This window comes from Harmonia axyridis, chromosome 2 (genome assembly GCF_914767665.1).
Source record: "Harmonia axyridis chromosome 2, icHarAxyr1.1, whole genome shotgun sequence".
NCBI lineage: Eukaryota > Metazoa > Arthropoda > Insecta > Coleoptera > Coccinellidae > Harmonia > Harmonia axyridis.
Window position 1 is genome coordinate 57,391,672 of NC_059502.1, and position 120,896 is coordinate 57,512,567.

A 120,896-nucleotide genomic window follows, 5' to 3' on the forward strand; every position below is an offset into this window, starting at 1 on the left:
ACTCAAAGATGGAATTAGTAAAGTAATTGAAGATATTGTTTTCCTTCTTATGTTTATTTGACCCACATACCTAAATATCCTGATTTCTCTATAAATAATTTTTTTTTATATCAAAATGAAACCTGTTTTTGGAAAACCCTTTAGAACCCCGTCAGTCCGGACAAAGTCATGGTAGATAATATTTATTGATGTGCTCGGAACGAACACTTGTTCAATCTCTTGATGTTGTTCCTGATAACAGATCTTAAATCTTGATCTTCTGTGATTAAATCAATTCAATCAATATCATTACTTAAAGAAAGTTGATACAAAGTTCAGAAAGTAGTTTTGAATATAATTTGGGGAAAATCATTCAAATACTGAAACAACAAGTTCAAGAAAACATTTATTTTCGAAGTGATTATAAATAATATTATATAAATTAGTATTGATCGTATAAAAATCGAAATAACCCATTCAGACCTATCAAAATTTCTGGAGTACTGAAAACATTCAACCTCTTATGATCTGATATACATTTCTAATTCAGTCGCTTGTATCTTGTTCAGCCTGTTGATCCACTAAAAAGCCTGTAGCCATCTATAGTCCGTTAACATATAAACAAAGTAAATCGTATGGTTTGCGCATAGGGCAACTCTCATTGGTCAATCCTAATCTTATTCCTCCTTCCTAGCGAGTATGGTTCACATTCCTCATGATCTTAAAAGGAGATAATAACTGAAAGAAAACTTTCTTTTGCTACACATAAAAACATTAATTCTATTCCATCACAATTGCCCTAATTGAGTACTTGTTGAACTGAAAAAAGTATTGTAATCAGAATAATATCAGTGAAGAATTTCACATCAGCTTTCTTCTTCTTTTTCTTCATCAGAACCCTTTGTTCCCAATTCTTCTGTGGGGTTTCTTGAGTGTGAATCTCTAGAACATTCTCCGTAGATTTCATGAAGATCCTCCAGCTTCGTACAAATTGCATTACTTCTATTGGAGGTATTCGTCACTTGACTAACTAGAGCCTTGCATTGTCCTTCAAGCCTTTTCAGCCTTTCATCTCTCGCAGCAAGCCTTTCTTCAAATGATTTCGTTGATGTTGCACCAGAATTAATTGGTATATCTTCATTTGCTACGGAATGTTTGTCTTTCGATGATGCAAGTGTAGCATCTGCTTCTTTTTTGGTAGAAAGTCCCTTTTCTAAGTTAGTTATTGAGCTTAAGTCACTTTCTTCAGGTTTTTCGAATGCGTTTTCAGTTTGATCGTCCAGATCTTGTGGAACTTCAAAACTTCCTTCATTTCTTGACTCTGTTTCTTCTGGATCTACTGTTGAAATGTCTTCAAGTATGGGCACTTCTTGAACATTATTGTTTGGAGTTGGTAAGGATTTGTCTTCTTTATTTTCTTCAACTTTGTTGTCATGTTCAATTTCTTCCGACAGTTCATCTTCGCAAGTCTCATCTACTTTACCGTTACATTCAGATATGTCCGTTTCGTATCCAGGTTCTTCATCGCTGGATCCTTCTCTCTCATCGCTGAAACCACTCTCAACACTGTTGTTACCGTCTTCAACGATGGTCCTACGCCGGGCAGCGAATTCTTTCCTAAGTATCAGCCATTCCTTCTCAGTCTTCGAATTCTTCTCTCTAGCTTGTTGCCATTTTTCCCTGCTGTATTCCAGTTCTTCCTTTAGCTCTTTCAGGAGTTTACGTTTCTGGGCTAGCTCATAACGTAGGATCTGCTCTTGAGTGTGCAGAAGTTTATGTTCTTTCTGTAATTTTCCCACCTGTAAGAAATGGTAAAAAGAGATTAACGAATTGAAGTTGAACTATGTATCTACGACTTCGTCTTTTCTGTTGATGATCAATATTTCTTAATATTAATTCAGTTTTTTCAGTGGTAGATAATAATATATTTGAAGGTTGAATAAACCATTTTTTGTCCACTTGTTCTAGGGAAACAATGGATTTTGTGCCAAGGATGGTCTTTAATTATTGAGTTCAACCCACTGAGTAGGAATTAACAAACCTCACCTTGGCAACACCAAGTCTTTAACATATTTCGTTCAAGAGATAGCATGACAGGGTAGAAGTGATTACGAATTCTTCATCAGTTTGAGACCACCTCCAACTCGAAATACAATAATTGCTAACGTTTGGGCTAAATGATAATCCGTTGTTTCCCAATATCAAGCTCTCTAAATCGAAAATTTCATGAAATAATTATTAATACTCACAAAGTTCCAGGTTTTCGATAATTCAGTAGAGACGAATTCAAACCTCTTTTCCTGTTCTTGCAATCTACTTTCCAAGTGTGAGTTCAGTTGTTTCAAATTGTTCATATCCTTTTCCAATGTCTTCTTCTCAACAATCAGTTCCTATATTCAGAAATTATATTTAGTGATTTCATCATCAGAAATATTAAGTTCTGTTATTTTTTCATTGCACTCTACTCTCTACTTCATGCATGAATAACAATAACAAGATGCAAACGAGTAGTCTATTTCATTATCTGAGAAAGAAGGGCAAATATTATGAAGGGTTTCCAAATGAGAGGTTTCATCTTGAATAACTAAATGGGCAGCTGTCACTTTCGAAGATGTCATCTCTTGATATTTGACAAGCTGATATTACTAAAACTGGAAAGATACAATCTTCAACAAGGCATTGAGAATGTTAAAATTCAGTACAAAAATGTTGGAAATTTTGCAGTCACAGTTCTCAAAACTAAAGCACTTTTGTGTCGTTGTAAAGCACCTTTTCGTCCAGCAATAGTGAAACTGGTGAAAAAAAAATAGATTTTGGAACAAGTTAGGGATGCGAAGAATTGAAACCATGTCTATCGATCAAGAACAACTGAGATTAATGAGAATATTGCTGCTGTAGGCCTTAGTGTTGAAAAAAATACATGTTGTTGATTTCTCGTCGATTTTGGAAATGGGTCACTCTTACCGCAGAATTGTAAATTTGCTTTAAGAAATAAAGGGATTATTATTATTATTATTATACCGCTTTAGAGCTTAAACTTCAAAACCTCACAGTCGAAATACCAATATGTGAATAACCTTATTGAATAGGTTTTTCAATACCAGAGAATAATCAAAATGAAAAAATCAACTAAAGTGCAACAACTTTTGCAAACCTTTTTATCAATGGTGGTTTTCAGTATTCTAATCAAGTTACTTACTTTAAGCCTGAAGAACGTCTTGCTGACACTAAGAACCGAACTAGGACCCTTTGGTGTTGTTACAGTTTTGTAGCACCGATTTTCGTCTTCTTCGTCGTTAGTTGTTTGATCTGAGACTTTGGCGGATTGATGACTTAAGAGCTCGATCAGAACACGCCAAACTTTCGGAAGATTTTCCGCTATTTCTGCTGGACTATTCAGATTATAAGAGGTAGAAGGTGTTTCTGAAATATAAAACACAAGGTCGTGTTGTAGAAAATGAAATGAAATCCACGACAAATTCGAATGAAGTTTTGATGTATATATTCATTGATAGATTCTCATAGAGTTGAGAAAGTTCAAAGGGATTGTTGAAATTCTTTTCGTCACCCAGTTGGCACAGATATCGCGATGTTAGTGTCATTTTTCATTCAGTTCTTTATAATATTCGATTCACCACAAGTGTTTCAATTGATTGCTCGGTTATGGATCTTCAGTATAAGTTTTAGCTGCCGAAAGCCTTCTAAATGGCGTCTACATGCTACAATGCTGATGTGATTATTTTGAAATTTTGTACAATAATTTAAGTTTATAATAAAGGGTGTTTTTTGAAAGCTATAGAACTTAAAATTGCAATGAAACAACGATGGATTATTCGATTGACATGAATTTTATTTATTCGCAAGATAATCTTGTGACATTAAATTTTAAATATGATTTTTGGCATATGACCGCAACGGCTGGCTCGGATGTAGTCCAATTTGGACGTCCAATTTTCGATGACTTTTTCCAACATTTGTGGCCGTATATCGGCAATAACACGGCGAATGTTGTCTTCCCAATGGTCAGGGGTTTATGGCTTATCCGCATAGATCAATGACTTTACATAGCCCCACAGAAAGTAGTCTAGCGGTGTTAAATCACAAGATCTTGGAGGCCAATTCACAGGTCCAAAACGTGAAATTAGGCGGTCACCAAACGTGTCTTTCAATAAATCGATTGTGGCACGAGCTGTGTGACATGTTGCGCCGTCTTGTTGGAACCACAGCTCCTGGACATCATGGTTGTTCAATTCAGGAGTGAAAAAGTTAGTAATCATGGCTCTATACCGATCACCATTGACTGCAACGTTCTGGCCATCATCGTTTTTGAAGAAGTACGGACCAATAATTCCACCAGCCTATGAAGCGCACCAAACAGTCAAGTTTTCTGGATATAACGGAATTTAAACATACACTTGAGGATAAGCTTCACTGCAAATGCGGCTGTTTTGTTTGTTGACGTAGCCATTCGACCAGAAATGCGCTTCATCGCTAAACAAAATAAAATGGACGTAGTGCGCGATACGTATTCCGCACAGAACCATTATTTTCGAAATAAAATTGCACTATTTGCAAGCGTTGTTAAGGCGTGAGTCTATTGATGATGAATTGCCGAACCAAACTGAAAATAAATCACTTGACAGCTGTTAAATCGGTCGCCATCTTGAACAGTAATCCCAACTTAAAGTTATATACCTCGAAAAAAACACCCGTTATAAACACCAAAAATCTCACAAATATGTTGTTTTTTCATCTCTTAAAAATAACAAACATAGTACCAGGACCTACCGGTTTCTGTCAGTGCTTTTTTCTTATCACAGTTCTCATTTTCACTAGGTTCATTCTCTCCGGATATTTGATTGACCAAATCAAGGAGCACTTTAGGAAGCGCAGAAGATACTTCACTCGATACTTCGTTGTTGACGATATCTTTGAGAAGGTCATGATTTTCTTCCAGTCTCTTCAGAAGCTTGTCGAAATCCAGTTCAGGGGAGTTATGGAAAGCTAACAGAATGTGCGAGAAGAGCTAAAAATTGATGTCAGTTATAGTTAGCTTTAACTATATGGGTTTAGTGAATACATTCGCGAAAATAAGATATTCAACGTTATTCCAGAAAATACTCATGGTCCAGTCCATCAATCAAAACATTTGTGTAATTCCATATCGAATAAATTGTTCTCTATCAATGACGGAGTGGGGATGGTCCCAGTTGCGGCCAGTATGGCGACTTGAATATTACTCGTGGAATGGGTTAGATAATTGTATTTCATTGTATCCGAGTAATTTTATATGTGGCACTATTCCACTGGAATAGAGTTGAATATTCTATATTTTCGAATCTATTTACCTAAATCTGTATATGAATGCGACTTACCTGATTGATTACTGCCAATTCGGCTTGATATTGCCTTGTTTCAGCCTTCACCAAGCCAAGATTCGATTCTAATGATTTAATTGTATCATATTTGTCGGAATTATCCTTTTCTAAATCTTGAATTCTCTGTTCGAGTTCGCTGAAATAAAATCATGCAAATCAGTCACTCTGTAAGCGAATTTGTAAGATGTTATTAAAATTAACCTTTATATTTCTTTGTGTGCCTGTGGATCCCAGACTTAAGTTATGTATAAAAGTATAAAAGCTGAAAGATTCGATACGCAAGTCCGAAGAGGAACCAATAAAAATTATTAAAATTTAGACCATCGTGGCTACGGCAGGAACCGATGGTTGAAAGTATATGGAACTGTGACCTAATTACGTTATAAGTGAAGGATTTTCCAATAAAAGGATCCATTTTGATATTATAAAAAACGAGTATATTTTGAGAGAGGTCAATGGATATTTATTTCATTGGAAATAATTGCAGGAATTCCATCTCTTAGGTCTTGAATCTATTGATAATAACCTTAAGTCTAAGTGTTAAATCAAAAGATCTCGGTGGCCAGTTGTGAACACCTCTTGGAAAAATAACACGGCCATGAAGCTTCATTTTCAAAATGGGTAGAATTTCAGGTACTATTTGATCACGTTGAATATTTTATCATAACACAGTTCTGTTTGTTCATTTATTATTTTTGTATCTGAATCCCAAATATTCTATAATACCATCTGTAGAATGTCCAAAGTCTGATGCTGATGAATTTGAAATAAGTTCGAAACTGCGCGGTAAACAATTTAATCCCCAAATTGTTAAATCCAAATTTTTGGTAGTAGAAACATAGAAAGTAAAAAACTTGTTTTAAACATGATCAACTATGAATTAGTGAAGCAGTTCAATATTTCAAAATTTCTCGTAGTGGCTTAGCTTAGAAGTATTACTCTTTCATTCAGAAAAATGTTATAATTTAAATGTTTACCAGAATAATAAATGCCAGAAAAAGGATATCATTTCTGAAATAATCATCAGATAATCTAATGCCAGTACAAATGAAACACTCAATGAAAGAAATATAAACAAATTCAATGGACGCAAGGCCCCAGCAGTACTCACCTCATCTTCTGTTCACTTTTCTCTAATTCCTTTTCTTTATCTTCAAGGTTAGATTTCAGGAGGCTTGTTTCTCGTTTGTGAGTTCTACTTCTCTCTTCATATAGTTCTCTCAAATTTCGAATGTTTTGTAATTGTTTCTCGTATTCTTTTTTCAAATCATTCGACATGAGTGATGCTTCCCTTTCGTTGAAGGCTATCTCTATGGATTTCAATTTCTCTTTCAACTGTTGACAAAGAATTGAATAAGCTGAATAGTTCCTGCAGAATGAGTGGAAAAAATTGTATCTACCAAAATCTTTGCTTGAATTTTTTATGATTTTGACTATGCTATCAACACGAAATTTTGGACGCATATACACTCAACATCTGAGCCGTATCTAGGTACTATTGCGCAAGAGGCAATATATTAGACAGCGCCCCCCCATTTTCGAAATTTTTTTTTTTCATCCATTATATTTTCTTTTAGTATTTTTTGTTCATAATATAAGTCGTATATTTTTGTTTTGCTGATCTTGTGATTATTTTAGGCTTAGTACGCAAATTCTAAGGAAGGATAGCAATATTTTGAATTTTTACAGATTCCTCGGCATAGCTCGTTGCGAGGCGTATAGATACGTGAAAACCGAGTTGTGATCTTTCAGATTATTTCGCCTGGTGAGCAAAATCTCAACCCAATGAGATTTGTAGATAATCATGACAATATTGGGTATCTACTTCTTTTCCAATATTATTTTTTGAATTCTCTATGGTTTCGATGATAAAATGAGCTTAAAATTTCTTACGAAGCTAGAACTTATATCAATAGGTACCCAAAAATTTTCCTCCGTCGATTTTGTGGTCAGTGAAATATTGGGTAGTTTCCTTTTCATATTCTTCTTCAATTTTGTATGGTTCTGACAAGGCAGTCAACATGAAATTACGCACTATTCTTCAAATTATAATTTTACATCCAATTAATGAAATGAAAATGTCCATCTCAATTGGATGTGTAGTTTGGAAATGAACAAAAAACAAAATATCGAACGGCCATATCTACAGAACCTCTCCATTGATTCTCTCCATGAACGAATTCAACTGTGACATTCAAGAATCGAAACTATTCTAGAAATTTCAAGTTCCTAGGACTTTTTGTCCGAGAGTTATTTTATTTGCGGACAGCCGGACTGACAGACAGCATCCAATTTGAGGACGGATTTATCATCAGTGAGTTGAATCTTATCGTATGAAACTATATTCAGTAAAATTTAAAAATTACAGACATTTTTGAATCGGTTCGGGGATCAAAGAATTAATGACGTGTTAAAAATCGAAAATTTGGAAAATATATGAAATAGATCTAATGTGAATACAGAGTACTTACATCTTTGAGTTCAGTTTCTCGTATTTGCAGCAATTCTTTAGAAACTTTAATGACATCCTTTAAAGCAACAACATGTCGTTTGTAATCTTCCCTCTGTTCTTCGAAATCTAATAGGCTAGAGTTCATTTTCTGTAATTCACTTTGCATTTCACTAACACTTATTCTCAGTTGTGTATTTTTCTCCCTTATGTCTTCAACACTCTCCTCCCTTTGTCTTATTTCGAGTATTTCTTCACGTAGACTCTGGTTTTGACGCCTCAAAAACGCTAATTCTTCATTTTCTTGTGTGTTCTGTTGATTGGATTGTTGGTTCCTTAATTTTTCGTTTTCTTTCCTTAAAATATCAAGCTCTTCTCTTATACCCTGTATTTCTTTTCGTTTTTGCTCCAATATTTGTTTTCGCTTATCTCGTTTTCTATCGAATTCTTCTGCGAAGTTATGGAATGAGTCCTTAGGATTACTTGCTACTTGTTCTGGAATTCCTTTCTCGATAACGCCATTTCTCCACCAAATATCTTCTTCTTCTTTATAACTCAAGTTACTCGGAGTGTTACCCATTATGATATACTAGAAATTTAAGAGAATATTACAATTGTGTTTGGTATAAAATGTGGTTCACTACTTGCATTAAGTCTAGACAGTATTCGTATATAAAACGTTTTTTACGAAAGTGGGAAGTGGATCCCCAGAAATTGACCCGATAGGTTAAATTTAGCCACACAAAGCATATACGCAGTCTAAACTTTTGCCAAACAAACGCTTTCATGGTAGAATTAACAGATCAACAATTACAAGTAATAACTAAAAATAAAAGTCGAGTGATGATGACTCACTTTTATATTTTAAAAATTTTCAAGGCATCCCACAAATTTGTGTGTTGACGTTAAACAGGTAGCAACGACACCGCATTCAAAGATTCCTCTGTTGACTGACATATTGAAAATATGGTGAATATTAAATTTGTTTTTGTTCCAGAAATATCTCATTAATAGGATCCGGATTATTTCAGCTGTATATACTGTATACACTCCTGAGAAAATCAGGAACACACAAAAGTACTGATACAACAATTTTGATGAATTTAATATTATCCATAAGGTTTTCTAATATAAGGTTTCATTTCGACATTGAAAAAACGAGAATATTTTAAGAGCAAGCAATGGATGTTTATTACAAAGTAAACTGAAAGTTATGCTATTGAAAATGAAAAACAATATCAGCCATCAGCCAAGGCTACGGTAGCAGCACCATATCCTTTTCAAGAAATTTAATCGAATTCGATCTTCAAAGTTTTAAATTGATTGTGACGCAATGGTATAGACATTAAATAATCTTTTACGTGTCTAAAAGTGTTAAAACCCAAGATCTCGATGGCCTCTTCGAAGAATCACACGGTCAGGAAACTTTTTTGAAAAATTAAAAATTGCGTTGCTTATGTGACATGTAGCGTCGTCCTGTTGAAAATGAATGTCGTCTACATCAATATCCTCCAATTTCAGCCATAAAAAATCAATCAACATCACTAATTTGTCCCAACAGCTCAAAGATTTTCACCAAATTCATCATTGCACGACAACTAAAGTGTTTTAGTATTGCAATCTGTGACCTCAAAGTTTCCATCATTTTTGTAGTGAATAATATCATTCCATTTTTAGTAATGGCTAAATTTTACTTGTCAAATTTTGAAATATGACAGCTTCAAAGGTGACCGCTGTTCAAATAGACTATTCAAAGTGAAACCTTTTATTGTAGAACCCATTGGAAAAATTATGAATCTGAATAACACCGAAAAAATATAAGGTTTGATTCTGTGATGAAAATAAAGGTGGAAATAATTTTGTATAAAATTCGTTGAAACCCCCCCCCCCCCCGAATCTTTGGAAGGGAGTAACTTTTCCGGCGGGAGGTTTTCCAAAAAATGTACCACCTTAATTTTCATTCATCACAGAATCACATCTTACTTTTTTTATGTTACTCAGATACACCCTGTATAAACTATTTTGGGGAACAGGAATTGATACTTTCAAAAGACCAAAAGAAACTGTCGATAATATTTTGTCGTTGATTTGGCACAAATCTCCCTTACACTCACGTGAAGTTTAGGGTTCATCTGTCATTCAATTTGTTTGCAGTGATTTATTTGTTGTTTCATCGAATCAGTTTTTCATGTCAATTCATCCTAAGTGATTCATCTGATTTTCACGAAAAATTAATTGATCAGAGAAGCATTTCTGAAAAAATTTGAATGATTTTTGGCCAAAAACTCAATAGATCTTAACGATCACCGATCGGGTAATAAGCGCAGATCAGCTTATTTGACTACCAATTTCTTATTGCCAACAACTTAAAATCTGGTTATTTTGCCTAGAATTTGCAGATTAATTATTTCATATCAAATTTGAAAACATCATTCTCTATTTCTATAGAGGTCAGTTTTTGCCATTACCAACTTCTACCAATAAACTAATTCATATCTAATGAGCTGAGAAAGATAATTCAGCTTTGTAAAGCTACAACATTTATACAGGGTGTTTCATTGGGAAACGTAAATACTTCAAAGGTGCATAGGTGGCACCAAGGCTGTTCTGGAGATACTCCATTTATTGGGTCTTACTGTCTTCGTAGCCGAGAGACAGGGTGTTTTATGAATTTTGCCCGTTTCTTTCTGAGGCCGTATCAAACGAACCACCAGGTATATTTTCTTCATATTTGGCAAATATGTTCCTAATTGAGAGCCCAAACGTATCATGCAATAACCGCCTTAATAATCCAAGTCCGGGTTAACAAAAAATTATGAATCGTCTGAATCCTCGAACCAACAAGCTGTACATCGGAATTTTGAAAATCTGTTTTAATATTCGAAAACACCACTGAAAACTAAACGGTTAATACAGTTTCACAAGTTGAATTCAAAAGGTATTATCCCGAATTATTTTTATGCCTTTGATTGAGTCACAATACTTGCTAAAAAGGGTAAATGTAATTATATTAAAAAAAAAGATACCATTGCAAGGGAAAAACATTTTTTTTTCAAACAATATATAACATTAAAATAATATTCTTTTTTGACTTTTCCGCCTTCTAATAGGAGTTTCAAGAACGTTACAAAACTGACAACATTATATTGTAGCAATAAGCTCAACAAGAATATCTGAATATCTTTTAGGTTGTTTCATAGGGTTCCAAAAATGAATCAATAATGTTTTTCAGGTATTTTTCATGTTTGGTCTAGCTTGTTTGTTTCAGGAAACAATGTTTTGGCCCAAATGTCTTTTTTTTTCGAATTTCGAATGGTCTTAAATAATTGGGTTCAACAAAATTGTGAAGATTTCTATATTATTGAAAATTAGGAAACAGTTTAATGCAAAATTTCGTCAGGATCGTATAATTGGGAGATTTGTTCTAAATTCGATATCTCAGAAATTATCGGTCAGATTTTAAGGAATTTTTTTTGTATATTGAATTCATAATTTAGGTTTCTATCAATTCTATCTAACGCACAGGAAGAATAATTTTTTCTGATCTGCGAACTACAGAATATATTTCAGAGGAACTGAATTGTTTTTAATTATTTTGGATATTTACGGATATAGACGAAGAAATGTGAAGATGCAAAAATATACACGGACGAAATTTTCGTGGGTCGTTGAGTTCACGGTCAGGAGAAGACGTAGAATTTTTTTTAAAAAAGTTTGTTCCAATAAAAACACCGATTCCATTTGAATGCAGAAAGCTCGTTTTCTTTTTTATATAGCCTATTGTTTTCTAGAGGAAATTGTGCTAAAAATAAATAATATTGTGTTAAAATACTGTATCATTCTGTTTTTATAACACATTACTCAAACTCACATCAGAGTTTTTCTGTTTTTTTAATTGGAAACGAGAAGAAGAATAAGATGGAAAAATTATTTTAATGAATTGTCAGTTTTTGAAGGACATTTATTTTGTTCAAGATAATAATTTCTTAAAAATAAAAAACGAATTATTGAACATTCAATGAAATCTTTTGTATAATTTGAAAAGTTAATTTTTTCATTCGAAGAAAAATTCGTTGTAACTGTTATAAGCTCGGTGGAGAATTTTATCGGTCACTAACTTGCCTACCTATTGAATTTCCTGAATCCTAAGAACATTTATTGGGTATCCTTCCTATGATTTGTCACTTTCGATAATCGCACAATAAATTAAAGAATCGAACTTACAAAATTAGCACATGGATACGAAAAAATTCGGTTCGATCGGTATCGTTGAGAAATCGAAGCTTATACTTGTATGCAAGCGCGGAATATTTTTAGTTTGAGTTTATCGGAAACGTCAGGTTGGAGTTTTCATGCCAGGTTTAAAAATAAATTCAGCATTTCAGACTCTATCTCGCTCATTCTGAACTATTCTTAACCAGATAGGTCTATTCATCGAATAAATTCGACGATAGGTAGCTAATTCCCGCCTAATGATCCTTTTTTTTATCATATCGATCCTCATTCAGTGACTCTTATGAGATGTTTAGTGTAAGATGACCAATGTGACAATACGAGAACATATTTTCATGAAGAAGAAATTCTCGAATCCCTTATCTTTGAAGGTCGTTTTCTGAAAAGGTAAACAGGCCATACGGAGTTCTTCTACAGTTGTTTTATTTGCCGTGTTGAATCCTGTTAAAATATTTGCATTATTTTCTTTATTCATTGTTATCAGCATAACTTCCATGTTGATTGAATATAATATATTAGTACAGAGTTTCTTCTCAATGAAAATTTTGTTGTCGTTGTGTTAGTACGTACTGTGGAAATTCCGATATGAGGTAAGAAAATTTTAATTTTTCATGTCTCGAACATTTCCAGACTAATCTTCAATTTTCGAATTCGCTTTTCAATTAAAAAATATTCTTTCAACTTTGAGGTTTTAGGTCGTGATCATGTCTACGTTCGTCTTGTCAAACAATATTTTAAATACTTGAAAGAACTGGAAGGAATTCTTGAGGAATAGACTCCCAATATTTCCTATCTTGTTGTGATTTCGCATATTATTTTTTCTGCATACAATCATAAACGTTTATGTAATGTGTTTCTAAAAATATGAGTCTATTCATTATGTTTTATAATTAACTCTATCAGGTGGCTTAGTATATTTTCATACATATACGTTATTATAATTACGAAATTTGTGGATAAGGTCTCAAAACAGATCTTTTTCTTAGTCGCCTAGTTGATAAAGCCGTAATATTCAACAGGAATATAATAATAATTTTCATGTTTTCCGAAATCTATATATTTAATCACTTGGATTCTCATTTGACAAAAATACACTATAATATAATAATATTACATCAATGGCAACGATTTTATTGAGATAATATTCACATTTTCTTACCTTGATAAGAACGTAAAACATTTGAATATTTGCCTGGAAATGCCAGGTTAGTAGAAAATCATTAATGAGAAAATTACAACATTGAAATCAAAATTAACGAAATTTTTCTGTATTGTATCTGACTATTTTCATAGAATTTTTTATCATGTATTGATTTTTATGTTCTCATAATTTTTTGGGAGTATACAATAAAAACTTGATCACCCAGAAAAGGTTGAAAAAAGTGCTGGGTCCTTCAGACATACTTACGTTTTAGAACCTATTTACATTTCTGATATTATGAAAAGAGTGGTTAGGTATTAGTAGTAATCATGTTGTATCCTTCCATATTTCCTACTCAAAACATATCAAATAACATCTATATCAATTTGCAGGTACTCGATATTTTTGTGGATTTTCATCCTGACAATTACTATACATTCCATTGTTAACGTAGATTGTAAGAAGGCAAAAAGACAAATTGAAGATGACATCGAAAGTTCTGAACAGACAACCAGAGTGAAATCCAGAAAATCTGAGAGCAATTCCGAGGAAATTTCTTTTTCGAAGAATAAAGCTAAAGACTTATCGAAGTCGAAGAAAGGAAAGAAAAACGATGATTCATCAAATTATGCAAGCGCAGAAATAATTGAAAATAAAAAGTACAATAAGAAGAAGCCGAAAGTAAATTCTAAAGAAGATCAAGATAGTTCAGAATTAGATTCCAAGAAATTTCAAAAGAATAAAAAGAGCAAATCTCGTTCTCAAGATGGTGAAATGAAGTGGTTAGAAAATGATAGTGAGATATCACAAGAAAAAGATCGTAAATTAACGAAAAAATTGAAGAAACAACGAAAGTCAAATGATATTTCGGAAGAATATGTGAATGAGCCGAAAAAAAATAAACGAAAATTGCAGAAAATAGATGAATCAGAGGAAGAGATACAGCCAAAGAATATTTTGAAGAAGAAAAAGAAACAAATGATAGAAGAACCACTTGAAGATGATGAACCAGAAACCAACGAGGATGAAGGAGATGATTCGGAGAATACAGTGGAAGTTAAAAAAGAATTCTGTAGAAAAAAAAGTTCAAATGTTAACAATTGCTCAGATGACGAAGAATCAGAAAGTAATATGAGCGAAGATGAAGAAGAAGAGGAAGAAATACCAACTTCAAGTAAAATCAAATACAGTAAGAAGTTTGCACACGAGAAGGCTTCTAAAAAAAACAAGAATAAAGAAGCAGAGAACATACTAAAACTTCATAGAAAAGCAGAAGTCAACTCGAAGAGCGCCAAAAACATGAAGAAAATGAAAAGGTAAGGAATTTTATTCTATCGTAAATTTGTTTGGTTCCAATGTCTTAATTTTTCGTGCTCTAACTAGAGGCGGCAAACCGGCATTTTGCCGGGACGGCAAATATTGGAGGGCGGCATTTTCAATTTTTTTCCAGAAATCCTAGAAGAATGTATTGAATATTTTTTTAAATTTCAACGAACTTCACAAATGATTTTTTTATATCAAATTAACTTGTTTTGGGCGTGGGCGCATTCGAATTTGAAATAATGGTTCATCCATATCAACCGACTGTTCCACACAATATTGGATAAAGGTTTTTCTGAATCTGAATTGCTAGAAGAATTTATTGAATATTTTTCTTTATTTCAACGAATTTCAAACATGATTTTTGGAATAATAACTGTTTAATGCTGATTGGAAATTGGAATATTATTTAAAATTTTCTGAATCAATTATATTTTTACAAAGCTGTCAAGAGAGAGTATGAGATATTTTTTTGCAAAGGTATCTGAAGAGCCTCAAAAAAAAAAACTCAGAAGAATTATTTTATCACTTGCTGATGCGAAATTCAGGATCAAATTGAATTATATCATTCAGCCGGTCTATCCGTAAACATAATAACTCTGGAACTAAAATACCTAGCAACTGGAAATTTCAAAGGTAGATTCGGATATCGATTACAAAATGCAGTGTAGTTTTGAGGTTCTAGGAATTTGAAATATTATTCTGCTAATATTTTCAAAATTACTGGATTGATCAAACTGAAATTTTGTATTCACATGAGGAATAGGCTATTCCAGAATTTTGTTCAAATCGGATAGTAATAAAATAGATAGATCTGTTTTCTGAAGCAGAAATTTTTTCCCTGTTTTTATTCGCTGTAAACGTTACCATAGCAACTGCTTACGAAATCTTTAGGATTTCTGTTGGCCAACTCGCCCAATAACACTTAACTCAATAAGTCCCGGGCCTAGCCAGTACAAACCAATTTTTCTTAAAAATTTCACTTATTCGTGAACATAGTCACCAGTGGCGACGCCAGCCTTCAAGAATTGGGAGGGATCAAGGAGGGGCCAAGATTTTTGAGGGGAGGGAATCAAGATATCCAGGTTCACCTATTTTTTCCTCATGTAATATTTAAGGGGGGCAACAATACTTCTGACCCTCTCTAGCGAAGCCACTGGTAGTCACTGGTATCCCATTGGCGGCGCCATGCCCGGACATATCGAGTAACGTGAAAGTTTGCTAGCAAAATAATGAACTCCTGAAACTTTGGAGGAAAAAAATTAACACCTTCTGTACTTTTCACAGTTTTGGAATGTATATTATTCAAAATTCGTTTAAAAAATAGGTCCATCCAGAGTTTTTCTAGAAAATTATGAGATCATGAAATTAAGTACAAAAAAAAATTGGTTGTTGTACCAAACTAATCTAGTTCGGAGAACGATGGATGAATGTTTTAGGCAAAAAATCAAGGAAAGAGTTCTAAAAAAATTCAAGAATTTCATTTCTCAATTATTCGAATTGTCATTACAAAATAAATAAGTAACATCTGAATATTCAAGGATAACCATTCCAAATCAACAATATTAAGTTTTTGAAAACAAATTTGCTATTATATCAAATTAGTAATAAAAATCGTCTTTATTGAACGAAAGTTTAGCTTATTTACTCTTTCACTTCAACCTAAAATAGAAATTGTTGAAAGAAATTTTTTTGAATAGGTTCTTCAGATTTCTTTCGGAAAGAGTTTCGAAATATCTATTAAAAACATCGTTTTGGTACAATTTCAATGGAATCCCCTCATATGTATTCAATAACAACAACTCAAATATCGTTGAAACTTTGAAGAATTTGATGAAAATAAACGGATAAGAAAAATCCTTGGTAACCATGATATAAAGGTATGTTTATTCTCGTCCATCTATAATCTATATAAATAAATTTCGATGAATATCTCACTATGCCTTTTATAATTTTTCGCATATCTATTGTAATTATTAAAGCTATAAATGATAATTATTTCTATGACAACAGATTCGATCGAGTTGACTAAGGTTGCAGCAGAATATTCTTTTCATGTATTTTTCTATGACAAATTTGCACAATTTACGCCTAGATATCCTCGATAACTCACAGGATCTTGGTGGGCAATTGTGATCACCTTTTCAATCAATATAATATAATAACATAGTCAGGAAACTTTTCTTACAAAATTGCTGTTGTTTCGTTGTTTGTGTAGCACGTAGCGCCGTCTCGTTGGAAATAAACGTCATCCACATCGATATCTTCCAATTCTGACCATAAATATCATTAATCTAGCTCTGTAGTGCTATCCATTCACCGTAAGGGTTGCAACCGTCTCATTTTTGTAAAAGTAATATCACTAACAGCTCAAATTTTTCCACCAGTTAAATTTTTACTTGTCAAATGTCAAAAGCTAAAAGCTTCAAAAGTGACAACTGCCCGGATAGCGGGCTATTCAAAATGAAACGAAAATAATAAAATTTTGCTTGGAGTTGAAATTGTTAATTCAAATTTATGCAAATTTCATTCCGATCGAATTTGTATTTTTGAAATTATCAGAAACACAACAGCGATAGAAATACTTAGTAGGAATATTCCCATTAGAGATCAGACATTCAAGATCCGATCCAACCTAAAAATTTTAAAATGCATGGATGTTCCGTTCGGTAAGAGAGTAATCGTGATCACGGTCGGACCGAACAAAACTGAATGTGATCACTGACACCATCATTGACTTGAACATCAACGTTTGGGGTCATTTCCGTTTGAATTTGAAAAATATATAAATCGCGACGAAATGATGAACAGTATTTTTACAAAGATAGCCTATAGTTGTAAGTTGAAAAAATTATACAGATCTTTGATTATTCAACTATAGCAGAATCTCTATAAATCTATGTATATACAGGGTGTTTCCTAATTGTATGTCAATATTTATGGGGGTGGTTTTTGGGCCCATTTTAAGAAAAAATCTTTATATGAACTTATGTCCTAAACGTCTTACCTTTTGAGATAAGGGCTGGTATTTCAAATACCAGACACGAAGAACTGAATTTAAATACTGATGAACTGTTTCACGAAATAATTACAACCGCCTTGACAACAGAAATATCAATTCCTAGCCACAGTCTACTACGATAAGTAACAATTTTTTCTTACATACATAATGTAATTTATTTCAAAGTAGAGAAACGGTTTTTATTTTTTTAACCGAAAACCGTGCAACGGATTGAAAAAAGGTCAAGTGGTCAACTGGTAAGGAAATGATTGGGTATTTAAAAAATAATTATTATTTCAGAAAATCTCTGTGGCGTATCATCAATGTCTGCCAAAATAGGCAGGTCAAATTACGTACGAACGCCACTGGTGGTGAAAAAATTGATTAATTAAAAAATGCCTCTTGTTTCATAATACATGTATGACAAATTTTATTAAAATATCTGAAGTGGTATTGTAGATATTCATAATAAATTATTTATTTTTGAAAATTTTACCATCCTGTATCTCAAAAGGTAAGACGTATAGGACATATGTTCATATGAAGTTTTTTTCTTGAAATGAGCCCAGAAATCACCCCCATAAATATTGACATTCAATTAGGAAACACCCTGTATAATAATAAGAGTAAACCTAAACTATATTTGAATGTATTGATATTTTTCTTCCTTATCATAAATATTATTATTATTAGAAAAAAGTTATAACATCTTATTTCTATTTCATTTTCAGGTTCCAAGATGAGGACGATGAATCAAGTGAAGAGGTGAAGCCTAGAAGGCGTTTTTCGTTATTGGAAGATGATGAGGAGATGTAGATGTTATAATTATTATATTGTTATTTTTTGAATTTTTCATTAAACGATTTTTGAAATGAAATATTTGCCTTGTTACATTTGAAATCAAGAAGAATATTGGAAATGAAATATCCAATTTCCAAGACAACTGCGATTAGGTTGATATTTTGCTTATATGTATTTATAGAATAACAATTTCAAGATTTCTCTGAATTTCATGTTGATAACGTCATCAAAACCATAGAAAATTTCATGGAATATCGCAAAAAATACTGAAATTTCAGTGACAATTGATTCAAACGAGTTGAGGTTTTACTTATACAGGGTGAGTCTAGAGTAACTCTACATATTCTAATGGCTGGTTTATGCACCATTCCTAAGATCTAAGGACAAAGAACTAAACCTAAGAATTCAGTGGCGTTTGTGCACTCTCTTGTTAGTTCTTAGTTGAGGAATGAGCATTTGCTCGAACTAGAAGGTACTGCTTCACAAGAGTTAGGGATATCGTATTCAATTTCAATCGTTTTGAAAAGTATGTAATTTTCGAGAAAATCGCTTTAAAATCATTTAAAACTCAATAACAACTTCAATCGATCCAATAAAAATCAGTATGAGACATTTCGTTAATCTGGTCGCCTTTTTTCTGAAGTTTGGTTCTTTTCATATGCTTCATGAATATTCTTATTTTGAAATGGAGTCAGTTTATCAACGGCTTCGATTTTAAACGAGTTTTTTTAAAATGCCAAGACGTAATATAACAAACGCTGAGGCTAATAGAGCAATCGGAATGCTACAGGGTGGCCTAACTCAGGTTGTTGTAGCGGAAAGGCTCCAAGTCAGCCAAAGTGTGATATATCGACTTTGGAATAGTTTCAGGGTGACAGGTTTCGTGTTGAAAAGACCGACGCTTGGTGGGTGACGAAAAACAACACCTACTCAGGATCGTTTCATCACCGTTTCGGCGTGAAGAAACCCCACATCTACGTGTAGAATGCTACGGAATACTCTTCAAAATGCAGATGGGGTCCAAGTTTTCATCGAAACCATCAGACGACGTTTGAGTGAATCTAGGTTCTAGACGTCCATTAAGAGGAGTTCCATTAACACGTGAACATAAGCGTCAAAGTCTGGAATGGGCAAGGCAACACCAATGTTGTTGAGTTATGGTATGGGCCGGGATATGTTTCAACGGGCGCACAGATCAACACATTTGTCCTGGGAATATGACCACCTTACACTATAGGGAGCATGTCATTGACAATGTTGTGCCAAATTTTCACGCTGCTATTGGTTTGCAATTGGTATTGCTTTTCAATTTCTAGACGATAACGATAGACCGAACCGTGCAGCCATAGTTGAGAATGCGCATGAGGAGCTTGGTATTCCACATTTACCAATACCTCCGCACTCACCAGATTTGAATTGCATAGAACATGCATGGGATATGCTCCAAAGAAGATTAGATAATCATCAACCTACCCCAGAATCCTTACATGATCTGAGAGAGCTTCTGCCCCGTTTATGGAACCAAATTCCTCAAGAAATGTTCAGCAACCTCGTGGGTAGAATGCAAAAAAGATGTCAAGCTGTTATTGATGCCCGTGGAGACCATACATTGTGTATTGATAGTCTCAAAATGCTTGAATTCTCTGAGAAAAAAATTTCGTTATTTCACTCGATTTTTCTTAACCGGGAAATATAGTATACCTACGCTGCAGACCTATAGGCTAAAATTTCCTGCAACTTGAAATCATATTAATATGAATTTTCATCACAAAAATCTCATTTAAACTATATTTTTTTGCAATTTAATTCAACCTATAAAAACTAAAAACGGAACATAAAATGATAGAAACTGGTACTTGTTAATATTGAAATTCTATGTGGCGCATGCGAACTTCATACTTTTAACTAAGAGCTTAGTTCTTTGTTAAAAATTGGTCAACTTTCTAGTGCTAGAGTTAGTTGTTATTCCTTAGGTAAAATGCATTAACGCCTTCATTGATTTGTTAGCGTTCAATTCTTAGTTCTTAGGTTTAGTCTTAGTTCTTAGGTTTAGTCTTAGTTCTTAGGTTTAGTCTTAGTTCTTAGGAATGGTGCATAAACCAGTCATTACCGGAGGTAGAGGAGGATTAGGTGAGTACGGATTGACTGCAAAAAATTAATTTCTGCCTTTCCTAAGAAAGCTACAGAGTGAGTTTGCACATTCATGGGAATGATAAAATCATCAGAACCAAACTTATCAGAGGAATTTATTGAAACTTGGGATGTAATTGACACATGCCGAGGTCGAGTTATAGACATATTAATTTTTTTCAATACTCCAGGACCGGACTCATTATTTCTCATTCGAAGTGTTCAGGTTGAAAATATCACTTTGTTTTTTGAATTTGAAATCATTGTTGATATTTTCGAAAAGTGGCAGCTTCAATACGCGGTATCACTCAAAGTTGTCACATCAAACATTCTTTTTTATGAATTTTTGAAATTGGATGAATGTTCACTGGGGTAAACTAAATAAAAACTGAACATCAATGATATTGATACTATAATTCACCTAAAAATATAGTCGAATTAAAATTATGACCCTCTCTTGATTTTTCATTTCTATTATCAGAGTAGTCCACTCTCTACCATTTGTTTCAATTCTCTTCTCTTCGGCTTTCCCGTTGAGGTCAATGGAATTGATTCAACTATTTGCACTCCAGCCCTTAGTTTCATCCTTTCTTCCACTTGATCGTCTACAAAAGACCTCAAATCCTCGGGCGATATATCACGTCCTTTTCCACTTTTCAAAATCACAATCCCCTTCGGATGATCACCCTCTATCTGGTGAGTAACACCAATCACCACCGCCTTTTCTACTGCCGGATGTGACTCTAAAATCATCTCCAACTTCTGAGGACGGATATGGAATCCTCGGTATTTTAACATCTCCTTGCATCTGTCCAAAACGTAAAGGCATTCGTCTCCATCGTAGTAGCCAAGATCGCCAGTTTTGAGCCATCCAGTCGTATCGTAAGCGTCGGACTCGTCGCTTTTGTAATATCCGTTCATGAAAAGAGAATTACTATTTAGTCTGATTTCTCCGGTTTTGTTAGGGCCAAGAATTTCCTCAGTTGCTATATCGACTATCTGCAAGAATACATCTTTCATTATTATCTTAATTAATACACAATGCTAGTTGCTAGAAAAAGCATGTAATCATCACAAAGAGGTTTCATTTTGAATAGCCCGCTATCTAAGCAGCTGTCACTTTTGAAGCCGCCATATTTCCACATTTGACAAGTAAAAACTATGACATTATTGAATATATTAAATACAGGGTGTCCCGTAAAGACCACGTCAAACCGAGGGAGAATGTAGATCAAAGGATAACCCACCTGCTATGACAAAATTCCTATAATAAAAGTCTCACCGTTTTCGAGATATTTTTTTTTTCGAAAATAATGAATTTTTGCCCCTTTCAATAGTTTTGTCCTTACGGTTGGTACAATTTTACATCTTTCTGGTTAATTTTTTCAGTTAAATATTGCTGAAGAATGATTTTAACGTTTACATTAAGAACATGGTACAGGAAGACTCGTCGCTCCAAATGATCTTATTAAAAAAATCTGCATCTGCATGATGTTTTCCAAAATTTGCCGGCAAAATTGAATTTCGTTGAGGTGAATAATTATGCGAGTAATATTTTCGCACGTCAACAATTGCCATTGTTCACTAAGTAATGCAACATCGAAGATTTCTTAATAGAATTGACAAACTTGATTTTGTCAGAAACGTACCCATTTGGATAAAAACAGCCATATCTTTTTTTTTCGAATAACAAATTACTTGTGTGATACCTCTCTGAAATCACTATAAAATAGACAATTTATTGGTGTAATGTGCAGCAGTAGCTCGGTACATTTTTTTTCCACTACGATGGGCTAAACTTCATGAACAAAATAATCCACTACCAAAATTTCCAATAAAAATATTTCTCTTAGCCCCCCTTCAAAATTTTCGGGGAATGTTTTTAATGTAAACGTTAAAATCATTCTTCTGCAATATTTTACTGAAAAAATTAACCAGATAGATGTAAAATTGTACCAACCGTAAGGGTAAAACTATTGAAAGCGGCAAAAATTCATTATTTTCGAAAAAAAAATATCTCGAAAACGGTGAGACTTTTATTATAGGAATTTTGTCATAGCAGGTGGGTTATCCTTTGATCTACATTCTCCCTCGGTTTGACGTGGTCTTTACGGGACACCCTGTATAATTAGTATTTTTATGTTCATTAGTACTATCTACCTTACCTATTTGTCACATTAATTATTATTAATAATATTTTTACCCTAATTTCTTCATTCTTCAGTTTTGTGGACACTGTAGCCGTAAATTAAAAACCATTGGAAGCAGAAAAAAAATAATAAAAGAATAGTCGTAGTTATAGAAATCATAATAGAAAAATTTATTTCGTTTTGAATAATCGTCTGAAAGCTACGAAGAAAAAATAATTTGATTTGGATCTTTAACAGACTATATGGTGTACAGTGTAATATAATGTAAAAAGTATTCTATTTGGTGAAAGGTTTCTGCGTGGTATTGAGCTTGTAAAAAATAAATTGCAAATATTTCTCTCGCACATACTTTACATGAAAATCCAGGCCAGATTTTTCCAACTGAGTCAGGCTTTTTCCTAGCTAATGAACAGTCCTCCTGCTTGGTAAGTTGAAATATTGATATCCACCCACTAGCTTCAGTTTGTCCATAACTTTGACTGACCAGAGCTTCAGGAAATAAACGGACCAATTCCTCAAATAAGTCATTACTGAGTCTACTACCTGCTGACATGTAACTTATCACGCTCTTATTTTTCTCTGGGTCAGGCTTTATTTGGTTGAGTAAAAGAGCCGTAAGATGGGGTGGACAATATACGTGTGTGACCTGGCAACAAAATTTATTATTAATTCAGGGTGTTTCCAAATGCAGGAGGTGTTAGTATCACACATTTGCTGTTGATTAACCACATATTTGTTGATAACCGAAAATCAACAGTTTCAGAGATATTTGAGTTCTTGTGTTTTTCGAAAAATTTTCACCTCATTTTATTTTTCGTCAATTTTTTCTACGTTTACCAAGTTTGATTTAAATTTTGGAATATTTTCATTAGAAAACCATATGATATGTATGAAAAAAGCCAAACTATGCTGTATTAGATGCTGAATAAAAATTTGTATAATTTGAAAGTTGGTATACAGGGTGTTTCATTGGGAAACGGAAATACTTCACAGGTGCATAGGTGGCACCAAGAGGGTTCTGGAGATACCCCATTTATTGGGTCTTACTGTCTTAGTAGCAGAGATACAGGGTGTTTTATGAATTTTGCCTGTTTTTTTCTGAGTCCATATCAAACGAACCACCCGGTATATTTTCTTCATATTTGGTAAATATGTTCTTAATTGAGAGCCCAAAGGTATCATGCAATAACCGCCTTGAAAATCCAGGTCCGGGTTAACAAAAAATTATGAATTGTTTGTATCCTCGAAACAACACCCTGTACATCGAAAATTTGAAAATCTGTTTTAATATTCGGAAACACCACTAAAAACTAAACTGAGACGTGTACTTCAAATTTTCGCGCAGACAATTTTACTGTACACATTTCCAACGTAAAAGTGAAGTTTGTAAGAACTTGGATACCTGAAAGTCGTTTGAAGTGACTTTTAACAATGAATTATCAAGAATATTGAATCTATAATTATTTCAACATTACTTTGTAATTCATTTCTACATTGGTTTTTCTTTTTATAGCTGTATACCATTTCAGTTTTCATTTTTGAGTTACTCTCTCGTCGTTTCTCATTGCTGCACAAATTGTCAACGTAAACGTGGAGTTTTTGAGAATTTGGTTTGCTGGAAGTGGTTCAAAGTAACTTTTAGTGATAAATCTATAAGTAAGTTATTGAGAGCATAGTGCTCTTTTGTGTGTAGTCTATTGTTTCTTTTAGCAGAGCTGTTTTCACTACTGCCAATAATCATAAAATTTCGTATTCAATCAAGTAGGTTGACAACCATGACTTTGACAGAAGACCATTGTTGTTTAAGATAATTCAGATCATATTCATATTTTTCTCATTGTTATCAGTGATTTAGTGTTTTGTTGAATTAAGAAAATGCCTTATACATTTTCAAATGAGGAATATGCCGAAATCAACCTAATGCAACTCAATTCTCAATAAATAAAAACTGAAATACAGCTATAAAAAGGAAAACCAATGTAAAAATGAATTACAAAGTAATGTTGAAATAATTATGGATTCAATATTTTTGATAATTCATTGTTAAAAGTCACTTCGAACTACTTTCAGGTATCCAAAATTTTAAAAACTTCACTCTTACGATGAAAATTTGTGCAGTTAAACTGTCTGCGCAAGAATTTGAAGTAAACGTCTCAGTTTAGTTTTTAGTGGTGTTTCCCAATATTAAAACAGATTTTCAAATTTCCGATGTACAGGGTGTTGTTTCGAGGATTCAAGCGATTCATAATTTTTTGTTAACCCGGACCTAGATTTTCAAGGCGGTTATTGCATGATACGTTTGGGCTCTCAAGTAGGAACATATTTGCCAAATATGAAGAAAATATACCAGTTGGTTCGTTTGATATGGCCTCAGAAAGAAACGGGCAAAATTCATAAAACACCTGTATCTCGGCTACGAAGACAGTAAGACTCAATAAATGGGGTATCTCCAGAACCGCCTTAGTGCCACCTATGCACCTGTGAAGTATTTCCGTTTCCCAATGAAACACCCTGTATAAAGGAAAGAATAGTAAATTTCTAATATCAATTTGTCTGCAACTTTCAAATTCCACAATATGTGTAAATCTTAATTATTTTAAAAACGTGCCAAATACCTCCTTCATTTCCTAAGAAAGTTTTCGTTAGAACGCAAGCACTATAGTTTTGTTTCAGCAGATTTCGATTTGAAAGGGGAAAGAAGCAAATAAAATAAAGTAATGAATTAAATATTTGTTCATTGCAATCTTTCTCAATCTTTTCCCTGCTTCATCTATTCTAACGATGTAAGATCCGGACTTGAAAATAATCAAATTTGTTCAACGTAGAAAAAATTGAAATCAGGTGAGAAATCTTTTAAAAATCATAATAACTCAAATATCATTAAACATGGCTCAAACGACAGCAAATGAGTCATATTAACACCTACTCCAAGGTTCACGTCTAATTTGGAAACATGCATTATTTTAAGTAATGAATACAGCTTCAGGAAACACCAATACTCAGTTACATCAGAAATACTACACACTAAGAAATAATTTTTTGAAGATGATTATATGACGATGAAATGATTTTATTCGAAAAAGGCTAAGGCAACAATGTCCTTGATGAGTTTTTATGAAAAGTAACTTGTCATCTCTGACTTGAAGCTAGGTATACAGGGGGTAACATGAGTGGTTGGTTGGTCATAGCCTAGTGGTGAATGAAGGTCATCCAGATCTTTCATAAAAGTAGCTTATTTTGTATCCTTAGATTGTTAGTTTCAGGGATACAGGGAGATTTATGAAAATTGACCTGATTTTCTAATATAATATTAAGCCTCTATTTCCAAAAGGTATGATACCCAATTACAGGAAATCAAAAACAAAAACAAATATAAATTCAATACGAATTAATGTAAAAAAATCAATGCTATACTTATCATGAACGTAATCTAATAGAACCATAAAAATTAAGAGGTCAACACCCCTTATAGACCCCATCAGACAGAATTCAGACCCGGAAAGAAACAAAATACAAGAAAGAAATGGAAATCAAATATAATATAATTTCATACGTGATCATATTAACTTTGAATAATTTCATTTATTTACAAATCACAGATATATTCAAATGAATGAGAATGTGGATCACATCTTTCTGCTGTAGAATAAACAACGGAATAAGCAAAGCTCAGTGTTGACTGCAGAAGCAAATATTCATAACTTGAAAATCAGCATATCGATTCTGTTTTTTTGGTTTGTTCACCTCATACAACTCTTCATAAAGTTTCATGTTATTTTAATATTTCCAGGGCATTACTTAGATTATTAAGTTTTTTCTTTCAAACTTCGAAATATATATTTTTACACCTTTTATTGGAATGTCGTTATTACCATGAACAAAAACAATATTCAGTCTAATGAATTCAAGTTTCACTTTGAATGGATCATTCTTTTCAAAATATTAACAAACGAAAGAATTCCTATTTTAAGTAACTTTTTCAAAATATGGTATGACTTTCATTTCTAAACTAGATATTTAATTCAAAACAAATTGACGTGTCAATTTCGGAAAATGTAAACTGTAAGTCTATTTGCTCTAGAATAAGAATAGGTATTGACCATTAATTATTGGAGAAAATGTAAACCTATTCATTTCAATTCATGAAATCGTGGTTCTGTGGCATGGCAACTAAGGTTATTGATAATTTTTGCACTTATTTTTCCCCTTTCAGATTCAAAACCATCAATACGACAAAGAAATGTGCGTACAGAAGAGAATATTGCTTGATGTAGCGCGAAATATTGAAGAAGACTCCGAAACGTCGATTCGTCGCCATTCTCAACTTGTTGGCCTTTGTCTTAATTAACACTTAATTATGTATTATGGGGCTATATTAAGTTATTGGTCTATGCCGATATGCCAGCAACTCTTGAAGCATTGGAAGCCAATTTCAAGCCACTATACGGCCAGATTTCGTGGAAAAAGTTTCGATAAATTGAACTATTCGAATGGAATTTGTAACTCGTAGCCGAGGCGGTAATCGTATTAAAAAAATTAATGCCACAAAATTATCTACCAGATTTCGATAATAATAAATTCATTCCAACCATATTTCCATCTTGTATAATTATTTAAAGTTCTCAAGCACTTAAAAAACACCTATTATATGAAATTTCCTTTACCTTGCATTCATGGATGGCAGTCCAAGCTGAGGATTCCAGAGCTAAAACACGTGATGCCCCAACTAGAAGAGTTGCAAACAAAATTAAAGGTGCTGTGATCCAGTTATAAGAAGAGAAGTGTAGGAACACGCTGGTCGTAGACAAATTTTGGACAGCACTGTGAAAAATAATTTCAGTGATTTAGTTCCCTTACATTTTCATTCAAATTATTCTTTGTTGAATGAATACAGTAAGTAAAGTTCTGATTAAAGCCATGAATTTACAAAAAAGAATATATGAAGAAGAAGTGTTGTATTATCAATTGGGTACTTACACCAAAGTGAATGCCTGTTTCAATAACGCATTATGGGACAGACAAATTCCTTTAGGAAGTCCTGTTGTACCACTGCTGAACATGATAACTGCAGTTTTCTGTCCAGATTCAAGCCTCACCACTTCAAAAGAGTCGTTTTCTGAATTTCCTTGACAAAAATCATTGAACATTGTGTATTTATCGCTTTTTCCAAAAACTACCAATTTGAAGTTCACTCTGCTTAGCTGCATTGCAACCTCTATTTTATCCACAAACTGTTCTTCGATGAACATAATTGACGGTGGAATTTTTTGCAACAGTAAGGTGAGATCTGATTCCTTCAAGAAACAGTCATAGGCGTTTACTTTGTAGCCTAGGAAATAAGATCCTATTATGGGTACACAAACATCCATATGATTCGTGGAAAAAATTGCTATTGTAGGATCCTTTTCCAACTTTAATGCCTTCAAAGAAGTAGCAGTTTTTATTGACTTTTCTAGTAGCGTTTCATAGCTTTGCTCTACTTTCGTTTCCAAATCATACTGTAATCAAGAATATTAGTGTAAGAGGATTTGAATTGTTACAAGAATTGGTGATAAGGGCCTTGAGTAGAAATATCGAATAATTTTAGTTATAACGGGTGTTTTTTTCGAGGTATATAACTTTAAATTGGCATTTCTGATCAAGATGGCGACCGATTTAACAGCTGTCAAGTGATTTATTCTCAGTTTGGTTTGGCAATTCATCATGAATAGACTCACGCCTGAACAACGCTTGCAAATAGTGCAATTTCATTTCGAAAATAATGGTTCTGTGCGGAAAACGTATCGCGCACTACGTCCATTTTATTTTGTTTAGCGATGAAACGCATTTCTGGTTGAATGGCTACGTCAACAAACAAATCTGCCGCATTTGGAGTGAAGCTAATCCTCAAATGTATGTCGAAACACCGTTACATCCAGAAAAACTGACTGTTTGGTGCGCTTTATGGGCTGGTGGAATCATTGGTCTATACTTCTTCAAAAACGATGATGGCCAGAACGTTACAGTCAATGGTGATCGGTATAGAGCCATGATTACTAACTTTTTCATTCCTGAATTGAACAACCATGATGTCCAGGAGCTGTGGTTCCAACAAGACGGCGCAACATGTCACACAGCTCGTGCCACAATCGATTTATTGAAATACACGTTTGTTGACCGCATAATTTCACGTTTTGGACCTGTGAATTGGCCTCCAAGATCTTGTGATTTAACACCGCTAGACTACTTTCTGTGGGGCTATGTGAAGTCATTGGTCTATGCGGATAAGCCACAAACCCTTGACCATTTGGAAGAGAACATTCGCCGTGTTATTGCCGATATACGGCCACAAATGTTGGAAGAAGTCTTCGAAAATTGGACGTCCAGATTGGACTACATCCGAGCCAGCCGTGGCGGTCATATGCCAGAAATCATATTTAAAATGTAATGCAACAAGATTATCTTGCGGATAAATAAAATTCATGTCAATCGAATATTTCTGCTATCTTTTCTGGAATTGGACCGAAACATATGATTTTTAAATATTTATTTATTTATATCTATCAGTTTTTAAAATGGATATATTTCCCTGGGAATTTGTTTTATTATGGGGGTATTTATATTTTTTCTTCAAAGTGATTGATTTTAGCATTTTCAATTTGCCTAGATGAAATTGCACTAAAAAGAAAAATTTAACACTATCATTGAAATGGCAACAATCAATATATTCTTTTTTGTAAATTCATGGCTTTAATTAACTATAATTTCTCTCATACATAAAAAACCTACTCAAGAACAGATAATTCTCTCATTTGATGAACTGATGAATTCATCAGTTTTTTGAAGAAAAAATTCGAATACTTCGGTTCAATTTCACAAAAAATAGCTGAAATAATTTCAAAAAGGGATGATGAAATACCATCACATTAAATTTACAATTTGTTCTTCGTTGCTGAAAACAACTCATCTCAAGTAAGGAATTTATAAATTAAGTTGTGAAGAATGCATTAGCATATACATATAGTATATGCATATGTATTAACCAAAAAAAAAGAACTTTCACAAAACGATTCAAGTAGTTCTTCAAACATCGAAAAGATAATTCCAATTTGGCAGAATAGAAGAGAATGAATTGACCTACCTGTGCAATTTTAGTCCTGTTCTTCTTCATTTGATTGTAGATTTCATAACCTATTCCAGGAAATTCATCAGTGCTACATAATTCCTCCGATTTGATAATGCATGGATTAGTGTTCATCTTCGTGCTCTCCTAACAAAATATTGTTACAATCAACAAACTTCTCGATGGAATCAATAGTTTACGTATAACTTATTCCTAACGAATCAACATAAGAAAGAATCGTTATCTCATATGATAAAACGATGTAATTATTTATAAACAATTCTAAATGTATGTTCTTACCATATCGAATGTTTTCGAACCTATTTCTTCTTAATTGAAATGAAACCTACTAAAATGGATAGTTCTATCTTGTTCCGTACTCCTGTTGCTCTTTTCACTAAAGGTTGTGTAATATTAATCAAAAAAATTTTCATTAAAAATAAATAAATTTTTCGGTTGATGTGTTAATCCAGCTATCAGTAGACAAATTGTAGCTTGTAACGATGGATTATTTATGCAATTTTGAGAAAATACAACAGCCTCTTCTTCATCGAGATACAATCATCTTATTTTTGGTGCACAATTATCATTATCATCATTGTTGAAGATCAATCAATGTGTATCAACCCCTATAATCTTAAATGGTTACAATGAAACATGAAAATAATGAAAAATATTTCACTAAAAAAAATTGTCAAAATTTTGTCTATTATTCCCTAGACAAAAATATAACCTATTTTCAAATTCGGCCTTCAAGTTTCAGAAAACTTCAACTTGAATTTCTCGGAATATTGTGCGTATTCTTACTTTGAATTCTTTTACATCTCGGGGTGTGTTTCATACGCAATCGACTGTGAATGTCACTAGATGAAAAAATCCAAAGGTGTCAAATCTGAGCAGTCAGGTGGCCATTCAATTAACCCTCTTCTACCAATCGATTTCTCTTGGAAATAATCCAGCCTCCAGCTATTGTTACTATTCTATTCTCTTTCATTATTATTCGGAAGTACCTACTAAGAAAGAAGATCAAGTGTACGGCATTTTTGAAAATTACCTGTAAAACAAGGTGCCAATCAACCCCCCTTCCGTCTTAAGATTTTAGGGGTTGCTGTCATCATGCTCATAGGGTTGATACAAATTGGTTGGAACCAACCGTATAAAATGTAAAATTTACCTTTATTTGCATTTTTTCTGATTTTTCATATGGTGGTACCTTTTCAAATTGACAAACTTATGTTTTTTAGTTTCAAGGTTGGTGCGTCAAATTCCAGAAGAATTTCAAGTGGGAAAACGAAATATTTCAGTGATAATGGATTATACCGAATTGAGATTTTTTATCTGAATAAAACGAAAAAAAGGGAAAGGCGTTGTTCTGTGACGAAAACTAAGGGGGGTATTTGATATAGAATTATTTGAAAAACCTCCCCCCAGAAAAGTAACATCCCTCCAAAGATTACCAAAAATAATTCAATAAATATTAAAATTATATTGTCGATATTCGATAGGTTTTGTTCATTGTTTGTTCACTATTGTTTTAGTTGAACAAGTATTAGCCTTATAGAATCATAATTTGGTTGGCTCTTGTTCAATAAAATGCTATTTAACATGAGCTTACAATACACTAATGTTTTTCTCGTGAATGCTCAAGTTTTCAAAAAAACTTGTAGAAATAAAAATATGGCTATAGGTGGGCCCACCTGGTGCAGGAACCTTGGGAGCTTCCGAGGGCTGAGCCCTGGAAGTTCCCGAAGATTGAACTTTGGAGGCCCCCGAGGCCTGAGCCCCGGCAACTCCTGATGACCATGCGGCTTTTGGAGCCTCACACTTGGCACTCTTAGGCTCCTTGCCTTTAGGTGTGCTGTCCTCCGACCTATTTCTCTTGGTCCCGCGTCCTGTTGTCTGCCTGGGACCAATTGGTTTGGAGGCTTCTTTCCTGGCATCGTCAGGAGCCATCCCGTTCTTTATGAGGAACTCCATCCTCTTTCTGGCAGCCCCGGAGAGTCTAGGTCTCCTAACCGCCAGCTTTTCGAGGTCAGCTACGACCTCTTCATCGCTGCTCTTCAGCAGCATTTCGTTCTCCATGGGGTCAGGACTTGCGCCCTGTTCCTCAGGCTGAGCGAGGCTTTTTTCTTCCTTCAGCACATTAGGGCCAGTGCTAGGCCCTTCTTTAATATTTGCTTGGTCCATATGAAGTCCCACGTGCAGCTAGGGAATTTCACTCATCAGAGGCAGAGACCTGCATGCCCCTGGAAGGCCAATTAAATCAGAGGTCGCCTGGTATCTGGAGTTCGCATATTCAGGACTAGATCCTTCCACTAGCCATGCAGACTTCGGAATACGCTGTTCCACCTTGTCTTGGGGAAAGTCTTTATTGTGTCTTTCATACACTTGGTTCAGGCGGTTAAGCCAAATCCCCCAGCATGTGTCCTCTGCTCGCGAGACATGACCACAGACATCAGATTCCACATGTCGGTATATCAGGCATGAAGGTGCTGATCCCTTGCATACCTGGCATCGTTTACCCCGTGCAATACCCCAAGCCACGATACTACATCAGTCGATCACTGTCCAACTCCCCGAGAAGGCTGCGGTGAACCATGCCAGCACAGACCTTAGCATGGCTGGGATCGACTAATCCCCGAGAGCTGAATATTATCATATATACGGACGAACAGAATTTGTTTTGAGGTCTGATTCGGCATCAGGGAATAGAATGTTCGCTCTCCAATTGTTTAATCTTGAGCTGTGAATGGTGTCAGATGATAAAGTACGACTAAGATAAGAAAAAAAATTGTCTACATATACTGGTGTGGGCACTCACCCTTGAGAAAGTTCAAGATGAAACAATCGTACATATATAAATAGATAATAGTTTATACAGGGTGAGTCCTTGACTTGTACATTAATTTCAACAGTAGATTCTTGAGGTCGCAAGGATCACTTTTTTCCATTACAATTTTTCAGATATGGCCATTTTAAATTTTCATAATGAGCTATGTCATCCCTAGAACCTGCACACAAAAGTTTTTCCAACCATAAGAGAAATTCGCTCAAGAATTACCTATAACCTAACTCTATGAACTTTAGAATATTCAGTGCTCAGAGATATTTACATCGTTTACAATGATTAAACTGGAGATTTTCGAAGGAACGTCTCGTTGATTTTAAAAAAATTGCCGGAAATTTATGAAAATATGAGCATTTTATTATTCAGAGCTATCCGGAGTAATTTTTTTCGCTGTCCTTTCCATAGAGAGGTTCAGGCAGCAGCCTAATAATGGACAATTTTTAATTTTTCTGAATTTTTCGTATTGTTTCAAAAGAGATTGTAAACGCGTAGGGCCCCGAAAAACATCGATTCACCACTGACAAGTCATAATATCTGCGAATGCGAATTTATTACATCATTTTTTGCAAGTAAAGCTTATTTTCATTGATTGGTGCATCACCGATTCATTCATCAACCTCAAAGTTGAAGTAAGTTTCATTGCCAGATGACGAAAAATGTACACCGCAAAACTGGATTTTTATTCCGAGAAGAACAAACCAAGGTTAAGGAATAATAGAAGAACTTCCTTCCATTGATACAGTAGTATCAGCGATATTCCACTATGTGCGCAATGCTGTCAATTTACAATTATTGCAATCAATTGTATTTCATTACGTCAGTGTTAGTTATATTACTTCAAATATCTCTCTGTGAAAATTGTAACAATTTCTACAATATTTCCCTGATGCTGACCACAAGAATAAACAATGGACCGCCGCATGTTTTCGAGATTCCATCATATACAGGATGTAATGTACCGAAAGAATACATCAATACCACGGAGGAGATCATTGTTTTGGATCAAGAAATAAAAACGATAGGTACTAGATCTATCTATGGCATAGACAAATTGAAGAAGTTATTATTTTTTGGATGTGACATAATAACGGTCTCGCCAGGAGCTTTTCAAGATAATCCTAACCTTCGAATACTCCACATAAAAAATGGCAACTTAAAGACAATAAACGCTGGAGTGTTCAACATAATTCCATCTCTACAACAATTGAATTTCAGAGAAAACGAAATAAACATGATTTCCGATCTTGCTTTCTCTAATTTACCATCCTTGAAGGAATTAGTCTTGGCCAACAACGATTTAAACGTAATCAACAACACTTGGTTCGAGAATAGTACCAACATAGAAATTCTAGATTTAAGGAACAACAATTTGAAGAGAGTTGACAGGGTGTCGCTTTCAAAAACACCACGACTGAAGGAGATTCTTTTGGACTTCAACGATATTGAAGTCGTCGAGGAAGACGCTTTTGCTAATTTCAAGGAATTGAAACATCTGGGATTGAGCCATAACAGACTAAGTCAAATCGATGCGAACATTTTTCAAAATGGTATTTTAGCAAAGAAGGTTTCGCTCAACGTAAATTTGCTCAATTACCTATCGGTAGAATTTTTGAAAATGTTGAGAGTTGATGAAATTTCATTGAATGGTAATCCTTGGAATTGTCTTTGTTTGAACAGGATACATGACTGGTTGAATGGAGTTAATGGTACATTGATAACCGATGAACTTTGTTCCAGATATGATATTCCACACTGTGTTTATCCTGAAGAACCATCTTCACATTGCGTAGAAAGAGTTGATGAAGATTTAACAGATGACTACATAAAAACTCTCAAAGCTCTTGTTCCCAATGTGGATGACTCATGTGCCAGATTGGATTAATTAATTCATGTAGGCTAATTTAATTATTGATATATTGACAAAAAATGTCAAATGTACCTTCAACGAAATATATTTGAATGATTCAGTCTTTTTTTCTCTCTCATTTTCACTTCTCTGAAGTTGATCGAAAGAAGTTTATGTTGAAGTGAAACAGAACTAAATACCAACTTCATTAATATGTAAAGTTTTCATTTCAATAATAAGCTAGCGAATCAATATTATTGTTCTTATAAGTAACGTTTTATGAGGATGGTTTTAGATTGATTTGATTTATTCTGAAACTTGCTATCGATTTTCTTTTTTGTTAATCGATAACCTGAAGGATGTTTGACGAAACTTTCTGTTTCACAGAACATATTACGTGAAAGTCTGGATGAATAATTTTTTAAGGGTGATTTAACTGTTTATTTGTGAATAAACATTTCGTATTTCTTATTGTAGCATGGTTTTCAGAATTCACTTACCGAATAAGCTAATTTGGTCATCTCTGATAACCAAATAGTATTTGAGTGGTATGATTGAAAAAGAAGAAATGCTAATGCTTGCAACGATTTTGCACGCTTCGGTCCATGTTACGCTACTGAAATTTTCGAAGACGCGGTAATTTATCAGTTGATCGTGTACCATCTAGATAGAATCTTCTGGGAGATTTTCAATAGTTGTCGAGAATTCAGCAAGGATACGTACCTAATATTTAGATTTCAGTCATTATTAATTTAATTTGAGATTTGGAATCTAATTTTTCGGTTAGAATTGTGTCGGGATTCTCGGTAAGTGTTGACATGAAAATTTGTATTCGACAAGTAATAATCTTACCAGAACGAATAAATTTAATTTGAAACAGTCATTTTTTTTAGAGTCATTCATCTTTTCGAAACGTATTTCAGGTTTGGTAGGATTCTTTTTGTGTCAAACAATTTCAACAAAACTCCTTCTCAGGTTCATTAGATAATAAATGTAATGATTTCTTTGTAATTTCTTGGTTAGAAATCCGAGAAGGAGTTGTAAATTCAGTTAACATATTCTAATATCGTTGTTCATTTTCTCAAAGCACCTCCCGTGGGATTGGAACAACAGAAACCTCTTTTGAGATTGAAAAATATCAAGAAGTACTTCCTTGAGATGCAGAATTTGGAATAGTACGTATGTTAAACCACTTTAGTTCCTGAATCTGAAAGAGTACCTGCGTAATACCTGGCATAATCACATCAACTTCGTTGAATGGATACTATAGCTTCCTGATAAGATCTGGTGTTCAGAAGGCTGAGAATAATTTACAGAAGAGGTTCCATCCTAATAGCAGAGCAACTCATTTAAAACCGATTTAAGTTGAGTTTCTATTTCATTATTTGTTTAGAGTGAAAAGGATCGATCATTCTATATTTTAATTTTATTAAATTTGTAAAAACCAGGGTACTGGGTAGGAGTATTGTTGCCAAATAAGCCAAACCACCCCTAGAAATTAGTCTTTAGAGTCTCATGGGCAATTGTAACGTTACATGCTACACTCCACCTAAGCAGGCAACTACACTTATCATTTTGTCATTTCATATAACACTTAATAACTTAGCCAGAAACATGAAACGTTTTTACTTCTGCTATTCAGAAAACTCTTGAGTGAGCAGTGTGGAGCTTTTTTAAGGTGATAATTCGAATTTGAGTTGATTATTCAATTTGCATTAGTTCAGTCTCGATTGTCTATCATGTAGGTGCTGAGGGAGATAAAATTTTTTTCTGTAATTTGGTTTTGAAGATCTTTTTTTGTAATATATCGAGAAATTGGATACGTCAGAAACGTGAGCGAAAGACCAAGAGGAGAGGACACCCAAGATCTACTCATGCACAAGAAAATTGTAAAGCTGTAGCACAGAAATTATAAAAGCTAGCGGCAATTTGTTTGTAATATCTTTGATTGAAAATTGCATATTCGATGAGAAATAAATCATAAACAATGTATCTTTTTTATTAATTCGAAATCAAAAATCGAAATTATTTCATATTTCTCCATTTATGACGCAGTTTTTTAAGAAAAGTCTTTTAATTTTTCCAGTGTTCGTGATCGGTATATGATCAATTATTTTCACGCCAGCTCTCAATCTTTGACGATCCTGAACTCTCTCCTCAACAAAAACCTCTAATACTTTTGGGTCAATATCGAAAAAATCTTCTTTGAGTACAACCAAACCCATAGGATGATCCCCATCCTCTTCATCGGGTATACCAACAACGACTGCCCCCGATACTGCTGGATGCGACATCAATACATTTTCAAGCATGACTGGTTGTACGTGCCAACCACGGAACTTGAGCATTTCTTTTATTCTATCGACAATGTAAAAGCACTGGAACTCATCATAGTAGGCGACATCTCCTGTTTTAAACCATCCGTGTTCGTCGTAGGCTTCTGAGCAATCTCTCTGATGGTAACCAACCATCAAAAAGTCCGATTTGATCCGAAGTTCTCCATTCTCGTTAGGCCCAAGAAGCTCTCCAGTTTCTGTGTTCACAATCTGCAATTGAAGGAAGTGTCATTTAAAATAAAAAGCCGTGAATACTACTGTTATTTATTGTACAAAAGAACCGTACAGCAAGATGATAAAGGGTTTTCCAATAAGAAGATTTATTTTGAGTAACCAGCCAACTGGACCGCTGTCACTTTTGAAGTTATCATCTTTTGACATTTGACAAAAAGACACTTAGCTATTACCAAAAATGGAACGATACATGCTTCAACAATGCATTGAAATTGTTAAAATTCACTAAAACAAATGAGAATATTTCTGCTGTCGCCAGTGGTGTTGACGAAAAACCAGGTTGTCGATTCCTCGTTCATCTTGAAATTAGGCATTCCAAAAACGACATTATACAATATTCTGCATAAATTTTTAGGTCTTAAAGGCTTCTGTCGACCGGCTCAAGCCGGTTGGGTTGGATCCTTCAAATGCATCAAAATTATCTGTAAAGTTTTACATGAGGCCCACATCCATCTCGGAGGCTACGTTGATGAGCAGAATTATCGCAAAGAAAAAGAAAAAGAAGTAAAATTTCCAAGTGCTTAATAATATCATACTATATTATTTATTTATCTGGTTAATGAATCAGCAAAATGCCATCAACATAACCATTGTCAAACAGAAGATTTCCACGCCATTAAGTAGGAATCATAATCGAAAGTAACCCAAGGAGAATGCATGTCATCGAGGGAGAGTAGCGATATAAACAAACAAACGAAATAGCAGGCATCTTATTGAACGCTGGTGCCTGCTATTTCTTTTGTTTGTCATCTTGGGTAGAGTTATGCGGTACTGATGATCCCTAATGAGGGTGAAACCGGTATATCGCTATTTTCCCTCGATGACATGCATTCTCCTTGGGTTACTTTCGATTATGATTCCTACGTAATGGCGTGGAAATCTTCTGTTTGACAATTGTTATGTTGATGGCATTTTGCTTATACATTAACTAGATAAATAATTAATATAGTATGATATTATTAAACACTATGCTAAACATCATAATTGATATATTTTGGACAATTTATGGGATTCTGTAGCGGATGAAATTAAACAAACAAGAAATTAATCCGTGGGAGTGATAGGGTCGCGAATTAAATTAGTCCAGTTTTTCATTAATTTAGATTCAATTTTTGCAAAATGTACTTGTTGCAATATTCATGCGGAAATATAAAACACCTCCTCTATAATAATTAAACTCGACTATCGCCTTGATTTCTTGTTCGCCTCACTATGAGTTGACACCTCGTCATCGCCGCTACTCTCGGGAACCGCTATCCTTTCTGCTATCCTCTTCGCACCTCTTGGTCGCTTCACTATGTTCCTAGCCTAAGCGAGATTGCAGAAATATATGCCGTGCGACGCGTGCATATCAAGCTCCAGTAATATGAAGTAGCTTGATATCAAGTCAAGCAATAAATATCTAAAATCAAGTCAAGTCAAGCTCAAGTATGTAATTTTTCACGAGCTTGATTTTCAAGTCAAGTAGTTGGTTAAAATGTCAAGCCACTTGGCTTGATGAATCCTTAAGCATAATGATTCATCTGAAATCTCCTTAACGCATTCGCTGGCTATTCCTGAGATATCTTAGAACGAAGTACTTAGATCTAAGCCAATATAACCTCGGGGAAAGACAGGACACTCTTGTGATCTCCTCAAATCAACTAGGCAACTAGTAAACTAGTAAATCGGAAATTTGAAAATTATTGAAATTATTGGAATCATTATTCAGTTATATATATATATATATATATATATATATATATATATATATATATATATATATATATATATATATATATATATATATATATATATATATATATATATATATATATATACGTTCAATTCAAAAGAGCGGTCGCGACTTGTGTAAACTGATCTTATCTTAGAAGCAGGATGTTTTATTTTTCAATTATTGCTTTTCTTAGTTATCGTCTCACTGCGTTGGTGAAATCGAGATATTTTTCACGGATAAGAAAGAATTAACTAAATCTTGAATTATCTGAGTTCGATACATGCGACGAACCGTTATGATCGTTCCCAGATGACATAGCAAAAAGTTCGTTAGGCAAAGTCGAAGTATGGTTTTTGTTGAGACGTCTGAAAACATCTAGTTTGAAGCCGAGGTTGAAGGAGGGGTCTGTTGACGAAAAATTGAAGAAGGATAAAAAATTTTCTAACCACTGATCTAATTGGCATGGTATCTTGGGCAATTTTTGGGGCGGTCTTGGATAAGTACGAGGTTACGATTTTGTTGAGGTTTGAGGAGGAAGTCAGTAGTGCTTAGGGTCTCTTATTGAGAAGGGTTGAGAATTCGAACGTCGGTCGCGAAACCGGACTTAGATTAAAACAATTTCTTTTGAAGATCAGAGTAATTTTCAACAAGGTTGAGTCAAATAGAAAGGAAGTTTAGTAGATGAGAGAGAGTTGAAGGAATTTTAAGTTTTTAAGGAAGAAGGAATTGTTTTAACTCTAAGAAAGGTTGAGTTTTTGAGATAAAGTTTTAGAATTTGTCGCTCGGAGTGCGCGAATCGGGAGTGGAGTTATTAAAAAGTAATTACACGTTTCGAGTGAAAAGTTTAAAGAAATTAAAACTAGGTTTAGGCAAAGCCTAATTACTCACCTAGCACTGCAGGATGGGGGCAAGTTAACAATCTTTTGGCTATTTGATTTTTATTTTGTTTTGATGATTTTGAAAACTTTTTCGATGAAGATAGATTTATTTGAGTAGTCCCGATTCTCCCAATTTCGAAGTTGAGTAAACAATTTCGGTATTTTGTTTCTTCTGTTTGAATTATTAGATTATTTGAAACATTTTCATTTTATTATAAAAGTTTAATGAGTCTACTTGATGAAGGATATTTAATATAAATCAAATAATTTGACAACTATTGTGTCTAATCCTTCACAATAACAAGACAAAAATAAACTAAATATATCATATAGATATATTATTGTGAAGGATTAGACACAATAGTTGTCAAATTATTTGATTTATTTTCATTTTAATCATAAAGTTTTTGGCCGTTGAGTCAAATATATATATCAATTTCGTGAATATTGTAATTTTGCATATTTTTCTTTTCTCTTTATTATATTTAATTTTAAAATTTTAATCGACTTTTATTGACCCAGAAAACTAATCCTGTACCTAGGGAAAGAAAGTAAACTAAAAAGACCTGTCCATTAAAGTGACGGGCCGGACTCACACATAACATCTTTGTAAATTTACATCATTATTCATTTTCCGAGACCTCTGGAAAGCCGCTCTTCCACACGGAAAAAAATCTATTCTCAAATCAAGAAACTGGATATTCTTGAAATATTAAACTTGATCCAAGTATATATTGAATCGGAAAAAGTAAAGTGAGAAATTTGGTATACTTGGAATGAATAAATAGAATACCGAATACATATACTTCATAGAAATATATAATACTCCATACAAGTAAATGATGTGTTCAAAATGAAGGAATAAATCTATTGATTCAAGAATACTGCTACATTTTGTTTGAACATACGATATTGCGACTTCGAAGATATCATTTACTCATTATGAAAATTGAAATATACTCATTCCAAATTATATTTTTGAAGAATTGGTTTACACATTATAATTATTGCGAGTGATACATTTTAATTATGATTAGAATATGCCCAAGTCACAAAGATGAATTGGAGACCTATTTGCTCATTTTTCTTGTCCGAGACTAATCATAATAAATGAAAATATGAAATTTTGTGGACAAAATTTCGTCATAGTGAGACATATTTCATTTTAATATTTGAATATTAGGGTTTGAGTGTTAGAAGGGGAGTGAATAATCCATCTGAACTCCACCCTGTGATTGAATTAGCAGATAATATGAATTTTATCTTTCTTTTTATGTTCATTGTAGCTAACCAACTCAATAAAGGCCATACTAGATAATTTGTTAATATACCGTTTCACAATACATCTAGTTTCTGACGCTAAAAATTGTCATAGCGGTACCATATTGAGGTAAGTTATGTGATTTTTTGAGATGTGTTAATAATACATAAAAATATAAGTGAAATTGATTTTGGTGAGCAATCATGAACCTAAAAAATGATAAGAAAAACACATTTTTCATCTTATTTGAATTTTGACCAGTCTTTTGAAATAACTTTTGTTTCAACATTCAAAAATGGATGAGGTGATAAGGTACTAGCAATCAAACACCTGGGATTGCCCCAGAGAGCAAGGTTCTCGTGACCGACACAACATGGGAATAATCGTTAACAGTTTACGTTATATGTGTGATATAGAATATAAAGCCAAAAATTATTTAATGTATATAAATGTATTTTACAAAAAATAATTCCTTTGGTGTCTAATGACCCAAGTGCTTGATGAGTGAAATATTTAAATAAAAAAAAAAACTAAAATATTTTGATCACGGATTTCGTTTTGAACAAGATGAGTGATAAAATTTGTTTTGATTTTTGAAAAATTCAAATGATCCAGTTCAGAATAAACCATTCATAATCTGAATTATATTTGCATGTACTAGATCTGAGTATATTATACCGAAATATACTGAAACGCGAGTTCTTTTCCCTGCATCTTCGTCAACATGATTCGACTCGTTTGATATGCCGCGCCAATGAAAACGTTCTTATCCACCTGTTGGCAGTATTTATCGTAATACAAGTATATAAATGCTTTCATCCACTAGATTTAAGAATATTATTCGAAGATATACTAAAATGCGCCCTCTGTGCAGTTTGCATTAGAAAATATCTCTTTCGATCCCCTTCAGTCTCATTTAGGTGATAGGACTGATCGGTCTACGGAAGTTTTGATTGTGTTATAAGTGTTAGATACTGAATACATACTGCAAAGAGCAAAAATTAATTAGGAATTAGGGATACATGGAGGGTTTGATTGGAACATTTCAAGGTAAGTTTTTATTGAGAAATAATTTCAACTAATTTAATTTTTTTTCATTAATTCGGATTTCATTTTCCTTTTTATGATGCTCTTGGTGTTTTTTACTATTGTAATTCAGCTTGATATCTTTGTATTATTTCTTTGAGGTTTAGGTATTTTTGAATTGATATTTTCAACAAAATTCTTACTTTTTCAGAACAAATGCGTTAATATTTAATAGGATCTGTTATAAAGATTTTCTAGAGATTTCTAATTATTTTCGAAATATTAATGCACTTTTTGAATACAACTTCCTGTTCATAATTGATGAATGTTAATTGAATTTGATTCTTTTGCAGAATATGGAAATTGTTCATGAACAAGTGGGAGTTACATTATCATTTGCTGATGAAAATGCAAATCAATAGATATCTATCGATATGAGTGAGATACAATTTTGGAATAATTCTTCAGGGCCAGGTAGTATTTTTCATTCGAAAAAATCCACGATAAAATTTATTAATCACGAATTTCTTCTTTCTTTGCAGATCTCAAGTGATATTGGACAAATCATTCAAGAACAGAAAAATAGAGCAACACAGAGGAATCAAACCGCCAAGCCCAACTTGTTTTTGGTATCAGGGGAATATCTATTATAGCCGAAAAGTTTCCAAATTGTTGTATAGATTTAGATGAACTTTTAAGAATGTATCTCGAATTCTCTCCATCTAAATAATTTATTCTTTAGGAGATAACTATGTTCCTTTAATCCTTTGTAGTACAATGTTTTATCCTGTATTTGTTTAAATGTAATACAATTTTTTTCCAATGTAGATATTGTTTATTTGTTGGTTTTTATTTATTATATGATGATTTGAGAAATAAATTCATTTTTTATATATGCTGTATTTTATTTATTATTCTGATTGAGAAATCTAATGGATTGGATAGATAATTGCATTTATTCTTTCGAATAATTTCAAAGAATTGATTTGAAATTAATATTCATTTCAAGTACTGTTTCTTCGGAACAACCATAAAATTAATTTTGAATTTACCATATTACATACTTATTCCAACACTAACTTAATTTTGGTTTGAGTATATCAATTCTTTCATTCGAGTATATGATTCACTACCTTCAAACGAAGAAATGATTGAAATTGAGGAATTCAATATCTTGTCTTGAAAATATTTTATATTCAAACGAAATTTATCAACCACTCATTTCAAGTATAGTCATTTACTCACAGCAAATATAAGAATTTTCTTTGGACCAATAATACCGACTTTATTAAATTGAAGAATATCATATACTTATTTGGAATACTTGGTATATTTAAATTTGGAGAATAAAGTATACTTGACCCAAATTTATTATATTCTTGCTTATATATGAATCTATCATATACTTCAACCAATTATTATTCACTCAATTTGAGAATAGATTTTTTTGCGTGCATGGGTTGAAAGAACATCTCAACCGGAGATAAGTGAACGTTGGTCAACATTTTCTGACCAAACAATTCATGACACATAAATCTCCCTTTTTGTAAGTTTTACAGGTATAAGTAGACACATCAGGGTTAATGCATCTAAGAGTTCAGTAATGGTCTCAAACTATAAGCATTCCTAAGGCTGTTAACCAATTGGCATACAGTACACCTCAGATGCTAAAAAAAAAGAAAATTCTGTAATAGCTAATGAAATACCTTCATCCAAAAACCAGGCATCGGCCTGCCAACTGATCCTGGCTTGTAATGCAATAAAAGCTGATCATCAATCCTTCTGGTCTGAAACATCGTCGATGCTCCACACACCTCCGTTTGTCCATATAATTGCATTATGAATGTTCCCGGTAGCACATCTCTCAAACTGTGAACCAGCTTCTCGGATATTGGACCTCCTCCTGTGGCCAGTGCGTGCAAACTGGAAGTGTCAACACTTTCAGGTCTTGAAGATTTACTGAAGTCAAGGCATTGAAATGGCGAAAGGAAAGCTACAGTTATCTGTAAATTTCGATGTTTATAGGGATAAATGTCAAAACCAAACTAAATTTCAAATTTTTTTACCTTATATTTGTCCACAACTTTCCACAGCTCGTTCGGATTGAAGGTTTTCATAATCACTCTTGCTGTGCCGGAAACAGTTGCGCCAATGAGAAACACATTAGCAGATATCCAGTAAAGTTGCGAAAATGTCAGAGCCACTGGGGATGGCACGTTTCCAAATAGTCCTGAAAGACTGTTATATGTAATGACAATCAATAAATAATCAAGGCTTTCTTACACGAGCAACAATCCTTGACTTAACATGCCATAATGCGATAAGCATATTCCTTTCGGCAACCCTGTTGTTCCGCTACTGAACAGAACGGAAGCCGTTCTTCTATCTGATTCGAATTTAACGGGTTCGAATTGCGATATCTCATCATCAGAAGCCTGTAAATATTCTTCGAATGAACTATTCTCCCCAGATTCTCCACCGATTACTACAATTTTTGTGTCAACTTGAGCAACTTCTATGCTCTCTTGAACACTGGCCAGTATCTCTGCTTCCACGAATATGACTTTTGGTGTGGCTTCCTTCAATAGGTGAGCTCTATCTTTGACAGATATGGAAGTATCGAAGGCGCTAACTTTGATACCAAGAAATAAAGCAGCAAAGTACGGTATGCAGGTTTCTTTACGGTTGCTGGAACTGAGGGCAAGAATGTCCTCTTCTGATAATTCGTCGGCCCTCAAATTGATAGCTACTCGTATGCAGTCATGAAGGAGGTCTTCGAATGTTTGCTCTTCTTCGGTGTCAACTATGTACTGCAAACATCGAATGAAACGACAATTGATTAGTCGATCATGATTCATTTGGTGATGATTAAGTGTTCAATATTTGTGTGTTATACTGAAATTGTTGAAACGATTCGTTAAACGCTTATTAAGACCAATCCACCCAAGAAGAAGAAACAAGAAATTACTGAAACATTATACAATGATAAAAAAACTTTTTGGTGAAAGAAAACAAGGCCATTGAAAAATAAAAAAGTCATTGACGATGAGAAATTCGATACTGAACCGTTTCAAATTAACAAAAAAATGAAGATGTCGATGACTGCCCCTGCATTTATTGCAATTACGTTTTTTTTTTCGTTTGCATGCGGTGTTTTCACTGGGCTCATACATCGTATTCTACTGTATCGAGAACCAAAACTTTCTTATTTTCGAACTTTGCATTTAATATTATGCATGTCATTATGTCTATTATTAGTTTGTCATTTTGTCCTTAGTATACGGACAAAATGGATTTTGTTAGAAGTCAAAATAATTTCTTAAATCTTTTATTTTTGTTTTATTCAAGTTTCAGCTTATAATACTTAAAAACAATTGACCAAAGTTAGTATTTAGCACTGAAATGGGAGTAGATATTATTGCAATAACTAAAAATATATAATTGAAAAACAAAACAGTATGTCACCGTGTCACGATGGCAAAATTGCATGAATTGAGAATATTCCCGCTTCCACCGTTTTCCCCAGATCTGGCCCCAGCCACCTTTTTCTGGCCTCAGACCACAAGAGAATGTTCGTGGAATGAAATTAAGCGCCGATGAGGGGGTTATCGCCGAAACTGAGACCTATTTTGAGACCAAAGATTAATATTGCCATAAAAATGGTCTCTAAAAATTGTGTGATCGTTATATCGTACCCGAAGGCAACTATATTTAATTGTAAAATCATATTTTGTCGAAATTTTTCTTTTATGTTAGCCTACGAAATTTTCAACCCAACTATTATCATAGTATAGAGAATTCCCTATACTATGCTATTATGTATGTACACGGCTTAGACTACCGACTACCATAGTATAAGTACTATGCTACTACATGGACTATGTGAAAAGAATTGACCATATTCATCGTCGCCATATTGTTATGCGACAATACCAACTACCCAGTGTTCCCAACGAAGAAATATTGAGTTTACTAGAAAAATTCCACAATATAAAGTTTCTAAGTGAAGTTTATGTGTACCTTTTCTGGCTGCTACGTCAGATAGGCTTGTTTGGGACAATATTTTGCAAAAATTTCACCTTTTGGAAATGAAAACATTAGTGAAAGGTGGTTTTCTGAACAAATTAATTGTGGCCGAGTGTATAAATGAAGGCTTCGCTTCATTTTTGGAAATAGTCAGTGGAAAAATAATCTCTATGGCTGATAATATTTTTGATATTAGCGGTATTTTTCTAGTAAACTCAATATTTCTCCGTTGGGAACACTGGGTAGTTGGTATTGTCGCAAAACAATATGGCGACGGTGAATATGGTCAATTGTATATTGTGCAACAAGTGGTGAATGTCCAACTTTTCTCGCGAGTGTGGAAGTTTGTGGCACGAGCCTGAAAGGCGATTGTCGCAAACACACGAGCGAGAAAAGAACTTTATCCACATGTTGCACACTATACTTTTCATAGCAGTTGTAGGAAAAATACTTTTCAGTATTTTTTTTGTTCTCTCGAAAACATTCATCCACACTTCAAAGTTGTATTCGAAAGCTCCTGATTTCAAGTCAGTGCATATTTTGTATGGTAAGATAGCTTATTGTCATGATTAAATGCTACTCACTTGAGCTATCCTTCGAGGAAATCTTCTCATTGCTTCGAAAATTTCATAGCCTAATCCATATGGTCGTATGTCCAGTTCACCAAATGCCTTGATTATTAGTGGATTTTCCGCTTCTGTGATAACTAAAAAAATATTTAATCTGATCACTGCTTTCAGAAACGGTAATACGTTCATTTAAAAGTGCAATCAACTGAAGATTGAAGGCACAAAAGCTCCTTATACTGCTTTCAATTTCATAACAATATTAATAATTATTATTAATAATCAATAATAATGGCTTTACTTGAATATTAACTGTGAAGTTGTGAAAAAACCTACAATTTGATATATTTTACCCATACAGTGGCGTAGCAGACTTTTGATAATGAATGTACCTATTATTGTTTTCTATCGAATTCACGTTAGTGATTTCTTCATTTTTGAGCGCTCGTTCACCGAATACACTTCGCCAGTGTCTGTAATTTCAGAGTTTCTAGCAGGACATCATCTCAAACGATATGGTTCGATTCATCACTGATGACGAATCCGTCCCTAATTTCGATTATGTACAGGGTGGGGAAATTTCGATGTTTTAGCACTACAACTTTTAAACTAGAGGAGATAGACAAAGTCTGATACCCCATTCTCGGTCTCTTTTTCTGAGAAACTAACAAGGGTACTATTCGTTTTCGGCCAACTTCTTTTGTTTTCGAGTTATAAGCGAAAATTGGAAAAATGGCGATATCGAAAAACATTTATATCTCCGCTAATACTAATGATAGAGCTCTGAAATTAAAACATTATACAGGCACTTTTTTACGTAGAACCCAGTGGCGTACTCATATTTTCAGAAGGGTTTTTAATTACGAAGACTGGGTAGAAGAGAGAGCTGCAGAAATTCATTCAGAGAAGAAAAAATACTTACGGTAACTTCAATAATTATCAGGGAATGTTTGAAGTATATACACCAACACAAGAAGTCGATGAATTTAAATCAAGATCAGCATGAGCATGATACAAGAAGAAAACATCAGTTGATAACACCATTACATCGCTTAGCCCGGACACAACAATTTTTTGACTACTGGGGGGTGAAATTCTACAATTCCCTCCCATCAAGAATGAAAACCCTGCCAATGAATGAATTTGATCGAACCATCAAAGAGTTTTTAATTAACGGTTCTTTTTATAGCATAGAAGAATATTTAAGTTCGAGTATGTTATAATGTGAATAATTTGACATAACATGTAAATTTTGATGTTGAATAAACTTTACTATTACTACTATTACTATAACCCAAAGTTATGTTTTTTCAAATGGGAACACTATATTTCTGTGCCATTTTTGAAAGCTTAATTTTTCCTGATTTCAAAAATATATAACATCGTATGTTTGGTATTAAAATAAATAACAGAAAATGGTCAAAAACCTTTTTTTACCTAAGAGTCTCAATATTTCTATGGTTTCAACTGTTGACGAGCACAGAAAAATTGAGCTTCCTATAACAAGAGAAGTGTCCTTCCGTCAATCTGATTATTTCTATGTTTTTCACTAATTTCTACTAAATTCGAATCTAGATATATTTTATAAAAATAGTTTCGAAAATATAACTCGGAGAAAATTTCCTAGGTTGCTTGAACACAAATAATATTCAATAATATTCATCTATTGAATTCGATGCAAAATATCGAGAAGATGTGTCGACTGTGCATTGTGCACATGTTGTAGATCTTTTCGTTATTTTCAAATCAATTTTTAGATAAAAAATTTATAAAATATTAGGTATATTTTATAAATTTTTTTTCCAATCATGAAGAAATTAGTGGAAAGCACAGAAATAATCAGATTGACAGAAGGACACTGCTCTTATTATAGAAACCTCAATTTTTCTGTGCTCATCAACAGTTGAAACCATAGAAATAATGGGACTCTTAGATAAAAAAAGGTTTTAGACCATTTTCTATTATTTATATTGATACAAACCATACGATGTTATATATTTTTGAAAATTAAGCTTTCAAATAATGGCACAGAAATATAGTGTTCCTATTTGAAAAAACCTAACTTTGGGTCATAGCTTCGTAATTAAAAACCCTTTTGAAAAGACAAGCGCGCCACTGGATTCTACGTAAAAGAGTGCCTGTATAATGTTTTAATTTCAGAGCTCTATCATCAGTATTAGCGGAGATATAAATGTTTTTCGATATTGCCATTTTTCCAATTTTCGCTTATAACTCTAAAACAAAAGAAGGTGGCCAAAAATGAATAGTACCCTTGTTAGTTTCTCAGAAAAAGAGACCGAGAATGGGGTATCAGATTTTGTCTATCTCCTCTGGTTTAAAAATTGTAGTGCTAAAACATCGAAATTTGCCACCCTGTACATCCAGTAAAATCGATAACTTGCCAACGGAAGGAAATTTTCAAAAACCATTGAAAACCTTAAAAATATATTGAAAAAAAATTACCAACCCATTATTTCCGTACGTGAATGAGATTTTGCGTGTAGGTATATTTATAATAACAATTTCAAGCTTCGAGCAGAATTTCGTGTTGTATGCATAATCAAAATCCTTCAAAACGAATGGTAACAATAGACAAAAATGAACATCCTCCAGCAGTATTTATGAACTCCCAGAAGCTTTATTTATTTCTTTATTGAATTCCTCATAAGCACCATCTAGATAGTAGGTAATCACAAGTAACCACTAGACAAAAGGAAAAAAATACAAAGAAGAGAGAAAAAAACAAAAACACAACCGATGATAACGAAACATTATCTGATGAATTCAGTCTGATGACGGCAGCAAATTTGAAGCATATTCAACAACTCCGCAGCATTTCATAAAAAAGAACTGAATGATCTCATCATAGTTCAGAACCTCTTAAAGGTCAAAAGAGCAGAAGTAAGTGGAGAATCTCCTTCAACAATCCCAGTTTTTCCTATCCCTGACCCAAAAGATAGAAGAGAAATCAAAAAGTAAATTTAAGTTAATATTCTCAATTTCAAAAATAAAATGACTACCTACAGAATCTCATTCTACCTATGAAAATTTAGACTTGAATACAGTTAAATATTTTGGAGAACTACTACCAAAATTCAACGGAAATTCACATGAACTAAAATCACTTCGATAAATACATAAATGAAAATAATAGATCCAGAAGGAACAATAATGCGTTCTCAGAATTATATTTTCACTTCTTTATTGTGTCTCCGTTAGGTCATGAGAAATGAAAACTTTCGTGCCTTTTAGTTTGTTACAATTCTGAAGAATCTCTATTTTTTTCAATTGGGACACCAATTCGAGTTTGATTGGTGTGTTATCAGCTTTACCCAGTGGATATATGTTACTGATGTCTGATTCAGTTACATTAACAGATAGCAGTTGTCTTATTTCACTACAGATAAAAGCAGCGAATACCCCTCTCAAATTTCTACTGAGGCCGAAGTTTATAAAATTTTTCTTTCTACCATCTCTATCTAGAAACTCAACTCTATTTTTCAGCTCAAGAATTTCCTTCACTAATTTCTTTGTTTTATTATTCAACGATTCGATCTTCAACAACACGCGTGCTTCACTAGCCTCAATTGAGTTTTTTTAATATTGTTAAACATTTAAGCGAAGTCCTTGAATTTCACTCTGACTTAAATGGATTGGTAAATGTTAAACACAAATTTTTTATTAACAATTTTATAAAAAATGTATCAACTCTACCCACTCTCCCCTATTGATGAATTTCGAAGAACTGTTCATGCCTTTTCCCAAGTTAGGATCATTCGAAATTAAAGATATTCTGAACTACCAAAGTAATCGAAAACAATATAAAAATGTCTACAATATGAAGATAAACGAAAATTATTTTTCAACATATACTCAGTCGAGATGAAAAATGCTATTGTTGATGGATATTTCGAATTCATTTATATCTCTAACATCGTATAAAAAATTTCTCACCTTCTGTAGAATCCATCTCAAAATTTGCTCCTTTCTACAATTATTGCCAATAATCTCCGGCAAATGAAATGCTCTTTCGATGAAGATTTCATCGAATGAATCTATTTTCCAGAAGTTATCTTGTGGCATAGTGCTATCGAGACGGTAATTTAGGGGTATATTCATACAGAAAATTACAGGTTAAGTACATTAAATAATTCATCTGTATTCAGTCTCATCATGTTCTAGTATTATGTAGGCAATTTGATGGTTTGTCAGTCACGAAGGAGAAGTATTGATATCAAGATCGAAATAGATGGACTAGTTCCAGGTTTTTAAAGAAAACATGTAGCCCCAAATCGTTTCCATTATGTAGGTATATATACTTACTGACAAAGAAACTGCAACACTCAGAAGGGACAGTTTCAATTTCATTTTTTTTTTTGGTAAAACATAGATGGTATAGCAAGCAGTAACTGATTGAAGTTTGGAGAAAAACGAGAGGTTTACCATTTTTTTCTAATAAATTTGTCTATAATGTATATGTCCACCACGATTATCTATACACTTTCCAATACGTCTCGGCATTGATGCAATAACATGGTTATTTCGTCTTGAAGGATACTATCCCAAGATTCACAAGCTACCTGTTTTTTATGTTTCAGAGCTGCCAAAGTCCGTGGGGGCTGGGATAAATTTCCAAACCTTCTACCCATGATGTCCCAAACATACTCTATATCGGAAGATCTGGGCGGCCAAGGCAAAAGATTCACATGGGTCGCTTCGAAAAAGTTGAAACTAACTCTGGCAACATGAGGTCAGGCTTTATCTTGCTGAAATATTGGATTCTCGAATCGGATAAGGTAAGGGGGACCATATGATGAATAAAGATTTGATTGATTGATTATGTGGCTTCACTATTTCTTGAAAGTAACGCAGTGCTGTCATGTTACCCCGAATAAAGACTAAAGGTGACCTACTTGCATGTGCAATAGCACCCCATACCATAACGCCTACTGTCCGGTGTTCATGACGTTCAACATCGAACTGAGGTTCACGTCTTTCTCCCCGACGTCGTCTTACCCTTCTTCGACCATCATGTGCACCCAAGGAGAATCGAGATTCATCAGAATAGACGACCTGATGCCATTCCACATTCCGATGTTGACGTTCTCTGCACCACTGTAATCGTTGCCGGCGATGCTCAAGCGTCAGAGGTAACACAAGATGGAGTCAATATTACTGCAGTAACAGATGGTCTTAAACTCCGCCTGGAGTACCGTCGGGTGGATTGAGTAGCTCGATGGTGCTACTGCCGGTCCCAAGCCCGGATAAAGGAGGAGGGTTTTATCAACAGGCTAGCTCCCTGCTATTCGTAAAAACTCAACTTGCTAAAAAGCCTAACAAGCGCCTCGGAACTACGGACGGATCACACGGTAAAAGACAAAAGCTACGAAAAAGGACTTTGAACATTGGTACTTGGAATGTACAAGGAATCAGAACTAAAGAAGACGAAATCACTCGGGAATTACAAACTTTGAGCATGGACTTGGTGGTGCTGACGGAAACAAAAAAGAAGGGAACGGGCACAGAGGTGATAAATAATTATGTACATGTTTATAGCGGAGTCCCTAAACATCAAAGAGCAAAGAGGGGAGTATCTGTAATGATTCACAAGAAGTATAGAAATAAAATAACAGATTTCGAATTTTTGAGTGAAAATATAATTCGCATTAATATCAATATACATCAGAGACCAGTAACCATTCTAGGGATATACGCTATATCTGATGACGAACCTATCTCAATGAAGGAGGAGTTTTTCGAGCAAGTCCATGAAGAAATTGGAAAAATAGGGAAAACAAGAGAACTTGTAGTGTTGGGAGATTTCAACAGTCAAATTGGCCGAAAAATCAATGATAGTGTGGTTGGACCCTTTGGAGAACTTAATGTGAATGACAATGGAGAACGGTTAATTGAAATGTGTAAGAACAATCAACTGAAGATAACTAACGGATTCTATAAACACAAAGATATACATACATTTACATGGGTACAACACACCAGGAACTTGAGATCTGTAATTGATTACGTAATCGTAAAACAAGTAAATACAATGCAAATAAACGATGTCAGGGCATATAGGGGTGTCACTTGTGGATCAGATCATTACATGGTAAGAGCCAAAATATTGTTTCCTTATGCATATACACCGAAAGTCGATAGGAAAGACCAAGCAGGAGAACTGGAGAAAATAGATGAGAAAAATTACAATCTAGACAGCCTTACTCATGAGAGCACACAACAACTATATTGCAGCAGACTTGATGAAAAGCTCTTGGATAGATCAGAGTGGGAGCAGAAGCCTGTGGAGGAGGTTCACGAAAACTTGGTGAGGAGTATCAAAGAAGCCGCGATGGAAGCAATAGGTGTAAAGGGAAGAGCCCGTAGCACTAACATATGGTGGAACAAAGATATAGAAGATCTAATTACCCAGAAAAAGCGGTTGTATCAAAGGTGGACCCATACCCGATTACAACAAGACAAAGACCTTTATTTGGAAAAAAAGAGAATCACAAGGCAAACTATAGCTAATGCAAAGAGAGAAATGTGGGATAGAAAATGTCAGGAGATCAACATGCTCATCGGTGGTAGAAAATGTTTAGAGTCATGGAAATTTATTAAAAAAATCAGATCTAATGGAAAAAATTCTGCGAACATCCAACTTATACCGACAACAAAGTGGATTGAACACTATGAGAAATTGCTCACAGAGGATAGAGATCAATACCTAGCAACTTCGCCAACAGAAGTATCTATTGTCGGCGAAACCGTCAGCATTGATGTTGCCACAATTAAAAGAGCTGTGAAAATTTTAAAAAATGGTCGCGCTGCAGGCCCGGAAGGGATTCCAGCGGAGTTGATCAAGAGCGGGTCTGATAAACTTTTTGAGATGATCGCCTGGTGTATGAATCAATACTTAAACGGTAACCCTATCCCGGAAGAATGGAAGGTCGCTCACATAACATCAATTCATAAAAAGGGAAATAAATTAGATTGTTCGAACTATAGAGGCATATCGGTTACTAGCACGCTTGGTCGACTTTATGGGAGAGTTCTGCGAGACTTGATTGAGATTGAATATGGAGAACAGGAGGAGGAAGAGCAGTCAGGTTTCCGAGCTGGAAGATCTTGCGTGGATAACGTCTTTTGTTTGAAACAAATCATAGAGAAAAGATCAAATACTAATATGGAAACTCACCTTTTGTTCGTGGATTTGCGGAAGGCGTATGATACAGTTCCCGTTAAAATGTTATGGAAAGCACTAGAGGAAACAAATATCAGTTATACTTTAATAAAAGCACTGAAAAATCTCTATGATGGATCGACATCACGAATAAAAATTGGTAACAACGTGTCAAGGAAGTTTAACGTAGATAGAGGTTTACGCCAGGGATGTTGCATCTCCCCGACACTATTTAAGATATATGTAGCAAGAGCACTGAAGCAATGGAAGAAAAAGTGCAGCGGAATGGGGATCGATTTGGGAGAAAAATGCTTATACACTCTCCAGTTTGCAGACGACCAGGTCCTCATAGCGAATGACAAAGATGATCTGGAATATATGGCTCGAAAACTGCACGATGAGTATAAAATGTGAGGTCTAGATATGAACACCGAAAAAACGAAATACCTGCCAATAGGAGCTCCGCCACAGAATATTCAGTTAGAAAAAGAAGAAATTGAAACATGTACCGAGTATACTTACTTGGGGGTTGAATGTGACTCAACAGGAAAAGAAGACAAGGAAATTAAGAAAAGAATAACCCAAGCCAGACGAACCATAGGCTGTTTGAATGGAATATGGTGGAGCTCTGATATTGGTAGAAAACAGAAATACACCATCTATGAGACCTTTGTCAAGAGCGCTCTAATATATGGCGCAGAAACATGGAGAATAACGGAAAACAACAGGAGGAAGCTCGAAGCGACTGAGATGGATGTTTTTAGACGATCTGTAAGAGTATCCCGAAGAGATAGGGTCAGAAACGAAGACATCAGGCGGCGTATGGAAGTGGATGGATCATTGACAACAGATATTGAAAGAAAACAGCTAGTGTGGTATGGACATGTACAGAGGATGAATGTGGACAGACTGCCAAGGATGACCATGCACTGGATACCACCAAACCGCAGGAAGCGAGGAAGACCCAAGAAATCATGGAAGGAAGGAATAACCAAGGCTATGAGTGATAGGAATCTAAGAGAGGACCAATGGAACGATAGGAACGAGTGGAAGTTAGGCATCGGACAACGTCGCCGGACGTTCTAAAACCGATTATATATATATATATACAGATGGTCTTATTCATGTGAGTCAATGGTTTGCACACAATAAACTAGCATTGAACATCAAGAAAACCGAATGCATAATGTTTTCTCCTAGATCTCGGGATTGCTGCACACAAAGATTACATTATAATGATGTTGAAGTAAAATTTAGCAGTGGTATCAAATTCTTGGGTGTATTGTTGGATGCACAGCTTAAATGGGAGGAACACACAGAATATGTCCTGAAGAGACTGTGCTCGGTCGATTATAGTTTAAAAGTTGTAAAAAAACAAGTAGGTGAAAATATTCTCAAAATTATATATTATGCAAATGCACAATCAATAATGTCATACGGTATTATTTGCTGGGGAAGCACTAACCTAAGATCAATTTTCGTTGTACAAAAAAGAATATTGAGGAATATGTTTGGATTAGCATATAGGGAATCTTGTAGAGGCATATTCAAGAAAAATAATATACTGACTATTTATGGTCTGTATATATTTAGATTACTTTTGTTTTTTGATAAAAACCAACATCTTTATAGTTCCTACAAGAATACAAATAACTCTAGACGACTAGTACCATATTTTTACCCTAAACATTCACTATCGCTAACTGAAAAACATCCAGAGTATGCTGCATTGAAGTTGTTCAATGCTTTACCTAGAGCTTTGCACCTAATAAGTGTACATAAAGAATTTAAAAAGCTAGTGTATAAGTTAATACTTGATTGTGAGCCTTACAATATGGAAGAATTTTTTGATTTTTGTAATAGATAAACTTTTGTTACTCGTTGCATTTTTTATGAATTTATTTTTAAGTTTTTGCAATTTGTTAGTATTTAGTTATGCCTCTTGTGTCAGTTTCTTTGATTCTTCAATAAGCTTATGTATGGAGGTTATTTTTGTATTTTGACCATTTTCGTAACTTTGTCATGTTAATGTGATAATTTGGGAAATAAAGTAGTTATTATTATTATTATTATTCTCCTGACCACTCATCAGCCAAAGTTGTCGCAAATCGGTCTTTAATGGCCATAAGTCTTAGACATCGATCTTGAACTTCATTTATGCTCTTCGACGTCCGATACCTACTCTTCTTCGATTTTGGGCATCATCAAACCACGCTTGACAACATCTCATAATAGTAGTTGGATTTCTGTTCGCACGGTAAGCGATTTATCGAAATGACAACCCCGCCTCCCGTAGGCCAATAATTCGACCTCTTTCAAATTCACTTAGCTGGCGATAAATTCCGCGTAGACGTGCTCTAGGCATTTTAACAACAACTAAACATCGACTTCGGATTTCCTCGAACAGCTGATTTGTTGTAAAATTTAAAAACTTGCAAAAAAAACGACTACAACATTCAAGTAACAAAAATTGTTTACATGAAAAACCTTCACGATTTTTTCTCCAAATTCAATCATTTACTCCTTGCTATACTATCTATGACGGACTTTGGCGACTCTGAGACATGAAGTACAGGTAGCTAGGTATAGTATCCCTCAAGAAGAAATAGACCATCTTATTGCGGTGGATAAACAAATTATTAACGAATTTATTCGATGAAAATGGTAAACCCTTCGTTTTTTCTACAAATTTCAAGCATTTACTCCTTGCTATACTATCTATGTTTTACCAAAGAAAATTTTAAATGTAAACAGCTCCTTCTGGGTGTTGCAGTTTCTTTGTCAGTTAGTAAATGTTGGGTCGAGTCTTTCATATCGTTTATTAACTATTGCTATAACAATAAAACGAAAATATATTCAAAATGTACCTTATACCACTTATCCGCTAAATCATATCGTAGGAATTTACTTTTACTAATTTCATGTCGTCAATTTTTGAGCGTTCAAGAAAAAAATTAGACCCCTCTGAAATTTTCAGTTCATGTTGTGGGATCTGTCAAAAATCAGAAAAAAAATACTACACTGCATGGAGGTGGGCAGGAGGTGTCACTATAATAATAATAATATTTATTCACACATGTTACAAATTAATGATTACATGTATAAATATTCGCCATTAAAAATTATATGGCCTGTCAAAAAAAATATATAACAGAACACCAATATTTAGGTAGACACTACAGTTACATAATATGAAGTATACAAACATATCACAGATATGCAACATTAACTGACAGAAAAGGTGAGTTCAAAAAACTCAGTCATATTATAAATTGTATCTTCGAGAAGCAAACTTTTTACCCGTCTCGTGAATGCAGGTAGGCTTAATGTTTTTACATCGCTGGGGAGCTTGTTATAGAGTTTCAGGCATGTATGATTCGGACCTTGTTATGTTCTCTTTATTCTTGCATATGGGACAGCATAATGATTTTTTCCCCGAGTATTATAATTATGATAGTTTTCATTTCTCGGGAATTTGTTCTGGTGTTGATGAACATATTTAACGCAAGCCAGTATGAAGAATGAAGTGATGGTAAGTATTTTTTCCCTCTTAAATATTTCTTTACAGATGGCTGTGTTCTTCATCTGGTATAAGGTCCTTAGAGCAATCTTCTGTTTTATGAGAACTTTTTGAGCATCTGCACATTGTCCCCAGAGCAATATACCATACGTGGCCACACTATGGAAACTCGAGTAATATGTTGATTTTGCGGTTTTTATATCTCTTATTTGCCTCATTCGTCTGATTAGGAAGATGGAGGTTGATAATTTTTTACAAAGATTGTCTATATGCTTACTCCAATTCAGTGATGGTTGAAATTCGAGTCCCAAATATAATAGCGATGAATCAGAGGGCTCTCTGTTTGTGAACAAAAGCTTATGGGTTTTTGTCGAATTCATAAGAAATCCATTGGCTGAAAACCATCCCTGTGCTTCCGTTTCGCTTGTACTTGTTTTTTCTTGAAGTTCAGTTTTATTGCCTGACTTATTCAGAATTACCACATCATCGGCATAACTACAGCTCTTGCTACATTTTATATTATAAAATATATCGTTCATGAACAAAATGAAGAGAATTGGGCCCAAAATCGATCCCTGAGGGACACCACATTTCACTTCGAGGGGATCAAATCTGCTTTCATTCCACTTCACTGATTGGAGCCTCTTCGTTAAATATGATTGAAATAGTTTGTGTGCCAATCCTCTAATGCCATAATACTGCATTTTTTCCAGCAGAATTTCGTGACTGACGCTATCGAAGGCTTTACTTAAATCTATGGATGTTACTTCCACTTCTTCTGAGTCATCATATGCTTTTAGCACGGTTTCGAGTACGTCAATCATTGCTGTTATTGTTGACCTGCATCTTCTAAAGCCATGTTGTGCGGTGTGAAGTAGGGCTTTATTTTTCAGGAAGTCAACCAGACGTTTAATCAACGCTATTTCAAACACTTTCGATAATATTGGCAGAACTGAAATAGGTCTATAATTTGAGTGTTCTTCAGTATCTCCACCCTTGTGAATAGGTGTCACCACGGCTATCTTGAGTTCCGCTGGAAAAACTCCTTGTTGGAACCAGTCATTTATGATTTTGCATAATGGTGTTTTTATGTTCTGAACTATAGACTTTACCAACTGAACGTTCATGCCATAGAAATCTTTCGTGTTTTTGTTTTTCATTTTTTTCATCGAGTCGACTATCACATCCTCGGTTACCGGATAGAGAAATAATGAATCTGCACCATTTAAATTCATTCTGTGAAGCTGATCAGTTGATGCTTGCAAGGTGAGGTATTCATTCATCTTGTCGGCTGTAATAACTTGGTCTGATGAGCTGGTATGGTTTTTTTTTTGTTTGTTGTTTTATCAGCTTCCACAATGCTTTGAGTTTATTTTCAGCTTTTTCGATTCTTCTGGATATCTTTGTTCTAACATAGTGGTTAATCACCTCCTTCAGTTTGATCTTCAGAGAACTGCAGAGTTTCCTACTGCTTTCATCGCCCCTTACATCAGCAATAATTTTAGCAGCCTCAAGTTTGCTTCTCAAGTTCGTTATTTCTTTAGTTTCCCTGTATTTCTTACATGTCTTTATTTTCACCCTTTTCTCAGGAAAAGATGAGTGGAAAATATTCATCAGTCTTCTATGAAAATTATGATACTGAGTTTCAGCATCCTCGTCATATGCAAGTGTCCAATCTTCCGTCTTGATCTTCTGTATGAAGAGATCCATATTTTTACCATTTATTGGTCTGACTATTTTAAAGGATTCTGTTTCAGGACTACAGGGAGTGCATGGCATTTTGAAAATCTGGGCGAAATGGTCCGATAGATGAAGTTCGTATGTTTTAGTTTTGCAATCTTCACTGTGAGAATTCGTAAATATATTATCAATACAATTTGCTGAAATTTTCGTTTCATGCGATGGATCAGAAAAATATATACCCCATTTTAAATGACTTGAAAGTTTCGATTATCTTGTTCTTCTCGTTAGATTGCCCCCGAAAATTTACATTATAATCACCTGCGAAGACAATTTTATCTTTAGGGTATTTTTGCATGCATATTTCAAGCGCCTGATTCATGATGGTTAGAAAGGTTTCAAAGTCCCCTGATGGGGGTCGATATATGGCCACAACCGTCAAGTTTCTTTTTACCATTCTGACGGCAGTCATCTCTGCTACTTTATCAGATGATAGTTTCTTTATTTCAGGTACTTCTTTGAATGAAATATTATTCCTCAAAACTATGGCTGCACCGCCATGTCTTGATGCTCGCCGACAATAGGCACTAGCCACGACGTAGTTATCAATAAAAATTCTGCTGGCTATATCAGAAGAAAGCCAATGTTCGGTTATACACCCGAGATCAATGTTTTGCTCATTCAGAAAACATGTAAAGTTGTCGATTTTATTACTCAAAGATTGTACATTGATGTTAGCTAAAGTAAAATATTCACTGGCGGTTTTTTTCTTTGTACAGTCAATTCATAGTGCTTTTGTTCTTGTTGTAACGAAAAACATTGTACCTTCTAACGACAACTCCTCTCGGCCAGATTTCATTCTGGGCAACTCTTTCGAGAATTCTAAAGTTGAAACCCACTTTGAAAGATTTATTTTTTCTGAGATTGGTTTAATGTTTTTTGATTTCTTCTATTAAAAAAGTTTCATTATCAAACTGATCTTCTAAGATTTTCTGTATATCTTCCACTCTCGTATTCCTGTCAACATTACCAACGTACAACCAAGCAAGCAGTGACGGCTCGTGCCCTCGAGATGTGGGTCGGCCACACACACACACATATATATATATATATATATATATATATATATATATATATATATATATATATATCGTGAATCTATTAAGGGAATTCGACTGATAAGAAGGATTTCGGTTTTTTTTTTTTTTTTTTACGTGAATATAAAAAAATCTTATAAAGACCACAAAAAATATTGTGGAAATGACCGCATGTATTCTGGTCAAAAATGTATGAGCTTGCGTACCCTTTATTCATTTTTATAGATCAAATCAATTCGACGATCTTTCTTTGTCGCGAAGTCATCAATTATTTTCTCGAAACAAATGTTTCCCTCTGGCTAGTTCTTTAACTAAACCTCTTTCGATTGATATCAGTGCCAGGTTATTTAAACGGTCTTGAGACATCGCGGATGTTGGTGGCAGGGACAAAATCATACAAAATAACTTATATAATTCAGGAACATCGGAAACAATATTATTCGAGAAAATGAATTCCGTAATACCATTCAGCGTATTTGAATTGCCGAAGATAGCATTGTCCGAGTACAAAATTTGTAATTCACGTTTGAGTTTATCCTTATCGAAAAAGTTTTTGTAATTATCGATCAAAGATTTGAAAGGTATTTCCGGAAAATTACGAACGTATATATCAAATTTATTAAAATTCATTAGTTCCAAAAAATGAAGTGATGAAATGTCTTTAAACCTTATTTCAATTTGATTTATAATTAAATCCAGAATTTCACAAAAAAGCTGTTTCATTGAGGAATTATCCGTGAGCTGAATTTCGGAATCTATTTTACGTTTTCGACGTCTAGCACTCGGTGGCATTACTTCTGGGAGTTTTTCTACTTCTGAATATAAGCGAATGAAATACTCATCTTCTGTGCGAAATTTTTTCAGAGTCGATAATAAAGAAGTGATTCTGGCGTTGCAATAAGTTATATCTGATAACTTATGCTGGATTATAGAAAAAACGGGATCTGTGTATGTAAAAATCAAATTAAAAGAGTAGAGAATGAACAAAAATTCGAAATCATTCAACATTTTCTTCAGACCGGTAGCTTCACGTATTGTAATATCATCCCATTCATCTAAATTGTCGCTGATATGATAAAAAACTTCAATTAATTCTTCTCTCTTATCGAATATTGTTGCAAATTTCGTCTAGAATATTAGTGCGTTTACTTGATTTAGTGAAAAACATTGCTGCTTGACGCTCTGCAATAGGATAACCGGCCAGCCGACCCTGTGTATTGGGAAGCGACCTAACATCGAGTTGTTGTGCCGTTCTACTGAGTGGTCGTATTCTGGGCGTATGTCGTAGTATCTTTTCCTTTACGTAGCGCTCTCGGTAGCGCTGGTTCCGCCATCGGCTCTTGGCCGACCTAACGTGATGAGATGCTTTCAGTGACATTCCAGGAGTTGCAATTGTATAACATTTGTGTTACATTTCAGACCTAATGTTACGGTGTTACGTACAATTCTGGAATAACTTGTTTGGGGTGATGTTACGAAAAGTAACCATTTACGATTGTGGTTTGTTACAATTTATGAAAGGGAATAACAACGCTGGATGCTTTGAAAAACGAATATTAGGTGGGTCCGAAAGAAAATATTGGCCGGTATAAGTTATATTTTCCTGTTCTGAGTGGAAATATTCATTACCGAGGGAATTTGGATATCGAAATCGATAACTCCGATTGAGTTTGAATGAATTGAATATCTAGAATTATTTTCTATTTCCCGATAATTTTTGGGTCGGCCCGGCCGACCCTGCCGACCCTGACGAGCCGTCACTGCAAGCAAGACGTTCAGCTCCCCTGAAATCCTTTCCATCATCCCTGCTACCTTTAATTATATGGCCTCCTGAACCTGAAGGTACTCTCTGATGGTTTCTTCCCTGATTTTGATTATTTCTTGAATACGTGGCACCATCTGTACCAATTGTCTTCAACATTCCATCAATCTTATCGGTAGTTCTTGCTGTTACAGAAGTCTGCTTGACTTCTTGATCGCATATGTTTACTGATTGTCTTACGGTCGGGTCCATTATTTTATGTCACATATTATTCACTACAGATTTCTCTACATTAATAATAATAATAATAAATTTATTCATCCCAAAATCAATTACAAAACATTATTATAGCTAAGAAGAGCGATTTGGCCTAAGTTAAAACTTGTGTGCCTTAATCACCCTCATCACAAAAAATATGTATACGCAATCGGGCATAATGGGCTGCGGGAGCACAGAAGATAGATGGTATTGGTTGTCAAACAAGTAATTATATTCACATAGATAGATGTTCAACAATTAGAAAACAGATGCAGGAATTGAACTTTATTTTCTTCAATGAAGGATTTTATGGATTTTCGACTTTTACCCAACTTCTTCAAATAGCCTGGAAGCTCGTTATAAATTTTTGGTAAAAAGTAAGTAACAAATCTACCACAAAATGAGTTTCTGATCTTGGGTATACGCATACACTCATTCATATTAGCTCTAGTACTATGATCGTGAGATACAGCTACAAAGGAATCATTAATCTTTGGCACAAAATTCAAGCTTGACAGTATATAGAGATTTCTAATATTTAGAATGTTAAGTTCTTCATAAAGTTCTAGAGTTGGATATCTAGATGGTTTGAACGATAAAATTTTCAATATTCGATTCTGACATGTTGACAAAGTCTTCAAATTTGAATCATACAAACCGCCCCAAACGACAATGCCATATCCCAGAACCGATTCAACCAATGACTCATATAATAAAATAATCAATTTTCTGTTTAATATCTGTCTTAATTGACTGAATTTAATGAATAGTTTTCGAATTTTTGATGTTAGATAAATTATGTGTTCATTCCATTTTAAATTTTCATCTACAATTATCCCCAAGTATTTGACCTCTCTAGCCTTGTTTATCTTCACACAACTGCATGATCCAATTTTTAGGTAAGATGATGAATGAATCGACAAAAATTTAGTTCTTGGTTGATCTGCTATGGTTGGGGAAAATGTCATGAAATTTGTTTTATTATAATTCAAGCTGAACTTACTCCCTGTCAGCCATCGACACACATCACCAAGATCATGCTCCGCTCGCTCATATACTTCACTCCAAGTATCAGCCGAGAACAAGAGGACTGTATCATCCGCATATGAAATGACCTTACATTCTCTTATTAAGTTCCCAATTTCATTAACATAAACAAGGAACAACAAAGGGCCTAATACCGTTCCTTGTGGGACTCCAGTGTTAATGGCGGCATAATCGCTGTAAACATTATTTATTTGTACTCTTTGCTTTCGGTCAGTTAGATAGTTTTTCGATAGTAGCAGTGGAGATCCCCGTACACCCAAATTCTCCAGTCTCTCAAATAGTATTTCATGTTCCACCGAGTCAAACGCCTTAGATGAATCTAAAAAGACCGCTAAAGTTTTTTTACTGTTACTATGCTGTTTGTAAATACTACTGATACATTCAAAAATTGCATCTTCCGTAGACTTATTTTTTCAAAATCCAAATTGACAGTTAGTTAAAATTTTATTTTTTTCAAAAAAATTTTCAATTCGCATCTTTATACACTTTTCGAACAATTTGGCAAAGTTATTAATTAATGATATGGGTCTATAATTTGTTGCTAGACATTTATCTCCTGACTTAAAAACTGGCGTAACTATAAATTAGATCTGACATTTATCTGTGGCGCCTCCCTTGATATTTGTGATATTGATTGTTTTGAGTTTTTTATGCCATCTTCAAATCTTTCCAAAAGGCTTATATGTTTTTTAAGTAGATCTATTTTATCCTTCAGTTCAACAATCAAGTTATCCTTTTGTTCCATGATGGCTTCCAGGTATTTTAAACTTGCTTCTTTCGTTTCTTCTTGTCCCAAACCACTTCCGTCATGAGTAATATTTGAACCCAAGTCAGGTAATTTCTCATCATTCGTGATTGATTTCTCATATAAGGGTTCATTAATGGTTGTCAACCTTTTTCTTAGCGTATTAATTTCTTCATCTTGACATTGATATGCACAAAGTTTCTCATACACATCATCACAGCAGACCACGACCCCATCAGAACCCACGTAAGTACCATTTATTTTGAGTACACAACTAGTGTGATATTTTGATGAACACCTTCCACAAATAATATATAATTTCACATCTTTTGAGCATTTCTTACAAGTCACTCCAGAGACAACACTACTTCTTGACGCCATTTTAGTAAAAAAAAAGGCATTTGCCTTGGATTTGACGGCTGTTCGACGATATCTGGCAAAAGAGGTGGAGTACAGTAATCCTCCGTCAAAAACACACCAAAGCTTTGTTTTTCCATTGTGCGTCACATAAACTGAACCTGGTGGTTAACGATCTCAATGCTCCATCTGATATCCGGAACAAACAAAAATGTTTCAACTGATCAAAAATTACCGTGATGATGCAGAAAAAGTAGCTGAGGAAATAATGAAAGATGCCTTTACAAACGCCGAAAAGATAGAAAAAGAATTAGAGGCACTGCCCAGACTTTCAAAAAAGCAACCAACCAGCCACTAGTCATCTGAGTACTGGACAAGGTCTATAATTATTCCTTACTTGGATTCAATCATCAGAAGATTTCCCGAAGAAAAACGCGTATACATTAAGCAGACTACACCCTGTTCAAATGCAAGACAATTCATTACAAAGTTTCACCGATGCTTGTGACACTTTTTCCAAATTTTATAACATCAAAAATGAACTCGAATTGTGGCGAAAGATATGGCAGGACAAACCTGAACTCAATTTCAAGGAGCTGACCGTAATTTATTCAATGAAAGAAACACAGGACCTTTTTCCTGAGACGGAAAAGGCATTGGAAATTTTGATCGCTCTACTTGCACTGTGGAGCGATCATTCAGCATCCTAAGTAACCCTAGACTCGTCCGAAAATAAAATCCTTGCCAAAAAAAAACCAATAATCATTTATTATTACACTTAATTTATTTACGTATAACTTATATAATGCTGAAGAAATATCCATTTGAAGGAAATAAATATAGTTGAGGTAGATATATAATTGGGTAATAATTAATAAACCTTATTTATAAGTAAAATGTATCCATGCTGAATAAAAAAGATATTTCAATTCAGTAATGGTTAACGTATTTCTAAGATAATTATTTTGGTTGTTTCTATACGCTCTATTAGTGTGACGTCACATACCGCCATTTTTGGTTCTCCTATCAGTGTTCGGAATCCAAACAAATAAATTGCCATTCAAAGTGAAGTGAAGTGAAAAAAAATCATTTATAGATCAAAAAGTGCCGCTTATTATGTATATGGGATATCCCAAATTTCAATCTATTACCTTTATAACTAACGGAGATACGAGGGTGTACCATGATCCTGTTACACCCGGTATAGTCATGTTCGAAGTCCCAACAGGTTGCCGTCTAGGTCACCTGACCTAACATCTATTATTATATTATATCTTTCAATATTCCTTGAAAGTTAAAGTCCATAGACATTAGAGCAGGCGACCTAGCCGGCCATCAGTTGGGACGTCAAACATGACTCCAAAAAAATTTCAAGTATGCAATAATTTTGGAAAGGCAATGTTCAGCTCCAAAAAAAAAATCATAGCGATATCTGATGAAATATCAGTTTGCGGTAAATTCAATTGACATTCAATTGACATTCTACGTAAACAAAAGCTAAACGACGGTTTTCACAGAAATGAAAAATTTCCAACAAAAAAAATTTTACATTATTTATAAAATGAACATTTTTGAAAAACACTCTGTAACTATATAACGGTAATAGCTATGGTGTTGCGCTTTTCGCCAATGATTTTCTCATGAAAATTGGCCCTCAGACACCGACGTTTTCGTCTATCTAGTATAGAAATAGGACTTCCCATTTAAAAGTGTGCAATTTGGCCTACTCTATATGTAATGTAATGTGTCGAGAGTGACACCTAGGAACGAATTTCCACACTAAATTTATGACTGGTGAAGTGAAAATGGATGAGACTAATAACATCCATAATTATTCGACAACACTCTCACTCTCTTCCTTTTTCTGTCGAAAACAAATAAAAAATGACGTATTCAACACCGATAATTAACAATCATCTGTAGTTATCTTGTTCTAAACGAGCATTACTACAGATTTTTAAATTTTTCTTTCCTAACGTTGGTGTTGAATTATTAGAAGATACCTAAATAAGTACTGTTTGTTTATGGAATTGCATGCAGTGCACATTTTTTAATCAATTTTACATAATGGGTTTTATCAACCTAGTGTCATCCGATGGAGAAATTCACACAGTATATATTGAATTTGCGAAATGTTCCGCAACAATAAAATCAATGTTAAGTGATTGTGGAGATGAAGAAAAAAACAGAGAGGAAGAAATTGATGACTACGGTGACGTGCCACTGCCAAATGTGGATTCTGCTACTTTAAAATTAGTAATTGAATGGTTGAAATATCATTTTATGTATGAACAAGATCTGATAGACCCTACAACTGGCGAGCAATACCTGCCACTAGAATCAGAATCAGATGAGCTCAAGAATTGGGAGGAAAATTTCTTAAGAATTGACAACGATAGTCTTTTTAAACTGCTTGCGGCTTCCGACTATCTTGAGGTCCCATCTTTAAAGACAGAGGTATCTGAAGCAATCGCCAGAAAGATCCGTGGAATGCCACTTGAAGTAATTCAGATGGATTTCAACCGGCCTCCATCATCATCACAATCATCATTACAGATCACATTTAATAAATAAACGAAATACGAAAAAATATGTAAGAAAAATAAATTTCTCTTCAAATATTTATTATTTTCTCATCTAATTTATTATTGTTTCAAATTGCAACTGTTTACGTTGTTTATTTTATATCGGATTTCAGATTTTCAGATATGGAATATTGATAATTCAATTCGATATGTTGATCAATTTTATTTTGACTAAATATTTTTCTGCATTTGTTATGTCTTATGTCCCAATGAATAATAAATGTTGTCTGGAAAATGTATTCATCAATTCGATAATTTAAATACAATGGGAAATCAATGAAAGTACTCTTTATTTTATGATGTTTAATGATTAGCCTCGTTCATAAGAACGTACTTACAGTGGCTTTTTAGGCAGTGGCGGATCAACCGGTACGCTGAGTAGGGCCCCCAATCGAATCAACTTTTCTTCAGAATGAAAATTTGTCCTGCAAGTGAAAATGGAAAATAATGAAAAAAGGAATAATAACGTGTATATTGCCACAATCACACGAAACGCAACCAGACCCAGAGCAAAAATTCAACTGTCAATAAAAAAATTACATAAAATCAAAAAAGTTCCGCTTATGCATGTTGTCTTCAATTATTTTATCTCTCTGTAATAAATTCTGAATTCTCCATGAAATTCTGATTTCGAAATACACTTGTCATAATTTATCTGTGGTACTTTTTGACGTAGGCCACTTTTTTCGGAAAATATCTTAGTTTCAATGGTTTAAGCTAAAGATCATATCTTGAAAACCGTTCGATATAATTGTACGATTTATTTTTTATTGAATTCCCAAAAATTTTCCAAGTCTGCTGGCAATTTTCGGATAATTTTCTACAGGTGGCCCAAAAGGCACTGCAATTTTTCAAAAGTGACTTTTATAAAATGTCAATAAGTACATTTTTTCAAAAAGCATGCCCTGAATGAGGAAACTGCTGGTGTTCCCAGTAATCCGAATCAACATGACATATAGTGGATTTATCATTAATTTGCTTCTATTGTATTATGTGACGTTGAAAGATGTTATTCAGAATTAGGTTATAGTATTTTGTAATTTATTACATCATTTCAATACCTTCTGATGAATCCATAGCTTACACTAAAGTTCGAAATGGATTCCTCGCATATCTCTTGGTGAAACATTGTTCGTGGCTAATATATTTAGTGTTTGAACTTCTTTTTCAAAGTTAATTTCTGACAATAGAATTGAAGAAGCTCTTCAAATTTTTTCAGGAATTTTTTGTTTCCCCTGGGGTAGTATACAGTGATATTAAAGTGATTATTTTTGTACCTATCTTCATGTCAACTGAGGCAATTTCCATTATCTTCTCAATTGAAAGTTTAAATATGTCTTTTCTTTCTTGATATTTGATACCTTTTTTTAAATAAATGGCACTTCCTCCATGTTTGAATTCGCTGCGACAGAAGGCAATGGCTATGTGGAAACCTTTGATGTTATGGTTCTGAAGTTGTTCAAAACTTTTCCAATGTTCAGTTACACATATTGCTTTCAAGTTATCCAAAGTTTGAATCATATCTTCTATGTTATCGATTACATTGGTTATAGACTGAACATTTTGGTGAAGAACAGAAATTGGATCAGTGTATTCAGTTGAATTGGGAAGCAACAGCCCCTCTCCTTCTTGTTCCAGGTTTTTGAAATAAATTCCGAAAGGAAAATTCTCTCACTATGACCCCCTCAGGCCAGATCTCCGGACTACAGATTGATTTGAACAACTCATCTGTTTGTACCCCAACACTGAAAGCTGAATTGCTGCCTTGCGTATTCAGCTTTTTCACTTCTATTTCCTCATTTTGATTCATTTCTCCAAGATAATCTTTTATTTGTTTTTCAGTGATGTCCTTGCCTTGAATCCTGCCAACATAGATCCATTTCCGTTCGGCTGCTCCCTTTATTATAGAGTTTGTCGTTTTTTTTTGAGCCTGTGCATATTACTTCACTCCTAGGTTTAGTTTTATTTTTATTGCGTATAATCGTTGTCCATTCCCCATCCTGTGCTGACGTTTGTTTGTTGTTTATGCTGATTTGACGTTCTACGTTGACATAAGCACAGATCCATATTTTCCTATTTATAATAGTGAGTTATAATAGTGAGTTATTATAAATCACGCTGTTTGTTAATAGATACTATTAATTGCTCAAAAGCAGTTGAATAATGAGTATATAATTCAATAGGAGTAGATAAAATAATTTTTATCACATTTTCTATCAGGATATCGGTCGGCATAAAGGTCTATTGCCGCAACGGCATTTTTCCTACAGTTTCCATGAATTATTAACATATCCACTTCTTCATCCCTTGTATAAATATTTTAAACAGAAATAAAAACAAATGTAAAGACTTTTCCTATAGGTATACAATAAAAACACCGATTAACCAACAAATATTTATTTGACAATCTGAAGAAATTTTCTTATTTTCTTTAAGCTGTAATTTTGATTGTATTGATCGCACATTGTATTACCAGGTATGTATAAATTCCTTATTAATAGTACCAGGGTTCCATTTGAAAAAATTTAATTTGACCCCAAGAACGATTACGATGAACTTTATTTGCTCATAAAAAACGCAATTTAGTATTTTTGACGGAAGTTCGATTTTTCTAGTATGTATTAGTATTAGGTCAATTGGAATAAATCGGAACCATCGTGGCACGCTTAAATGAAAAACTAAAAATTGAATTATAACAAATTTCGACATTTGAAATGTCACTTATGTGGTTTCATTGTATTCAGAAAATTATGCAGATTCCAGAAATGTAATAATATAAAGGGTGTTCCATTTGAAAATCGAAAGTTGGTATTGTTTCCGGCGAAACCGGAAGTGAAAAAAATCATCATTATAGATCAAAAAATGCCGCTTATTATGTATATGGGATATCCCAAATTTCAATCTATTACTTTTAAAACTAATGGAGATACGGGGGGTGTACCATGATTAAGTCCCAACAGGTTGCCGGCTAGGTCACCTGACCTAACGTCTATTATTATATTATATCTTTCAATTTTCCCTAAAAGTTGAAGTCCATAGACATTAGATCAAGCGACCTAGCCGGCCACCAGTTGGGACGTCAAATATGACTTCAGAAAATATCAAGTATGCAATATTTTTGGAAAGGCAATTTTCAGCTCCAAAAAAAAAATTCCTAGCGATATTCATTTATTTATTTCCAGTATGGAGCATATACAGGTAATTTAATACCCAGAAAAATGTGTTCGCCGAGTTACAAAAATAAATTTAGCAGATGTGTATAACAAAATAAGTTTCTGATGCAGATCTGATCAGTTTGCGGAAAATTCAATAAGACGGTTTTCACAGAAATGAAAAATTGTCAACAAAAAACAAGTTACAATATTTATAAAATGAACATTTTTGAAAAACACTCTGTAACTATATAACAGTAATAGCTATGGTGTTGCGGTTTTCGCCAATGAGTTTCTCATGAAAATTGGCCCTCGAACACCGACGTTTTCGTATATGTTTTACCTATATGTAATGTGTCGAGTGTGACACCTAGGAACGAATTTTCACACTAAATTTATGACTGGTGAAGTGAAAATGCATGAGACTAATAACATCTATAATTATTTGACAACTCTCACTCCCTTCCTTTTTCTGTCGAAAACAAATAAAAAATGACATATTCAGCACCGATAATTAACAATCATCTGTCGTTATCTTGTTCTAAACGAGCATTTCTGCAGATTTTTAAATTTTTCTTTCCTAACGTTGGGGTTGAATTATTAGAAGATACCTAAATAAGTACTGTTTGTTTATGGAATTTTTAAGATTAGTTGGTACTGCACTGCACATTTTTTTAATCCATTTTTCATTATGGGTTTTATCAACCTAGTGTCATCCGAGGGAGAAATTCACATTGTAAATATTGAATATGCGAAATGTTCCGCAACAATAAAATCAATGTTAAGTGTTTGTGGAGATGAAGAAACAAACAGAGAGGAAGAAATTGATGACTACGGTGACCTGCCACTGCCAAATGTGGATTCCGCTACTTTAAAATTAGTAATTGAATGGTTGAAAATTCATTATTTTTATGAACAACCTCTGATAGACCCTACAACTGGCGAGCAATACCTGCCACTAGGATCACTTGACTTCAAGATTTGGAAGAAAGAATTCTTAACAATTGACAAGGATAGTCTTCTTAAACTGGCTTTGGCTTCCGACTATCTTGAGATCCCATCTTTAAAGAAAGAGGTATGTAAAGCAATCGCCAGAAAGTTCAATAGAATGTCAATTGAAGAATTTCAGATGGATTTCAACCTGCCTCAATCATCATCACAATCATGATCACAGATCACATTAAATAATTAAACGAAATAAGAAAAAATATGTAAGAAAAATAAATTTCTTTTTAAATATTTATTATTTTCCCATCTAATTTATTATTGTTTCAAATTGCAACTGTTTACGTTGTTTATTTATATCGGATTTCAGATTTTCAGATATGAAATATTGATAATTCAATTCGATATGTTCATCAATTTTATCTTATGTCTCAATGAATAAGAAATGTTGTCTGAAAAATGTATTCATCTATTCGATAATTTAAATACAGTGTGAAATCAATAAAAGTACTCTTTTTTTATAATGTTTAATGCTTAGCCTCGTTAATAAGAACGTACTTACAGTGGCGTATTAGGAAGTGAAGTATTAGGCAGTGGCGGAGCAACCGGTACGCTAAGTACGCTGAAGCGTAGGGCCCCGAGGTCTACAGGACCCCCAATCGAATCAACTTTTCTTAACATTGAAAATTTATCCTGCAAGTGAAAATGGAAAATAATGAAAAAACTAGTATATTGCTACAATCGCACGAAACACAACCAGACCCAGAGCAAAAATTCAACTGCCAAAAAAAAAATTATATCATACCAAAAAAGTTCCGCTTTTGTAATTTCTGACAATGGAATTGAAACCAGTCTATGTATAAGATTATAAGATCAAGATGTCAGTATTTCACACCTTAGTACATAGACTGGTTTCAATTCCATTGTCAGAAATTTACTTCGAAAAAGAAGTTCAAACACTAAAAATATTAGCCACGAACAAAATATACTTTCCTGAAATAATCGACAAATTGATATTTAAAAAACAACATAAAGAAATTGTTAAATTTAATCTATCCACCTCAATCTGAAGATCAAATTAAAAAAATTGTATACATCAATTATATTTCATCTATTAGTGATAAACTTTGTAAAAGAATTAGACAAAATGTAATTGATGTTATATGTACAAATAAGAAGAATTTAAAATCAATGTTTATTAGTGGTAAGAGTCGACTCGATATTTCACAATCAAATGGTGTTTATAAGTTGTTTTGTGACGAATGTCCTGCATTTTATATAGGTCAAACCGGTCGATCTCTCGGAATTAGAATTGAAGAACATACAAGATCGAATCTTCAAAATAAATCTATAACCGGTTTTTCCAATCACTGCATCACCTCTAATCATTTTATAGAATTTACTAAGACAAAAATTTTACACAAAGGTGTTAAAGGAAAACGTTTAGACCTCTTGGAGTTTTTAGAAATATCCTCAGCGCACAAATAATAATAAATAATAGTTCGTTAGATTTCCGCCTGTCTCCACTTTTAACATCTGTCACCTTGTCATCTATATGTGCTTGTGTATATTATTTTTTCGTCAACCGTCCGGGAAGTGCTCACTTCCCGAACGCTTTTTCTCTAAGAAAGTAGCATTTCCCGGCCTAGTCCGGAAAGTACGTACTTCCCGGACTAGGCCGGAAAAGAATCACGTCGTTTGTGTCATTGTGAATGTGAAAATCTTGGTAGGTATATTTTTAATAAATGCAGTTGATCATTACCATAGCAACCGAGAAAACGGCTGACAGTTCATATGAAATCAGTTGTCAACAATTTGTATGTATTTTGATCGCAATCGCAATAAAATATGGAAAGCAACAGCAATAGTGTTATTCTACACGGTTGCCGAAAAAATATTGTACGCAACACATCCGAAAATGGTTTTTTTGGACTCACAGACTTCCAAGACTCGCTTACGCTCGTCCTGGAATTTTGTCTATTCGTCCAAAAAAACCCTATTTTCCGGACTTGTTACGTAAATAACTATTATTCAGTTTTGAGAATGGGATGAAACCCGAAACATGCATGTCAACAAGATTTTATATATTTTATTAATAAATTGTGAAACGTAGTGACGAGTGTTTTTATTTATTTTCTTTTATTAATATTACAATAAAGTAGTGTCATCAGTGTGATCATCTATAGTAGAAATCTACTTTATTAGTAGATTTCAGGCTATCTATGGTAGATAAATTTTTCATGGTCAATTTTGGTATATTTCTGCCTTGTATGGTCCAAGATGGTACTATTTGTAATCTAAATTTATAATGACTTAATAACACTTGATTGTTTTATCAAGTCACTATTTCTTCGCTTGGTTTCAGTCCAGATTCAGATGATTTTTGTTAGATATTTGAATATTTCAAAAAATGATGTAAAAATGTGTTCATGTTTCCCAAAGCTATAGATTATAGTGGGAGCAAAATAAATATTTTTTGACAGTAAGAAGTACACTTCATTTCTAGCCTTAGAATATAGAATACCAGGAAGTAGCATAAGGCGATATTCCTTTGTTAAAACTGGTGAACGGAAATCCGCCATTAGCTACCTTCCATGATTCATTTCTCAATCAAATTTAGCGTTTCGTGCTGTCAAGAATATTGATTATTGTAGGAATGAATTATTGACAAACTTGCAGAGGTCGATTTGAAAATCCTAACGGTCTTTGCAATATATATTCAAGAAGTATTGTTGTTTTTTTTAAAAAAAAGGGATATTTCCGAAAACTTCAAACAAAAAATTTTTATCCAACAAGATCAATAGAATATACATACACCTATACAGGGTCTTTCACGAGGAACCTCACCCATATTTATACGGGAAACTACTGAACGTATTTTCATGAAATTCAGCACTTATAAGTATTTCACCATGCTGATGAAATCTAAAATATTTTCAAGGCATGCGCACCTCCGGTGATATTTTTTCTGGAAAGGTGCCTGATTCTTTCCCTCAGAACTATTTTTTGGTGAACCTTTTTACATTTTTCAAACTACCGTTTGAAAAATGTAAAAAGAAACTCAGGTCCAATACTAACTTTCTGGTTTGTTATAGTTTTATCGTATCTGCTATCGATTTCGAGAAAGATATTTCAAACAACTCTCTAGTAATCCTCAGGAATATCCAAATTATTATAAAGATCCAGCTAGTAAGCTGTAATGAATGAATTGATTATAAGTTTTGGTACTTATTTACCCACTTTGTAGCGAAGATAAGAAAGATTTGATAAACTGATATAAGTATCGCTAAAAAGTACAACACTCTAGAAACACCCTGTATCTCGAAAACAAAGCGTTTGCGGGATTACATCCATGGGACTTTTTATTCCTAAAATTATCCAAGGAATCTCTCATTTTCCTCCGTAATTTTAATTTAGGAAAATCCAGTATAAGGTAAGAACAACCGGATTGGTAATAAAAACAAATTATTTCTAGTATTTGGTTCAAACTTCGTTATCAAACTTTTTTTTTCACATTACAGATATGAGTAAACGTTGTCGTCAAAAAAATTTGCCCTCAGACACAAATGTTTTCGTCTATTTAGTATAGAAATAGGACTTCCCATTTAAAAGTGTACAATTTGGCCTACTATGTAGGTATGTAATGTAATGTGTCGAGTGTGACACCTAGGATGAATTTTCAAACAAGGACGTAGAAATGGGGGTACTGGGGGGTAATTACCCCCCAAGAATTTCAAAATATAAAATTTAGGAAATCTCGCAAAGACGAAGAACGAAAATTTCTCCATAAAATGAACTAATAAAATTACTTTCCGTTGAAATCGCTACGTCAGTAAAAAATCGGACCCCTTCACGGCTTATGAGTTTATTATCGCTTTCAAGATGAGTATCTTTATTGCGATACGAGCTCGTCTTTGTCCGAGGTTTATTATTTTCCTTCATCTGATTGATTTCTCGGATCATTTCAAGAACGAAAGTCCTATAACATGAGTCCGCAAACACTTTGTTTTTGAGATACAGGTGTTAGAGGTCAAGTTTTTCTCTCATAGCACCTCCCCCTCACAAGATATTCAACTTGAATCGGCATAGATATTCCAATTTAAATTTTTCATCATGTGATATCCTTATTTGAATGCAAATCTGCAGGGGGAATTCTCTCTGGAGGGGTGCTCGCTTCTTTCCTCCAGAATTATTTTTCGATGAAACACTGGTTGTTTAGAAAAATTCAAAAAGAAACTCTGGTTCAATACTATACTTTTTAGTTTGTTATAGTTTTGTCGTATCTGCAATAGATTTCGAGAAAAAGATTCAAACAGCTCTCTATAGTAATTTTAAGGAAAATCCAAATTATTTTAGAGATTCAGTTAGGTAGCTATGATAAATAAATAAATTATAAGTTTTGGGACTCATTTACCAACTCTGTAGCGAATATTAATAAAGATTCGATAAACTGGAAGCATCACAAAAAAGTAGGACTACAAGAAACACCCTGTATCTCGAAAACAAAGCGTTTGCGGGCTCAGGTTTATGGGCCATTTCATTTTTAAAATTATCCAAGGAATCTCTCAATTTTTTTCGTAACTCCAATTCAGGAACACCAAGTATAAGACAATCGAATTGGTAATGAAAAAAAATATTTCGAGTATTTCGGTTCAAACTTTGTTATCAAACCTCTTTTTCTCACATATTAGATATGAGTAAAAATGTCGTCAAAAAATTTTGTTTCGACTACCACCCAAGAAAAAAAAAAGATCTACGCCCTTGTTCTTACACTGAATTTATGACTGGTGAAGTGAAAATGGATGAGGCTAATAACATCCACAACTCTCTCCTCTCCTCCTTTTTCTTTCGAAAACAAAAAAATGACTTATTCTGCACCGATATTCAATGATCATCTGTCGTGTTATCTAAACGAGCATTTCTACATATTTTTTAATTTTTCTTTCCTAACGTTGAAGTTGAATTATTAGGAGATACCTAAATAAGTACTGTTTGTTTATAGAATTTTTAAGATAGTTGGTACTTCAGTGCACATTTTTTGATTCAATTTTTCCTGATGATTTTTATCAACCTTAAGTCATCCGAGGGAGAAATTTTTAGGTTAAATATTGAAATTGCGAAATGTTCCGAAACAATAAGAACAATGTTAGATTATTGTGGAGATGGAATAAACAGAGAGGATGAAGCTGATGATTTCGGTGACGTGATACTGCCATTGCCACATGTGGATTCTGCTACTTTAAAATTAGTAGTTGAATGGATGTCACATCATTTTTTTCATAATATCCTGGACGTGGAATTCTTAAAAATTGACAACGATAGTCTTTGGAAACTTCTTCGGGCTTCCGACTATCTTAATATCATAGCTTTAAGGACAGTGGTATGTAAAACAATCGCCAATAAGATCTGTGGAAAGACAATTGAAGAAATGCAGATGGCTTTCAACCCTCCTCTATCATCATCAAAATCATCGGATTTACGATTTTCAGATGTGGAATATTGATAATTCAATTCGATATGTTCATCAATTTTATTTTGACTAAATATTTTTTGGATATGTTATGTCTTATGTCTCAATGAATAATAAATGTTTTCTGAAAAATGTATTCATCTATTCGATAATTTCAATAGTGTGAAATCAATAAAAGTACTTTTTATTTTATTATGTTTAATGATTAGCCTCGTTGATAAGAACGTACCTTCAGTTGAGTATTAGGAAGTGAAGTATTAGGCAGTGGCGGATCAACAGCTACGCTGAGTACGCTGAAGCGTAGGGCCCCGAGGACCACAGGGGGCCCAATCGAATCAACTTTTCTTCAGAATGAAAATTTGTCCCGCAAGTGAAAATGAAATAAACGCAACCAGACCCGGAGCAAAAATTCTTTTGTTAATTGTGGGTAATTGATTTTTTGCTTTAAAAACTTATGAACCGTATTCTTGAGTAGGGTTGGGATAATAAATACGGTATGATTTTTCAACTAATTTCTCACAAAAAGCTACTTTAGTCCCCCAGAAAAACTTTTATTGAAAATAATAAACCAAAATTCAACCTTAAAGGTATAAATAAAGTGAATATCTATCTTCTATCTGGAACTAAGTTAGTAAATGTAAACAAAATTTTCTTGATTAAAAAACAATATAAAATTACTCGATATTGTATGTAAGCTACCTACCTAGTAGAGCATATTTAGTTAGTTCTTATGTTTATCAATATCTCTGATTAGAAGGAAACATGATGCAGCTGTTCAAATATCATGCAATCTGGTTGATGGGAAAGTGAAAATATTGAATATTATTAATGGATTTATGTAGCAAAGTGAGTTTCGAATCAAATGAAAAATAAAACAGATATCACAAGATGCTTGGTATTATATCATTTTTGAAGAATGTTCTTCGAGCTAAATTCTGACAAATTTGGTATAAATCAAAATTAAAACCACTCTGAGAACTCAAAGTTAATCAGAGCTTTTTATTATTGTATAGGTAAGTCTGAATCAAAATTCAAATTTTTGTTTCAGGAGAATCACTGCGAGTTCTGTGAAAAAGCTTTCTGCTGTTACGCTTGTCGATTCAAACACGAGAGTAGCATCCATAAGAAAAATCAATCGAATATTGACCGGAAACCATCCTTTCGAAAAACAGCGTTCCAGAAAAAAAATTCTCTCCCCAAAATCCTGGAATCGATTGAATTCAACAACAATAATCAAGTTTCGAAAGATAATAGAAAAAAAAATTCGATATTTATTTACGAGGACATTTCGCACTTAGAAGATACGACCAAAAATCTGAAAGATGCTTCAACCACGACAGAAGGAGAAAATATTCCAATTGAATTACTGACTGATGAGAAAATAACTAGGAAAAAAAAAAAGATACTTAGAATTATCTCTTCTGAAGAACCTCTTCATATAACAGTGAATGGAGATGACAAATTGGCGCATTTTCTTGGGTTTTCGCAAGGCCGTAGGAAAACGATATCCGAAAATGCGGAAAACATCGAAAATATACCACCTAATAAAATTAATGATAACAAAACCTCTAATACCAATGCTGGAAATACACCGCCTAGAGCGATTTCATTAATATTAGAAAAATCACTAACGATGAATTCTGTTGATAAGGCAGATTCTGAAAACTCATCGATTTATTGTGCCTGTTCTGAAAACTGGAACAAATCTGACAATCCCAAGTGGGTAAGCGCTTCATCTGAAATATATGATTCAACTGCAAACATCGTCAGAGAAAACTCAGAAAATAGCTCGATATATTTTGCCTGTTCAGAACGTTTGAGCAAAGAATTATCGACTAAAAAGTGCAGTAATCGTAATGAATTTTTCGATGAATTCGAAATGTTTCAAAAAAGCTCCAAGTTGGCCAGTACAAAATTGGACATATCGATTTGTTCAGCTCAGGAAGCATTGGAATCAGAAGGTGATCCAAAAACAGAATATGTTAGTTCCACTAGCCTAGACTATTTGAAAATAAATAAAGATATGAATTCGAAGAATGGCAATGTCAGAACTGGTAAGTTAAAAATTTTCATAGATAAATAGTATTTCTGTGTCAAGGTCAGAATGAGAATCCGATGCGAGTGAATCATTTCTAGGGCGAGCCAAAGGGAAGTCTGAGGAATCAGAAGGAATCACGAGTATCGGATTTTCATTCTAGCCGAGTAACAGACCCTACTTTCTCCACGATTGTTGAAATTAAATAAAAAAAATTCGTTAATTTTTATTAAGGAACAACAATAGAAACTCAAAAAATATCTCAAACGTTAAAACTTATTTCATAATGACTCTTATATTTATTGTATTTTGACAATTATATCGAAAATGAAGAATGGGGTGGAGTTCTTTTCTTCATGTTCTTCAGAAGATAAATTATGTTTCAAGCCGAGTGCCGACAGTACACTTACAGCCGACAGCCGTAATTACTTCTGCAATTCTGATGTCATTTTGAGAAATTTTTTCTGAGAATTTCAGTTTTGAAACACGAAACTTATTATGCCTGTTCTGTTTCCTATTCAAATCTCGTAAAAAACTTCAGAAAGAAAAAATTCCAGAAAAATAAGCAATTTATTCTGGTCTACCAATAACAGCAACAACAAGAGTAATAAAATCATAAAAAATCCAAACGTGCCAACGGTAACAGCTGAAATTACATCTGCAATTTCAGTTAAAACGCGTTCTTCAGGGATGAGGATTGTAACCTATTGCTACGAGCCCTTCATTCATTTTTATGTTACCCTTATTTATTTGTATTCTTATCTATTTTGAAGATGGGAACTCGTTCAGATATTAATTCTTCGAAATAATTTGTTCATATTTTTACCGTTTCACGTTTGTGTACCAATTAGATAATTTTTGTACACTTCGACGGAAAAATGTATGAATTTTGTAATTTACAACTAATATTGTTATTAATTCCATTTCGTACCTTGTCTGCATGAAACGCATATTGAGTGTTAGGTGGTTACATTTTGTGTGGGTTATGACCCCCAAGCGCTTGTTAAGCCAAGTTATTGAAGAGATCAAAGTATTTACCACTTTCATCTGATGTCACATTGAATTTTTAATGTGTCCTCCCGTTTCATTGATGAAAATCATCCCATAAAATGATAATAATAATCTTGAAGCATCCGCATTTTTGTTTGTTTTTACGCCAAATATTGAATCAAAATACTTATGAAACTAGGAATACCTAATGACGATTATTGTTTAACCTTACATCCCATTGAAATGAAACAAAGCCACAATGTTGCTTCAAGATGATTTCAAACCATATTATGTAAAAACTGCAATAATATCCATGCAGTTACTTCCGTGATTAGAATGAAGAGACAGACAAATTTAAAAAAAAGGAATTTTTTTTCACCGAAACTATAAGTTCTTCATAATTTCATGAAATACACAGAAACAACGGTTCCTTCGGTTTTAATTATGGAAAAAATTGTATTCAACACATTCCAAAATTCAAAATTTCAGTGTGCATTATACTTTTTATCCCTCTACGATTCTACAATTATGAATAAAAACAATATTTAACTTATTTCTGCCATTTTTATTTGAACAATAATTGTTTCGTCATACCATGACTTTCAGGTGAGTATTACCAGATAGGTACTTATTTTACAAATTTTTGGGTATAGATGAAAATACTAAAAATGTCTACAAAAATGTAGTAGAGAGAACTGACGGGGTTGACAATTTTTGAGACTCTTGAAAAATGTCTGGAGAGGGGATCGGTTCAGATCTATTTTTTCATTCAAAGAAATTTGTTTTTATGATAAATATTAATTTCTACAATTTTCAATAGGTTGGTTCTTAAATTTTTCATTTTGAATCAGTAAAATTTCAAAATTAGGTATGTTCAAAATAAATCGATAAATATCGAATAATATTCTGCATAATGTTGAATTACTAAATTTAGTATATCCAAAGATCAAAAACCTAAATGAAAAGAAATATATTTCTTTAACATAAAAGGGACAAAAATTAGAGGAAGTTACTATAGAATAAAAAATGAATCAAAATTTAATAAAATTCATTTAAAACATATAACTTTCCAAGAAAATTTATAAAGAATGATAAAGACAAATCATCTTCAAGAAATCAGGAGTATATAAGTTACCCAAGCAGGAAGATCATTCCAGACAAGAATCAAGGAATACGAAATATGCTACATTAATTAAAAAAAAGTAATTCAACGTAGGATGCAAAACATTTATTCCATACAGGAGATAATTTTGAAATTATCATTAAAAATAAAAACTTTAGACTCAACCTATTAGAAACTTCAAAGATAAACAGATATCAAGATGCCATAAAAAACGAATTCTATTAAATGAACAAATAATCTTGAATTCATCCCCTCCACTGAACATTTTTCAAGAATCCCAAAAATTTACAACCCCGTCAGGGGTTACAATTTTTGTTCATATTTTTGGTACCTATTCATAGATATACGACATACCCACAAATTTGTAAAATCAATATCCAATAATAGATACTCACCTGAAGAAGTCATGGTATGACAAAACAATTGTCGAAGATATAAAAATAGTGAAATTGAAATATTGCTAATGGAAATATGATCGTGAAGTTGAGAACATATTATTATTGCTGGGATGGTATCGAATACAATTTTTTTCACCACCTCCTGCTTTTTAGCACCCAGAGTTTGCAAATTATGAATTTTCGAAGTTTTTCATTTGATTTCAGCACAAATGTACGTGAGTTTGAATCATGAAGTTTTATATTGATAATTATTTTATGTTTCATCAACTGTCGAAACATTCTTTTCAACACAGGTAATGATAGGATTTATTTTTCTATTCTTGGATTTCGGAAACAATAAGGCTACTCACAAATCGAAAATATACATAAATATACTCAGAATTGCCTTTTACTTTCAGATACTGAGAATTTGAATGCATTTTGCACCAACAATAATTCTCAAGTTAATCTTCATGTAACGGCAATTTAATGATCTCTATTTGGTACCTTCTTCCTCTTAATAGCTTGTCGTTTTTATGTCGAATACTTTCTTCATTATTTCCAAAGCGAACCTTTTGTATCGTTTGAAATTTGTTTACACCCTTTTGAATCAGGTAAGGTTGGAAACGAAGGTTCTGATATAGAAGTGACATTTTCGAAAATTCTCTCATTATCTTCGAAACTAATGGGGCGAAAATTTTAGAATGAAAATATTCGTTCACAGTATGATAAATAACTTAACTTAAGGTGGCCTAAACCCCCAAAATTTTTGCTGGCCCCCTGATATATTGCTAATAAAAAATAAATACAATATGGATAACATTACATAAACTGGATTGAACGGAAAATTTGACTTCTGGATTTCACTGAAATGAGTTTATTATAAATAAACAAAACAAATTTTTCAGAAGTCTATCTGAAAAATGTCGGTGTACTGTACCTAATATGATGAAAAATTAAAAAATGACTGAAAAAATCAAATCTATCACTACATATCTATGACCAACCAATTAGACAAACATGGATTTTATTAATATTATTCGAATTTCGATACTCAATAGAAAATAGAATACAAACCATCTTTCTATTCTCATTTCATTCACCAATGTTGAATTCGTATTATAAGAAATAGATGAAACAAAACGTATGATAATCATTTCCGTTAGTTATTGAACTAACTATATCAAAATAAAACTGAAAAGTATACCTAATAAAATAGAAGAGACGGATTTTTTTGATCGATTTTTCAATTCTCCAAAGCGAAAATAAAAAATAAGAGGTATCTGATTTTAGAGGATTTAAAAAAATTTAATCATCTACTGAACTGTAACAAATATAATTAAAAAGATTAATTCGAAATCGAATATAAAAAATTCCTCATGAAAAATATTCTCTAGAAATCCAATATGAAACACTGCGAATTTTACACAATGATAAAATGAAAAACGAAGTAATTTCCATTAGTATTTTGATATTTGCGACAATTGTTCACCAATATTGTGGCATCGTCAGGTTACATTTCAACTGTTTCAGTCGAAATGTAACCTGATGAAGTAACATTGTTGGCAAAACAATTGTTCTTTCGAGTTTATAGTGGATTTAGTATTATACATTGGTTGACTGAACGGATCAAAACTTAAATAAAGATTCCGTTGTCAAGAGTATCACTTCGTCAACGCTGAAACTACCCAGAAAAAAAATAAACGTAGGAATGAGGGAATATAAAGAAGAAGAAGAAAACTGAAAAGTTAAACTAAATGGAATTTCTGTGACAAAGGAATGTAGTTTACCTACCAAGTAAATTAGACACCTCAGTATAAGTTATATCGTGCAAGAAGACACATTTCTTTCATAAGTAGTGGTTTTAGCTGAACGAAGATGTCTCTGCATAACTTCCGTAAGTATTGTACAGGTTATCATACCGATTACTTATTCTACAGGCTACGATTTATGGTTTATTACCTATTAAGTGGTCATTTTTGGAGTATTGATTACAGAAAGTGTTCGGAAATTTGGGTGATTGTGTTATTAACTTGTGAAAAACAGCTTCATTTTTCTCGTTTTCGTTCACCTGTACCTACTTATGAATGTTTTTTGGTTTTTACTTGAAGTATTATGAAATACAATACATGAGATATGGTTTTCTGGAATTTTCTTTTTTTTTTGAATAATTTATTGAAAAAACTATCAAGGCGCACAAAACTTTTTGGGCTATCCATGAAAATATGTAAAAAAGAAGTATTCGGAATTTAATTTTTCCTAGTGCCCCACGGATGGTTCAAATGAGTAAATATTTTTTTTAATCTCCCTATGTTTCTGAATATTTCTGTAAGAATACTATCAACTTAACCAAAATGTTTTGAGCTATCCACGGTGAAATGTAATATAGTTTGGTGAATTCCATGAGATCGTGCGGATTTTATTTTCTATAAGGTCCCATTCCGGTGGTACAACATTTGAAATATGGTTTTTCTGAATTAACTTCCTTTTGGAATAGTTCAGAGGAAAAAATATCAAAACACGTAATAGTTCGGGTCATCCATGAAATTATAAAAAAGAAAGTATGGGGAATTTTATGTTATTTTTCGGATTTTAATTTTTTCTAGATCTCCACGGATGGTACAAATTCGTAAATTTGTTTTCTTTTTGAATCAACATTTTTTTGAATATTTCTGTATGAAAACTATAAACTCACGCAAAACGGTTTGAACTATCAACGGTGAAATGTATAAAAGGTTGATGAATTCCACGAGATCGTATTTTGTTTAAGATATCCCTTCGGTGGTTTTTTTTTCTTCAATTCGCTTGAGATTCGAATTGTTTCAGTGAAAAGCTAACGAACACGCATTGATATATATGCCACCAGTTCGACCATAGTTTTTTGTATATTTTAGTGTTCTTCAATGCCTTTTCACTTCAACAGCTGATGACGAAAATGTTGTTATATACTTACAGAATTGTGCCATGAATATTGATTAATATAGGATAGGTAATAATCACGTTGATAAAAATTTATTTATACGTTTGGCAACCCCGCTTAGAATTTCAGGTGCTGAAGTTGCAGAGTTCTTTTTTCGATAGTTTCGAAAAAATACACGTTCAACAACGCATTGTACTATTCTTGTCTGTAGGTTGTAGGTCATACAGGGTGTATCTGAATAACACCGAAAAATGTAAAGGGTTATTCTGTGATGAAAATTAAGGTTCTATATAAAATTTTTTGAAAAACTTCCCCCCGGAAAAGTTATACTCTTCCGAAGGTTAACAAAAAATATCGTTTCTCTTCTTTATTTTCCATGTTTATTAAAGGTACGAAACTTGGTAAATATTATTTGTCAATATAACTACACATTTCGAAATTTTTTCAACCCTGAAGTATGCTCAGAATGGGTTGAAATAGTCAACCCCTAAAATATTTTTGTTACCTTTTTTTTTAATTAAAATTTCCTTTTAAAATAGCTTGGCTGAAAAGCCTAATTTGTTCACTCACATTTCTATTTCTACAAGTTGTTTCAAAAATTTGAGCATTTACGAGAAAAACATGAATCATTATTTTCATAAAATAAAATTATCAAATTCGAATGTCCGCCATGATATGTTGAACACCAATAAGAGCAAATGACGTCACGTTGTAGTAGCTAGTGGTAAACAAACGGCTGGTTCTGTTCTCTGACAGATCTATTATAGATAATATCGAAGATAACTAGTATAACAACTATTGTTGTTACATCTGGGTTATATCCATGGTGAAAAAATATTATTCCCCCATGTGCATATTATTCATGATCGAGCAATCCCAGCATGCCTCGGCAACTTCTAGGTGGTATTTTTGTATTTTGTATGTTCAACCCTGATACAAAGAACTAATAATATTTCTTTGTATCATCGTGCTACCTGGTGGCAATAAAATTCAAATTTTATGGTTATGGTAATCTTTGAGAAGCAACCCTCAAAAATTCTATATTGAAGTTGATGCTAGATTATAAATAAACGACTAGAGAGATAATAAATTACTCACTAAACGGCCATAATCCATTTTTAGAGAGATAATGTTCTTTCCATAGGGATGTTGCGTCATATAATAAAATCAAATGAATTTAGGTTTTACACATTATAGGCCGTTTTTAAAATACTGAAATAGCATTTTCATTATCTTATTTCTCGAATTCAATTTTATAAAATTGATTTGAATTGTGTTAATTCTTATCGACTAGCACGTGACTGCGATCGCCAATAAGAGCAATTTGACGTCATAGCACTGAAACGTTTAGAACATAGACAAACTAATCTTATCTATAATCAATTTATCTTTGGTTCAGAACGTCAGATGATATAATCAAACCGACTTGACTGTCAATATCAGCTGATATTAGTTCAGTTTGACAGACCATTAGCACGTGTTGATCATAGATAAACTAGTTAGTTTGTCTATGGTAGTGACTCTTTTATGCAGTGATGTCACCATAATACCGTGACAGAATGCAGCCTTTCAGCGGGAATTTTGAAAACTTTTTTTTATTTATTGGTACTTTTTATATTTTTACACGAAAATATTTTTTTTCGTGTTTATATGGGGCTTATCTACAAATTAAAAGCAATTTCAAAATATCGGCTACATCCCTAATAACAAACTTTCTCTGAATAGTTGGTAGCTGCACTAGTGGAGAACATCAATATCAGTATCTTTTGAAGAGCAGTTTATACAGGGTGTTTCAAAGTCGGCACCATTGCTAACTCCGTTATTATTGATGCTACGATTTCGGTTGAATGGGCAAACTAGTAGCATTTTTAGTGGTCTTCTCGATGCCGAAAACAACAACAAAATTGATAGTCGCGTTGTCATAATATTTCATAAAATGAAATTTTTCAATGGAACACCCTATATTTTTTCATGTATTTCGATTCGTAATAACATTCCCAACAACAAAGCTCATATTACCCTTATTCCTAAAGTGGAAAATGAGCGATTTATTTTGAAATATTCATTCCTTTCACTAGTACAAAAAATTTATTTGTTTTGGCGGATAAACCTCATGATAGTCCAAACAACCATTTTTTGTACTTATACGAATGACAATATTTTATTACTAAATAGCAAAATAAGACAATAAAAAGAAAAAAGTACGCTGAGATGTGAACTCGTGAAACCCGTCTAGCACCACTCAATCGACACCACTAAGCTATTTGATATTAATAGACAAAACGATAATTTCCATCTTAAAGCCATTCCGCTAGCCGCATTCATTTTGTGAATCAGTAGTGTCAATGGAAAGGCCAAATATGTGTTCAACAAGAAGGCGGTGTTTTTGAGCATTTACTTGATATTTTATAGCGCTTTATTAAATCAGTTTGTTATAAATGTTTCCTATTAATACAACTATCTTATTTTCACCTTTACGAAAAAAAGTCAAATGAACTTTGTTGTCGAGAATGTTATTACGAATCGGAATGCTTGAAAAAATATAGGGTGTTCCATTGAAAAAATTATAATTTTATGAAATATTATGACAAAGCGACTGTCAATTTTTTTTTTTCGGCATCGAGAAGACCACTAAAAATGCTACTAGTTTGCCGATTTTACCGACATCGTAGCATAAATAATAACGGAGTTAGCAATGGTGCCGACTCAATTTGAAACACCCTGTATATGATGATACTGAACGAACTATGTAGATATCTACCATTCAACGCAAATTCGGAGATCATAGTTTTGGCGTTGTGAATTTTCGAAATTTTATTCGGTTTTCGGAACGAACGACCCAAACTAATCGAATTCCAGTTATTTGAATAGTTATTTATGCAACAAGTGCAAAAAGTGAATGTTTATTGCACTCGACGTGAAATTGTCCGACGAGGCCGTTAGGCCGAGTTGGACAACACGTCGAGTGCAATAAACAATTTTTGCACGAGTTGCATACAACATACAACGTGTTGTCCAACTCGGCCTAACGGCCTCGTCGGACAATTTCACGTCGAGTGCAATAAACAATTTTTGCACGAGTTGCATACAACATTTTTTCTACGTTCATGCAAAAAGCAAAAAATGATTTATTGAGGTGCGGCACTAGGTGTAGGAAAATGAAAAGCGCAACTTGAATACTTTATTATTAATATCAATTTGCATTGAAATAGGAACTAATACGTTACGAACAATTTAACTCAAACTTTATTTTTACCCTCAATGTTGAAAGTGAATGAACAATTGGTGCAATTTTCAATATGAATATTTCGTAGTGAAGTACTTTTCAAATCCACTTCTTGATTTGGTACCGCTGTAAACGTACTAGTACTTGGTAACTGTACATCGTTATTTCCTTCAGGCTGAAATATTTGTTTGTCATGATGACAGCACGTTGAAGTAGAATGACAGATGAATGCAATAAAAACTTTATTGCACTAGTGCAATAAAGAACTTTTTTTTCCACTAAATATAGTTCAATAAAGTTTTTCTTTTTGCATGAATGTAGAAAAAATAATAAATGAACTAATTTTTTTCTCTTATTCCAGACAACATCACCGCCAACATGAGTCAGAACGATTTGAGAAATATTTTACAGGATTGCAGTCCAATAAGTATCCGAACCATTGACAGGTCCTCAGATTCTCGCCAAGAATATCTGAGCGATTGGGCCCGCGCATGCGCGACTCAAACCTCAATAGAATCAAGAATGAACTCGTTGAGGGACCAATCAGGAAGCGAAGACAAAGACAGTTCCAGTGAACAAGTCGAAGTTATTGACGGAAAAACTGTTTCAGTAAACGAGGAGACTAAAGTCTTGCAGAAAAGGGACACCACCTTCTGGAACTCTTTTTCCAATTCATTACAACGTGCCTTCAACTCCACCAAGGAGATGTGCAATAGTATTGGACGTAGAAACAAATCTAAACGGGATCAACATGATATAGAAGGTCCTGAACCTAAACGTCAAAAATTAGCTATTCTTTGTCGACCACCCATAAGAGATAATCCAAGAATTATATTTAGGCAAGATGGTGATGTCAGAAGACCAGTCATTGCTTATGATAGAGGAACGCAAACTGATGACTTTTTATTCGAAGATGAATATTGAAGAAACCTTTTCTGGGTTATACCAAAGAATAAAGATCTTTATATTTATTATTTACACATTTTTTTAAGTATTAATTTATGTATATGTAGGTATCAATGAATGATATCATAAGTTCAATAAATCTCTAACATCCAAATCTTGATGATTACTATCCAAATGAAAAGATTTTCCTTTTAAACTTATGTGTATTAGGTATATTACAGTTAAAAACTATGTTCATTTCAAAGTTACTTGTTACAAATTTAAACCATTAGCAACATAGAATGAAATACCTCATGTTAAAAACAAATATAAACACGCATTATTATATGCTAAATTCAGATGAGCTTTAATATGAATTCCGGATTTCTAGTGTAATATTTAGAAAATCAAAATTCATTCGATTATTGAATAATTTGAAACGAACAATTCTGAATTTAATATGAAATCGAAACTGGTACGATCAATATGAGATAAAAACCTTTGGCCAAGGTCTGTAGATTATACAGGTTGTCTCGTAACTTGGGTTGAAGAGTGGGGTAACGCGTCATCCGGTGTCTGTCAAGGTCTATAGAGTGTCTGTATCGCCATTGGCCATCATTGATAGACATTTTATCGTAGCTATTTTATGATTGGAGATATTAAAGACTATTTAGGATAGGCTTCAAACGATAAATGCGATCAAACTAATAAGAAAATCCGTGAAAACCCACGATTTCATTGCAATCAAATGTTTATTTGAATGTGTAAACCGAGTGACGTCACGAATGGTTGACGCTGATTGGTTGAAAGTTACGAGACAACCTGTCTAAATCTATAAACCTTGGCCAAAGGCGATCTAAATAACAAATGACGCGTTACCCACACTCTTTAACCTAAGTTACTAGTAAACCTGGGTAATCTATAGTCCATGTTTAAGATGTCTAAAAACCTGGTGTATGGACTGATTAGCTTTTGTTTTGCCAATTTTGAGAATATTAGTTTAAGCTTCTGATTGGCTAGGATCGGGTTTTAATTGATGTATCCTGTCAAAATCAAAGGAAAAAAGATCAAAATGAAAGGTATGACGTTGCGGCGCCGCCACGAAATAAAACTAATATTTTCAATTTGGTCGAATGTCCTTCCATTCAAAAATTGACAAGTGCATTCACCATGTTTTTAGACATCTTATCCATGTTGTAGACATTTGTCAAACAGAAGCGTCATATATTTATTTGAAGGTTCGCCATTGAACAATAATGTATCGTTATCATACACTGCAGAACAAGTGAAAATTATGAAAACTCACCAGAAAAATAATGATTCTGTAGTAAGTACGTTTCGTTAATTACGGGCAGATTATGGTCGACATAATCGTCCATCTGAGCGTACTATTGGTAAGACAGTTAAATAATTCGAAGAGACTGAATCTGTTACTGAAGATATATGGCCAAGCGTCATTTGAGTTGCTGAATGTAAGGTTAACTGCTTTTATTCGAACATTCTGCCAGTTAACGCAGTGGTCAAATATTACACGTAAATTGTACGTCAAGCGTTTTAACTTTTCTTTTCAAGTTAAAAGCTCCAGATAATATATTAGTTAATTCTACACTGTACAACATTTCAAAAACCCAAATGGATTTGACATCGCTATTAAGATGAATGTATTAATTGAACAAAAATTTCACCAGGGATTAAATTAAAAATTCAGACTATCAGCTAATATATGTAGCCCCTATTGGAAAATATCCTTTTCATCCCTTTTCGGCGACACCCATGGCTTTCTGTTCGAAAAAAACTGAATCCAATATAATTCGAATTAGAAATTTAACAATTTAACCTTGCCTTTATATCTGTTTACCTACAGGTAAAACGAAACAATATCATGCAAATGTATTCAGAAATATTTACCATTTCAGTTGCGAAAATCAACTTTAGAAATAGCATAAGAACATAACCTAGCGTCACTATCTCACTAATCACTACTTTATATAATATGGACACGCGTCGCTCGCCGAAGGGTCTCCGCCCCTTGGACCCCGTCACTAAGCCGGTAGATAGATCCCTCACTGGGTCAAGAAAAAAAATTTTTCGGACACCCTGTATCATGAGCTGATTTTAGACGATCCACCTGGTATATTGTTTCTCGGCGGTACTCCTTAGAAATTTTTTTTATGTAATTACGTTGTATATAAGACTATTTTCGGTTTGGACCAAAAATGTACAAGGTATTTATAAGAAGATCATGAATTATTAGTGAAGTCCCTCAAGGCTCTGTTTTGGGTCCGCTTCTTTTTCTGGTTTTCGTTTCAGATCTTCCACACTTACTTTCGGCATTCTGTTCTCAATACGCAGACGATATCAAATTATTTTATGATGCGCACTGTCCTGATGGCCTTCGAGGTGACCTGGTGCTGTTGGATGGGTGGTGTCACCAATGGCTCCTCCCTCTAAACTTGGAGAAATGTAAGGTCCTTCATCTTGGTAGATACAACCCGAGACATCAATACTTTTTTGATGACCGTGTTCTGGAGTCATGCATGCAGCATAATGACCTTGTGTCATCATAACGGAGGATCTCTCCTGGTCTGCCCATGTGGGTAATTTAGTTTCTAGAGCCAGTAAGATGTTGTACCTGATACGGCGGTGTTTCCCAGCGATGTTCGATTGTCACTTGCAGACAGCTTCTGCAAAGATTGTCAAATTATAACCTATATTTTTTATTATATCAGTCGATTCTACGAACAAAAATAGTAGGGGGTTATTTAAGCAAACCCTATAGCTAAAATGAATACTTGAAGAGTAATCGAGGAAGAACTTCAAATGAGGAAAACCCGCATTTTATAACTGTGTGGAGTAGTCTGTGACTTATAATACTTGAAAAGTTATCGAAGAAAAACTTCAAATGAGGAAAAACCGCATTTTATTGTGTTTTATTGTGTGGAGTAGTCTGTGACTTGCGGAAAATACAGAAAGAAACTAAAATTCGATGCTTCTTCAACTAAATTCGACATTTCAAGAATTTAAATGAATTATTTTTAATTAAAAATTGTAAATTGTATTGGTTTTGGATTTCTCAACAATCCCAACGAAAAATTAATTATAATTAATGAAATTAAAATTAAGTTATCCAAACATCGATATTTAGTTTCTTTTAGTGATTTCCGGAAGTCTCAGACTACTCCAAAGGTGGAAAATTGCAATTTTCCTCATTTAAGGTTCTTCCTTGATAACTCTTTAAGTATTCATTTTAGGTATAGGGTTTGCTTGAATAACTCCCACTATTTTTGTACTTAGAATCGACTGAAATAATAAAAAATATAGGTTCTAATTCGAAAATCTTGAATTTTGACGTATTTTAGTTGTCCAAGTTTATGATCTCCTTATAAACACCCTGTACATTTTTGGTCCAAACCGCAAACAGTCTTAAAAAAAAAAATCTTTTTCTGCCGAAATATTAAAAAAAATGTGAGTCCTCATAGCCATCATTTTTTTTATAAGAATCCCATTAACTCATGAACCGTTGAGTTTTTACCCAAGGTATGGCATATTGCTGAAATTATCATCAAAAAATCTATCTAATGATACAATAATATACTGAGTGTGTCATTTGAAATGAGGAAGTAGTAGTCTGTTTCCGGTATAACCGGAAGTTGTAGAGATTTGAAAATATTTTAGGGAATAAGATCATTGTCTCAAACACCAATATGCAAATTTTCTGGCCATCCCGGTGAATCACCCTGTATAGATAAAAGTATAATCACAGTTAACAGACTGCCTGACAGCGGGACGTATGCTCAGGTTATCAGTGGCGTACCCAAGGGGGGATAAGGGAGATATATCCCCCCAAGAGGAATATCCATTATATGGAACAACCTTATATATCACAATCTTATTATGAGTAAGCAAACTTCTTTGGAAAACTTCTTCAAAAGAAGGAAAATTTGAAATTTTGTTTTCTTTTTCCCCCAAGGCTTATTTCTGGATACGCCACTGCAGGTTATGTATGATGCTTGTAACCCAAAAACGGTGCATTTGGCCTATATATTCAACTTCAACCAAAATAAAGTACTAGGATCAGTCCGTTTCTGTCGGTCTTGAAGACTTATAGGTATGGGAGGGTAGAGATAAGGAGAATAATCCTCCCTTTTCAAAAGTGTTCGTTGAACTGACCTAAATTGGGGGCGCTAGTGTAGCTAGAGGGTGAATTTCATAGGAAATGTCATAAAATACTGATAAAGCAAGAAGAAAACAAGGATGAAAGTATGTTCTCCTTCTTTGATTGGTTACCTTCTAGCTACACTAGCGCCTCCTATTTATCCTTTTCCGCTGGACACTTTCTTAACACTACCATAATAGATTTTACGCATTATCTATCTTGGTCCCACTTTACTCCCACGTTACTTTATGGCAACCCATCCATTCCATTCTTTCTATGGAGTTTACTGATTTTGGATTGGGTTGATGAACATTTCTGTAATCTCGTAATAATTCTTTATTATAAATACTGCTGAAGAGATAACTATTATTTTACGAAGTAGATTTTCGGTAAATTTCGAATAAAATTTGAATTCTTGGTGAAAGTAGGTAAAACATACGAAGAAAATGCTGTCTTACGACGGTAGTTCTTTTCAATTGTAATTAATGACTGTCAAAATTGTCAATTTTCAAACATCTCATCTATGGCCTGTTACAGCAAATAGTGAACACACGGCCGCCATAATCAAACAAAATCCTTCGGATAAGCTGAAAGTTGACATTCTGCAATTGTTTAGGCAGTAATATTTCAATAACTGTCATCAATGAGTGCTAAATTAGACGTAAACAGACGTGTTTTGGCAATACAAGCTAAAAAGAAGCGGCACAAGCTCGGCAAAAAAAAGGGTAAAAACGAGATGAACGGCCACGGAGAAAATCGTTCAAAAAATGAACCCTCCCACAGCTCTAGTAATGAGACAATAGAAGACCCAGATGAACAATATACCAGTGAAGAAGAGGAGCAAGAAGACAGTACAGATTACAGAAAGGGTGGCTACCACCCCGTTAAAATAGGCGACCTCTTTTTAGGACGCTATCATGTAACTAGAAAATTAGGATGGGGTCATTTCTCCACTGTTTGGCTGTGTTGGGATCTGGAAGACAGGAGATTTGTTGCACTCAAAATTGTGAAATCCGCAGAGCATTTCACAGAAACTGCTTTGGATGAAATTAAAATCTTAAAATCGGTGAGAGAGTCAGATCCGCATGATCCTAAGAGAAATAAAACCGTACAGTTGTTGAATGATTTCAAAATATGTGGTGTAAATGGAGTGCATGTTTGTATGGTATTTGAAGTATTAGGACATCATTTGTTGAAGCTGATCATTAAATCTAACTATCGTGGCATTCCACTGAGTAATGTTCGTACTATCATAAGGCAAGTTTTAGAAGGGCTGGATTATTTGCATGCAAAATGCAATATTATTCATACAGATATTAAACCAGAAAATGTTCTTGTTTGTGTCAGTGAAGATTATATCAGAAGATTAGCTTGTGAAGCTGCTGAAATGCATCAGTTAGGTCTCAAATTACCTACTTCATTGGTCAGTACAGCTCCTATTCAAGAAGCCCAACCAACTAAAATGAGCAAAAACAAGAAAAAGAAGTTGAAGAAGAAAGCAAAGCGTCAAAATGAGTTATTGAAAAGGCAAATGGAACAAATAATTGAAATTGAAGAGCAGAAAAAAGTACAGACCCCTGAAAATACTAATCAAAATCCTGATTCTTATGAATGTAACGGTGTACCTTCTAGCCCTGATACAACCTCTGATGATACCAATAATAAAATAATTAATTGTAATGATAACGACTTGGAAGGAAATGATAATGAAGCAACTCTAACCATTTCTCAGGAGACTGTTGGGTTAGAGCATACTGTTCAAATGTCTGAAGACGATTCTCCCTCTATAACTTCTAAAAGTGAAAGTAAAATAGAATCAGATCCAGCTTTTGTTGAATGTGATGTTGATGTGAAGATTGCTGATTTAGGAAATGCTTGTTGGGTGGATAAGCATTTTACAGAAGATATTCAAACTCGACAATATCGTTCATTAGAAGTATTATTGGGAGCAGGTTATGGAACTTCTGCAGATATTTGGAGTACAGCATGTATGGCTTTTGAGTTAGCAACAGGAGATTACCTTTTTGAACCTCATTCTGGAGATAATTATACAAGAGACGAGGATCATTTGGCACATATTATTGAATTATTGGGTGAAATACCAAAAAAAATATGTCAGAGTGGCAAACATTCAAAAATGTTTTTCAATAGGAAAAATGAACTAAGGCATATAACTGGCCTGAAACCTTGGTGTCTGGAAGATGTTCTCACAGAAAAGTATGAATGGCCTCTCAAAGAAGCAGAAGAATTCACTTCATTCTTGAAGCCAATGCTTGATTTTGATCCTGACAAAAGGGCAACTGCTGCAGATTGCTTGAAACATCCATGGTTAACAAAATAAACAATTCTCTCTTTAGATGACTGATATAATTTAAATTGCTTGTGTTGCTAAATAGTGACTTGACTATTTTTTCCTGAAACTACACAAAATCGCTCTCACACCTATGATTCTTTGAATAAATTATTTATTAAGTTAATATGTTCAGAGAGATGTTTTGATTTTGTTTTGTAAGATGTATGTTATTAGAAGTTGAAAAATCTTCAATGTATTAATTAGAAATACATAATTTAGATCTGAAAATCATCATTTAAATTGAATAAATTATTTGTTGATTGAGAGCTCTCTTGATATTTATTTTGAGCTATTGGATGAAGTGTAATAGAAGGGGTAATAGTTCTGAAATTCTCTAGATAATATGCTTTTCAACTATATTAATTTTGAAAAGTAACACATTTCAGTGAATAAAAAATACACTACTCTAAATTTTCAATGGAGATCATGAAAAATGATATAAATTATTGTATAACAACCACATTCTGAATTTGATCATTTAGTACAGAGTGAAGAATCTTATTTTATTTTGGAACATAGCTCTGAAACAAACTATGTGTTACATGTTACACTTTATTTTTTGATTGAAAGAATATGGAGATATTGCCTATATTTGTGTAAATAAACAACTCTTAATTAGAAGGAATTAGTGTGTGATAGTTGAAGCACCAATATTTCTATGATATCGAATCCATGTAAAAACAAATCAATAAATAACTAAATTGGCTACTCAACATATTTTTTATTGTCCAACAGCTTAATTGGATGTATAAACCAACATGACAGTTTTTTTGGTTCATTTCAGGAAAAAAGTCATATAAACATGGGCCTACACACACTTTGTTTTCGAAATACATGGTGTTAAGTATGATTTCTTTCTCACAGCACCTTTCCTCTTCAAAAGATATTTAACTCAAATTTAGCATAGATATTCCAATTCAAAGTTTCCATCAAGTGATGATATACTAATTTTGAATGCAAATCTCTACAGGGTGATATTTTATCTGGAACAGTGGTCGAATAACACTGGTAGTTTAAAAAAATTTTTGGTCTAGTACCTACTACACTTTTTTCTTGCATGTAGTTTTCTCGTATCTGCCATCGATTTCGAGAAAAAATTTCAATTCTCTAGTAATCCTCATAATTAAATATTATAAGGATTCAGTTAGTAAGCTGTTAGTTTTGGTACTTATTGCCCAATTTGTAGCGAAGATTCGATAAACTGATATATGCCCATGTTAATAGGATTTTTTTTCTTGAAATTATCAGAGGAATCTCATTTTCCATTATCTCTCCAATTTCGGAACCCCCCCTGTATATGACTTATCTTTATATTATTATATGAGTTTTTTTGTGATTTATTCTACATCTAGCTCTCCGAATTTTGATCTTATTACTATAATATGTTTCATTCATTAATGCTATACTCGTCTTGTTGATATACTTGTGTGATGTGGCCTTACTATAAGTATTATCACAAGTTATTTATTTTTTTCAGTGTCGAATATATTGATGATAACTTGTTTGTACAATATTCTGTTTGCTAGTCTTGGTAAATGCCTGGATGTTATTAACTAATACAATTCAATAATCATTAGCATACATGAATATTGTTCAACTTCTCGCAGGTCAAATAATAATGTAGATAAGAATCTAAGCGAAAATATAGATAACCGGTAATAAATAAGCCCAAATTTTTTGTTATGTATAATAAATGGTTATTGATGTGATCTGGGTTTTTAAGTAAGTATTAACTATGTTATATTTGCCCCCCATCTGACTTTTCTTAGAAGGAAAAATATATCTGGTATATATGTTCCAAAGCGAAATTCTTTTTGTAATAATTATAAAGAGTGCTCATTCCATTAAATAATTCTAATTAAGAGAACTATTCCATTCGAATGTCAGTTTAAAAAGAGGGACATCATCTTAACTTAATTTGAAAAATGTACCGACTATTGCATAGGAACTTTCAGCTACAGTTAAAAAATAAAATTATCATAAAATATAACAGGTGAATTTTTTCAGTTGAATTAGTTAAAAATATCGAAAAGGAAATATATACAGCCTTTGATAAAATGTTTCGAATATAAAAGTTGATGGTTTCACATGGAAATTCAGTCGCAAATCGTCCAACTATTTGTTTAAACCATGAAAAGCGCTCTACTCATAGACGAAGATTTCTTCTAGACACTAAAGTGAAGAGATCCATTCAAATTATTTTCTTTCAATGAATGCATTTTCAACCAAACACGAATCATTTCGTCATTTTCAAATGATCAATGACACTACATGAACTGAAAATAAACAGTTCAGCACGAAACGTCAAAAATTAACGTGAATGACTAAAGGAAAATTTAAATTCGATTGCAGAGTCATCTGTGGAAAATCGTGAAAAATTCACCAGGTGTACTTATATCAGTTCGGTGATACATTTTCAAACTTTAGGGGGATATAGTAAGGCATCAAGCACGAAAACCTTTCAGGTATTCTAATGGCCGACCTTAAGGATGGTAGCAAACTCTCCTTGGTATATTTCAAACCTAAATTATGGTGATGATCAAGTTCAATATTTAGTTGATACAAATAATATTCTTTAAAAATCACTTTGAAAATTTACTTACCTTTTTAATAACTAAACTTGTCAAATATTGATAAGTGTAAGGCATATGAAGTGCAAATAGCCTCTCATATGCAAGTTTCAACCTCGTCTTCAGGAATTGCAACAAGAGTTTTATCATAAACGGTATACAACCTGTTTCAATTGAAGAAGAAATGGCGAGAGATAAATGAAACAAATATAAATTTTATTTCTTGCAAAATCAGTACACTTTAATAATGATGAAGGAATTTTGGAGCCCCCACTTAGGTACCTAATAATTATCAAATTAAGGGGGTAACCACCAAGGCGTCGTCGAAATATTCATCGTTTTAGAGCCGAATCAGCTTTCAACCAAAAATAAAATCTTTAGTATAGATGCATTCTTAATAAATATTAACATACATACCAGTGAATCGTGAAGTAAACGCATTTGCTCCAAGTTTATTCATATGATTCGAACACATAACTTTCTTTTTAATGATTGTGATATGCGGAATTTTCTTTCTTGTTTCCACTATTTGTATATGACTTATTTTATTTTTGTGATACAATACCGGTACATATCCTTTGGAAATGTTTTTTATTTGGTTTCGTATATGCAGAATGTGGTTTTTTCATTTTTTATCAATATATTTAAAAAAAAAATTATATATTTTTAGTGGTAGTTCAATTGTGCCCTTGGAAATCTATGATCTGTACAGGAAGAAATTGGCGCTCAAAAGCTCTTGGTTTCGCTATAGTACTTCACTAATTTTTTAAATTCTTTCAAACAAAATTTAGGATTGTCAAATTTTCATTTAAATTAATAAAAGTCATGTATTCATTTGAAGGTGATTATTAAAAATCAAAGTGAACAGTGAATTCCAAAAACATCTTATCCGAAGAACTACTAATCAAATATGTTTCACTCAAACTCATCCAAAAGTGTCATTGGCTAAATGTATTATTCTCATAGTTTACATTTATTTCCTTTTCTTGGAATACTTATATAAGGCTGAACTAATGGGTACATCTCGTGACAGCTCTTAAATATAGTGATATCCTGTATTATCGAAGGCTTTTTCACATTTTCTACATCAGATTCATTTTCCTTTTCAGCGATTCTGCCTGCACCTCCTTCTGCCATAGAAACGACTTGCACAGATAACTTCCTTCTACATTTGGCATTTTCTTCCAAGAACTCCTGAAAAAGACATCATTTTAAGAGTAAAATTTGAAATAAATGAGTTTGGATTTAAGTTTCTTAACCCGTAACTGGTATGGTACAGTTTCTGGAACGTCTTTGGTAAGATGGGGTCAGCCAGACCCCAACCTTAGTTCCTTAAAATATATGTGTTCACATTGACTTATTGCGTTCTTAATAGGTTCCTAATCAGGTCTGAATCTCAATTGAACCGATAGTGTGAAATAAATAGATAATACTCTCATATAATTAATAATTTAATTCAAAAAACATAAATATTGCTAATAAAAGAACGTAAAAAAGAGACAATTTTGAAATGCATATAACTAAGCAAAATCCTAATGATATGATTTCCCCAAAATTCTTAACTTAAAATATACTCTCCAATATTACTAAAAAGCCGAATGGAATGACATTTCTGTGGTATGTACTAGAAAACTACAAGCGTTCTTCTGAGCAATCTTCGCAGACGGTTCGCGCACAGGTGCCACATACTGTAAGATGCCAAACACTACATGATACCTTTGTTTTTTGTCTTGCTTGCATGGACACTTGGCACTCCCCTTTTCTAATTGATGAGATATTTTTCCTTCAGCTTCCGGAACGTCCCTTCCAGAATAGAAAGAATGTTGTGTTTTAGACTCTAAGGAAGGCGCTTATTTTCTATTATTCTTTCCATGTGGGGAAGAACAAGTTGCCTGGCCAGAGATTTAATGTATTCATATCTCGAAACTTGCGGATTATTTGGAAAAGAAGACAAAATGATGGAAGTTCTCACTGAGAAAACATCCAGAATTTCATAGAATACTGTCAGTGGCCATCGTCTGGAACGCCTGTTGCACCCGTAGACAGTACATTTTATCCAACGCATCAGTTCCGCCCTTGGTATTGTCAAAAAATTCAATAATTTTTGGCTTCTTTCCTTATTTACATTGGCTTTTCCAACTTTGGGGACATACGATGCTAATGTCATTCTGTTGGTAAATCCGAACAACGAAGTATGTACACTTCGCTTTCTCAACGGTAAAAATCATCGACGGAAATCACTTTCCAGGACATCCGACTTTTTCAGTGCCCATTCTTCAAAGTGTGGATCACCTGTTTCTTTCGTTTTCGTAATGAACTCGCCATTGCAACTTCCAAAATCAGACAACTTCTAGCACAAAATAATTACATTAATGGTAAGGTGGGGTCTCACATACCCCAAGCGAAAAAACACTGTCAACAGAATCGTGCCAACTAAAAATATGGGTAGCTGTGTAACACTGTATTGCACAAGATACATTGACTGAAAGGTACAGGGAGGGGGGTACAGATAGCGCCATCGATCAAAAAAGATTTGAGCTATAGAGAAAAATAAATGCGCTGGGGTCTGGTAGACCCCACCTTACCAGTTACGGGTTAACTAGTCCTAATAAGTGACATATTAGTATCGGCTGTGGAAAGTGATGGTTAAGTCTCTAGTGAGATCTAGCAACGCGCAAACTAATCAACAGACGACTAGGTTGGCGTGCCTTTCATCACTACTGGAATTTATACTGGAGGACATACAAACCAAGCTGGCTTTTAGTAGGTCTGAAAGGACTATGACAACGCCACCGAAGATAATAGAGAAAGATAATTGATTGAAATTTGGAATATAATGTATACTTACTGAAAATCTTTCAGTAATTCAATAAATATACAGGATGACCCAAATCTCAATCAACTTTCTTTGACACTAAATGAGAATTGGGGGTCTACCATGATCCTGTGTAGCCTGGTATACAGGGTGCATCACAGTCGATGGTACGTTAGACGTTTACGGAGAACGTAAAGCAAGAAATCATTGAAAATTTGGTTTCTTAGACAAAAACAACTGCTCTATAGATCCGAAATATTTTCAATGCTGCGGTGTTGCCGCTTATGTCAAAAAGTAGTAGGTACTTTGTTATTTCGAATGGCACACCCAGTATATTATTGCATCATCAGATAGCGTTCAGTTCAGTTCAGAAGTTATGGCCGAAAGAGGATATTCTTCAACTGATGCACTGCGAAAAACCAAATTATGTCTTTAAGTTCTGACAGAAACAGAAATCCCATCAAATTTGTATGAAAAAACCAAAAGGTCGCAAAGTGATAGCTTCAGGCGTTCTGGAGTTTAGCCGAAAAAAGACATAATTTAGTTTTTCAGTGCATCAGTTGATGAATATCTTTTTTCAGCCATAACTCCAGAACGCCTGAAGCTATCGCTTTGCGTCCTTTTGGTTTTTTCATACAAATTTGATGGGATTTCTGTTTCTGTCAGAACTTAAAGACACAATTTGGTTTTTCGCAGTGCATCAGTTGAAGAATATATTTTTTCGGACATAACTTCAGAACGCCTGAAACTATCGCTTTGCGACCCTCAGGTGTTTTTATGCAAATTTGATGGAATTTCTGTTTCTGTTGAGAAAATCCTATCATTACATTTGAAATTTCGGAGTAAAATGAACAAAACAATGAACTTCTGACTTAGCGCCCCCTATCGAAAGCAGCAAAAACAAATTTATCATGAGTATATTTTGTCCTCAATCAACAAGATATTATCTTTCAGATGAGATCTAATTTGCTCAAAAATGTTGAGCCAAACTGAAGTTACAGTCATTTCAATCAGTCAGATTTCTCCCTTTCACCTACCCTTATTTGATGTCGTATAATCGAAAGTGACAATTCAAATAGATAGAGAATTTTCCAACGATTACAGTGATGATAATTTTTCTTCAACTTCATATGAAACATTTTCGAGTAAAATTCATTTTTCTACTCGACGATAGCTATGACGCACCCTAGCGGTAAAGGTATGAACTTCACAACAATTTCCAGTGTGTTTTCTTGTACACTTTAGTGATAAATTTTTTACCGCAAGTCTCTACGATGAGTGGATCGTGAAATAAAGCCGCTTACCTCGCTTATTTGCCCACCCTGTACATATGCTGGTGGATTTATTATAAATTCAACAATTTAATAGGTTATATGGATTTTCTTACCTCGTAAAAGTCGATGATATCTTTTTTTTTCAGTGTTCTAAGATAAGCCACTTCAATTTCTGTCCTATTGAAGTGATACTGCTGGGCGGTGATTTCAGACCAATAGAGATTAGTTTGTGAAGCGAGTTGTTTCGGCTTTTCTAATCTTTGGGCGGCCAATGCGTCTTGATGTCTTATAAATTCGTCTTCCTCCATTGAAATAAGGTATGTCTAGAAAGGACAACATAATAATAATAATAGCTGAAAATATTTATTTAACGAAAAGCATGTATTCAATGTATTTATTCAAGAATAAAGATTGTTTGAAGTTTACATTATTTCTCGTAAATCATTCTTCAATATAAAAAATATTTATTTTTTTTACGAATATACACTGCTCAAAAGAATTAACGCACATTATGGAAATCTCAAATTTATTCTACAACTGAAGGTGTTCTCAATGATAATTATTTTTATCAGAATTATGCATGCATATGTTATCCACTTTCAACGTTTTTCTTCAATACATATGTTTTTTCCCAGCAAGAATAAAAAAAGATGAGATTATCAGATTTTGAATGTATTGGCTCCATTCTGAAATCAGTTGTTCTCGATTAATTCTAGTGATCAATAGTTTTTCTTTCGTTTGATTTTCTACACTCGATGTTGCAGCGATTGAGGGAGACAGGTATGGATGTCCGAAGACCAGGACAGGGTAGACCACAGGTAACAACTGCCATTCAAAAACGTTACTTGAGAGTTTCTTCGTTGAGACAACGGTTTGCAACCGCTCGCCTCCTTCAAAATCAGCTTGAGCAAACTCATGGGGTGCAAATTACCACTCAGACAATAAGAAATCGCCTCAGAGAATATGATTTAAGGCCTCGTGTCGCGGCAAGAGGCCCAGCTCTTACCCCAGCCCATCGAAGGGCGCGTTTGGATTTTGCGAGAGATCATATCCATTGGGAAAGAGTGCACTGAGGATATCTTTCATGTGGACGTCTGTATACAAGAGAACGTCGATCACAATGGTAGAGGCAAAATCTAGACTCATCTGTGAAGAGAACTCTTTCCCAATCAGCCTCTTCCCAATGGATATGCTCTCTCGCAAAATCCAAACGCGCCCTTCGATGGCCTTACCCTATGTCCTACGTGAGCCACTAATGTTACGACGCGAGCGACGCGAATTTTATGTACTACGCGAGCGATGCGAGCAGCGCGACTTTCAGTGTCCTACGTTGAAATCTACAAACACGACACGGCGAGACAAATATATGGTTGGGGTTGGGATTGTGCATTGCGGAAGATCAGTCGCGCGAATTTCGCGCAGAAATATCTAATTATTTGATCGCACGAAATTCGCGTCAAACAGTTTTACGACTGATACGACTGCACGTAGGACAGCGCTATTATATTCCAAGGTTTGATAAATTCGCTTTGGTCTCATCGCTCGCAATGGTTCGCTCACGCAGGACACAGCGTTAAATCATAAATCATCTCTGAGGCGATTTCTTATTGTCTGAGTGCTAATTTGCACCCCATGAGTTTGCTCAAGCTGATTTTAAAGGAAGCGAGCGGTTGCAAACCGTTGTCTCAACGAAGAAACTCTCAAGTAACGTTCTTGAATGGCAGTTGTTACCTGTGGTCTACCCTGTCCTGGTCTTCGGACATTCATACATGTCTCCCTGAATCGCTGCAACATTCTGGACACACTTGAAGGGGAAACTCCAAACCTTTCTGCAATTCTTGTGTATGTCCACCCTTCTTCTCGCAAAACTACCGCTTGGGCACATTCCTCTTGGGTCAAATTGCGTGTTTCGCGTTGCATAGCGATCGAGTGACTATTGATCACTAGAATTAATCGAGAACAACTTTTTTTTTTATACGCATCTCTCGGGAAAAGACTGAGCTCATAACGCCCTTTCAAGCGCCCCGAGATGAATTTAGAAGAAATCGGTTTGTGCGTGTCTTAAACTGCTGTAAGTTGTAACCAAGGGGGAATACATCTTGAGGTAGGGTATTCCATAGCCTTGCAGTTCGGTAAAGAAAAGCCTTCTGATACACCGATGTCCTAGCTGTAGAAAGATGCACGACAAACTGGTGACCTGATTTCAGAATGGATCCAATACATTCAAAATCTGATAATCTCATCTTTTTTTATTCCTGCTGGGAAAAACATCTGTATTGAAGAAAAACGTTGAAAGTGGATAACACTTGCTAGCATAATTCTGATGAAAATAATTATCATTGAGAACACCTTCAGTTGTAGAATAAATTTGAGATTTCCATAATGTGCGTTAATTCTTTTGCGCAGTGTATAACAATTAAAGATTCTTGAGTCATTATCACATTAATCGAAAGTGACTTAAATCCCCCAGATGTGAAGGTGAGGTAACTCTAAATTGAAGTAGTACTCCTTATCAGTGATAAGCTGGTCCATATTTGGATATTAATGCTATATAAAATGTGAATACCAAGTGCGACAGTATTACAAATAATCTTGTTTGATGAAATATTCAACGAATGTACCCAAATGTGCAATTTTTTTTGAACTACTCACTTTCATGGATGACAAAAATTCTTCTATCCTTTCGTCCAAATAAGCAGGGTGTTTATCAGATTGTACAATTATGCGTAGACCTAGTACACCATTTGATCTTCTGATACCACTAAAGACAATATAACCCAATTGTTGCTGAAATGGAGTAAAACCAATTAATACGAAGATACTCTTATATTCTGCATGCATGTTGCAATATTATTGTCTATTGGTAGCTATCAAAGAATTTAAAACATTACTGATGATATAAGTTTTCGTAGAGAATGATCCTAATAATAATATATGGAAGAACTGGATCCACGGATGGGTCGTTCTCAGCTAACCTTACTTATGTTGTCTATTAAAATATTTTAAATCACCACACACCTTTGTTCTCAATATATTGAAACATGGTTCTTGTATAATTTTTGAAAACAATTCCAGCTTCATATTTGTTTGTGTAGACTGCATTCCACACTGATAATACAATTCAATGCAGGATGGTTTATGGATGTCATTTTGGACATCATAAAGATAATAACATCCTTTTTCCAATTTCAATTCTCTGTTCAGTAACAGCTGCCGTGGTAATAAGGGGCACATCTTGAATTGATTTCTTAATTGTTCTTCAACAATATTAACCATCTCCAATGCTTTAATTTTATTTGCATTTCCATGAATTAGACATTCAATATGCATTTTTGATAGAATTTGTGGAATGAAAGCTTCTAACCTCTCGATAGTTAACTCTGAAAAGGTAAATGCGAAATGAAATGTGGGTAAATGTCGAAATGGTTGTATAGTTTGAAGAAAAAGTTGGGGTTTCTTGCGAAGCAAACATTGGGATAAGCGAAAACATCTTGTGTAGCGGTTCTATAATTGACGGTCTCATTTAGTTTTATGAAAATCATTTCGCTGATGTTTGTTTCTATACTCAAACTAATCGTCTTTATACTGATGAACTTAGTAAGCACATATTTTAAACTTTGACTCTATTACTTTTTTTTTATACATATTTGTTTTTTTTTTCTCTATGTATAGCCTTGATAAAATCTACATATTCTAATCCTAATCCTGAAAATTGAACTCCAACACATTCACTCAAGAACGTGAAAACCTACAGATATTTTGGCGAAATTTTGAAAAAACAAGCGCTCAAAAATAGAGACTAACGAGTAACAACAGTGCACACATTTAAGTAACTATAAACATAAAACAACTCTCTGTTCAAATGATACGTAACGACTCAATTATTTTCGACTGAACCAAATTATAACTTTTTCGAACATAACAAAATCAAGACAAGAAGAACTCCACATGTTAACAATTGAAACGAAATGTCCATTATCAAGATGTCAAAACTACTTCAGAATCGTCGCCAATTATTAGGAAAATATAAAAAAACTAACATTTCTAATAAAGTTCTTTCAGCAAGTTTCAATAAAATTTTATATTCTTCCATAATAATTCAACTTACGTTCGGTTGCAGCAAGAAGTTCCTGTTTAGTCCAAGAATGTTCAGTTAACAGAACCGCCAAGTAGTATACTGCATGTTGATAAGGCTGCTCAGCATTGAAATTTTTCAAATTTCTTATGTACTGAAATAATTTAGATATAATTTTAAAATTTTATCTCATATTGATGATGGCAACATTTGTTAGGGACATAATGTTTTTTTTCTTTATACTAAACTGAAAAAAAAGTTCATTTTATTAAAGAATGACAATCATCAACTTGATGTCATTAACACAATGTACTTTTTCATCATTATAATGAAATTTAATTCCTTCACATATACCTAGTTTGATATAACGAATCCCTATTCATCAATATCACGATTCTTAAATTGATGTTGAGTGTTGTTTCGAAGAAATATTGAACTTTTTTCATTAAATGTATGAACATTAACTGATTAGGCAATTTCAATGAACATTAATACATTATTGATATAAAGTACAACCCATGGAATAATGAACATTTCATTGATTCAATAGAAGTTGTTCCTTGATGCAATAAAAAAAAACATCATTATAATGAACGGATTTTCATTGTATGAATGTTTAAAAAAATAATGACTGAATTCAATCAATAGAATGAACTTATTCATTGAGTTTATAGTAGTGCACTTTTGGTTCAGTTTGAGACTCTATAAGATCTTTTAGAAACAAAGATGGAGATAGTAAAACCAAAGGTGTGTATTTCGAGACTTCTCAGGCGATATATTATTATTATTATCAAATCAAAAATATATGATTAGACTGATTATTTCCAGATTTTTGAAAATAATTTCAAGAAATAAAATAGATCACAATTTTCGAGTAACATGTTACATTTCATTGAAGCCTGACCTAAATTTTGACATAATTGAGTATTTTCCATCAATTTCAAGAGATATAGAGACTTCCCAGCAAAAATAATAAAATCCACATCTTACTAAGGAAATATTATACATTTACTAATTACAATGATAGGTATATGTTCGTTTTTATTTTTGAAACACCGTACATTTGGTTATATAAAAACACTATGTCTTTCGTTTATCGGTTTCATAATCATAATGTGCCTTTGAAAATGAATTAATGTATATATGACTCACATTTTCTTTGTATATTTCGAACCTCTTTGGATTAACTTTGAATGATGTCAATCTTTCAATGATTTTTTCCAATAATATATATTGTTTATCATTATATCCTTCAATGGCTAACTGTAAGAAAAATGTATTAGCTTCAGAGCTCAAAATATTATTTCATACTCACAATAAGACCATATTTAGTATTTATTAATTCATATTTAAGCCCAGCAACTTCAGCAGAATATGCGTATTCATTCAAGGAATCTCTGAATAACTGCACTAGCATATGTGTTAAATTGCAATTCAAAGGATCCAAATAAGCCAAGGGACTTACAAAGTCGAACATCAAGTTAGCTTTTGGTAGTTTATAAACATCATCTTGTTTGAACCAAACCCTTGTTAATGCTGTATCCTTTATGATTATTGGATGCTCTGAAACCTGAAAATGGACATACGATATGACATACGATGATGATTTTTTGGAATCAACGAAGAAATTCTTTGCACCCACAAAATAGTTGTGCACATCATCTCAGAATGTCCAGCGATGAATAGAATCAGTAGTATCACTCTACATCAGGAAGAACTGAAATACCCTTCTGAGCAAAAATCAGCTTCATTCAAAAACTGGAATTAGAACCTATTGTTTATGTAAAGTGAGCGTTTTCAATTTTAATTAATGAATATGGCATTCTATTAAACGAAAACTCTTCTCATATTGACGTAATAGAAAATTAGCTCAACTGAAGAGATTCTAAAAGTAAGTGGGTAATTGCTACTCAAATTTTGTTCTGGCTTTCAAGGAATGTTTTGATTAGGTACAGATGTAATTTTTTACATTCAATCGAATGAGCTCTTCGTCATCATTGGTTGGATTATGCGGTACAACAAAGTCCAAAAATGTCAAAACCACTGACCTTCGATGTAAGCTTGTTTGCTTGTGGTTACCTCACAACCTAGATTTCTTGTTTTAGGAAAATATTTGTTTCATTTTTCTAATTCATTCGAAAGGAACGCCTCAATTCAAAAAAATTAAAATATCGATTAAATAGTAAATTTACAAACCAATAATCTAGTAAAAAATTGAATATTACTTACATCATCAAGAGGAAACAATTTGAAGTTGCTTGGAATGAATTCATTTTTTTCTGGTAATTTCAATTCATCACATAAACCTGCATTTTCCCACTCCTGTAAAAATTTATTGCACTATTATAACATCTATATACTAAATGTGTAATACATACATCCAAAATTTCTTTATCGATTTTGACAGTTTTATATTTTGTACCATACCAAGGTTCAACGCTATCCAATTCTTCATTGAACTTTTTTGCTACAATGGCAACCCTAAAAAAACATTAGTGAAAATACTCTAAGTAGAAAAACAATTCAAATTATTTTTAAACGATGCTTCGTTATTTTCTCCAGTTCCACAAAATAATTCAACTTATTAAAAAAGTGCCATATTATATTGTTAAGTTTGAACTGCAAGTTTACCTTCACCAAAACAAATATTCAAAATGTCTTAATTTCTAAACTATTAGAAGTAGGGTTTCATCAGACAATTTTGTAATACGTATGGAATTTTATAGAAATTCATTATGAATGAAAACTATCAAATGTTAATTTGTGGAATAGACTGGAATAATAATAATAATAAAATTTCAAAATATAGGGACCTCGAATTTCAGATAAAGCGCCAGTGGGGAATGATATCAACGAGAACTATTCCAATTATCATCTCAACAACAGGAATCGTACCCAAAAATCTCAAGAGAAATATCAAGCAACTAGGACTTTGTGAGTATATATGTAATATAATGCAAAAAGCTGTTCTTTTAGGTACTGCAAGGACGGTGAGAAAATTCCTAGGAAGCGAAGGACAGGTCCAAGGATCGCGTGTAAGAGAACCAGAAGTTCGACGAGAACCAGGGGGACCACAAGGACCGGACACGACCGAGCTCTACCCTTCTATTATTTTAAATATCTGGGATTGAGTGAATGTTCCTCTTAGCGAGGAGTGAGAAGCCGACGGCGAGGAGAAATCCTACGCGTATAGGCAAAAGTCGGGGATAATAATAGTTTTTTTTACCCAACAGGAAATTTCCCAATAACAGGGTAACATATTGGCAATGAATAATATGAACAATTATTCAAACAAAATTACACATTCAATGATACAACAATAAACAATAACCGCCCCGAACTAAAAAAACAAATTAAACTTAAGTTCATCAGCAGCCCTGCACAATCGATAGACCGGAGCTTGCTCAAGTATGTTAGTCCGAGGTTTAGGGAGTCGAAAAGTTGATGTGGTCCTCGCTTCAATTCTTGGTACACGAATGTCAACCCTGGACAGTAGATGAGGTGAATCAATTCTTCCAGTGACAAGCTTTTGCGCAAATTTAGCGCAATGTCGCTTGTGTCTCTCCTCCAACGTTGAAATTCGCATTTCCCGCATGATATCCGACAAATCCGCACCACGTTCAGGATACCTGCCGGTCTTTCTATATTCAGCACACTTCAAGAATTTTCTATGAATGCGTTCAAGTGATGTTAGGTGGGAACTGTATATCGGAAACCAAACCAAGTTGGCGTACTCTAATTTGCTGACGACAAGAGAAAAATAGAGAATTCTGAAGACTGAAACATCAGGGAACTCCCTGGAACACCGGAACACAAAGCCTAAAGATCGACTAGCCGAAGAACAAAGCTCCTCGATGTGAGGAACAAAGCTGAACGTCGAATCAAATAACACCCCCAAATCGCGAAATCAATCTCCACTAGCGATAAGACAATTACCAATAGAAAAATTGAAAGTGAGAGGAAGTAAGTTTCTCGTGAAAGTCACCTTAAAACACTTTTGTATATTTAAAATGAGTCCATTGCGCGAGCACCAAACATTAACTAACTCCAAGCTGGACTGGAGTAGCTCTAAATCAGCAATTCAGCGTATCCTCAGGTAAAGTTTGAAGTCATCTGCATAGGCCAAGGCTAAGCAACTGAGAAGAGCCAGAAGATCGTTGATAATGATAATTGAATAATGAAAAATATAGATTCTAATTTGAAAATGTTGAGTTTTGATGAAAATTGAGTTGTTCAGTTCATGATCTTCTGATAAACAACCTGCATATTTTTGGTCCAAACCGCAAAGAGTCTTATAATACTACGTATTTGCAGAATCGAAAATGAAAAAGATTCTTTCAAAGAAAACTTTTTCTGCGCCATCTTTTATTTCATAAGAATCCCATTAACTTATGAACCGTTGAATTTTTACCCAAAGTATGGCATATTGCTGAAATTGTCATCAAAAAAGCTATCTAATGATACAATAATATACTGGGTGTGCCATTTGAAATAAGGAAGTAGTAGTCTGTTTCCGCCGTTTCCGGTATAACCGGAAGTTGTAGAGGAGGAAGACCATTGTCAACATGCACATTTTCAGCACAAAATTATGATTAGTTTTCCATAAACGTCTACTAGGCCATCGCGATGAATCAACCTGTATTTGTATTTCACGCAAAAGGGTAATCTTAGCTTTACCTTATTTTGCTTGGAACCAAATCTTTCCAAATTTCTTCTATTTCTTCCGGTTTCCATTCTGTTATTATTAAATTGCAAGAAAGAATGTCTTCCATAGGATAATCCTGCAAGTAAGCAATTTGTATTTTAATATTCATTAATGATATTGAATTTACATGCCTGTAAATAGTGAACTAGAGATGAGATGTACCCTCTTGGTGACTCTTTATCCTTGAACCTGAATGTCATTTCACCTATATTTTTATTTTCCTCGTGAACCCACTTCAGGGGACCGTTATGTTTCAGCATATTTATATACTGAAATAATATTTTATTACAAATCACGAAAACTATACAGAAAATCACCAAATTACTTGAAATACTAATTTAATGATTTCATCTGTGTGGTTCATTCCTTCCTCTGTAAGATCTACAGCTATAGTGAAGAAACCAAATCCCCTAGGAGTAGGACGAGCTCCTGCTACCAAGCTATTTGACCAACCTCTTGATTTTAGAGCTGATAAAATACTTCCAGGACCTTCATGTCCCATAAGATGGCTAGTGTAATGAATAGGCTAAAAAATATTGGATATTAATAACACGATTAACTGGTCAAAATTCACAAAGAATTAGGTATTGTAGTGTTCAACATGGAAGGTTTATTAGGTGGTTATACATTTAATTGAGAAGACTGGTGAATGAAAAAATTTGTTGAAATCTGTACGTTAATGTGTTGTAATGTGTCGAAGGAGATTCAATCAAGAAAGGTGTTATCCATATTTCTCTCATGTGAAATCGATTATTCTTGAAAATCAATAAATTTAAAACCTTCAAAAGAGAGTATTTTTTTGGAGTATATTTTTTTGGTTGGATTATTTTTCTGGATTTTCTCCAATACTTTTCTATATTTATTTTTGGAGTTTGAAAGCTCATCCTGATTTCCTGTGCTAATACATTAAAGCTATTTCCTTGACCACAAAACCGTTGAAGTTGAAACTTCGGAAGTTTATATAAAATAATATTTACAAGCTCCGTGCAATACTTAACTTTTATCAAAAAGACGAAGTTAGTGCGCAACGAATTCTTTTTTTCGATTTTTTACTCCTTTTGACCCAAAAATATCACAAATATTGATTGATTGATAATATGCTAAAAACTTGCGGTTTTAAAGACATTTCGATTTTTAATAAATTGAAGGGTTTTTGGTAAAACCTAATGATCTGAATTGGAGTAATTTATTTAAATGAAGTTTTGAAAAAAAATAAATATAGAAGAAAGGAGGTAGTGAATTTTTGATAATCATTGAGAACTCGACTGTGTTTCCAAATGAGACGATTCATTGATGACTTATTCAAACTTAAATATCAGGCTTATTCCAAATGGCATAACCTTTATTTTATTAATTTTCAAAAAATTCTATACTAAATAAGGAAATAAAATTATAGGGTCCGAAATAAGTCATCAATGAATCATCCCATTTTGAACACCCAGTAGAATTCTCAATGATCATCAAAAAAACAGTAGTTACCTCCGTGTTTCTAGTATTCACTTTAAGAATCTCAAACAAATAAATTAATTCATTTTCAAGTTATAAGGTTTTAAAGAATCTTCAGTTTATGAAAAATCTAAATAATTTATGAAAAATCAAAATAATTTATGAAAAATCGAAATATCCCAAAAATGGTAAGTTTTAAGCAATGATCTGAATTGGAGTAATTTATTTGAATGAAGTTTTGAAAAAAAATAAATATAGAAGAAGGGAGGTAGTGAATTTTTGCTAATCATTGAGAACTCTACTGTGTTTCCAAATGAGACGATTCATTGATGACTTATTCAAACTTTAGTATCAGGCTTATTTCAAATGGCATAACCTTCATTTCATTAATTTTCAAAAAATTCTATACTAAATGAGGAAATAAAATTATAGGGTCCGAAATAAGTCATCAATGAATCATACCATTTTGAGCACCCAGTAGAGTTCTCAATCATCATAAAAAAATAAGGAGTTACCTCCGTGTTTCTAGTATTCACTTTAAGAATCTCAAAAAAATAAATTAATTCATTTTCAAGTTATTAGGTTTTTCTAAAGACTCTTTAATTTATGAAAAATCGAAATATCTCAAAAATGGTACGTTTTAAGCAAATGAAAATTCAAACAAACTTGGGTTAATTTATTCCATGCAATGTAAAAATTTCATAGCTTTCATAATAATTAAATACTTTACCACTTAAAAACTTACTGCTGCTTTATATTCATGTCTATAATCCTTACAAGGAAATATTATGTTTAGATTCCTCACATCCTTCACTGGATGAATATAAGTACAAGTTTCAAAATGTTCTTCATTAAAAGGAGCATCACCCCAAATAGGGAGAGGAGCATTTCTATTTTCCACATTGTCAAATAATTCTAATACTGTTGCTTCAAGTTCATCCAAACTCTCTACATAATTACATTAAATATTAATTGCTACAACCAACAATATCTTAAAAGAATCCTACCTTTGCCCAATATAGATAAACACATCAAATTGGAGGAATACCATCTTTTATGAAAGTTTAAGAGCTCTTCTCTGACGTTGATTCCTTCGCTTTTAGGTATTACATCTAATGTATCTCGGTTCCCTATGAAAATAAACATTTTCTTTCAAATACCAGTATTAATATGAGTGCTATTAAATTTGATATGTTATGAATTTGCAACTATAGGAATTCTAAACCCTTCTATGATCATATATACACTGCGCAAAAAAATTAGCGCACATTCTGAAAATCTCAATTTCAATGAAAGTTAACTCTACATTAACTTTATAACTTATTGTTTATGTTCTCTCGGGAAGGTTTCGAACGAAACAAGACACATTAAATGGAAGAAAAATTCAGAATTTCACCGAATCTTATGTGAAAGAAGAGAAATAAACAATTTTCAAAATACTGGAATGCTGATAAGTGATTTAATACTTGGTATTGCCACCCTTTGCGTTAATTACAGCTCGGCAACAACTGTTCATACTCAAAATGAGTGATCTTAAAATGTTCTGATCTAATCCTTCCCAGATTTCTCTGAGGATTCCTAAGTCATTAAGAGTAGCTGGATTATTTTCTGAACTTCTCAGCGTTCTATTGAGGTTATCCCAAACCTGCTCAATCGGATTGAAATCTGGACTTCTTGCTGGCCATTCCATTCGTGAGACTTCCTCCTCTTCAAGGTACTCCTGAACGATGCGCGCACGATGGGGTCTGGCATTATCGTCCATAAAAATGAAATTTTCACCAATGTATGGGGCAAATGACACTACATGCTCTTCAAGAATGTTCCTTATATACCTATCAGCATTCATAGCTCCATTATCAGCGAGCAGTCAAAGATATTCCACCCCATACCATAATCGATCCTCCCCCAAAACCAGTAGTATTCAGAAAATTGCACTGAGCATATCTTTCATGTGGACGTCTGTATACGAGGGAACGTCGATCACAATGGTAGAGGCAGAATATAGACTCATCTGTGAAGAGAACTCTTTCCCAATCAGCCTCTTCCCAATGGATATGCTCTCTTGCAAATTCCAAATGTAAGAGCTGGGCCTCTTGCCGCGACACGAGGCCTTAAATCATATTCTCTGAGGCGATTTCTTATTGTCTGAGTGCTAATTTGCACCCCATGAGTTTGCTCAAGCTGATTTTGAAGGAGGCGAGCGGTTGCAAACCGTTGTCTCAACGAAGAAACTCTCAAGTAATGTTCTTGAATGGCAGTTGTTACCCGTGGTCTTCCCTGTCCTGGTCTTCGGACATTCATACCTGTCTCCCTGAATCGCTGCAACATTCTGGACACACTTGTATGGGAAACTCCAAACCTTTCTGCAACTCTTGTGTATGTCCACCCTTCTTCTCGCAAAACTACCGCTTGGTCACATTCCTCTTGGGTCAAATTGCGTGTTTCGCGTTGCATAGCGATCGAGTGTAGAAAATCAAACGAAAGAAAAACTATTGATCACTAGAATTGATCGAGAACAACTGATTTCAGAATGGAGCCAATACATTCAAAATCTGATAATCTCCTTTTTTTATTCCTGCTGGGAAAAAACATCTGTATTGAAGAAAAACGTTGAAAGTGGATAACATATGCATGCATAATTCTGGTAAAAATAATTATCATTGAGAACACCTTCAGTTGTAGAATAAATTTGAGATTTCCATAATGTGCGTTAATTTTTTTGCGCTGTGTATTTTCTGTATTTTTCACATTAATCCACTCAATCAACAATCAAAGCTCAAAAAGTAATGAAATTAGAAGTTGATTTGAATATTATCGTTAATCTTTCCAAAAAGCGGGTACTGTTTCCTCAAACTTCGATGAGTTATTGACCACTCTTGTTGTCATTTTAATTTTCGTATTATTGTTTATGAACATTTCTCATGATATCTGACACTCAAAGAAGTCTTCGGGTCTTTTTTTTCAAGCTCTTGTAAAATCAATGCATATTTTTAAAAATTTTTTTTGTCCAAACCTGTGCCGAATGTATGATAAGGATGATCCGGATCAGAGAGGTGCTTATCCAACTGATCCAATCTCCAAAGGTCACTTTGAACATTTTTGTCATGTTCTGAATTAACAGCATTTAGCTCTTTATCAGTAGCACTTTCTGTGAATAATGGTGCAATAAAAAATTGTGCAAATCTGAAAAATTGAGTTATTATGAAATGTAAAAATCCATACTAAAAAAAATTATTCTTACCTATCAAGAGCACTAGACAAATGCTCTGGCACAACATCAAAGTAGTAAATTGTATGATCGGGATATGTTGCTGCATTACTACTGCCCCCATGTTCACTCAAAAACTTGTTATAATCATTTTCGTTTGGATATTTTTCAGTGCCTAAGAAAAGCATATGCTCGCAAAAGTGAGCTAAGCCAAGGATGTTTTTGGGATCACTCATATAACCTAAAACATTATCAGGGTATTTAGAATGAATTTGTCCTATGTAGGTCTGGTTTCAAATCACAGGTAGGTCATGGGATTCTTTCTTAGGCCTATACTAAGAATTTTTAACATATAGTAATATAGCTGAGCTTAAATCAATAGCATAGACATTAAAACAAACATAATCAATTAAGATTTTGGTGATCATGTAGAATAGGTATACAGGGTGTCCCGTGTCACCTACTATGACAAAATTCCCATTATAAAAGTCTTACCGTTTTCAGGATATTTTTTTTTGAAAATAATGAATTTTTGCCCCTTTCAATAGTTTTGTCTTTACGGTTGGTACAATTTTACACCTTTCGGGTTAATTTTTTCAGAAAAATATTGGTGAAGAATGATTTTAACGTCTACAATAAAAACATCCTCCGAACATTGTGAAGTGTTAGTGAACAATGGCAATTGTTTATGTGCGAAAATATTACTCGCATAATTATTTACCTCAACGAAATTCAATTTTGCCGGAAAATGTTGCGAAAACATCATGCAGATCCAGATTTTTTTGATAAGATCATTTGGAGTGACGAGTATTCCTGTACCAAGGATAGGTACATGAATTTCCACAATTTGCATAGCTGGAATATCATAGATCCACACGAGGTGAGAGAAGATAGATCACAATATCAATTCAAGGTCAATTTATGGACTGGAATATTTAATGGTGCAATTTTGGGCCCAATCTACTGCCGCCATCACTGAACGCAAACAATTATTTGGAATTTTTAACCGACCAGCAAGTATACGCAACACCCATACGTGATGAAGCCGAATTGAGAGAACGCATTCGAGTTGCTGCAGCGGAAATATCCGACATCCATTTGAGAGCAGTGAAAAGGTCGTTTCTCAGTCGATGCACAGAGCCTGTATACGCGAAGGAGGTCGCCATTTTGAACATGTTCTGTAATGATTGTGAATACTTTTCATGTAATATTAGTACCTACCCTAAATAATAACCGTCAAATTATAGTCAGAAACGTACTCCAATTTGCTGATGACACAACTTTGATATCCCACCACAAAACACTGAAAGAGTGTATGAAAGGTCTACAGAAGTTGGCGGATATAACAGTCGCATGGATGAGACGTTGGAGAATACAACCTAACCCAAGGAAATCAAAACTCGTCATTTTTAACCATAAAATCAATGCCAACTCTCCTAATATAAAACTCGGAAGTGACACAATAACTCCAACAGATTCATGCAAATACCTAGGCATAAAGATTGATAATAAGTTGAACTTCAAAGCACACTTAAAACTTCAAAAGAAAAAAGCCATAACACGAGCTGGGCATTTTAGATCTCTTACATATAAAAACAAAGGAATCAGTAGTAAAACAGCTAGTACCATATATAAAATGATATGCAGACCCTTATTGGACTATGGACATATAATCTTCTCAAATTCGACAAAAACAGCTCTGAATACAATTGAGGTAGCGGAAAGAACTTGCTTACGTAAGATTACAAAAATGAGACATCCCAACAACCCACTGCACAATCCATCCAATCAGCTTTTATATCAGACAACGGGAATAGAACCAATACTGGAAAGAATGCAAAAACTAAACAAAAAATTCATCAATAACCAAAATAATATCAACATATTGGAGCCATTGATACAACATTACAGTAGAGCAACTACACCAAAGGCAAAGTTGCCAGCTTTGCCACTTTTCGAACACTTGGAATCACTAGGATGATGTTTATTTTTTTTTTGTTTTTTTAATACTTATAAATAATATGTTATATAAAAATGTATGTAACTGGCTGGAAGACTGTGGTCGATAGCCATTTGATTTATCAATAAATCTAATTTCTCTCTCTCTCTCTGTGCAGCAGTAGCTCAGTACATTTTGGTTCCACTACGATGGGCTAAACTTAATGACCGAAAGAATCCACTACCAAAATTTTGAATGAAAATATTTCTCACAGCCCCCCTTTAAAATGTTCGGAGAATGTTTTTGATGTAAACGTTGAAATCATTCTTCAGCAATATTTTACTGAAAAAATTAACCAAAAAGTTGTGAAATTGTACCAACCGTAAAGACAAATCTATTGAAAGGGGCAAAAATAGATTATTTTCAACAAAAAAAAATATCTCGAAAACAGTAAGACTTTTATAATGGGAATTTCGTCATATCGAGGAGGTGGGTTATCCTTTGATCTACATTCTCCCTCGATTTGACGTGGTCTTTACGGGGCACCCTGTATAACCCTGACACCCTCGAATCCGCTACTTCAAAATGTCAGTAACGTTACCACATTGAAAAATTAATCAGGTAATTAAAGTAAAGAAGTAATTCTCGAGATCGGTCGCGACAGTTATTATAATATCTTTATCTAATCTATTTCTGGTTTCAAATAATAATATAATTAGTAGGCCCTGGTGCCAGTAATGTTTTTGCTGTTTAAGGGTCAACAAAGAAGATTATTATTATTATTATCTCTGAATATTTATTCTGATTCTGAATACGACTGTTAATGCTACAAAAAAATTCATCCTGCAGCCAAGATGCTTATGGAAATGCATTGCCAATGACAGAACTTCAAATGGAGTGGTTAAAAATATACATTGTTATATCAACATGATAATTGATTCACATATATAATTTCCTAAGCCAAATGTAATTATGAATCTTTTTTCTGAATTAGACGGAGCATTTGTTAGCAGAGGTGAAGGTTTTCTTTTCATTTGTAAGCTCTACAAACAAAGTGATTAAAAAATTCAAATAAATTTTCTGAAATAAATCTTTATTTTCAAAAAGTTTATTGAAAACTAGGAGCTCTGAATTGATTGGTAGTAATATATCATCATCACACAGCCCTCTGCTTGACATAAGTCTACCTTAATAATAACGAATAAATAAATGCTATTTTTCATGTGGAAACGTAGCTCTAAATTTGTTGTAGAAAATTGGACGCCTTTCAAGGGTCTCAAGGTCATATGCCTATTCTACATGTTTACCAAGATTTTCTTCATCATCCAAATTATAAATATGCTTCCGAAAAAAGAATAAGGCAGAATGAAGATATATTGTTTCATTACCAAATTTATAAAAAACAAAAAATCTGTTATAAATTTGGTAGAAACCATGGTATTTTTATTGTTAAAAATATTCAACTTTCTAAATTTGAAACTTATTTCTCATATAATTCGAGATATAAATTGACTCAACTAACCAACATTCACATCCATAGCAGCTGCAGACTTATCAGTACTAGAATCGCTTACAAGCAGCACTTTGAGTTTATTTGATAAAACAAGACCTCTATAAAGTCTTTTATCTTCTTTAGATTTGGTTATATTATCAAATCGTTCCAAAACCTTTTTAGATGATTTATTATCCATGGCTAGAGTAACTTTGGACGCAACTTTCCTTAAGCTGTAATATACAGGTTAAAAGAAATTTATCAAAAAAGTAATAACTTGTTTCTCACCCAAAGAAATAATAGTTCGAGTTGATGATAAAAATATTTTTCAATATAGTAATTCGACTAAAAATTTTCATTCGGCCAAATATATTCGTATTATTTAGATATGATTTTATCTAGATGATTTCTCATTGATAATGTTGATGAAATTATCGAAGTTGGAATGTATTCATGATGATTTGCGATTCATAATTAATTTGACGAAAGGATAAAATTACGTGAAACTATTAGTTAAAAATGATTTTTTATTCTGTTATTGGAAAGCTAGAGTATCATAAACAATTTTACTCTGAGAAAGTTTCTGTCAGACCTAGACCATAGACGACACACTTAACTAGTTTATCTATGACCTAGACCAAGGAATCCAACCATAGATATTGTAAAAGGACTGAGGAAGAGACAGAGAAATTGATAGTGGGATAAAAGAAAGAAAGATTCTTCTTCTACACTTCCCGTTTCAAAAGTGTCCGTTGAACTGACCCATAGACCTAATACATCGAAATAGAATCTTTATTCTATCTCGATGACCTAATATATTACCACAGATTAGTCTGTGATATTACAATGTTCGTTGAGTACTGAATACAAACACTCACAAATTGAAAAATAAATAATCAATTTGGATGCAAAACTTCACTTGAATATGGAATAAATTGTAATTGATATTGCAGTTTTTTCACAATTTTGAGTACAGGTTTTCATTCAAACAGTGAAATTGTTTCAAATTATGATTTAAGACACCAAAAACCCCCAATCAACATCCTTATTTGCTATCTACTGCCGATAGGGGCGCCACAATTACACAAATTTATTTTACCATTGAGTTGTAACTCTTTTCTGTCTATTTCTCTATGGAAAAGACTGAATTGATGAAGGCGACAGCGTAATACATATGATTATGAAGGGTCGAGACCAAGGTCTGTAGATTACACACTTACACAGGTTGCCTCGTAACTTGGGTTGAAGAGTGGGGTAACGCGTCATCCAGTGTCTGTCAAGGTCTATAGAATGTCTGTATCGCCATTGACCATCATTGACAGACATTTTATCATAGCTATTTTATGATTGAAGTATTGAAGATATTGATGACTATTTAGCATAGACTACGAACGATATTCGCGATCAAACTATTAAAAAAATCCGCGAAAACCCACGATTTCATTGCAATCAAATGTTATTTATTTGAATGTATAAACCGAGTGACGTCAAGAATGGTTGACGCTGATTGGTTGAAAGTTACGAGACAACCTGTCTAAATCTATAAACCTTGGGTCGATACAAGGAGAATAACCTCTTATGGTAGAACGTAGAACTATTGAGAAAGTGTCCATTGAACTGACCTAAATTGGTAGCACTAGTGTAGCCATAGACAAATAAGGATCCTTTTTCTATGGTCAGGACTGAACTGAAACAAAAAACAAACTGACTAAAGAGAGGTTGGAATTTACGCTAGTCATCATTTTCAGTAGAAAAGGATGAAATATGTTTTTGTGTGAGATAGCGATACATTAGTTCCAAATCCTGTCCCTCGGGTCACTAGCATCAACATTTCAAACGACTCTACGCAGTCGTCAGTCTTTTCCTTATAGATAAATAAAGAGAAGACTGACGACTGCGTAGAGTCGTTTGAAATGTTGATGCTAGCGACCCGAGGGACAGGATTTGGAACTAATGTATCGCTATCTCACACAAAAACATATTTCATCCTTATCTACTGACAATGATGAAATGTTTTCGGCGTAAATTCCAACCTTTCTTTTGTTTTTCAATTCTGTCCTGATTCTTAGTTTCTTGCTGGTTCGAGTTTGTTAATAATAATAATAATAATAACAACCTTTATTTCAGAAGGTCCTCATTTACAAAAAAAAAAAAAAAATGAAACATTGTCAAAAACTCCTTACCTAAAAAAATCCTAAATTTTAGAGGGTTCCAGTTGAATTAAATTATCATGTTTGTATTTTTCGTATTTTTTGAAATTTTCCTCCGTTTGAATATTTGCTGGCAACGCATTGAAGAATCTTAGGCATATATCTTCTAGTTTTTTCGTATAAGTATTATAATTATAAATATAAAGCACCTTTTGTCATAACTGATCAGCATTTTATCACATCATTATTCATGTTGCATCGAAAATTGTGCGAATATACATATATTACAGGGGTTCAACCACGAACAAGCACTGTTTTCGACCTTCAACTAGAATTTTTGAATGGGATAAAGCAATTAAAGCTGTTCATTCCAGCAAATATTAAAATGAACAGTAAAATATGTGGGGACCATATCAGTGAGGACAATTTTTTCAATACACCTAAAACAAGACTTTTACCTTCAACCCTGTCAGATTTTCCAAATTATGCACTGCTTTAAGATCAGAATAATTTAATTAATTGTGTGCCGAGTACTAGTTTAACAGATTTATGTTCAGATAGAATCAGAAATAACCAACCGAATACTGATACTGTTTCCCTTTTTGTGAAGAAAAGACCAGGCATTTTAAATCAAATTAATAACAAGAAAAAGAGTCATTTAACAAAGAAATTTTTTTTATATTAGTACCTAAATATTGAAGAGAGCAGTTGTGTCGATTTAAGAAAACGGAGCTATATTTTCACTTCATATTGTTCTATTGCTATCACCTTATTTACTTTCAATAAAAGTCTCTTCAGGATCACCATTAATTTTTCACTTTAGCCCAGGTTTCAAAAGGCTTATGTTGGAATTCTGCCAAAGAATTGAAGATTCCAATTCTAAATCAATCCTTCGATTTCCTTGATTTTTGTCAGTAATCACAAAAATAATTATTTT

The 120,896-nt window shown here is 33.7% G+C and overlaps 11 protein-coding genes and 1 long non-coding RNA gene across 14 annotated transcripts; 8 read left to right on the forward strand and 4 right to left on the reverse strand.

The window, feature by feature from the left end:
- Positions 1-372: 372 nt before the first annotated feature.
- LOC123673919 (intracellular protein transport protein USO1) lies at positions 373-12,158 on the reverse strand. Of its 3 annotated transcripts, none has more exons than XM_045608687.1 (8): positions 12,031-12,158; positions 7,829-8,395; positions 6,469-6,692; positions 5,355-5,493; positions 4,768-5,005; positions 3,179-3,402; positions 2,229-2,369; positions 373-1,778 (listed from the first exon to the last, which is right to left on the reverse strand). In XM_045608687.1, the coding sequence occupies exons 2-8, from the start codon at positions 8,384-8,386 to the stop codon at positions 846-848; spliced, it is 2,457 nt and encodes an 818-aa protein (XP_045464643.1). In that variant the 5' UTR covers positions 8,387-8,395; positions 12,031-12,158; the 3' UTR covers positions 373-845. The 3 variants fall into 3 exon arrangements, with proteins under 3 accessions (XP_045464643.1, XP_045464640.1, XP_045464641.1); XM_045608684.1 differs by having other exon boundaries at positions 11,933-12,121; XM_045608685.1 differs by having other exon boundaries at positions 11,945-12,096.
- Positions 12,159-12,210: 52 nt separating this feature from the next.
- On the forward strand, positions 12,211-18,378 carry LOC123673920 (uncharacterized protein DDB_G0283697-like). Its single transcript, XM_045608688.1, has 3 exons — positions 12,211-12,629; positions 13,573-14,496; positions 18,233-18,378. The coding sequence occupies exons 1-3, from the start codon at positions 12,625-12,627 to the stop codon at positions 18,315-18,317; spliced, it is 1,014 nt and encodes a 337-aa protein (XP_045464644.1). The 5' UTR covers positions 12,211-12,624; the 3' UTR covers positions 18,318-18,378.
- A 2,453-nt stretch (positions 18,379-20,831) lies between these two features.
- On the reverse strand, positions 20,832-29,911 carry LOC123673921 (4-coumarate--CoA ligase 1-like). Its single transcript, XM_045608689.1, has 5 exons — positions 29,703-29,911; positions 27,560-28,080; positions 27,247-27,403; positions 22,932-23,228; positions 20,832-21,431 (listed from the first exon to the last, which is right to left on the reverse strand). The coding sequence occupies exons 1-5, from the start codon at positions 29,817-29,819 to the stop codon at positions 20,910-20,912; spliced, it is 1,614 nt and encodes a 537-aa protein (XP_045464645.1). The 5' UTR covers positions 29,820-29,911; the 3' UTR covers positions 20,832-20,909.
- Positions 29,912-33,269: 3,358 nt separating this feature from the next.
- LOC123673922 (phospholipase A2 inhibitor-like) lies at positions 33,270-34,504 on the forward strand. Its single transcript, XM_045608690.1, has one exon. It carries the CDS (start codon positions 33,296-33,298, stop codon positions 34,412-34,414), a length of 1,119 nt encoding a protein of 372 aa, XP_045464646.1. The 5' UTR covers positions 33,270-33,295; the 3' UTR covers positions 34,415-34,504.
- Positions 34,505-36,361: 1,857 nt separating this feature from the next.
- LOC123673923 (4-coumarate--CoA ligase 1-like) lies at positions 36,362-68,697 on the reverse strand. Its single transcript, XM_045608691.1, has 6 exons — positions 66,992-68,697; positions 46,441-46,562; positions 44,114-44,640; positions 43,897-44,068; positions 43,537-43,833; positions 36,362-36,924 (listed from the first exon to the last, which is right to left on the reverse strand). Exons 2-6 carry the CDS (start codon positions 46,468-46,470, stop codon positions 36,409-36,411), a joined length of 1,542 nt encoding a protein of 513 aa, XP_045464647.1. The 5' UTR covers positions 46,471-46,562; positions 66,992-68,697; the 3' UTR covers positions 36,362-36,408.
- LOC123673924 lies at positions 41,299-42,690 on the forward strand. Its single transcript, XR_006746565.1, has 3 exons — positions 41,299-41,854; positions 42,184-42,304; positions 42,373-42,690. It is a non-coding gene; the product is annotated as an uncharacterized LOC123673924 (long non-coding RNA).
- On the forward strand, positions 54,026-54,688 carry LOC123673439. Its single transcript, XM_045607919.1, has one exon. The coding sequence runs from the start codon at positions 54,026-54,028 to the stop codon at positions 54,686-54,688; it is 663 nt and encodes a 220-aa protein (XP_045463875.1).
- Positions 66,136-66,642, forward strand: LOC123673440 (S-phase kinase-associated protein 1-like). The gene has a single exon (XM_045607920.1). The coding sequence runs from the start codon at positions 66,136-66,138 to the stop codon at positions 66,640-66,642; it is 507 nt and encodes a 168-aa protein (XP_045463876.1).
- A 1,596-nt stretch (positions 68,698-70,293) lies between the features above and the next one.
- LOC123673925 (S-phase kinase-associated protein 1-like) lies at positions 70,294-71,048 on the forward strand. The gene is made up of 2 exons (XM_045608692.1): positions 70,294-70,880; positions 70,935-71,048. The coding sequence occupies exons 1-2, from the start codon at positions 70,497-70,499 to the stop codon at positions 70,971-70,973; spliced, it is 423 nt and encodes a 140-aa protein (XP_045464648.1). The 5' UTR covers positions 70,294-70,496; the 3' UTR covers positions 70,974-71,048.
- A 5,885-nt stretch (positions 71,049-76,933) lies between these two features.
- LOC123673926 (dentin sialophosphoprotein-like) lies at positions 76,934-87,951 on the forward strand. Its single transcript, XM_045608693.1, has 3 exons — positions 76,934-77,066; positions 77,269-78,274; positions 87,253-87,951. The coding sequence occupies exons 1-3, from the start codon at positions 77,049-77,051 to the stop codon at positions 87,813-87,815; spliced, it is 1,587 nt and encodes a 528-aa protein (XP_045464649.1). The 5' UTR covers positions 76,934-77,048; the 3' UTR covers positions 87,816-87,951.
- A 4,497-nt stretch (positions 87,952-92,448) lies between these two features.
- Positions 92,449-94,998, forward strand: LOC123673928 (SRSF protein kinase 2-like). Its single transcript, XM_045608694.1, has one exon. The coding sequence runs from the start codon at positions 92,576-92,578 to the stop codon at positions 94,271-94,273; it is 1,698 nt and encodes a 565-aa protein (XP_045464650.1). The 5' UTR covers positions 92,449-92,575; the 3' UTR covers positions 94,274-94,998.
- A 2,687-nt stretch (positions 94,999-97,685) lies between these two features.
- On the reverse strand, positions 97,686-118,401 carry LOC123673929 (insulin-degrading enzyme). The gene is made up of 18 exons (XM_045608695.1): positions 118,098-118,401; positions 117,840-118,042; positions 114,412-114,619; positions 114,184-114,353; positions 112,178-112,300; positions 111,916-112,118; positions 110,050-110,250; positions 109,856-109,993; positions 109,697-109,800; positions 107,398-107,500; positions 107,249-107,341; positions 106,335-106,589; positions 106,172-106,282; positions 105,053-105,173; positions 103,963-104,324; positions 103,597-103,731; positions 101,058-101,267; positions 97,686-98,049 (listed from the first exon to the last, which is right to left on the reverse strand). Exons 1-18 carry the CDS (start codon positions 118,166-118,168, stop codon positions 97,816-97,818), a joined length of 3,045 nt encoding a protein of 1,014 aa, XP_045464651.1. The 5' UTR covers positions 118,169-118,401; the 3' UTR covers positions 97,686-97,815.
- Positions 118,402-120,896: the final 2,495 nt, after the last annotated feature.

What these genes read in the sequence shown, in the direction of transcription:
- LOC123673928 (XM_045608694.1), top strand. Translation starts at nt 92,576, where the DNA reads ATGAGTGCTAAATTAGACGTAAACAGACGTGTTTTGGCAATACAAGCT.
- LOC123673920 (XM_045608688.1), top strand. An exon ending in AACATGAAGAAAATGAAAAG is followed by an intron (nt 14,497 to 18,232) that starts GTAAGGAATTTT and finishes TTTCATTTTCAG; the next exon opens with GTTCCAAGATGAGGACGATG.
- LOC123673929 (XM_045608695.1), bottom strand. Translation starts at nt 118,168, where the DNA reads ATGAAAATTTTTAGTCGAATTACTATATTGAAAAATATTTTTATCATC. An exon ending in TCGAACTATTATTTCTTTGG is followed by an intron (nt 118,043 to 118,097) that starts GTGAGAAACAAG and finishes TGTATATTACAG; the next exon opens with CTTAAGGAAAGTTGCGTCCA. An exon ending in TGCTATGGATGTGAATGTTG is followed by an intron (nt 114,620 to 117,839) that starts GTTAGTTGAGTC and finishes ATAATGTTTTAG; the next exon opens with GTTATATGAGTGATCCCAAA.
- LOC123673921 (XM_045608689.1), bottom strand. Translation starts at nt 29,819, where the DNA reads ATGAACACTAATCCATGCATTATCAAATCGGAGGAATTATGTAGCACT. An exon ending in AAACAGGCATTCACTTTGGT is followed by an intron (nt 27,404 to 27,559) that starts GTAAGTACCCAA and finishes TATTTTTCACAG; the next exon opens with TGCTGTCCAAAATTTGTCTA. An exon ending in GGCCTGGATTTTCATGTAAA is followed by an intron (nt 21,432 to 22,931) that starts GTATGTGCGAGA and finishes GTATTCTTGCAG; the next exon opens with ATAGTCGATATAGCAACTGA.
- LOC123673923 (XM_045608691.1), bottom strand. Translation starts at nt 46,470, where the DNA reads ATGAGAAGATTTCCTCGAAGGATAGCTCAA. An exon ending in TTCCTCGAAGGATAGCTCAA is followed by an intron (nt 44,641 to 46,440) that starts GTGAGTAGCATT and finishes CGATGTTTGCAG; the next exon opens with TACATAGTTGACACCGAAGA. An exon ending in AAGTTGTGGACAAATATAAG is followed by an intron (nt 43,834 to 43,896) that starts GTAAAAAAATTT and finishes CGAAATTTACAG; the next exon opens with ATAACTGTAGCTTTCCTTTC.
- LOC123673925 (XM_045608692.1), top strand. Translation starts at nt 70,497, where the DNA reads ATGGGTTTTATCAACCTAGTGTCATCCGAGGGAGAAATTCACATTGTA. An exon ending in TCCCATCTTTAAAGAAAGAG is followed by an intron (nt 70,881 to 70,934) that starts GTATGTAAAGCA and finishes GAAGAATTTCAG; the next exon opens with ATGGATTTCAACCTGCCTCA.
- LOC123673440 (XM_045607920.1), top strand. Translation starts at nt 66,136, where the DNA reads ATGGGTTTTATCAACCTAGTGTCATCCGATGGAGAAATTCACACAGTA.
- LOC123673919 (XM_045608687.1), bottom strand. Translation starts at nt 8,386, where the DNA reads ATGGGTAACACTCCGAGTAACTTGAGTTATAAAGAAGAAGAAGATATT. An exon ending in GAGAAACTGAACTCAAAGAT is followed by an intron (nt 6,693 to 7,828) that starts GTAAGTACTCTG and finishes CTTTGTCAACAG; the next exon opens with TTGAAAGAGAAATTGAAATC. An exon ending in AAAAGTGAACAGAAGATGAG is followed by an intron (nt 5,494 to 6,468) that starts GTGAGTACTGCT and finishes ATTTTATTTCAG; the next exon opens with CGAACTCGAACAGAGAATTC.
- LOC123673926 (XM_045608693.1), top strand. An exon ending in GAATGGCAATGTCAGAACTG is followed by an intron (nt 78,275 to 87,252) that starts GTAAGTTAAAAA and finishes CTCTTATTCCAG; the next exon opens with ACAACATCACCGCCAACATG.
- LOC123673922 (XM_045608690.1), top strand. Translation starts at nt 33,296, where the DNA reads ATGTGCGCAATGCTGTCAATTTACAATTATTGCAATCAATTGTATTTC.
- LOC123673439 (XM_045607919.1), top strand. Translation starts at nt 54,026, where the DNA reads ATGAACACCGAAAAAACGAAATACCTGCCAATAGGAGCTCCGCCACAG.